At 39.2% G+C, this 127,667-nt stretch overlaps 3 protein-coding genes and 1 pseudogene across 4 annotated transcripts; 3 read left to right on the top strand and 1 right to left on the bottom strand.

Annotated features, from left to right (window-relative positions):
- The first annotated feature begins 561 nt into the window (after positions 1-561).
- GPR179 (G protein-coupled receptor 179) lies at positions 562-18,354 on the top strand. The gene is made up of 11 exons (XM_033091703.1): positions 562-1,483; positions 2,791-2,899; positions 4,456-4,543; positions 4,928-5,163; positions 5,962-6,030; positions 6,405-6,514; positions 6,861-7,099; positions 7,292-7,430; positions 8,010-8,115; positions 8,656-8,802; positions 10,183-18,354. The coding sequence occupies exons 1-11, from the start codon at positions 690-692 to the stop codon at positions 15,235-15,237; spliced, it is 7,092 nt and encodes a 2,363-aa protein (XP_032947594.1). The 5' UTR covers positions 562-689; the 3' UTR covers positions 15,238-18,354.
- Positions 18,355-18,646: 292 nt separating this feature from the next.
- On the bottom strand, positions 18,647-32,882 carry MRPL45 (mitochondrial ribosomal protein L45). The gene is made up of 8 exons (XM_033091704.1): positions 32,714-32,882; positions 31,595-31,772; positions 31,062-31,179; positions 28,489-28,587; positions 20,866-20,914; positions 19,870-20,019; positions 19,305-19,478; positions 18,647-19,097 (listed from the first exon to the last, which is right to left on the bottom strand). Exons 1-8 carry the CDS (start codon positions 32,846-32,848, stop codon positions 19,011-19,013), a joined length of 990 nt encoding a protein of 329 aa, XP_032947595.1. The 5' UTR covers positions 32,849-32,882; the 3' UTR covers positions 18,647-19,010.
- Positions 32,883-55,817: 22,935 nt separating this feature from the next.
- Positions 55,818-126,750, top strand: NPEPPS (aminopeptidase puromycin sensitive). 2 transcript variants are annotated; one of them, XM_033090236.1, is made up of 23 exons: positions 55,819-56,217; positions 64,830-64,914; positions 89,468-89,545; positions 97,544-97,665; positions 99,182-99,289; positions 100,555-100,755; positions 101,213-101,309; positions 101,421-101,454; positions 102,291-102,405; positions 105,034-105,198; positions 106,027-106,131; positions 106,556-106,616; positions 108,929-109,038; positions 110,794-110,857; positions 112,644-112,783; positions 114,119-114,253; positions 115,556-115,775; positions 117,687-117,829; positions 118,285-118,341; positions 121,239-121,346; positions 121,981-122,136; positions 122,412-122,459; positions 125,175-126,750. In XM_033090236.1, the coding sequence occupies exons 1-23, from the start codon at positions 55,966-55,968 to the stop codon at positions 125,331-125,333; spliced, it is 2,763 nt and encodes a 920-aa protein (XP_032946127.1). In that variant the 5' UTR covers positions 55,819-55,965; the 3' UTR covers positions 125,334-126,750. The 2 variants fall into 2 exon arrangements, with proteins under 2 accessions (XP_032946126.1, XP_032946127.1); XM_033090235.1 differs by having other exon boundaries at positions 55,818-56,217; positions 101,213-101,454.
- Positions 84,302-84,651, top strand: LOC117013272 (60S ribosomal protein L34-like; annotated as a pseudogene).
- Positions 126,751-127,667: the final 917 nt, after the last annotated feature.

The raw sequence follows: 127,667 nt of genomic DNA, 5'->3' as shown, positions 1-127,667 counted from the left end.
AAAGATTGATTATGGTTACATTAGGCTCTTTCCCACCCTCGCCATCCCCAATCTCAAATTCCAGTTTGGCAGCCTGGTGTCAGAGGGGTGCAGGCAGCCAGAGAAGACTGCCAGGAGATGCAGCTTTGTCCTTTATCATGCCCCTCGCAATTGCTGCCAGGAGGCTAAGTGGAGCAGAGGGTGGAGAGAGGGGCATGGGCTCATCTGCGGTTGCTATGGCGCCCCATCCTGGATTTGCCCATTTCTCCTAATGGAGCAAAGGGCAGAAGAAGGGAGGGAGGGCAGGCGGGAGGGAGGGAGAATGACTGGTCCCTTCCTCTGCCCTCCCACCTATCTCTCTCTGGAGCATATGTGGGGTGGAGAATGGGGGAGGGAGCCTAGATACTGAATAAGAGGGGCAGGGAAGAGTGGTATGCCAGGATTAAGAGGGTTTGCAATGGGTGACCACACTGAGAGAGGAGGGGGCAGAGCCCTCATGCTTACGTCCAGAAGCCAGCTGATGACGTTAGAATAAAACACAGGCAAGACAGCAGAAGCCGAGACATAGAGGGAGAGAGGAAGAGAAAGTGAGGGTAGGAGGCAGGGAGGCAGGCAGCCCCAGCCTGCGGCCAGCCTCTGCCTGGGCTCTCCTGAGCCACCGAATCCCCCGTGCCGCCTGGACTCCAGGGGCCCTGAGGCCTGCACCACGGATGGGCACCAGGGAGCTGGTCATGCCGCCTCCTGTGTTGGGGCTGCTGGGCTGCTGTCTCCTCTGTGGCTGGGCTCTGGGGGATCCGCGGCCCCTCCGCTCTCTGCCCCCGCGGTCCTCCCAAGTAAACGCAGGATCTATACCCATGTGGGTGCCCCCAGAGGGTGCCGAAGCAGCCCTGGCTTTTCTCTACTCTGGAGATGCCCAACAGCTGTTGGGGGCTAATTGCAGTGAGCACTATGAAGCCCGGGGGGCAGGAGCCGGACCAGAGCTCCTACCAATCCTACAGAGGGCAGCGGGCACCCTTGCCCAGGCCGCCAATTTCCTCAACATGCTTCTACAAGCCAACGACATCCGCGAGTCCAGCGTGGCGGAGGATGTGGAGTGGTACCAGGCGCTGGTCCGAAGCGTGGCCGAGGGGGACCCAAGAGCATACCGGGTTCTGCTGACTTTTAACCCTCCACCAGGGGCCAGCCACCTGCAGCTAGCCCTGCAGGCCACCCGGATGGGGGAAGAGACCATCCTCCAGGACTTGTCTCGGAACAGGGTGCAGGAGGAGAGCCTAAGTGGGGCCCTTGACATCCCTGCCCTGCAAAAACGGGTGCTGACCAATGACCTAGGAAGCCTTGGAAGCCCCAAGTGGCCACAGGGGGATGGATATGTAGGGGACATGCAGCATGTGAGGCTGTCTCCTCCCTTCCTGGAATGCCAGCAGGGCCAGCTCCGTCCTGGCTGGCTTATCACACTCTCGGCCACCTTCTATGGACTCAAGCCAGACCTCAACCCGGAGGTCAGGTAAGTGGGTTTGTGCAGGATTCAGTGCATTTGTGGGTATGTGGGGTGGGGGAACCCAAGTCCAGCCACTCAGCATGCACGTGTGTGTCTGGGGGGCACTGATCTGTGTATTTGCATTCAGCAGTGTAGTATTTGCAATCGACTCTGGGAACCTATAATTACCAGTGTTAATATACAGGTGTGAGTGTATATACTGTCTATGAATCAGTCCATTTACACATAGGTAGACACATGTATACAGATGTGTGGGTATAGCCAAGCATAGGTCTTGGCCCCCAGGTCTGAGGAGTGTGTATAAGAAGCTGGAGAGGGTTTGGGGTGGATGACAGTGACAATCCATGCACCAGGCGGGTGTCTGGGAGGAGCCAGGTGGGCATTCCAGGAGTTAAACCCGCTGCTCTCTAGCAATCCAGATTTGTAAAAGGAGGCTTCTCCAAGGCAAGGAAACTTCGTGGGGGGAGGGCCTTGGAACCATTGCCCTTTCTGTCTAGGAGTTGGCTGGGTCCCCAGGGTCACTCCCAATGGCTATATTCTTACATCAAGTCGTGCCTGTCCTGACCCAGCAGCCTGTGACGCTCCTCAGATAACTGACTCCCCTCAACCAGAGTAAAGACTGATTGGGAGACCTGGTGGGAGGAGGCTGCAAATGGGCACAGTACTTCAAGATACTCAACAATCAAGATTGTTTTTCCAGCTATGTGCCCCCCATTTGCTGTCCCCAGCAGTGTTCCCTTGCTCATGGCAGGAAGTCTGGCTCCTGATCAGCTCTTTCCCTACTCAGCCAGTGTAGGTTTGGGAGCCCTTGGGCCAGGCCCCTCTAACTCCGGGCTCCTCCATTCCATAGCTCCTTTGCTGTGATCAGGTCAGACCTGGTTTGGGCAGAGTGAGGGGTGATAAATACTTGAGCTCCCTGTGTGTGTGTGTGTGTGTGTGTGTGTGTGTGTGTGTGTGTGTGTGTATGCAGTGGGGAAGTGTGAAAATCCCCTTCAGACAGATCCTCAGAGCCCCCAGTTCCCACATGTCTTGACCTGCCCCCTCCCTCTACCCATTGACAGAAACCAGGAAATGCTAGGATGCTGAAAAGCTGAGGGGTGGGGGGAACAACCTATGGGGAGAGGAATTGTTGCCCAGAGACCGTGAAGATTAGTAACACTGGAGAAATGGAATGCATGTGGCTCTCTCTCCACACACTGCAGCCACTGTGCTGAAGTCTGTAGAGCTTGTGTTGCCCATAGTCTGGGGCACAAGGACACACGTCCACCTTGGCATCCTTTGCTGTGCCCTTAACTGCAAATTCACTGCCCTAGGGGGCAGGTGCAGATGGACATAGATCTTCAGAGCATGGACATCAATCAGTGTGCCAGTGGCCCAGGCTGGTACTCTAACACGCACCTGTGTGATCTCAACAGCACCCAGGTAAGGATGGTGGGGGCCCTTTCCCACCATTGCCACCACCCAGCTCCCAGGAGGCACACCAGCCTCTCAGGGCTCCAGGGGAGATCCTAGTGATGAGATAAAGATGCGCTACCAGACTTTTTAAAAGTGAGGACACACAGCCAACCCCCCACCCTCTACCCAAGACAGCCACTTCCTTGCCTTGAAACCTGTGTGCCTCCCTGTCTGCTCTCCTTTCTGGTACTGGGTGCCCCAGGATCCCTCCCCAGGATAATCTCCTGAGCCCCTATTAATCATCCTTTTCCCGTCTCCTGGACCTCACTGTCATATATGTCAGGCTCCTCCTGGCCCACAACGGATGCTCATTTGATGTTTGTTGAAAAAAGTGGAATTGCTGATCAGGGTGTGGGAGGACTAACCAAAGAAGGAGCTTGAAGAGCTCTGGGACTGGTGTAGATGATGGAACCCAGGCCAGATGCTGGTGGAATCAAAGCCATAGATGCGAAAGAATCTGGATAATGGAAAACAATGGCTGTTAATCCTGTAAGTAGTGGGGAACTGGGAGGCCAGTGCACTAATCTGCCCCACAGTTACACTGGCTGCGTGCTTGTCCCTGAGCTGAACCAAAGCCAAGCCGAGCCCTGCAGCCTACGGGGAGGTGGGGCAGGTTTGGGCATCTGTTCTTCAGGGCACATGTGTTTGGAGCTAAAAGTCCGGGGATGGGGAAGGGCTCCCATTGTCCAGTGCACTTTAAAACCCAGCCACACACACATCTCTGGGAAGGTATTTGTCTGACTGTGCAGACTGTGGCAGGAACAGAGCATATTTCAGTGATCCTGGCAAGAGAGGTAGCTGGGCCGCGATTTCAGAGGCACCGCCCTCTAAGCTATCTAGGTGACCGTTGAGATAGCTATGGAATCTCCTGGGGTTCACCCCTTCCTTTGCCCTATGCTCTCTGTTCCTCGCCACTCCCTACAGCTCATCCATGTGCTCATCTTCCCCTCCTGGCTCAGGTCTGTGCTGTCCCCTGCTAGGTAAACATTAATGGGCGGAGGTGGAATAAAGAGTTGGCCTTGCCATCCCACCAGCTTGGCATTAGCCTGGCATTAGGGCTGGGGAAAGCAGTCCTGTGCCAGATGGCCCCTGACAGAGGAAGCAGCTCCTCTGTGGGAGCCTTTTCAATCCACCTATGTGCCAAAGAGGGACGCTGATGGGGACTCTGAAGCAGGATGTCGGCACACAGGTGTGGCTGGGTTCAGAGTTCTCCCTACTTCCACCTCCCCCAAGCACCTCACTCTAGCTGGGAAATGGGATCTGTGAGGCTCCTGTCACTACTGGTTTGAATAAAAGGGTGATCTATCTCCATACTCTTTGACTGGGGGTCTCCTGAGAAGAGAGGCGGTGAGGGTGGGATAGAGTAGGTTTCCATAGAGGGAAGCCTTCCCGAGGACTAGGGAGGGCTTCTGGTGAGTTCCCTAGTGCGGACCCCGGTGCTCTGGATAGGGGGGTAGGTGGACCCTCCACCTCTTCCCAGGACGGAAAGCCCCACACAGACACTGTGTTCGTCATCCCCACAGTGCGTGCCTCTGGAGAGTCAGGGCTTTGTCCTTGGCCGCTACCTCTGTCGCTGCAGACCCGGCTTCTATGGGGCGAGCCGCTCCAGGGGTATGTAACTGTGGAGAGGGCTAGGGAGGCAATGGGGTGAGGCACTGGGAGGACGCTTGTGGGGCAAAGGCAGAAGGTCGAGAGAAGCGGAAGAGGCAGGCAAGATCCGGTTTGGGGGTGTCTGCGCCTTTGGAGAATGAGCCCAGGACACACCAATCTGCTGCAAGTTGACCTTGCAATGAGCCCTGGCCTGACATCACCTCTTCCTGTTAACCCTACCCTCCACTGGGACTACCCACTTCCTCGTTTCTCCGCTCTGACCCTATCCCAGAGGCCACCGTAGGAACGCGGGGAGAAGGCTGCGGTGAACACTGGGAGAGAAGACTGAGATTTCAGTATGCCTCAGCCTTGCCCCTCTTCCCTCACCCATCCTGTTCTTTATAGGGTTAGAGGAGAGTGCTGCCCAGCCTACTGGGCAATTTGGGTCCCCACAAGGCAGCGCCGGGAGGCTGCTGCGGTGCCAGCCATGTGCTGACGGCTGCACCAGCTGCATGGATGCCACACCTTGCCTGGTGGAGGAGGCCCTGGCACTGCGGGCAGCAGTGCTGGCCTGCCAGGCCTGCTGCATGTTGGTCATCTTCCTGAGCATGCTGGCCTCCTACCGCTGCCGCCAGAGCAAGGCAAGAAAGGCCCCACATCTCTCTCCCGCACATATGTCCTACCCATCTTGAGTCCCTAGCATCAACAGGAGACCAGAGGCTACCTAAGACCAGAATTTGGGAGAAGTGGTCTTGATTAGGCAACTGGCTTCACCCCTTAGACCTGTTTCCTTGCCTGTAAAATAAAGGCACTGGACTTGATTCAAAACAGTAAGTAGGTACTAGGGGAAGCGATCTTGACCCTTATGGAGCTCCCACGTGGAGGAAGCAGACATGTAAATAAAACAACACGGTAAGACAGGGGCGAGGATGCAGGTATGTGTGTCAGTTTCTGTGGCTGCTCAAAGAAAGGACCCAGTTGTCCTGCCTAAGTTGGCATGGGAAACTTTCTGTGACACTTGACCCAGGCTTGAAGGTCACCTAGATGGTTATCAGCAGAGAAGGGGGTATGTACACAAGGGAGCAGTCTGACCCAAAACTTGGAGGAACGCATGAGGTCCCTTCTAGCTTCAGCAGCCTCTGATCTGAGCCCAGGTCTGTAGCAAAGCCCAGGCTGGGGTGGGAGGGGAATAGGGCTAGGGTGGTGGAAGCTGTGAAACCTGGGCCTTAGCCACACTTAGTGCCAGTGAAGCTAAGAGCCTGTGGTGTGAGTGGGGGTGTGGCTGTGGATGAAAGGCAGAGCTAAGGTTACAGGGTGAAGCCTCAGCCCAGGGCCACTGAGTGACCCCTAAAACAGGCCCGAGACCTACCCGCGCCATCATGCAGGCTTTGTCCTCCCACTGCCCTACTTACACACCTCTCTCATTCCTGGGTTCACAGAGGATCCGGGCGTCTGGAATTGTCCTGCTGGAAACCACCCTTTTTGGGTTCCTTCTGCTCTACTTCCCTGTGAGTTTGTGGCCAGAGCTGATCCCCACCTCCCAGGATCCCCACAGTCCCAACCTGGCACCCTCCAAACCCCAGAATGCTTCCTTCTCTCTGCCCTCTTGGGGAGATTTAGAGACCTCCAAACCCCCCTATTCAGATTCACAGATAGCAGGCTGGATTAGTGAGCTCTGGAGCCAAACAGCCCAAGCTCAAGAGAGCTCTATGACCCGCTGTGTGACTTAGGCTAAATTACCCAACCTCTCTGATACTTAAGCTGCTTCTCTGCAGAATGGAGGTGGCAAGGCTCTTAGGAGAATCAGCAATGTGCTTAGCGTAGGCCTGGTGCATAGTGGAAGTGCAGTGGAGAACAGCTATTTTTGCCCCCTCTTCTCCAGGTCTTCATCCTGTACTTCAAGCCCAGCGTATTCCGCTGCATCGCTCTCCGCTGGGTCCGACTGATGGGTTTTGCCATTGTCTATGGCACCATTATACTCAAGCTTTATAGGTAGAGGCTGCGGCAGACCTTGCTCTCACTGGCACTAAGCTTGGCCTTAGCCAAGCTTAGTGGCTAAACTCCTGCTTACTCCTGCTTACACTGCTTACTCCTGGGCAGCCCAGCTTATTGATGGAATGGAGTTCTTCACAGTTAGGCCCTTACAGCTCCACTCCTGTGTCCCCAAGGCCTGCCTGCATCACTATAGTCTTCCCCTCCAAATGTAACTTTTCTAAGGGTGAGGAGGCAGCGAGCCATGGAAGGGATGGGAGGACAGATATGTGTGGAGGGGAGAGGAGCAATGGACCGAGACAGAGCCCTGGCCCTTCTCCCTCCACCACCACCCTCACCCCTATAGAGTGCTCCAGCTGTTTCTGTCACGAAAGGCCCAGCCGGGCCCCCACCTGAGCAGCAGGCGGCTGCTGCGGCGTCTGGCTCTGCTCCTGCTGCTAGTGCTGGGCTTCCTGGCTGTGTGGACGGTGTGGGTTATGGAGCGAGGCATCCTGCACGTGCCCCTGGTGATCCGAGGCCACACTCCCACGGGTCGCCACTTCTACCTCTGCCACCACGACCGCTGGGACTATATCATGGTTGTGGGTGAGTTGCTTCCGCTGAGTCCAGTCCCACTCTGGCCCTGGGCTCTGTGCCCCCCAGCGGTCCTCTGGTCCTGCTCCTCCTGCCTTGTACCCAGACCCCTGGCCCAGGCCTCCCCCCAGCCAGCCCTGCAGAGAAAGGGGCAGCCTGGCTGCTGAGGTGGTGCCGGCTCTTTCCCTCCCTGCTTCCCTGCAGCCGAGATGCTGCTCCTGTGCTGGGGCAGCTTCCTCTGCTACGCCGCCCGGGCTGTGCCCTCAGCTTTCCACGAGCCGCGCTACATGGGCATCGCCCTGCACAACGAGCTGCTGCTCTCTGCTACTTTCCACGCGGCCAGGTGAGGACAGGCACACCTACCCACTCCTCCTCCCCCCGACACTTCTCACCTCTCCCAGATGAGGGTACCCCCAGCTCATGGCCATCCTTACAACACTGCTGTGCCTCAGCAAGGTAAGGAAGGCCCGCTACCTGTAGTGCCCTCCCTACCCCAGGTGCCCTCCCTGCACCTCATGTCTCACCTGGCACACAAGAGAAAGCTCCTTCCCACACATGCTCCGCTCTCCCTGACACCTCAGCTGTCCCAGCAGCACAACTGCTATGTGTCGAGAAGGACCTGGCCCTGTGGTGGCGGACGGTCCATAACAGAGTTGTGCAGCACGAGTCTGTGCTATAGGCAGCCAGAGAAGGTGAGCTGGAGTAGGCTGGAGGGCTACTCGGAGGTGGGGGTTAACGTGAGCCTTGAGGTAGGACCTACATCCTAGAGAGGGCACGAAGAAGGAAGAGTGCCCTCTTCACCCCACCCAGCTCCTCCACAGAGGTCAGGGCTGGGGCTGGAGAGGAGAGCTAGTGAGACAGATGAGGGGGAAGAGGACATTTCCACCCACAGCTATGAATCCCCCTCCCACCACACCCTCAGGTTTATGCTGGTTCCCTCTCTGCACCCGGACTGGACCCTCCTCCTCTTCTTCTTCCACACCCACGGCACAGTCACCGTCACCCTGGCTCTGACCTTCATCCCTAAGGTGAGGTCTTCCCCTCCTGGATGTAAGGCAGACCCCCAACCCCTTTGTAAGGGGCACTGTAGATCTGCTGCCGCTGCAGCGCCCTCTCTGGGTCAGGGTGAGGATGACACCCTGCGGGTGAGTGGCTCTGATCAACAGAGACCCTAAGCAAAGATCCCACTTCCGGGAGGGTAGGGGCAGGAAGCTACCGTCTCTGTGCCTCTAATCCCTGGGCAAGGAAGTAAAAGTAGGCTTGGAGGGGTCTTTATAACACAGTTTGAAGGTTGGCAGACTGAAAATCAACTCAGAAGCCATTACAGAGATGTGGGGGAACTGAAGGCCGTGGCTGGAAACTGCAGGGGCAGGAGGTGGAGACCCCCGGTCTTTGAGCTACGAGAGATCAGGGAGGATGAGTGGAAACAAAACTCTCTGACCCCTGAATTTCGAATGGGGTGTGTGTGTGAAGAGTCGTGAAGTAAAGAGTATTCCATGGGGCAGGTGGAGGTGTGAACAGGGAGCCAAAGTGCGTCTTTTTCCCATCATGCCCATTTCCCTGGCCAGTTCCGGAAGCCAGGGGCTCCTCCCCGAGAGGAGATGGTGGATGAGGTGTACGAGGACGAGCTAGCCCTGCAACGCTCAGGTTCCTACTTCGACAGCAGCACTGCGTCTGCCTGGAGCGAGCGCAGCCTGGACCCTGGAGACATTCGGGTATGTGCCACCCTCCCCGCCTCCTTTTGGCGCTAGCTTTCAGGGAGTGGGCAGGCAGCACTACTGCGCTGCCCCTAGCTTTCCCTAAGACTTGCCTCCCTCCCTTCTCCATCATTGCTCTAAGTGCCTCCCCTGCCACCCAAGTGAGAAGGTCCCAAAAAGTTCCAGAACCCAGAGCCCTGAGGCCCAGGGCACTTGGCAATTTAGAGGCAGAGCCGAGTGGAGCTCTAATCGCCCATGCCCCCCACTCACACGCAGCAGGGGCCTCATGCGGGGCAGATTAAGCAGCCCGAGTCCCCAGCATACCGAGACAGTTGGTGACTCGAGGGTCAGTTGGGGCTGGGCAGTTCAGACTTTAAGTAGCTACCAGGGTTTCTACACCAGAATCCCCTTTCCCTGGACCTGGCCATCTTAGAGAAAGGAAGTTCTTCCTGAGTCTTACATCGGGAGAGCATCCTCACTCTATTTTTCATCTTAGGGTATCATTATAGTCACGGAAACACTAATGAGAGGCTCAATGGGTAGGAAATAAGGCGACCTGGCAGTCTAGCTCATTGTTTTATAAAACCTGCAGCGTAGGAACAATCCCAGGAAGCTGTTTAGTCATTCCCTCCACTTCCACTGGGGCCAACCACACCTGACTTGTTTGCACCTCCCAAATCCGTCCTGTCCCAAATGCCTCTGCCTCTTTCACCCTTTGTCCTCCTCACCCTCTGAGCTCTGCCTGTCCTGCCCCCTGGCCCCTGGGTATAGGCTGGACTGAGACCCCAATCCAGCAGGGAGGCCACTGCCACAGCTACACCACCCCCTGGCCCCTCTCTATGCGGAGCAGCGGCCAATGTACTCTCTGTATGCCGGCTCGGGAGAACTCCAAAGCACAGAAGACCCATTCCAGCCTTTACACCCAGATACGGCACTTCTCATGCCCACTAGTGCCATCAATCTCATATAATCCTTTTAAGGACGCCAGGACGAGGCAACCAGATCCCATTATTTTATAGAAGCAGAGGCTCAGAGAGCTCAAGAAAATAACCTCAAGGCACATGATGGGTCAGCAGCCTCAAACCCAGCTTTCCTGTCCCCCAAGCTGGTGATTTCCCACAAAACCACAGTGCCCCAGAGATGGGAGTACACGCTGTATCCTCAGGGCTGAGTGGGTCCGGCTGGGACCCAGCCTGGCGCTGGTCTTGTAGGAACGGAGAGGGGAATTTTGAGAGATTTAAAAGCACGGAAGGGACACAGCTTGGTGGGAAAGAGATCCCCCAGAGAAAGTGGTCTAAATAAGGGCTGAGGGGGAGAACAGTGCAGCCAGGGGGTGGAGAGACTTAGCCCACCCATCTCAGTGTCAGCTTTGCTCTCCTTGCTCCTCCCCCTGCCTAGGACGAGCTGAAAAAGCTCTATGCCCAGCTGGAGGTCCACAAGACCAAGGAAATGGCTGCTAACAACCCCCACCTGCCTAAGAAGCAGGGCAGCTGGCGCCAGGGGCTGGGCCGCTCCTTCATGAGGTACCTGGCTGAGTTCCCGGAGGCCCTGGCCCGGCAGCACTCCCGGGACTCGGGCTCCCCGGGCCGCAGCAGCCTGCCCGGTTCCTCCCGCCGTAGGCTCCTCAGCTCCAGCCTCAGGGAACCTGAGGGGCCACCAGCCCTGCGCAAGTCCCACAGCACCTGTGACAATGACCACCACAGGGAACAGGACCCGCCTCTCCTCGACTCACTGCTGAGGAGGAAGCTGGCCAAGAGGGCCCCGCGGGCAGAGAGCCAGGAGTTAGTGGAGGGGCCCCCTGCCCTTGGCTTCCGGTCAGCCAGTGCCCACAACCTGACACTAGGAGACAGGCTCCCCCGAGCTCGGCCTGTCTCCCTGCAGAAATCGCTCAGTGTCATGGCCGGCTCCAGGGAAAAGGCCCTGCTTGTGGCCAGCCAGGCCTATCTGGAGGAGACCTATCGGCAGGCAAAGGAGCGAGAGGAGAGAAAGAAGGCAGAGGCGGCAGAGGCGAGCCCAGTTCGGAGGTCATCAGCCAGGAGGCCGGAGCGAGCACGCGGGGCCCCTCTGTCAGCTCCACCTTCCCCTGCCAAGAGCAGCAGTGTGGACGCCACTTATGCCTCTGCAAAGCTTCGGGAGGAGGCTGCGAGAAAGCTGCTTCACCTACCCATCCAGCACCAGGTCTCCACACCAGTCATGGTCCTATGTGGGGCCAATGTGGGAGAGCCAAGGATGCTGTCTCCCACCTCCGCCTTGGCTCCAGCTCTGATGCCAACTCCAGCCCCGGCCCCAGCCCCTGGCCTAGCACCAGTCCCAGTACCCCCTCAAAATCCCAGCTTACTCACCTACATCTGCCCATGGGAGAATGCAGACCTGCCAGGCAAGAAAGAAAAATTGGCTCAAGAAGGCCCCTCAGGGCCAGAGCGAGGCAACCACTCCCCTTCCCCAGCTCGGGCCAGGCTCTGGAGGGCCCTCTCTGTTGCAACAGAGAAAAGGGGTGCTGGGGAGAATGGGATGGACACAGAGGACAGGCGTCTCCAGTGGGAAGCTGATGATGTGGATGAGGACAGGCCTAAGCTCTTCTCCAAATCCCACAGCCTCAAGACTCCTGTTCAGCAGGGTTCCGTGCGCAGCCTGGGACTGGCTATCAAAGCTTTGACCCGTTCTCGGAGCACACACAGAGAGATGGAGGGTGGGGAAGGGAGTCCTGAGAGGGAGAAGGGCAGAGCTTCAGGAGAGGGTGTAGGGGCATGCCCCAGATCCCCCATGCTAGCCGGGCGCAAGGTGATGAGTAAGCAGGCTGCCCTTGCCCCCTGCGAAAATGAAGAGTCCCTCCAGAACCAGCAGAATGCTCACACCAGCAGAATGCTACGCGTCTGTCACCAGGAGGGCAGCAGGCAACAAGAAGACACAGGCAGGAGGATATCCCAGGGTCAGGGGGAGGGGAAAGTTGAGAGAGCAGGTAAAACAGGGCTTGCCACACTGAGGCAAGTCAGGCAGGGCACAGATGGGGACAAAAATGCTGAGCGAGCAAAAGAAGCCCCTGTAGGGAGGCGGGAACTGCTCAAAACTGGCCTCCAGCTTCTGGGCAGTGCTGACTGCAGGGTGGCAGAGATATGCCCCTGGGAAGTCACTGAGTCAGAAAGCAACAAGGCTGAAATCTGCCCCTGGGAGGTGAGTGAAGGAGCCACTGAGAGGGAGGCATCAAGACAAGATCTAGACTACTCCCGAGAAGAGAGGGGGAAAGCCCCAGAAGAATCAGTGTCCAAAGATGAGGTTGCTGTTACTCGGAAAAAGCCAGAGAGGCTGGTCAGGGGGCAGGAGGTGGTGTGTCCCTGGGAGAATGCTGACCCCGGGGGTCTGTCCACTCAGTCTGCCCCTCAGGACTCTGAAAGAATCAAGTGCATGTCTGAGGCAGGGGGCAGAGTGGAGGCTAGACAGGTGGAGAAACATAGGCAAGTAGTCACAGGCCCAGAAGCTTGTACACCTGACATCACCAAGGCAGAACTCTGTCCCTGGGAGGCAAGTGGAGTAGAGAATGAAAAATCGTCCCAGGAGGGAGTGAAGAAGCTCCCCGAGGAAAAGCAGAAAACCCCCAAAAAAGCAACCTTCTGGAAAGAACAGAAACTGGGTGGAGACTTGGAGTCTCTTTGTCCATGGGAGAGGACTGATTTCCGTGGCCCCTTAGCAGTCTCCACGGAGGCCCCAGGAAGCCCCGAGTGCTCAGGGAGTTGGGGCAGTAGCCTCGCGGAGGTGTGTCCATGGGAGGCAGGAGAGGCTCCTGCTATCAGGAAAGCAGAGATCTGTCCCTGGGAGTTGAGTGATGAGGGAGTAGGGAAGGAAATACTGCGTCAGGGGACAAGTGGACAACCTCTCCAGGAAGAAGGGCAAGCCTCCAGAAAAGGGCTCTTTAGCGAGATGGGGAAACAAACTGAGGGAGCAATGCAGACATCTAGCCCACAGCAGGAGTTGGTGTGTCCCTGGGAGAGCACAGTTTCTGGGCACTCCAGCCCATGTCTAGACAATTCCTCATCCAGAGCTGGCGGCCAACTCTCCAGCAATGGTGGAAGCAGAGCCCCACAGGAATGTCCACAGGAAGACCTCAGGCCAGAGATAAAGGCAGTGACACCTGCCAAGGCAGAAATCTGTCCCTGGGAGGTAAATGAAAAAACAACAGAGCACTGGACATCAGGACAGGCACCCAAAGGAGAATCTCAAAAGGAAAAGGAGAAAAGGCCTGGAACATCAGAAATCAAAGATGTCACAGCTTGGGAACAGCCTGAGGGGCAGACCCAAAAGCAGGAAGCAGTCTGTCCTTGGGAGAGTGTACGCCCGGGCAGCTTCCCCCCACAGCCAGGTCCTCAAGGCACAGGCAGACCCAAAGGCAGTTCCCAGGCGGCAGGTGGTGTGGGGAGCAAAACTGCTGCCATCTGTCCATGGGATTTGAAGAACACCTTGCCTGCGGAGAAGGCAGAGATCTGTCCCTGGGAGGTCAGTGCTGGAGCAGGGGAGGGACGGGCCTTGGGAGTTGAGGCCATTAGGAAATTGCCAAATGTTATAGGAGAGGCTCCTGCAGATTTTGGACCCAGCGAGATAGCTGTTACTGCTCCAGAGAAGCTGGAGAGCCCATCCCAGGAGCGGAAGGGGGCCTGTCCAGGTGAGAGCGCGGATCCAAGGGGCTCCTCTCAGCATTCAGACATTGTGCACAGTGACAGGCCAACAGCCAGATTCCCGGAACTGGACCGTGTGGGGTACAGGCCAGCTGAGGTGTGTCCCTGGGAAGTGGAGGGAGTGTCTACCAGCGAAAAAGCCAAGATCTGTCCCTGGGAAGTGAATGAAGGAGCTACTGGAAAGGGATTGGAACAAGAGATGGGGAGTGATTCAGTAGGACAGAGGGAGAAAACTCTAGAAAAGGGGAGATTCACCTCCCTGGAAGAAGACCTATCAAAAAAAGAGACAAAACTGAGTCAAGAGCAGGAAGCTATTTGTCCTTGGCAGAAGGACTTGAGGGAACCATCTGTTCAGGCCCCTGAGGTCTCAGACTCATCCAGCAGCATGAGTAGCAAAGGGGCAAAGTGGCATTCCTTGGAAATCAGTGACAAGGCAGCAGAGAAAGGAGACCTGACACAAGACCCCAAAATGGGCTCCCTCCAAGAACATGTAACCCGAGAAAAAGTTCCATCTTCAAAAGCAGAAGTCATTACTGAAGATGGAGAAAAAGCAAGCAATGAGCTACAATCTATCTGTCCATGGGAGAGCATGGCCCTGGCAAGCTCTTCCGCCCAACCTGATGGTCAGTACTCCGACCAACCAAAAGCTGGCTCCCAGAGACCGATCAGCGTGTGCCCAGGGGACGCTCCTGCCCCGGATGTTTATCAGCCTGTCAGCAGCCCCAAAGCGGAGATCTGTCCCTGGGAGGTGACTGCAAGTATCCCTGAGAGAGGGGAGTCAAGACAGGGTGGAAAAGGGGAACCTCAAGAGGAGAAGAGGAAAGTCCCAGAAAAACTGGAGCCCAAAGTTGTGGCAGTTCAGGAAAAGCCAGAGAGGGCAGAAGGGAAGCAGGAGGCTGTGTGTCCCTGGAAGAGTCAAGATGGTAGTGGACGTCTGTTTCCACAAACAGCTCCACAAGCTTCTGACAGAAGCAAAGGCAGTTCTGAGGCAGCAGGTAGTGTGGGGGCCAAGGTAGCAGAAGTGTGTCTGTGGGAAGCGGAAGAGGCTCCCTCTACCAACAGAGCAGAACTCTGTCCTTGGGAGGTGAGCAGAGCAGCAACAGAGGAAGGTGACCCAGAACAGGACGTGGACAGAGAACCCCAAGGGCAAGGAGAGCTGTTCCTCCAAAAGGCAGCATCTGGAGGGACTGAAGCACACTTTTCAAAAGCAGCAGCCAACAGCAGCAGAGAGCAGGAGACAGTCTGCCCCTGGGAAGGCACGGGTTCTGGGGGGCTCTTTCCCCAGCTTGATGCTCCGGACACTGACCAATCCAAAGTCAGTCCCCACGAAGCAAGCAGTGTGGGGAGCAGGACAGCAGAGCTATGTCAATGGGAAGTCACAGATCCAGAAGGAAATAAAATAATGGGCACTGTGGCAGGCATCTGTCCTGAGGAGGGAACTGGAGCCCCAGCTGAGGAATCTGGCCTCCTGGCTTTAACAGCAACTCGGACAGAAATATTCTTCCGCACAGCCCCTGAGAACCCACCGTACCTTTCAGTCCAGAGACCTCCGGGTGGTTTCCTTCCACAGAGCAAAAGCCCCTACCCCAAGGTGAGCAAGGCACCCAGTACTTTTACTCTGGCAGGTGTCAGAGAACTACAAGGACCTTCAGGACTTGGGCCAAGTCTCCGACAAGCTGAGGCTCAGAAGTCTTCTTCCTTAACTGAAGACCAAGGAGAAGTGGCTTCCAAAGCTCCTCATGAAGAATTCGCCCCTCCAAATGTCTATCCTTGGGACTGGGAGTAACAGCTCCGAGTTTGAACTTGGGTAAGGTCAAACATCAGGTCTCTGGCTTTCAGGAGCCAAGGTCCTTCCCAAGTCCTAGGTGTTCCCAAAGAGCTGAGTCAAAGACATGTGGCCACTTCCTCTCCCCAAGAAGGCCAGGAAGTCAATTCACTTAAGACAAATTGTACAAGGGAGCAGTTCAGACCCCAACTAGAAGTTCGACCTTCTCTTTACTTCCAGTTCTTCCTGCTGCAGGGAACAAAGGCCAGACCCTCTGCTTCTAATGTGCCCTCGCATCCAGCTAGAGGACTCAACACAAGCCATCTGTGTCTGGACAGTCACCTGAAAAGCCAGTGCTAAGGATGAAAGGAAGTCAGCAGTGCCACACTCACATTTTCTCATAGGGAGACCCTATTCTCTGAAGTCTACAAAGGACCATTTTTCAAGAAGAAACTAAACCACGCAAGGCATTGGCAACATAGGGACTGAAGGTCATAGAGGGCCATAAAGGTCACCACAGGAATCTTATGAAGCCACTTAATTCAAGTTCAAAGATAAATCAGAGGAAAAACTTAAATGGCTCTAAGCGGTACCTGAAATGCCTTTAAATGCCTTGTCATTTGACTTTGGATCTCCAGTTTCTGCTTTATTGATCCTCACACCCGCCCTGCGTCACTACTGAAGCAGAGCCATCAAGCACTCTTCCATCCACATCATCTGGCATCCAAAGCAACATCAGACACAGAGTAGAGAAAGAAAGGCAATCAATCAGTCGCTCTAGGTCCTCCCCCCAACCCCCACCCCTGCTGGCCAAGGTCAAGTTCCCCTTCCAGACACCCTGTCTCCTAATTTAAGGAGTCTGTCTCTTGCTAGTTTTTCCAGAATGCCTCCCCTTCTTCCTGCTCCATCTTTTGCCAGTCTCACTGGTTCATTCTCCTCCTCCTAGCCTTTCCGTGCTGTCATCAAAGGGACCCTGTTGTCAATACAACTGGAGCCAGGGGGAATCTCTGGTTCCGATGTGAGAACCACTCCAAATCACTTGCTCAGTAACAAGAGGCCCACATCAGTCTCCTTCCCAAGAAGCCTGAGAAAGAAAGGAGGTGCTGTTTACAGCCAGCACTATTAACTGCCCCCAGAAAGAGTAGTGCTACGGAGCAGGTTAGAGGCCTGAGGGTTGGGGAAAGGGCATCATGGAAACACAAAGCCTTCTTTCTTAGGGAGCGCTCTCTCTTAGCTCGGCTTTATTCTCTCAAATCAGTTCAAGCTCCCCTTACTTTTAAGCAATCCTAGATTGTAACAGAGTGCTAGAGTTAAATGACACTACTAGAGGGAAATGAGGAAGGAGAAAAACATTGATCAAAGAAGTCCTAGGATCAGCAGGGGTGTGTGGGGGTGGAAACAGGCTAAACATGGCAGAACTGGGCAGGCACAGCACAGATGGCAGTAAGCCCACCTGCAAACTGGACAGATATTGATGCCATTCACGGGAACAAAATAAAAATACCAAATACCCAATGGGGAAGAAGCAAGTCTGCATGTGAATACGCTAGGTAGCCACAGGATGTCAGAGAAAAAGTAGCAAGTGCTCCATTTCCAAAAAGGAGAAAGAATGGGGTAACCCACTGTTTCAGGGACCAATACCCTGGTTCCCGTATCTGGGCCCTCTCACTTATTTAGGTCCCTTGCCCTGGCCTTTCAGAGAAGTCAATGAAGCATGTTGTAGCTCTGGGCTCTGGCTAGTTAACCCCACAGCTTCTCCACCAAGAAGAAGTTAGTGCTTGCTAACTGTGCACCTCATAACAATCCCACTGGGAAAAAAATAAAGAATGCTTTTTCTTGATTGTGGCAGTTCGTTCCAGCTTATTCATTATAGTGCCTTTTTTCCCCAACGTTTTTAAACAGGAACAGGACAGAAAAACAGTACCAGGTCTAAAGCCCAAGGTAACTACACTGCAGGCTTTAAGACTTTGGCTGATTCTCGGCCAGTGGCTGGCACTGCAGATGATTTCTGCCTGGTCCTTCTAGCCAATCCTTTACATCTGGGCCATGTGCTCAGCTAGATTTGATCCCAAGGGGAAATGAAAATTGCACTTATCCTCTGGCTCCCTGGTGGCAGCCATTGCTTAGCTGCTATTTAGGATTATCTAGAGGCTCCGGAAACAGATCCAGAGGAGTGGGGTAAAATAGCTTATTTGAAGCACTGTTTTTACATATTCAGAGAAATCAATGTATCCTTTGCCCAGTTCATGTGCTTTTTTTGTTTCTCTGCTTCACTGCCCAGCCTGGATCAACTCCCTTTACTCCTTATGGCTCCTGCTCAAAGCACTTCCCATCTCATTTTGCCTTATTCAGGGGCTCACACAAATAGGATATTGACCAAACCTCAGTTGGGCTTCAAACTGATGTACATTTTAAGCCAAAAAGGTTGCAACTAAGTAGCATGATGAGAGTGGCTGCTTTGGATTAACCTACCAGTGCCGCCTCCTCCCTAAGCATACACATGGTTTCCACAGTCAGCACTCAGCAGCTGTTATAAAGATATCCGTCTTCCCTACTGAGGCCTCCTCTGTTTGCTGCTCTGCTGAGATGATAGCTTTAGAGACAGGGGAGTTAGGTTATCCTCAACCTGATTCCCGTTTCTTTGGACTCTATTCTCAGGACAAGGGCAGAATAGATTAATCCTTCCCCTAAGAGACAGACTCTTTACAAGAAAATTCTAGGCTTGAAAAATAGAAAGTATAAGAATTAAGGTCCTGTTTTTGCCGGGGAGCCCACATTGGGCTGACAAAAGCAATCCGTACTATAAGCCAAGTTTGCTGCGGGTACAGAGTGATTTCCCTTGTCATACCTCCGATGACCAGGACACATGGGCATGTGAAGTCCCATTTCCTCCTCCTGACAGCCCATCTGGAGCTAGGGAACAAGGAGGGGCTGGGCTGTTTCACTCGACACAGGTCTATATTCTGGTGCCTTTGCTTTCCCAGTGCGGGGCTGAAAAGAACAGTCACCGTCTCCAAAATGGTGCTAAAAATCTGGGGACCAAGTCTTACAGGTGGATTTCCCAAATGTATCAACTCCTCCATGGCCCGTCTCACCCCCACACTTCCTGGGAATCACACCAGGATGCAGCTGATAATTAAGAACCCAATCCAAAGGCCGAGGGATCAATGATTTCTTTCGATTTACATTGTTCTATGAAATATAAATGCTGATTCAATGAGTCAGTGTATGAGAAAAAACCCTCTTAAATGATATCATCTTTTATAAACACTAATTATTTTTCCCAAGTCTGGATTTCGTGGAAGTCATACCACTCACAATTAAGCCTGTCTTCCATTTCTGCCATTTGAAGGCTGGTCTACTTCTAGCATGAATCAGGGGAAACAGACAGAACCCATCACAATTTATCCAACGCCCTGAGAATTTTATTTCAAACTCTTTATCCCGTGATAAGAAAATTCTGCTAGTTTGCTCCTGACAGTACCTGCTGTGGGAAAATTTGTTATTAGATGTTCTCCGAAACATACTTTCATCTAGACCCAGAAGCTAGATATAAAATCTTAAAAAGAAGGGGGTCCATGGCTGTGCATAGCAGCCACTCACCTGGGCCTAGCCATCAGCTATGGTTGTTGAGGATGAAACTGCTAAAAAGACCCACGCAGGACATGAGAGAACAAAGGTAGTTCGTTCTACTGCATGACGGAGATGGAAGACTTCACAGCTCCCGACTCCCAGACTTCACAGCTCCCAGATACCTCATCACCCATGCTTCACCCCAGAAATCACTTTTGCTATCAGGTTAGCTGAGGCTTATGGGCCTCTCCTTGTGGCTCTTCATAGTCTTCCCAGGGCTTCAGCTGGGGGCCAGGGATCATCACCGTCTAAAAGAGCAGGAAGCTGAGTTATCTACCATCCAAGCCCATGGCTCACCCAGGAGAGTCACCCTCGCCTCCTTGCCCACCCCTAACAGGGTTCCCCCTCCCTGGTATTGCATGACCCCCTCTCTCCACTAGGTGGAGCCCAACAGGACTGGCTTAGGTTGTCACTAGTACTGCCTCAGAGCTCTTAAACCACACAAGCTGCCTTACCTTAAGGATGGGCTGCTTAGGGGGCGCCCATGGCGGGATGATCTTGCCATGCATTCTCCAGTTGCTATAGGGGTTTGTCAGGTGCTTTTCAAACACAACATACTCCAGGACATCCTTGGGCACATCTTCCTGTCCATACATTAATCTGCCAAACCGGTCATAGATGGCCAAAGTCTGCAAGAATGAGAGCAAAGCTGGCCTGTTAGTCCTCAGTGGTTTGTTTTGTTTTTGATTTTTGCCACACAACCATTATTGAAACAACCAAAACATTTTAATGGGTAAAAAAATTATTTCAGAATTCTGAATCTAGACTAACTGATCAACTATTGACACTTTACTCTTAGAGGGTTTTCTTTGACTGGGGAGGGTAGGAGGGGGGAAGTCAAGACCAGGAAGGGTGGGAGAGAATATCCTTGCACCTGTCTTACTAGAGCTAACTTCTAACAGTGGGAAGGGTGCAATGTCAGAGGAAGGACGACCATGGTGAACTTCTCCTTAGAACCGAGTCCTGGGCAGCCATAGCCAGGTGCCCAACCTGAGAGTGAAGAAAAGCTGGTGCCTCTACCTGCCGGGTATGCATGCGGACGGTGACCTGGCCATATATGTTGCTCTGGTTCAGCATACTTGAACAGCGAACCTGAACCACATGGGGTGGCTCTAAAGATTCTACGAAGCTCCAGCGGACGGTCTTATATTTGATGTCCCAGACCATGTCCTGAGGGCAGAAGAGAACAAGTTCTGAGTTTTTCCCTCCCTTTAGGGAAGCGGGTACTTCCTTCCACACCTGCTCTCACTCCTTGCAATACCACAGCCAACGTGCAACATTTCCCACCAAATACTTTCTTGTGCCTTCTTTCTCACCTTCCCAAGTTTTGATTAAGCTATTGCTCAAGCCGACCACAACAACTCTCTTTTCATCTAAATCATAACTCAAGACCAACCTACCTCCTTGAGGACCCTTCTCCAAATCAATGAAAACCACACTCCAAACTGCCAGCTTACCTAATACACCATCATCTCTCCCATATACTTCCATAATCTGCTAATTATTGCATGTATTTCTGCTGACTGCATAGATGATGCCCATCCCCACCTTTTAGCAGAGAAGGGTGGGATTTTACAGGGATATAACAGTTAAATTACTAAGACTAAATTAGCCATATATGTCCCTACGGCCAAACTGATAGAAACTGAAGTTCTTCTTGGACCACCAAGTTCCCATTCTTGGGGGTCTCCCAAAGTACCTAGCACCCATGACAACACAGTGTAAGCCTCATGAATGCTTGTTAAATCCTTTATTACAGTGTAGGCATGTGGAGGCTGGCCTAATGTAGCCCATATCCTGAGGTTTCAGTACTGCTTGCTGAGGGACTTCCTCTTTCCTCATTTGCATGGCCCTTACCAGAGTCCAACTCATTATCATTCAGCCAAAAACAATGGAACTTCAGCTTTTTCCTTAAATTTCCTTAAACTTGCAAAACAGATCCTTCTTAAGAAAACCAGAGGAGATACCTAGAATATACCTATACAGCAACCCATGTTTCTAAGGATGAGAACCTACCGGAAAACAGTTTTCAGTTGCCAAGGTATGAAGTCGGTCATAGTCTGAGCTAAAAAAGAAAGATATGTATCACTGACTCCTGCTTTTATGATAGGATACCCTGTAATGAAATTGAAAATGGCCCTGAAAATGGAAAACAATTAAATTCATTTTTACACACATTTTCTGTACTCTTACTATAAGCCAGGTAATATGCTAAGTTCTGAGGACATGAAGATGAACAATAACAGGATTTACCAGAGAATCCTGAGCTCCGTAGCAAGTTAAGTTTGAATCCAGGAGCAGAAAGAAATTTCTCTGAAATTACTATACATCCTTCAGATCGGCAAGAGACCCTCACTGGGACATGGAGACTGGTTTTTGCTCTAAGCTGCAACAGGGAACAAAATCCAACACAAATAACAATCAAAAGCTCATCTCTCCTCTTACCTCAGACACACCACTAGTGCCAGCTGGCCTGGCCTTGTATCTTACACTGTCATCTTTGAACCCAGCCAAAGGACAATCATCTATCTCTTCTGGTCAGTCGCCCCCACCCCATGCCCATCTTTGTTACTGCCATCGTGACCTAGTCATGCTAATTCTATGCAGTAAGAGTAAGAAAACAGACAGCAACCTCCTGCTCCTATACATGTATGATTTTAGGAGGATTTCTAACTGAGGGGTTTCAAATAAACCTAACAGCACAGATTAGTTTATTTCAGATACATATTCATGACTTTTCCCCATAGTTTAATACTTCCTGGGCAGTTTAAGTCTGTGCCTTAGAAAAATCTTGTCTCTAATCCCAGAGTGTGTAAGGAATTAGTTCTATCTGCTTCCCTTCCACTTCTATTCCTAATAGAAAAGATTCCAACTCACTTCTCCCATTGTAGCCCTAGACTAGAATGAGTTGTGGTGAAGAACTACCACAACCACCGTGCCCCTGGCACCTCTGAATGAACTCTTCATCCTCACTATTCTGTCTTAGAAATCTGCAGTAGAAATAAATTCCCTTTTCTGTGAGTTCACTTACTATCGTGTTTCCTCAAAAATAAGACCTAGCTGGACAATCGGCTCTAATGCGTCTTTTAGAGCAAAAATTAATATAAGACCCAGTCTTATATATTATATTATATTATAAATTATATTAATTATGTATATTATATTATATTATACTATATTATAGTATAATATAATACTAGACCCGGTCTTATATAAGACCCGGTTTTATAGTAATATAAGACTGGGTCTTATATTAATTTTTGCTTCAAAAGACGCATTAGAGCTGATTGTCCGGCTAGGTCTTATTTTTGGGGAAACACAGTATTTTGCAATAGAACTGACACTGAGAAATAAAAAGAAGACATATGCTTCTGGCAACATAATGGACTGAGCTAATGTGAAACTACTCCCACTATATACATCTAGAAGTGTTGAAAAAAATATAATACACATAGACACACACACACGTTTTAAAATATTCTAGTCTAGTTCACAAGAAAGAAAGGTAAATCCCTAGATGCCAGAAAGGGAGAGAGAACTAAAAGCAAAATGGAAAGAATACAACCTGCTACCACAACAGCATAAGGGATGACAAACGGATCCAGAAATAGGATCTGATGGCCTATGACTGTCAAGAGTCCTGCACCTGCCGGAAAGGGAAACTAGAAAAATTGTCCACCAACCTAGATATAAAGCTTCTCTTTGTCTAGAGCTCTGAGTGGGGGGGGGAGGGGGGGGTGAAACCTGAAAAATTAAAGCCCTATGCCCACATTGTACTCAATGTGGACACAGAATTTATGGTACCTGTATGGTGTAAGAATTCCTAAGCTAGAAATTAACATAAATACTAATACCTGGCCAATGATACACTGGGGTACGTGGCAGAAACACAAACAAAATCTCTTTAAAAGTATGTTTATAACTTAGGTTGTTTAGAATTCCCTCAGAAGAAACACTCTCCACTGACGATAAGCCTACAACTAAACATTACAAAACATACCTGGAATCTATTCAGCGAAATCAACAGACACAGGGGCAGCCAGATGGCTCAGGTGGTTAGAGTGTGAGCTCTTAACAAGGTTGCCTGTTCAATTCCCGCATGGGATGGTGGGCTGTGCCCCCTACAATTAAGATTGAAATGGCGACTGGACTTGGAGCTGAGCTGCACCCTCCACAACTAGATTAAAGGACAACAACTTGGAGCAGATGAGCCCTGGAGAAACACACTGTTCCCCAAAATTCCCCAATAAATACAAAAAATCAAAAAAAAAAAAATCAACAGACCCAGACATCAAGCAAAATAATGGAGTAGGAAGCTCAAGGGGTGGGTCCCTCCATCAAAACAACTGGTAAATTAGAAAAATGATCAGAATCACTATTTCAGAACTCTGGATTCTGACTGGACACTTGTAACAACCAGAGGAGTGCCTGATGGAGAGGCTAATGATTGTGGGTAGAAAAACAATGTGTACAAACTATGCCCCTTCCCTCAGACCTGCCATGACTGTGGGGATAGTGGCCTGTGTTCCTGGAGTAGATGGCTAGTGCAAGGGCAGGCAGTGGGGACTTTGCCCTCCAAAAATTTGGGATTGCACATATTGGTCTGGTGAATTGCAGAGACCAGAACAAATGATGCCATGGTTTTAGTCCTGCTGGCTGCAGCAGCTTCTCCCACTGATATCAATCAGAAAATTTAAAGGGACAAAGTGACAAAAACACCTGTTTTGTTTTTATTCAGCCAGACATTTAAGGAACTCTTTATCAGGTCACTGGCTGACTGCAGAGATAACGGAGCAGAGATGTCAATGACTACATACAACGAAGAATACACACTTAGCCATATTAGTTTGAAGAAGTCACAAATGGATGGTAACAGCACTGATGAGCAAAGTCAGCAATTCCTGAGGAGTAGAGGAATCTGATTTCCAGAGTTACCACATTATAATAGAATGTCCAGTTCTCGACAAAAAATTTCAAAGTATACAAAGAAACATGAAAAGTATGGTCCATTCACAGGAAAAAAAAAAATGACAGAAACCAACCCTGAGGAAGCCCAGACACTGGAATTATTAGTCAAAGATGATGATAAATCAACTGTCCCAAATATGCTCAATGAGATAAAGGAAACAATGGACAAAGAACTAAAGGAAATCAGGAAACAATGTATAAACAAAATAAGAACATCAATAAAGAGAAATTATGAATAGGAACCAAACTCTGGAGTTGAAAAATACGATAACTATAATAAAAAAATCCACTACAGGGGTTGAACTGGCAAAAAAAAGGATCAGCAAACTTGATAATAAAGCAATTGAAATTATCCAATCTAAGGAGCAATAAAACACAAAAATCTTCAATGGGATACTAGCAAACTAAATTTAGGATCATACTAAAAGAATTACAAACCACAACTAAGCGAGATTTATCCCTAGAATGCAAGGATGGTTTAACCTAAGAAAAATCAATGTAATAGACACATTAATAAAATGAAGGAAAAAAATGAATACGATCATTTCAATGATACAGAAAAAGCATTTGACAAAATCCAACATCCTTTCATGATAAAAACACTCAGCAAACTAGGAATATTTGAAGGAAACTCCCTCAACATTATAAATACTTTATAAGAAAAACCCACAGCTAATATACTCAATGGTCAAAAACTGAAAACTTTTCCCCTAAGATCAGAAACAAGAGAAGGATTTCTGCTTTTACCACTTTTAGTAAACATAACGCTATGAAGTTCTAGCCAGAGCAATTAGGCAAGAAAAAGAAATATTAATAAAAGGCATCCAAATCAGAAAAGATGTAAAAATTATCTCTGTTCACAGATGACATGATTTTATATGTAGAAAATCCTAAATTTCCACAAAAAGGTGTTAGCACTAATAAACAAATTCAGCAAAGATGCAGGATACAAAATCAACATACAAAAATCGGTTCTATTTCTATATACCAGCAATGAACAACCAAAAAAGAAAATTAAAAAAACAATTTATTTACAATGTGGTACTGGCATAAGGACAAACATATAGACCAATGGACTAGAATGGAGAGCCCAGAAATAAACCCTTACATATATGGTCAACTTATTTTCAACAAGACTGCCAAGACCATTCAACAGGAAAGAACAGTCTCATCAACAAATGGTGCTGGGAAAACTGGATATTCACATGCAAAAGAATGAAGTTGGATCCTTACTTTGCAACGTACACAAAAATTAACTTAAAATGGATCAAAGACATAAATATGAGAGCTAAAACTATAAAACTCTTAGGAAAAACATAGGGGAAAAACTTAATGACATTGAATTTGGCAATGATTTCTAGGATATGACAGACATCAAAAGCACAGGCTACAAAAGAAAAACTGTAAGTTGGACTTCACCAAAATTTAAAAATTTTGTGTATCAAAGGGTACTATCAAGAGAGTGAAAAGACAACTCACAGAATGGGAGAAAGTATTTGCAAAGCACATACCTATCTGTAAGGGATTCATGTCCAGAACATGTGGAGACCTACTAAAACTCAACAACAAAATAAGAACCCAATTCAAAAATGGGCAAAGTACTTGAATAGACTTTTCTTTAAAAAAAGTATACAAATGACCAACAAGCGTATGAAAAGATGCTCAACATCACTAGCCATCAGGGAAATGCAAAGCAAAACCAAAATGAAATACCACTTCACACCCATTAAGATGGCTGTAATTTAAAAAAAGGAATATAACAAGTGTTGGTAAGGATGTGGAGAAAGTGGAACCCCAGTGCACTGCTAGTGGGAATGAAAAATGGTGAAGCTGCTGTGGAAAACAATATGGTGGTTTCTCAAAAAGTTAAACACAGAATTATCATATGATCCAGCAATTCCACTCCTGGGTATATACCCAGGTATACCCACCCAGATATACCCAAAAGAACTGAAAGCAGGAACTCAGAAGATACTTGTACACTGTTGTTCATAAAAGTATTATTCACAATAGCCAAAAGGTGGAAAAATAACCCAAATATACCCCAACAGATGATCGGATAAACAAAAGTTGGTGTATACACACAATGGAATATTATTCAGCCTTTAAAAAAAGGAAATTCTGATATATGCTACAACATGGATGAACTCTGAACATACCATGCCAACTGAAATAAGCCAGTCACAAAAGGACAAAAACTGTTAAGATTCCATTTATATGAGGTACTTAAAATAGGCAAATTCATAGAGACAAAGTAGAATATGGATTACCAGGTGCTGGGAGGAGGGAACAACGGAAAACTACTGCTTAATGGGTACAGAGTTTCTGTCTGGGATAATGAACAAGTTCTGGAAATAGACAGCAGTGATGGTTGTACAACATCATGAACGTACTTAAGGCCACTGAATTATACACCTAAAAATGGTTCAAATGATAAATTTTAATTTTATGTGTATTTTACCACAATAAATAAAAGCCCTATTAAACTAATAATTTTTTAAATAAATGGTTACATCTTTGATTTCTAAAAAATACCTATTTATAAAAAAAATACAGGCATACGAAAAAAAGAACTAACCAAAACCAAAAGAAAAGAAATAAGAGAAAACAAACCTATAGAAGATACAGTTTTTATCAGACACAGATTTTAAATGTAATTGTTATGTTCAAGAAATTAGATGACAGAATGGAGAATTTTAGCAAAGAACTTGACACACACAAAAAAAAAACCAAATGAAAATTCTAAAAGTAAAAAACAAAAAACAAGTATACAATTAAGAACTCAATAGGTTTAACAGCAGATTAGATACAACTGAAAAGAGGACAGGAAGATAGATCAGAAAATATCCAGACTAAAGCTGGAGGAGGGGAAAAAAAAGATAGGAAAAAAATAGAAAATAGCCTGAGACATTTGGCACACAGTGAAAAGATCAAACATACTTGTATGTGTATTCAGAGCCACAAAAGAAGACAAGAAAGTGGAGCAGAAGCAACATTTGAAAAGATGTTCTAAGAATTTTCCAAAACTAACAAAAAAGCACTCAAAGATTTAAAAAGCAATAGGAACCCAGAACAGGATGAAGATATGCATATGAACACACACACACACACACACACACACACACACACACACACACACACACAGAGTAAACTGCTGAATATGAAAGGCAGAGAAAAAAATCTTAAAAGCAGAGAGAGAAAAAAGAAACTTTAACTTCAAAGGAACAAGAAAAAATAGCTAACTTCTCAATAGAAACAACAGAAACCAAAAGATGACATTTTTCAAAATGCTGATAGAAAGTAATGACCAACCTGGAATTCTCTACCTAAAGAAAGCATCCTTTAAAACTGAAGTGGAAAAACAAAACAAAACAAAACAAAAAACCCATAAATAAAAATGAAGGTGAAATTTTTAAAAGGCAGAACTAAAAAAACTAGATGACAATAATAGGGAAGATGGATGAGGTGGTGATTGGAATTAAAATATTCTAAGGTTCTTATAACATTAACTCAAGAATACATGTTAAACATTTTAACAATAACTTCTAAAAGAACAAGTAGAATCTCATGTTTCCAAACAAGTGGAAGGAATAAAAATGGAAGAAGACAATTGTATCAATCCAATAAACGAAAGGAGAAAAAAAAAGCAAAGAAAAATCATGGTAAATAGAATGCACAAAATAATGTGATAGGAAAAAAATCAAATATACAAAAACAATGTTGAACAATAAAAATAGGTTTTAAAAAGATATATATATAAAAGATATATACAATATCATTCTAGCAACGAACTTGAATTATATCATTTCAGAAAGATATATTACAATTATTGTAAATTTTTATAATACATAAGGAAATACTGTACATTATTTATATACATATACATGTAGAGAAAGTGTAAAAATATGCATGGGGGTGGAGAGGGGTACAAAAAAAATATGCATGGGGAGGATACATAGTAGTTATCTGTAGGAAGGAAAAGAATGGGGTGATGAGGCTTTTGCTCTAGCTATGTTTTATCCCTGCCTCCTCCTCCAATTAGGGGTTCTGAAACAAATACAACAAAATATAAACATCTATTAACCTGAATGGTACTTTTTTATGTTTGAAATATTTCATAATTAAAAAAAAATAAAACAGAAGTAAAAATAATAATTAATAAATTTTACAGCACAGATTTGGGGATCCTACCTGAAGCCTTGCCATAGCAGCCACAGCTCAAGAATGTCAGCGACAGTCCAAGGCCTGGTACTTAAAATTATTCCAGGCCCCTCACTGATTTTTCATCTCCCTAGCAGCCCTGACTTTTCCCTTGGTTGAATCAAGAAAATGTTGAAAATTTTCAAAGGAAACTATTCAAAATAATTAAGGAAAGGGAAGTACACACATATAAGACAAACATTCAAAAAGTGTCAGGAAGAATTAGGGATCAGGTGGGATGAAAACAGCAGCCTTTTGGCAGTCTCCCAACACTTGTAGGTGGAGCTGAGCCAGACCAAATGATATGAACTCCCAGCAGCCGGGAGAAGGGTCAAGGACAGCTCGAAGCTCCAATTATTTCCTACAGGAAGTTTTTCCATTCTAGAACTCTTACCTGAAGGGAATAAAAATCCATGCCTAGAATAATAGCTGCTGAGAATGTAATGGGTATAAGATACGGCGTTCACTTACTTGTTTAAACAAAGGTGAGCTTCAATGAAGATATCCTGAGCCTTTTCAGGGAAGTCCTTTACTTTAAAATTAGCGTCATATTGTTTTATCTTCCGTATTCTGTAAAATTAAGCATGAGAATCATTTCTAAAGACTTTGTACAATTTCCATAACTCACATCTTACATTAACCTCCATTAATGTCTATCCACTTATTCAATAGCAATTATTTTTTGAATGTGCCAAGAACTGTAAACTCAATCTTCTAATTCACACTTAAATTAATCATTCTAAAAAAAGGCCACGGTTTTACATACTAAAATTTCAGAATTCTGGCATCAAAGAAAACATCCTATAAGCACTAAGAAAAAAACACAGGTTTCATGCAAAGGCTCAAGAGTCAGAATGACATCGTGATTCTAAATAGCAACATTAGAAGTTGGAAAGAATGCAGCAGTGCTTTTAATTGAGGAAAAAAAGGATTTCTAGCCCAGAATTTTGTACCTGGGCAAACTATAAATGAAGTGGGAGAGGAAAGAAAGACTTAGACTTGCAAGATCTCATTTCACCTACCATACACCCTTTCTCAGGAAACTGTTGGGGAATGTGTTCCACCAAAATAACAGAATAAACCATGAAAAAGACATAAAATCTAGGAAACAGGGAATAAAACACAAAAGCAAGGCAAAGGAATATTAGGATGATGATAAAAGTAGATCCCAAGATGTACAAGTGGGCCTTACAGCAACAAGTACAGACTAAAACAGGTAAGAAGGCTCCAGAAGGGATTTCTTCTTAAAGATGAAATTGATAAAATACTTAATATTTTCAGTGTACTGAGAGGAAATTTACACAACCACGGGTTCTGTAAGCAAATGAGGGGGAAAAAAAAAGGCATTTAACTCCAAAAAAAGTATTATGTAAGAAAGGAAAAATCATAATGTACTGCACGACTCAATGTCAACAGCATTTTCCTAGTTATAATAGTGTAAACACGGAGTTCTGAGCTAATAAGTGTAATATAAGTATATTAAGAAGATGAGGGACACCATAACCAACTGGAATTTATCCCAGGAATGCAAGCTTGGCTTAACATTTGAAAATCAATTAATGTCATACAACATATCAATAGAATAAGGAACAAGTATCACATGATCATCTCAATAGACACAGAAAAAGCATCTGACAAAATCCAACACATCCCTTCACACACTTTTCACCTCAGAGCCTTGCTTATATTGTTTTGTCTCCCTAAAATGCTCTTCCTCATGACACCCCTCAAACCGCTTAACTCGAAGCAATTCTTTAGTCCCCAGCTTTTTTTTTTTTTAATTAGTTTCAGGTGTACAAAACAATGTAACAGACATTTCACTCCTCACAATAGTTTCCAGCTTTAAATGTCATTTCCTCAGGGAAGCCTTCCTGTCATATGTTCCCAGAGCACTCACACTTCACCATACCTCTAATTATTTAATTGTGTGCAATCAGTATTTAATGGCTGTTTTCCTATTCTAGATAACTCCATGATAAAACCACGTGTTTTGTTCATCACCATCATGGACCTACCCACCAAGAGCTCACAGTCCAGGAGAGAAATACATGAAATCATCTCAGTGTAGAGTTATTAGAAGTAGTATATGTAAGTGTACAGATACAATTATAGCAAAGGCAGCTCCAAAGAGAGTCAGGGAAGGCTTAAAAGCAGGCATGATGCCCAACTGGTTTTTGAGGAATGAGTTGGAGTTACCAGGTAAAGAAGGGGGAAAAATATATTTTCAAGCAAAGGAAAGGATGTACAAAGGCGCAGAGGTATAGCACAATACCGTCGAGGAACTGGCAATTAGTTTAGACATGAAGTTTAGGATGAGAAAATGGAATAAGGAGATGATGACTGAGAGAGAGAAAGGCAAGAGCCAGACTGTAAAATGCCTTGAATACCACTGAAGAAATCTGGATTTTATTCTTCAGGTAATAAATAGAGAGCCACAAAAGTTTTAAGCAGGAAAGGTGATGTGTAAGATTTGTTAGAGAAATAAGTTATGGTCACATGAAGAATTAACAGCCACTCAATATACTTGTACATAGAAATCTATACATGACCCTAAAGAACCTTACAGTGACAAATACTAAATGTTTTTGTCCTTTCAACTAAAAGAGAGACTCAGAAGAAGGTTTTGACTTCAGCTCCTTAAATACGGTCCAGTTAGCTCCCTAGAACAGGTCTGTCTTCTTGACACATTTTGGCTTTTCTTACTCTCTGAAGCTTAAATTCTAATATACGCTTCTCATATATACTCTCTTTTATTATTACTTTAAATTTTAAAATATGTAATAAAAAGTGTCCTACAAACTTCAAAGTCAACTCTCTAACTGATGTGACAAAAACGACCAATAAAGGCTGAGATGCTAAGAATCAGAATGTCCGTATTATTCTATATTAACTACAGACGCTATTACAGAGCAAAAAAATACTGTCAAGTTGTTAAGGGAGTTATATCCAATTCAATTCAATTAGTTATATCCAATTCTCTGGACTACAGCAGTAACAGGAAATGTTTATTCTAACATTGACTCCCAGTTGTCTTGGACACCTACGACAATTGTGATTCCACATTCTTCTTCAATCGCTCAGTTTTCTGTGACAGTCCTTCCCTTGAAAGAGATGACACCCGAGCATCACCCTCTGGAGGAACATAGGCATCAAAGATACCAGCTGTAATGAGAGAAGGAGAAAACTAAGAAAGCATCGAAAGACTGAGGAAAAAGTCATCTTAAAGTCACACAAATTGGGAGGGATCATGGATATAAAGCAGACTAACAAACTAGATTTCCATGTAGAGGGAACCATGTTGCATTAGAAAAAATAGAATAAGATAATTTAAGTCTTCTCTGAGAACCTCTGTTTCTTGTACAAAATGGGAGAATTTCACCCCTGCCTTCTAGGAATAGTGTGAAAACAAAATCAAAGAGGACCTCATGAAGTATAATGTATACAAAGTAAATCACTTTTGAGGCTCAATTGATTTTGTGTTTAATTAAATACTGTCAATCATAGTCCAAATCATTCCACTTTCCAGATTATCTCTGACAGGAGATTGGGTCAAGGACTCAGACATACCATGCCTCACCTGTACAGGCCAGATGTATGGGACGCTCCAAACGTTCTGGAGGAATGAGCAGTCCTGCTTTCCGGGCATGTTCCATAAACTCCTTTTCTGATTTGTATTTGGGTTCATAAGCAGGTGGTGTGAAACGTTTTTTAGTTCTCACTGGAAATACAGCTATTGACTGAGTCACCAGGACTGGCTGGAAGGCAGGAAAAGTTAGGATATAGGTAACGTGGAAAAAAATCTACTATCTTGAACAAACTCTAAGCAAAGATAGAAAAGGAACATCCAAAGAATTACTTAGGAATAAGTATAAAATATAATTATTACCTATCAGGGAGGAAAATGCATTACTACCTTAACACTTACGGGTGTTTCTTACTAGAAGCTAGAAAGCAACCTTTACTAATACTAACGCCATTCAATATTTACTAAAGGACTTCCTTTAGTACTCTCCATTGGACAGGACTATGCCAACTCCTAGGGATACAGAGTTGATTAAAGCAAGGCTTCTGCTTTCAAAGAAACTTCAGTCTGATGGGGAACTTCAACACCAACCCAATGCTGAAATGAGTGGAATACTATCATTAACGCATAAGAAAATCCTATTCTTATTATCATCTTCTCTATACTTATTGAGATTACATTCTGCTCGTTCTATTCGGAGCCTCACTGTAAATGCCATTCTGTCGTTCTAACTCCCAACTGATCAAAAAGCTCTTTAAAAGCTAAGTCTCTTTTCTCTCTGACCATGAGGTTTGCTTAAGTAGGTACAGTGACAATAAAGGACTCCCCCCTTTCCAGCTACTTTTCCATTTAGAACATTTGTATGAATCAAGGGGAAGCGAGCCCACCTTCCAAACGATTACTTTTTTCCCCTTTAACCTCTTCCCGCCAGAGAGACCCAAACCAAACAGGAGAAACTTAATCCCGAGAACTTGCTTGCCCTCATGGCCCTACCCAGGCTCTCCCTACTTGGCTACTTAACTCTGTGGCTGGGTCCCGTCTACCTCAAACTCTTCCCTAACCTTGGTATGACTCGTACCGTCCAAGCTAAGGACAACTGCGAAGGGTGTATTTCCCTCTACGCTGAACTCTTTCTTCAGCCCCTAGAGTCCTACGAGCCCCGATTCTACCCACCTGCCGAGACCACCATCCTAAAGCCCTGGATAAGCAAGACAATCCCCGCGGCATGGGGGCTGCCATTTTGTCCACGCAAAGGCCGCTGGGATGGGGACTGCGAGTGAAGAGCCTGGGGCAGGAGAGAAGGCGCATAGGGTGGAGTTAATTCGGGTGTGGAATTTTCCAGGGCGCGCGCCCTCCGCTGAGGTGTGAGCGGCGCGAACGCGCACGTGCGCGTGGAATACGGATTGCGCGTGCGCATTAAGACGGCGTTGGGGGTAGGGTGGAAAGCACGGCTGTCACGCGCCAACCGGAGCGGCCTGGAGCGCGAGCTGCGCCTGCGCATGAAGCTTTTAGGTGGCCCGCAATTGCTGCATTCCTATAAGGTTCGGAAGTTGCTGCACCTTGTTTCTGTTCGGAGAATAATGAAAAGGTGTGGTTCTTCTGAGAGTGTTTTTCTTCAGTGCCTTATTTGATCCCAGAAAAAACAATAACGAATAGTTTCTGGGTTTGTATCTGACCTCAATATGCTTTATAACCTTTAACTTGAGCCCTAGGTTTCCTAATCTGTACCATGTGAAGAAAATTATTTCTTAATGTCAAATTAAGGAAATTGATGACTACTATGTTTATTGATGAATAAACATTATGACTACTGTGTTCATTGAAGCAAAAGACACGTGGACTGACAAAAACATTTCTTATTTGCCCTTTGGGGAAAGAGGCACAGGATTAATATTAACAAATAATAGTTTACACTTAGAAATGTTTATCAGGTGCCAGGCAATTTTCTAAGCATTTACATATATCAAACAAACGAGTAGTATTCTCCTTTTACAAATGAGGTTGGGCTGCAGAGAAATTAAGTACAAATTTTAAGATCGTATGGCTAATAACTGGCAGAACTGGAATTCAAATCCAAGCAGTCTAACTCCAGAACCCATGCACTAACTACTACCGTGTTTCCCTGAAAATAAGACCTAACCGGAAAATAAGCCCTAGCATGATTTTTCTGGATGACATCCCCTGAACATAAGCCCTAATGCGTCTTTTGGAGCAAAAATTAGTATAAGACCCGGTCTTACTTTCGGGGAAAAACGGTATGTACAGCTTCACTTTCAGTTGTTAAGGGATTCATGGTGTTGGGATCATCCTGGAAAATTCCGTGCTGTAATCATTGCTGAGTGGGAAACACTTTCCACACTAGGTTCTTATTCTGTCAATTAGTGTTTACTGAGCACTTACCTACAGTATTTTGCAATGAGTTAGGAGCTGTAGTATGTGTACATACAAGAGCTTAAAGACTGGAATAGAATGCTACAAAGTTCCCGGTAAAATACCAGGGACCATCAAAGGAAAGAGATTACTTTTGGGTTTGGGGATCACATGTATTGTCTTAAATCTTGACTTCTCAACTATGCTGTAAATTCCCACAAGTCCTGGCCACACACTGAACCTATAGCATGACACATTAATAGTGATATGAAATCAGTGCTATATGTATGTGTTAATTAAAGAATATATATTATTAAGCATGTAAATGAGATAAGACTCCTGTCTAACTACTCTATGCCCCAGAAAATAAAACACGAATTTATTTTTTTTACTGGTCTCCCCACCGAAGTCAGAAAACCACACTCCATGGTAAGTAGTTATTGACTAACACAGCACATTGGTATAGTCTACCAGGGATTATCTGCCCCACTGTTGAGTTTTATGTTGGCCTCACATCCCAGATCATCTTCTGCCTGGCCTCTGATCAGTTTCTCAGGGAATGCAAATTTGTTTCATATCAGGCTGGATGAAAAACAAGGAGGGTCAATATCATTTAATTCATTCTGGGATGAATTATAAGTGGGCTTTTTTTATTAGCTGTTCTTTTGGAAAATTCATATTATCTCCTGCCTCATGAACTCCATGGAAAATTGAGAGCTGTCTGCTGGGAAAGTAACACCAAAAGAATATTTCTTAATCCTACAACCCTAGGATTGTAGGATTAACACAATCACATTTCAGAAAAAGCAAGATAAGAGAACGGAACTCATTGTGCAATTAGAAGAAGGAATAAGGTGGTTAGGGGCTCAACCTCACAAAGGACAGTCTTGCACATAGTAGATACTCAAGTATTTATTCAATATATGGATGAGTAAAATCCCAGATGAAACATGACGAGGAAGAGAGCAAAGTTGATTTCCTGTTTCTCCAAATACAGGGGTTCCTGGAATCCCCTGTTGTCCTATTGAAATTTCTAAATAGAGCCAAAGAGAATGGGATATCCCATGAACAGTGGTGGCGTGTACTTGCACTTTTTTTCCTCCCAGTGACAGATGACATCTAAGATTGGAATTGCCGAAATTCTGCTTGGTAACCTACATTCTAGGAGAAACAGAGTTTATTTGAAGAAGGAAAATCCTTCTGGACAATTGGAAGAATCTGATTACAATAAACAATATGATACTTGGATTGAAGCAAGTAATAGTCTTGCCATGTGTTTAAGTTGTACTTCCCTCCCTTGCACGAAGAGCAAGAGAAGTAAATTGTCGCGTGGCCGGATGGATCAGTTGGTTAGAGCGCGAGCTCTCAACAAGGTTGCCAGTTCAATTCCCGCATGCGATAGTGGGCTGTGGCCTCTGCAACTAATGATTGAAAACGGCGACTGGACTTGGAGCTGAGCTGCGCCCTCCACAACTAGATTGGACAACTACATGGAGCTGATGGGCCCTGGAGAAACACACTGTTCCCCGATATTTCCCAATAATATTTAAAAAATTAAAAAAAAAAGAAGTAAAGTGTCCAAGATAAGGTGACATAGAAGAAACCAAGAATTCTGATTTTCTGAGAAATATTCTCAAGTGATTTTTAACTAGCAATGTTAACAGAGTTTCTTTGTGCTCCAAGAGTTGACCTATGACTCGCACAGAGTGGTTAAGAACGCTATAGTGCCTAAGTTTACATCTTAGCTCCAACTCTTTCCCTCACATATAGAAAGGGGGTAATGAAGTATCTAACTCATAGAATTGTTATTAACTCAGAGTTACTACAGGTTCCCACTCTGGTTAATTATGGCCACTGCTTTCAAGCCCCATGATAACCTTGGGAAGGATATACAGAGCTTAGCAGAGCCTGGTAAGTGTAACTTAACTTCTTTGTGCTAGACACAGATAACATCCTGTCCCCAGAGTCCATCCCAGTGCACTGTCCCTAAAGTAAGAGAGCTCCTAACTTGGAAATCCTCAGGAAGCCCTGTGTGTTAGTTCTCTTCCCCTAGGGAGCCGTTCTCACCTCTGCTGAAGCTAAGACCACCAAAACACAGGTTTGTTTCGGAGCCCAAAAGTGATTTTATTTTTCTGTGCTGCACAACTCTCTTCTAGCTTCTTTCCCTTTACTGTTTTCTGCCTGCCTCAGGCTCCTTATCTCTACAGGTATGTTCAGGAAGAGATATTGCTCATCCTGGCTCAATAAGAAAAAAAGCCCATGCAGCCTGCTGTTCAAGCTAGGTCTAGAATTAATCCCTAGCCTCTTCTTGCTCCACTTTCTCCCAGCTGGCTAAATCAAGCAATAACCCTAAAAGGGAATTTCGGGCTATTTGTGACTCTCCCCCACCCCGCCCGCCCCAACCCACACTACATTTAGAGAGGAGAGAGCAAAGCCCCTGGATCAGAGTAATCTGTTTCTAACCCACTTCCATTCCTAGGGATTACCTCCACAGGAAGAGGGAGACAGAAAGAAATCTGACCCCTTAGTGCTGGGAACTTGGGGAAGCTCCAGGAGTGCCAAGAGGTCTGCACGCGTGGGGTCTGGAGCCTGGGAGCCTGTTCTCATATGTTGGGATACCATGTAAAAGGGTCCACAAACTTGAAAAGCGATGCCTAGAGAAGTGTTTGGCAAGAATAAGAACTCAGGAAATGAGTCGAATGAAATAATGAAAATTGTATAGATTGTGGGCAGATGGAGGCAAAAACAATTTCCCGATTATACCTACAACCTCATGTCCTTATATGCACACCGATTTATGGCTAAAATCAATCAACCAACAAATAGGGAAGTGTGATATAGTGGGAAGTTCTCTGAGTTGGGAGGCAGGAGACGTGGGTTCTAGTCCCACCATTGATGACATTGATTTACCCTGTGGTTTTAGGCAAGTCACTTCCCATCTTTGACCACTAATTTTCCCCATTAAAAAAAAAAAAAGTCATTCTCTAGAGCCCTAAAAGCCTACAGTCCCATGTGATATGTATTGAGCTCTTATTAATAATGCACAAAGGCCTGACTGAGCTCATTTATATACCCACAAGGAGTCCCTTTGGGGCCCCTTGTGAACCAAGTACTCAGCACACCTTCCCTCTGGTCTGTATTTCTTCCTCTACCTGACATGGACCCGGGCATACAAACATGTACCTTCCAGCTGACCATTCTTTTGGGATCCTCTCCGGTGTTTGGGCTTCCTTCCCAACTCTGGGGTTGAAGGGAAGCTGTGTGAATGCAGGAAATTTCCACTAGAGGGTACCAAGGCTGCACTGGGAATCTCAGACAGCAGGAAGGCCTATGCAAATCCAACAATTCCAGGATTTTTTAATACCTCATTCAGAGATTTAGAGATATCTGTTCATTGCTCTTTACCTGCTCTGCTCCTTACTGCTCCTTGGAAGGCTTAAGAAGTCTCTACTATTTGACCTCATTTTGATTTGATTTGACTTCAAATCAAAGGCAGCTTGTTATAGTGCAATCTATGGGGACTCTGGCAACTGATACAGACCACTTCTTCCAAACTCTATGAACAAATTACTTAAACCCTCTAAGTCTCAGTGTACCCCTCTGTGAAACAGGGATAATAAAACTTACTTTGTAGGGCTATTGTCAGTACTACCACATGTGGAAACATATAAGTGGTAGACATTAGGTGCCTAAAACTGTTTTTGCACCAGAGGAGAGTTCTAAGAATTGCCACAAACTGGGAATGGTGTTCAGGAAAGAGAGACGGATTTGCAAGAGGTGAGGACCTCCAAACAAGAAATGTGACTTTTTGCCATTTTGCTCTTGAGTCTTGTAGGGTTCCAGGCTAATGCTGCTTGGTCCTCCTCGGCCTTAGCCGTCAGTCCTCTTCTATCATCTGTGTCAGCCCAGCCACGGTGCTCTTCTGCCCTTTATTTATCCTGGTTTCCTTGGAGGTGCGTTTAGTTTCTATTTCCTACCTACCTGCTAGACAAAACGTCTCTTGTACTTTGCCCTGTGTTTTCTGATGTGACACATTTCCACCTGGTTCTGTTCTTCCCTTTTCCTCTCATCTCTCCTACGGTCACTTTTGGAGTGGAATGTGCCATCTGTTTCTGAGACTGAGCAGAAGTTTGGGAGAGAGGGAGGGAGAACGTGTCAGGCCTTGCATGTCAGCAGACACGTTACAGCTGCAGGGCAAACCAGGGTGAAACCGCAAGCCAGAGGCCCCACGGCAGGCAGCTGTGAGGCCCGCCCCTCGGCTCCTTTCTCATCTGTGTCTCACCCCAGAGGTTTCCTGGCAGGAGTGGGAGAGGTTGGTATTGAGTCCTTGAGCCCTGACTCATTCCCTGACCTAGTTGGGTGTTACCCAGTTATCTCCCAAATATCTCTCCACGGGCGGGCCTTTGTTAGAAACACAACAGTGTCATCCCAGAAGACAGAAGAGACAGAAGAGAAGAGGAAAGCAGACCACCTACTTATTTCTTCCCCATCCAAGGAGTCCAACAACAAATAAGGGGTTTATAGGCCTCATGGTTCTGTGGATCCCCCAGGACATTGGTTATACAATGAACAAAATCATCTCACGTTGCTACACTCACAGATTGGCTATTTTCCAGATTGCTTTATAGAAACAATCAAGTTTAACTTTCTCAAGAAGGAATAAAATTGTTATTTTATTTCACTTGGGCAGAGGAAGGGGCTGGGGACAGAGGGGACTGAGACTGAATACTGAGCCAGGAAGTGACTGGCCATTATCACACAGTGAGTCAGGGCCTATCTAGGCATATAACTCGGGTTCCCAACCCCACCCCAAATTCCATTCTCCTTCCCTCAGCCATGTTACTTATGGACTACAATAATGTTCTGGGCTTTCCAGATTTTACGGAAGTTCTTATAACCCCCAAGTTCCTGAGGGTTCAACAAGGAATCAATTGCATTATGCTAATAGGCTTCATGTGTGTCCCTTTCACTATATGTCCTCTGGAAATCTGAGACCCATGTTTGTTGCCTCCTCGACAACAAGTGGTTGAAAACACTGTAGAGTTACCCAAGATTCAAGGAAAACCAATGCAGTGTAGTAGTCTGTGATCCTGAGGTTAGAGCTCAGAGAGAGAAGATTCCATTTTTAAATCATTTGTTGGTATTCACATCCTATTTTTGTGAGTCACTGTACCTCGTCCTCCTTTATTCAAAGGTCCCAATCTTTCCCTAACTGGGGTCATGCTTCCTAAAGATCTAACTGGGGTCAGGCTTTCCTGGTTTCCAGGAAAGCAGATTTTAGCTTTATCCCTTGGCAGGGAGAAGGGTGTCATTGCACACAGGCCAGAGCATTCTTTCTGCCAGAGCTCCCCATCTGGAAGAAAAGAGAAAAAGAGTTTCATAGTTTCCATAAAGGCTGCCTAACAGGGAGGAAGGGAGAGTGAGCCATAAGGAGGGAAGAAGAAAGGTACAGGACTGGAACCTCAAGTTCCATAGTCTGAAAAGAATATCAGCTCAGCAGGCCTGAAATCCTGGCCCAGCAGCGCTGCACCTTTCCCTTCCTCCTAACCCTGAGCCAGGATTTACTTTGCCCCCCATCCCCATTCCTTTATCTTTCACATGTACTTCTCTGTCCTGCCTATCCCACCTCAGAATTTTCCCTCTAGTCTTTGTTCTTTATGTACCTCTCTTCCAATTTTGTGCTTTCTCTACGGATGACTCTTAGATGTTCCTAGACAACTTCTTAATGCTTCTCAGAAAAATAGCATTGCAAAAGTAGGAGGAGCTTTCTCCTAACCTATGATGCACGGAAGGATGTTAGTGCGTCCAGGGAGCCTCTGAAATCGAATGTCCATTTAGTGTATATATACGTCTTTCTGGCAAGAAGGCCCATAACGTCTATCAGGTTCTCATCCCTTCCATCCAGATCCTTTCTCTTGACCATGCAGTTCAGTGTTTTTCAAAATAAGGCCGGAAACCTACATTAATTTTGGAACCCAGATTATGACTTCCATTTTTAACAATGAACAAACCAGAATAGAAAATATCAATGCATATTACACATAGTAAGGACATTAGATTTGATTAATTCATTGATATTTGATTAAAATGTACATATAATTTTTAAATGCTACGTATGTAATCAAAACATCCAGCACCATTCATTTAATAAACATTAAATGAATGAATATGAAATGAAGCTACAGATATTGCTCTAATCACTGGGGATATAAAGATGGAAGAGACGTGTTTCTGGCCCACAAGCAGCTCACATTTAGTAGGAAAGAGACAAGTCCACAAAAAATTGCAAAAGAATGATAAATGCCACTACCGAAGTAAGCACAAGGTACAAGGTGCAAAGGAGAAAGTATGACAGACCATTTGGGGAGTTCAGATGGGCCCACACTTGAGTTGAGTTTGGAGAGATGAATAGGAATTAACAGGGTGCATAGTAAGGAGATGCGAAATTCTAGACAAGAGGATTTTGATGTACACAAAGACACAGCGTTAAGACGACACAAGAAGGCCAGGGCACTCGCAATAGCCAAGTGTGTTGTCTCTGTACGGTGGGGTCTAGCTGGAGAAGTTGAAGACTCAGGCTGGATCATGGAGAGTCTCCCACTAAATGCAGAAAATTCTAAATACCCTTAAAAGACTATCACCCAGCTCTGCCTGGGCTCTCCCAGTGACAGGGAACCTAGAACTTTGTAAGGCAGCTCATTCTGTTCTTAAGCATCTGATTCTGACAAATTTCTTCCTATATTGATGTAGTCTTTGCTTCCCTCTTTCACCCAGTGATTCTCATTTGTCTTCTGCAGCATTACAGAACGAGTCTACATCCTCCTCTACTAGGTTGAACCAAATGAAATTGCCATGTTAGAGATCAAGATGGTTGAATATTGGCAATTTCATAGTGTTAGCCTTATGCTTGACAAAATCAGCTATTTGAGGACAGCTAATATTTATGCACCTTAATCTTCTCTTCCCCATATTTAATATCTCTAAACTCCACCCATTCTTCCTCACCTGGTAAAGTTACTGGATCCTTTTCCAACTTGATCTCTCACTGGGCATACACTTGTTCGTAAGTATCTTTTTTAATATGGGGCACCCAGAACTGGTCAGTTCACAACACAGGGAGACTATTGCTTCTCTGTTGATCTGAGCTTGTGTCTTTTCATGAAACTATGACTGCACTGGGCTTAGTGAGACTCAAACCTTTTTCATATAAAATGCTGTCAAGCCAGTCCCACTCCTTCCTGTACAACTAAATGTAAATCTTCCCTTTATCCCTGTCAAATTTCTTGTTGACATTTGCTACTTTGTTCTAATCTGTCAAGATGATTTTAAATCTTGCCTCTATCATCCATTCTACTAATTATCTTTCCGACCTAGATCATTATCTAAGTTATTGATTTTTAAAAAATGTTTCATAGGACAGTGAAGCCTCTCTCTTTGTTGATATCAATCTTTTAATCAATATACTTTGAGTTCAGTTGAAAAGCTAGTTTAAAATCAACATAATTGTGATTACTCACGCACAGCTCCCCAGGCTCATTTTCCTAGCCCCATATTCCTGCTCTTTTACTACCTTTTCCTGATCTGTCCCTGGCCTAACTAAGCAAACCAGACCCACCCGGTTACCACACAACTGCAGATTTCTGTATAGGACCTACAAATACCAGGTGTTTTTGAAGAAATTATCAAGGACCTTTCCCTTTGCTAATTCCCCACCTTCTGTCATGCTGATCTTCTCTCCATGCAATTATGTGGGAGGCTTTGTAATTCCCAAGCTTCATTACCTCCACCAGCCACTCCAAACATGACTGTCTCTACATTCTTTTAGGTGTTTAAACTCTGGCTTGGACTTTGGCATTGGCTCCTCCCATTCGCTCTTGGTGTTTCCCCTCTGCCTTGGATAGAAATCTCCTTTTGAGCTTGGCTATTAATCCATAAATAATATGTATAACTTTGCCTCAATCTTTTTAATGGCCACATAGTATTCCACTGCATAGATATACAACGCTGGTGAACATGGCTGAAGGTGTTTCCCAAATTTCTGGTTTTATAAACAAAGAGGCCATGAGTCTGTTTGCAAGTACCAAGGTAGGACAAATTCCTGGAAATAAAATTGAAGGGTCAAAAATATGTGCATTTTTATCTTGACAGATAGTGCTAAATTGCTTTCCAAAGATTTGTACCATTTTACTTCGGTGGTGGTTTAGATCTCAGCAATATAAGCAATTTTGAATTAAATATACCTGTTCTTAAAAGATATCTTGCTATTATACTGTAGGAAATTTGAAACTGCTTTTAATTTTTCTTTTCTCCCTACTTCTGCCTCTGATTTTCTTCTCTGATTGCTCCACCCTGAACTCCAAATTCTTTGCACCCATTTATATAAAGTAATTCTGCTATCTCAGGACCCTACTACTTAACTCTACCTCAGCCCTGCATTTGCACATACAAACCTCAATATGGTAAACTTGCTGCCATCCAAAGCCATTCTACTTAGTAATAACAATACTGAGCACTAACGTGTATTAACCTAGTTAATCCCTCAACAACCTAATGCACAGGTACCATTATTATCCCCACTGTGTGGGTGAGGAAACTGAGGTATAGAGAGATTAAGTAGCTTGTCCAAAGTTACACAGTTTAAAAATTGCACATAAACTATTTGAACCTTGACAGCAGGTCTCTAGAGAATGCCTTCTTAACCCACCCCTATAGACAGACACCTCTAGTCTACTACTTAGGTCCCTCTCAGATTCTAACCTAACTTTCTTAGTGATTCCTGTGGTATGGTTCAGGCTTTAACGTCTATCCTGATCCTTACCTAGCCCAAAGCCTGTTCTATTAGCAGTTCGGCCCCCACAAAAGTGTTCGGAAAAAAAACAAGTTTGAGGACTGCCTTACTTAACCTGAGGCAGAAGAGAAAGTGTGGGGTGGGATCACAGGCAGAGGGGACATCAGCCAAAGCCTCCCCCTCTGCAGAGGTGTGGCCTCCATGTTCTGATCTTTGGGTGGGTCTCCCCAGACAGGAAGGGAGCAGTTGGCTTAGTCAGTCTAATTTTCCCTGGAACTCAGCATGCTGTGAAATTCAGGAGGTGGCTGAGGCCAATTTAGGCAAGTTCTATTCAATAAAGATTGACTGGATCCTAACAATGGGCCAGGCATTACTGCCAGGTTAGGGTACAACATAAATAAGTCACATTCCTTAGAAGTGAAGATAAGCACGTCAATTGCCAATTACCTACAGGGTGATAAATGCCTCAAGATCTAGAGGCCTGAGTCTAGAGGAGCAGAAAGGGGAAAAGGAAAGTAAGAATAAGGTGTTTATCCGTAAGGGTTGGATTTGAAGGAAACAATCCAGATTAGAGAAAGAAATAATAACTCACTCTTAGACAGGGTTCCTGGCAGAAGGGAGGAAACTTCAAGAATACTAGTTCTTCAACTACAGGTGAATGAATACCTTGCCTCTTTATCTAGATTGGTAAGGGGAAGGAAGGAGGGTATGTAGGCAAAGAGCAGTCAGGAAAAGTTCCAAGATCCATAGCAGTGGGAGCAATGTTAATTACTCCTTTTTCTTGGCAGTTTTTCTGGAAATTGTGATGACAGCTGGTGGTGGGAAAAACCACTGAAATCACCAGTGACCACAACCATTTCTCTGCTTCTATGTGGCTGGCTATCACCTGAACCATTCCAGATGACAGGCTGTTGGGATTTTTTTTCTCTTGTTCATTTAAAGTAGTGAGGCTATTATTGTTTTTTTGTTTGTTTATTTGTTTTTCGGTTTCATTTTGTTTTGTTTTTTGAAGGTAGGAGGTAGGGAGGAATGAAGAGAGGTTCGTTTTCCAAGAGCAATGAATAAGCAAGCCACAGCCTCTACATTAATCAGACATCTTCTTGCAGGATAAAAAGCTATGAACAAGAGATTCAGCCAGCAGAGAGACTCAGCTTCTGGTTTCAGATCTGGTTCAACTTACTGTGAGCTTTGGAAATTCACAACCTATCTGTACATCCATCCAGTTTCTCATTTGTGCTGTGGGAACCATATATTCTTGTCTCTCAATACTGTGAAAAAGGAAAGAAAGAAATAGTAGGTAAACATTAAAAGGCGCAGGAAATAATATTTTGTAGATATGTATTTTATTATCCAATAACTTCTCAGACTGTTCCAGAAAAGTAAAAAGACGATGGGTGATGTGCTATTTTCTTACATGGATGCTGAGTGTTGCTAAGGGGCTTCTCTTGAGTAACTTCCTCCTCTTAATTGGGACAGAAATTCTGGCCATTTACAAACGTAGAAGGGCGAAAATGGAACCTAAGCATTCTACAACTTCTGGTTCTCAATAGACTCCACGTACGCATTTGGTTCTATCTAAATCATTAAAACATGGACCAGTTCTAATGAAGAGCATACTTATGAAGAAATATGGATAACACAAAGAGAAAGAAAAGGCAAGGACAGAAATCAACTGATGAACTACAAGTGGCCATAAAATCTGGAAACATAAGTGAATATCCAGAACAAGGGGGGTGGTGTATGGATGTTACAACACAATACATGTTATGTTCAATAATGTTACATGATATGGTCAACATAATGTCCCTCATCAGAAATGTTTAGTTCAATGCGATGTACCATCCCACAGGGCATGCAGTGCTAACAGAGTTTCTATTAATCCCTGCAAATGAGTCTGTGATGCTTTGTCTCATATAATTTATCCTTGATTTTCATTTTCACTGAATAAACCTATATAGCCCAGAAGGGTTCAATCTGTAAAAAATAATCTATTATCTATGTTTCCAGGCTTTATGGCTATCTTGTAGTTTGTCTACAAAGAATAGCTGCAAAGAAAACTCTAAAGAATCCAGAGAAACATAGAAGGGGAAAGTAGAAACACAAAGGTTATGACATGGGAACAAAATTGGTGAGGAAATATCCAAATCCAGGGAAGAGAGAGAGAGTCCTCAGGAAAATGATGCAACATATCAAGGGGAAAAGACAATGAGAAAGACAGAAACGTAGGTCAGGGAGGAAAAAGCATTCTTAGGAAGAATTTCCTAAACTTCACAAACTGTTGAATGCAGCCCTTATTAGCCAAAGCTGATGGATGTGAGCATAGTAAATTTTTCTACAGAAAATTAATAGAAAATAATAAGTTAAGACCTAGAAAGAACTTCAAAGATTATCTAGTCCAACATCTAATTTTTTCTTTCTTTTTTAAAAATGTATTTTTCAATTATAGTTGACATACAATATTATATTAATTTCAGGTATACAGCATAGTGATTAGACATTTGTATACCTGACTCTAACACCTAATTTTGTAGATGAAGAAACTAAGGCACTAAGAGGTCCTGGAGAGAGATAAAGGATTTGGGTGGCACTATTGGAAAGCCAGGAGGTCTGATGACTCTCAAGAGAAAATAAGGTCTTTTAATTGTTCTTAATATATAAATGAAAAGCGTGATGGGAACTCATCTGCTCTTGAGTGGGCCACATCACATTAGGGAAGAGCTGAAAAGAAACTCAAGCTCTGTTCCTCCTTGTCTTGTTCCATTCTTTGGGTTCAATTACATTAGCCCTGAAGTTTAGAAAGAGATCACGGGAAGATCAAGTGTTGAGGAGGAAAGAGTGCCTGCTCTGAGCCAGACTGACTTGGGTTCTTGCACTGGCTCTGCCAGTTACTAGCCACTGAGATCCCAGGAAAGTCATTTTATCCATACATTTCTCAGTTTTCCAAAATGAGAATAATAACATATACTTCATGTAGGACTTGGGGGAATAAGTGAAAGGATACATAGTATAAAGTGTACAGCAAGTCACCAAAACGATCAAAGTGGCCAATATGAAGAAAATTTTTCCTTACCAGGAATCAAAGAGAAATAATTAAAAAAACCATCCATGAGATACCACTTTCACCTACCAAATTAACAAAGATTAAAAGAAAATGAAGCTAATAATGCTGGAGGGTATGGAAGCAGATATCCTCATTTATTGCTGAAAAGAGGATAAATTGGTACATTCATTTCGGGAGGTCAGTTTGGCAATGTATATTAAAAGCCTTAGAATTGTCCACACTCTTTGATCCAGGGCTTTACTTCTAGATATTTAGCCTAAGAAAACAATCACATGTAGGGGACAAAAGATCTATCTATCTATCTATCTATCTATCTATCTATCTATCTATCTATCTATCTATGCATCTATCTATCTATAGATTTATTCATACGGCTTCTTGATATGATAGGAAAAATATAGCAAGTTTGAGTTTTTACGACCTTCTTCTCCCCACAGGGCAAAAAAAATGTTTTGCTGCTAAATCAGTGAAGTGAAGGGATTGGATCTTGGAGAAAATGAAATACAGCTTTAAATTAATTTACATTGAAAAAGGCAGATCTTTACAGGAAAGTGAGAAGAATTTTATCAGAGCGTTTGGGGTGGAGGAGGAAGAGATGGTGGGAAAAGGAAGGGAAGGGAGGAAACAGGAGGAAAAGGGTTAGTTGGGAGAGAAGCTTCAACCAATTGTCCTAGTAAGAGGTATTCAGAGGGGAAAAAGAGGATTCTGAGAAGTTTTGCTATGTCTCATTAATATAAACCCTTTGTTTTCATCTTGAGAGAGTAAAGATTTACTTTTTCTTTTCCTCTCAATTTCTCTCTCCCCTTCTTTCTTTCTCTGTTTCCTTCTCATCCTCATCCTCTTTTTCTTTGATTCTTATTTTTCATTTTTAAGTTCTGGAATGATATTTCTTTAAAATCTTAGCTTAAGCTACTTATCAGCTTGGTTTTATATGGGTTACATTTAAGACAGCAAAAATAATTAGAAACACTAAATATCCAAGAATAGGAAATTAGTTTAAAAAGTTAACTAATTTATAAATTAACAAATTAAATAAGTTAACACATATATATAGCCATTAAGTTGTACTGAAGAATATTTAGTAATATAAATACTTGAATAATATGTGAAATAGACAACAATCCCAACATGGTAAGGGCGTGTGTGTGTGTGTGTGTGTGTGTGTGTTGTGTATATGTACGTGGAAACAAGACAGGGAGGCAGTATACTAAATGTTAACAGTGATGTTTCTGGAATTACTAATTATTATTTTTAATTAAATTTATTGGGGTGACAATGGTTAGTAAAATTACATAGGTTTCAAGTGTACAATTCTATAATATATCATCTATTACATTGTGCATTTTTGTTTTCTTAATGCTCATCTAAATTTTCTGAATTCCCTACATTGATCGAGTAACATCTCTTTTTTTTTTTTAGAAACTGTGGTATTTTTTTTTTTTAAGATTTTTTTTTTTTATTATTGGGGAAGGGGAACAGGACTTTATTGGGGAACAGTGTGTACTTCCAGGACTTTTTTCCAAGTCAAGTTGTTGTCCTTTCAGTCTTAGTTGTGGCAGGTGCAACTCAGCTCCAAGTCCAGTTGCCGTTTCTAGTTGCAGGGGGCACACAGCCCACCATCCCTTGCGGGAGTCATACCGGCAACCTTGTGGTTGAGAGGTTGCGCTCCAACCGACTGAGCCTTCTGGGAGCTCAGCAGCAGCTCAGCTCAAGGTGCAGTGTCCAATCTTAGTTGCAGGGGGCGCTGCCCACCATCCCTTGCGGGACTCAAGGAGTTGAACTGGCAGCCTTGTGGTTGAGAGCCCACTGGCCCATGTGGGAATCGAACCAGCAGCCTTCCGAGTTAGGAGCATAGAGCTCTAACCGCTTGAGCCACTGGGCCGGCCCTCGAGTAACATTTTTATAATCCGAAACCCCCTCACAATAAACTCAATAAATGTTTAAGAAACAGGTAAGAGGAGATGATTTTTCTAAAGATGATTTTTCTAAAGGACCAAATTATTAATAATTATGGAAAAGATTTCCTTTTCTTGGATTATGTTAAAATGTGAGATTCTCTTGGGATACTCCTTGAATAAAATTCTGTGACGATTTATTCTTCACAGTGGTTTTTTTTTTTTCTCCCCCATTAAAATGGTTAAGCTTTGATATCTACAGGAGTGGCAAAATCAGGTCTATAACACCTGCTTGCATCATTTACAGGTGAATGGAAATGCTGCAAGTATATTAAGAGAGTAACAGTGGTGAGAGAAAGAACTCAAAAACCATCATTGGTTTCCTAGTGTGGTAGATCAGCATTTGGCTGCTACTCCACATAATCTTGCCAACATCACTCGCACAGCAATTTCTCTTATAAAATATGGCACAATCACCACCCTATTTTGAACACGGGTATTTAATCTCAGAAAAAGTATTTAAAGCATTTGAAATATCTGAAGAAACAAGTTGATTTTTATGGAGCCAGTTGATATTAAACTGTGCTGTTTTCCACTAAGGTTAATACCCTGGAGTATATGAAATTTAGAAGAGAGAGAATCCTTTAGGAGTTTCATAGTCTAAAAAACTAAACATGACAGAATGCCAATTGACTCTCAAGAAAAAGATTTTTGCAAACACACGAAAGCTATTTTAAAATTCCCTTTTGTATAATCAAACAGTTCAAATGCCACTGGCTGCCATCTTCAAAATCTGAGAGCAGACTACTGGTGGGGTTGCTAGATTTAGCAAATAAAACTACAAGATGTTCCATTAAATTTGAACTTCAGATAAACAATGAATAGCTTTTAGTATAAGTATTCCCGCCTCCCCAATGTTGCATATTTTTAGTATGAGCATGTCACGTGAAATATGAGACATATTTATAACTAATAACTATTATTTATCTGAAAATCAAATTTAACTAGGCATACTGTACTTTATCTGGCAACCCTAGGGAAGAGTTACTTGGCCTACTCTGCAGAACCAGAGGCCTCACCTGGCTGATGACAACATGTCTTCAGAGTTACTACATGGAATTACAAGGCTAGCAATGATCTTGGTAAAAGAAGAATTGAACCTTTCTTCTGCTCCTTGGATGTTCTTCTTTCTTTCACACTGAAAAGTAGGTTGAAAAACATTTAAATGTATTTCCAGTTATTTAGAGTAGTAATGGATAAGTTATACTAAATAAAGAGGATACTTCAATTGGATCTCTAGGGTTTGTTTGTGTAGTAGCTAAGAGCCCAGGATCAACCATACTAATCATATGAGCCTAGAGAACTTGTTTCTCTTGCTAGGTTTGCTATTCTTAGTGAAGAAGGAACAGACCTGATTTTGTAAACCAGTTTGAGGACTTTAAAATTGCTGCATGAAAATGAATTTTTTTCTAATGAAGTTCTTCCTCCCCTCCTTTTACTAAAAGATTACTCCCATGGTTCTGCTTTATAGGACTTGTCCTACTATGTGGGATCTGGATCTCCAAGGTGGAAGCCTGCTTCCGATGGAGGCTGGAGGACTAGTGCTCCACTGGTGGGTTGGAAAAAGCAATACTGCTCTGGGTCTGTTTTAAGCACTCATGCAGATAGCATTCTTTTCAGCATCAGCTGATGTTCTGCAGCATGGGATTCTGTTACCCTCATTTGAGCTGCCTGGTTATTCTAGCAATCAGATCTTTCTGTCTCCTTCCTGTTACCTTGTCTTGACACCAGCTATCATGTGCCCTCTTTGCCTTGACTCCCCGACACACAATTTTTCTTTCATTTTCTTTAAACTCAAATGCTGGAATACTAGGACAGGTACATGGCTATGACAACAGTGGGGAATATGTGAAATCAGGACTGTCCAGTAAAATCTAGGGCAGATAGCCCCCTAATATTTCAACACTTGTCCTCTGACAGTTACCCACAACCAAAAGGATATATGGAAAAGAGACAGGACTAGAAGTCAGAAATTCTCATCATGGCTTTAGTCACTGCTTTGCAGTTAACCTTGGGCAAATTACCACTTCTATCTCTGTCTTGTGTCAGTTTCTGATTCTCTTTTATTTGAAGCCCCCTCTAACAATAATTTAAAAAGAACAAAGCAAAAGGAACCCATTTCCAACTTACTCTGCCTATCCTTAAAAACGTAAGGTTGAATCCTAGTGTTTATAACGTGGCATACTGGGCTTCTCTGTCCCTTTACCAGGGAGAGGGGAAAAGTTAGGGAAAACAAAGGCCTTAGAGAAATTGCCATTTTAATTCCTTGATTAGGAGGATGAAACGTGTGTCTGCTTTCAGGACTGTAATTTGTAAAAATTCAAGTCTGAACCCAACATGGATAGAACTATAGTGTTCTAGTTCCTGGAAAAAATAAAAACCAAAGAAAGTGATTTACCTCATCAGACAGTAAGAATAACATTTTATGTAAAATAGTGACTCCTTTTTTCCCCTCTTCGATTCCTTTGATCCTGTCACCCACCCCTTCACAGGCTGATATCCTCTTACATTGAGATGAACAGTTATGAATCACTTTAGCAAAAGAACATAGGGCTAAACAAAGATGTCATACTTTGGCATCTGTTGGCACTGAGACACATCAGGATAGAGCCCAGTAAGAATTCAGGGTTCCCTGATGCAAAGTTCCTAAAACTGGGGCTTCCTCTTCATAGTTATATAGGTTTAGGGCAAGAAAAATATAAATCTCTCTTGAATGTCTGAATTGTGCTTTTTTGCCTAAAGAGTTTTATCTTTTTTGGCCTGCCTTAATTCCTGATGTCAGGTCCCTAGGGTAACTGTGCTATGCCTTATTCTCAGTGAATGTATATTTTATACAGTGTGATCGCACTTTGAACTAAAATAGACCGTATCTAGAAACCTGCTGGTACAGTTTCCCAGGGCTAAAGAATATGAGCAGTTTGAATTGCTTTTTGTCCCTTTTGCTTCTTCTTGAGTCAATTCATAAAACAGATTTGTTACCGTCAAGATTTTGTTTACAAAAAAAAAAAAAAGATACCAGATCCCAAAGATTGGCCCCCATACTGAGATTATTTCCCTAGAAAACGCAGAATATCCGAAAATGAAAGGGTCCTACCTTACAGTCTCTCTTCAGCTCTGGCATTATTAATTTATTGGGGACAAAATGACTTTCAGTTCAGTTATGTGTATAAGCAGGCCAACAAGCCAATTTTTAGCTTCCCCTACACTTTTTAAGCGTTTATTAATTTTGACTCCCAAGCAAATTAGGGAGGCTGGCAGCAGCAGATTTTCATCCTCTGTTATTTAAGATATGTGGCTAAAACTCCAAGGCAAATTGCTCTCATAAAACCACAGCCTATGAGATGTGATTCCACCAGGCTGGTAGGCCTTAATGTCTTAGGTATCTTTCCTTCACCCCACCCTTAACCCAGGGTTAGACAGAGATTGAAACCATTCTCTTTGCTAGGCATGGGATCAGGTATTGAGTGAGAACTAATTCAGATGTAAATCCTTCTTGTCGCTGACTTGAATAGCAAACAGAAACAGAGCCAAGGGTGGAGAAACTGAGGCTATCTGACTGTTGCCAAGCTTCTGAGACTTCCACGGGTCTGGTTTAGTTTGAGCCCTCATCTATTCTTTTGAATTTGAAGTCAAGGCAACATCATTGCTAAGTCAACTCTAGCATGCCAGTTCCAGAACACTGTAACCTTTAAAGACTTGGGATTCCACAAGAAATGTTGTAGCAGCATTCCAGAGACCCACGCATCAGACACAGACATATGCATTCTTGCCTGCAGCAGGGGGTGTTGGCTTTAGTCCCTAACTCACGTTCCGCAAGACTCTGATGGCTAATTCTTTACAAGAGGGCACAGCCAAACAGGCTCATCTCAATTTGAAGACCATCAACAAAGAGCCTGGGTTTAGTCATGTAGTTGCCAGTCACTTAGGACTGGTAAATAATCCTGGGGTAGTGGTTGTGAAAAAGGAAGCAGAAGCACTAAAAAAAGGGGAGGGGAAGCCAGAAAGGAAGTAAGACAGGTGGAAACGTATGACTTTTTCAACTTCCTGATGGAAAGATACCAAGAGAAATAAAACTCTTTCTGACTCTGAGGACCTATCTTTGACCACATTTGGATATACATAATGTCACATTACCACCTTCAAATATATATATACATATATATATATGTGTGTGTATATATATATATATATAAAATATACATATTATATCCCCTGCTGTATTATATATAGTTTGGTTTTTTTTAAAGATTTTATTGGGGAAGGGGAACAGGACTTTATCAAGGAACAGTGTGTACTTCCAGGATTTTTTCCAAGTCAACTTGTTGTCCTTTCAATCGTAGTTGTGGAGGGCGCAGTTCAGCTCCAGGTCCCTGTGGGAGTCGAACTGGCAACCTTGTGGTTGAGAGCCCACTGGCCCATGTGGGAATCAAACTGGCAGCCTTCGGCGTTAGGAGCCTGGAGCTCTAACCGCCTGAGCTACTGGGCTGGCTCCTATTATATAGTTTTCATCCATCAGTATATATGCATTTTAAAGCACATGGAATTACTCTACTTCCCTTTCATGAAGAACACAGGATGGGTAGGCAACATTCCATCTACTCCCTACATTTCCAACGGTCATTCCAACAGCCATTTTAAATTACAGAAAAGAGTCGAGGCTAGGATCTCATAGTATCAACTTCCTATGGATTGCTCTCCAATTTTCTGTGTCCCTGGTTTTTGGAACCCTTTTACCATCTTCTGCCGGTAAGACTCATATTAGTGGAATCAGTTATAATTTCCATGCTTGATTTTGTCACTGAAGGCCATAATTTCTAAGTCAGGGAGGCTAAATAATAACAGTAAAGCTTTGTTTTGATCCAGTGTGGTGGATTTTATAATGGTCTTCCAAACTCTTTCATATCTTTTCTACTTTCAAAGTTTAACAGCCAGTATGTCTTTCCGTCCTGCCTGAATATTTTGGCTCCCTAACCCAACTCCTTTATATTCTCTTTGCATTGAAACATCTCTTTCAATGACTTGCATTTACTTTATATATACTTTATACTAACTCTTTATTTACCACTCTTGTTATGAATAGCATTCTGACATTAAGAACATGATAGACTTTTTTTTTTTAATTCCCAAGCCACAGGTAAAATAATATTTTTCTTTGAGAAAAGCATGTATTATGCACTTACCTACTTTACAAATGGGAAAACTTGAGCAGAGAAATTAAGATTTGCTCTAGGTCATAAGATTGGGACTATGTCCTGTGACTCTCAGACTAGTGCTTGAAAACTAAAGGTAAAAGTGCCTAAGATTAGAATGACTTGAATTCATTTTTTTCTTCCTTAAGTTTTTATTGAAGTACACAATTTGCATAGGTATTTTATTTGCAGATTTTCAAGGGTTTCTAAACAGAGAAGCCTGGAAATCTATTAAAAGTAGGGCTAATGATTTTGAGACAGTACTGACTTCCCCACTCCTTCTGAAGCACCATGGAAGGAAATGAATTTCCAAGAGTACTTGTGTTCTTCATTTCAGTTATTCCAGAGAAGTCTGTCTGGAGCACATGTCGGATTGTTCGCTGGTGTTTTTTATGGGAACTATACACGACCTTTCACTTCCTTATGTCAAGTCGTAGGAGATCTGGTCCACTCTTGACTTGTTGGATTGGAACCTCCTGGGTCATGGAACTAGGAATAGGGCCAAATAAATTTCCCCCTTTCTTCCTCAGTAGGGTCACAATTACTGCTGCCATGAAGTCTATGCCTCTAGTATTTTCAAAAATAATTTTCTTTGATTTTATAAAAGAAAGTTGAACCTAGTCTTATGTTCACATAGCAGCACACTGTGGGTTTCTGTGGGGCACACAACTGTACATAAAGGAAAGGCTACAGACTGGGTAAAATATTCTCTCTTGGTCATTTGGGTCAATAACAACTGAGGTGTACTTTGAGCAGCACTCGGTACTGACAGTCATAAAATAATTAGAAGTCAAGCTCTTGCTAGTAGTACATCTTGAAAATATATCCATATAAAAACATTAAAAATACAACTACGGAATAATAGAACAAGTACTAACAAATCAGCAAAAACCAGTACTTGGGAACTGATGGGAAAGGGGTTAGAGTTGGGTGGAGTTAGTCCATGAAGACTTTCTGGTAAACGTGAGTTTTAAAGGAAGGGAGGGGCATGGTTTACTGAAAAGAATGAGATCTTTCCAGCAATAATGCATAAGCAATGGTAGAGAAGAGAGAATGAACAAGCTGTAAGGTCCAAATGGCAAACAAGTTCGGTTGCTAAGACTGGAGAATCTATGTTACAGGATAAGGAGAAACAAGTCTGAGAAAATGGGAAGATCAGTTCCTGGAGAGCCTTATGGGTTCTTGCATAATGAAAATACCTTTTAAGAAGCTGAGATACAGATGTATTATAATAAAACAAAATAGGAGCGTTAGAAAAATAGGGAAGCTTCTCTAAAATTTTCCAGGAGAGAGAAAAAAAAGGCTGGGTTCTGATGCCAGCTTTGCCACTTATTAGCTGTATGACCTTGGGCAACCCACTGAATCTCTGTGTGCCTGTTTTCTCATTTGTAAAATAGGGACAATGGTGTCCCCTTAACAGAGTTGTTGAAAGGATTAAATGAATTAACACATGAAAAGTGTTTAGTAAGCACTCAGTACATTATTATTCAATTATTAAATTATATTTTTACTCTGTTATTAAAATTGTTATTATTTCTATGACCAAGAAGTGGTCACAGAAATGCATCCATGTAAAAAAAAAAGCCCCATCTCACCTGCTAGTTTGAAAAGATTGCACGTTTTCTGTCTGTCCTAAAAGGTATGTAGGATTCCAATAATAAGGCAGGCCCAGTGTCCAATAGCCACTAGTCACATGGGGCTATTGGGCACCGGAAATGTGCCTAGTCAGAAACGAGATGTGTTGTAAATGTAAAATACATACTGGATTTCAAAGCCTTAGTACAGAAAAAAATTTTCATTAACATTTTTCCTATTGATTACATGTTAAAATGATAACATTTTGGATTTGTTGGATTAAATAAGATATATCAATTTCACCTGTTTCCTTTTTAAAATTTTTGATGTGGCTACTAGAAAATTTAAAGTTACTTAGTTGGCTCGCATTATATTCTATTTCACAGTGCTGGTCCAGTGCAACATTCATTATTGAGCTCTGAAATTAAGGGTTTCAACATGAGAAGGTTGTATAAAGACATATGGGGATTATGGATAAATCTCCTTGCCCTTAACACTTTAAAAGTAATACACATTTACATATAATTAATATATACTTATATTAAATATATATCTCAATTTGCGAGATATCAAAAGAACTGAGGGAGCCACAGCTAGTTTAACTTTTCAAGAGGCCACAACTGGTAAAGGGTCTTCTATTTTTTTTAAAAAAGCAGAAACAGATGAAAACGGGAAAAAGATAAAATATATCTTATTTTGAACATTAAATCATGGAAACAAAAATCTTCTTAACTTGAAATCTCTCCCTCAAAGATCCGAATCACACTGGTTTAAGTAACGAGGATTATTAAAGGTTTTCGGACAAAATTTTTCATATCCCTTGAAGATGCTACTTAAAATAACAGGAATAATTATGGCCAAAGAGCCTCGGGTCAGGGCTTTCCACTGATCTGGAGGTAAAAATCCAGTTTGGGCTTTTGCTCTGAATTTATATTTTAACATTTAACCCTGACTGCACTGACTAACTGCCTAGGCTTCAATTTCCAAAGACAGCTGTGGGGACCGGGGCTTACACCTTTCCCTCCGCTTCTCAAACCCTTCTCGACTCCTTCCGCGGGTTCCTTCTAGTTGTCTATCTATCCTCTCTCCCCAGCAGCGCCAACAGGTGCAGCGCAGCAGCAAGCCGCCTCCCGCCCCCCGCTCGCGCCCGCGAACCCGCGCCCTCCGCCCAGCCAGCCGCGCCCTCGCCGCTCCGCCCCCTGCCCTGGCGCGCGCGCGCGCGCACTCACCGGCGGCTGCGCGCCCGCCCGGCGAGGCCGCGCACGCAGCTGCCGCCGCTGCCGCCCGCCCTCCCTCTATCCTCCCTCCCTCCCTCCCTCCCTCCCTCCAGGCCCTCCTCCCCTGCCCTCCCCTCCGCCCCCTTCCCGGTAGGCAGCCAGCCCGCCCGCACTAAATCCCTCCCGGCCCGGGGTGCTTGGGCTGGGTCTCACCCCCGCCCCCCACGCTTCCCCGGTCGCTCTCCTCTGGCGATCGCCCGCGCTCGGTGGATGTGGCTGGCAGCCGCCGCCCCCTCCCTCGCTCGCCGCCTGCTCTTCCTCGGCCCTCCGCCTCCTCCCCTCCTTCTCCTCAGCCGCTCCTCTCGCCGCCGCCGCCTCCACAGCCTGGGCCTCACAGCGATGCCGGAGAAGAGGCCCTTCGAGCGGCTGCCTGCCGATGTCTCCCCTATCAACTACAGCCTTTGCCTCAAGCCTGACTTGCTGGACTTCACCTTCGAGGGCAAGCTGGAGGCCGCCGCCCAGGTACAGCGACCCTCCGGCGCCGGGGGCGAGCTGCGGGGCAAGCAGTTAGGCCGCGCCTGCGGGCTGGGCTGGGGGCCTGGCCGGGAGGGCCTGAGCGTTGCGGGCCTGGGGCTGGGGAGGCCGACTCTGGGACGGGCGCGCCCCTCCGGGGCTGCCGCGGGGCGCCCGGGCGGGCTTGCTCTGCCCTGCTGGGCTGGGGCCCCGGGCCACGCTGCGGGAAGTGCCGCGGGACCCGGCGGGCCCCTCCGGGGCGAGCACACCTGTGTGGGGCATCCCTCCGACCCCCGGCCCTTCCCGGCTTGATAGTGTTCGGGGAGAGGCTGGATTGTGTTGGGAGAAGCCAGAGGGGTCACGGAGTCTCAACCTCCTGACTCAGTTCTTTTCTCTGGTTCTCCCTACGCCCCACCGAGGACACATTGGAAGGGGCGGTCATCTGGGACTCGGGCCGCCGCGCGTTAGCGAGGAGGGGAGATTCTAGAAGCGAGGAGAGGGCGAGGAGAATGTTAATCCCAGGCAGCCTTGCTGAGTTCTCTTCGCCTGCTCTGGCCCAGGGGCTGGGTTTCCAAGATGATCCGCCCCTCCCCCTCCCCTTCTCCTCAAGTGACAGTGCAGCAGTGACTTTATTCTCTCTTAACCCCTAGAGAAGCTGAAGGAGGACCCCATCTCCGCTGTTTTCCCATCTTCCTAGCTTTGCAGCCTTTGAAGCAGGTGGATTTATTGCTACAGGGATGGTTGCTTAGCAGTACCCTCCTCTGAAAGAAGCGATTAGTTTTAGCATACCACTGGTTAAAATATTCCATTACTCTTCATTGCAGTTTTTGGTGATTCATGCTGTCCCCACCTCCCCCCACCCCCTCGCAGCATTATCTGAAGTATTGTTTGATTTTGGAGACCATTAATATTGATGTCCTACAAAGGTCCGGAACAGTAGACATTTGTGATAACCACGTTATATGATGTATTATGTGAAGTTTGTAATGAAAAATGGGAACTATTTAGTAGTTATCTTGAAAAAGAATGATGGTAAATATATTTTGTTTCATTTCTTTTTCTACTGCAGTCGGGGAAAAATCAGTAGGCCTCAACCTTCAAGAACAGGGTGTGTATGTACCAGTGAAATGAAAGAAATGTAGTCTAGTGTTTGAATGAATTGAAAGTTGGCAGTTGTCTTTGAAAGCCAAGTACTCAGATTAAAAATATATCTAAAAGAACTAAAAAGTATACTGTCAGATTTAGGGCACTTGTGTGAAAGGGCTCTAGGGTCTGGTTGCCTCAAAAAGGCAAAACTTAACCCTGTGAAAGTAAGGTGATTTAGAATTTTTCCATTAAGAATATGAACCAGAATGAGTGCATCTTGGGTCTAAATTCAGATTTGAGAGGGTTATTTGAGAGACTGTATTTGTTTAAGCCAAGTGACTAGAGTGCTTGATATATATTGGCAGGGGGCAGATGGGAGGGATTGTAAACAGTAGTGTGTCTTGTGACTTGGCAAAGGAAGAAGGACCTAAGAGATGAATGAGTTCGCATTATGTGAAAAGACTAACATTTAAAAAAAATCATTTGTTTCTTTATCCCATTAGGTGGCATAATGGGTTCATAATTCTGAGAGGAGCACATATTTAGAGAAAAATTTGAGGGAAAAATTGTCAGTAAAGATTTTAAAATGATTATTGTATTAGTGACAGTTTTATTTAAGTGTTAGGATAGAACAGCAAGCAGTAATGTGCTTCTCCTTACCCCTTTTCTACTTACTTTTTCAAAGAAATGAGAAATATTTAGAAGACTGGCTTAGGCCATTGAGTAACCACGTGGTAATATTAGGGATTAGATATTAGCAGGGACTTACCAATTTTATACAGGAAATAAATGAATCTTTTTTAGTAACATGAGCTTTTCAAAGCATTTTTTTTCAGACATTCTTTTCAGGCTAGGTGGCAACACAAATGAAAGATGGCATTATAGTGAATTCTAACAGGTGTTATTAAAGGATGATTGGACTTTTTAATTGTATGCATTGCCACCTTTGTAAGTATAAAGAGGAATTAACATTAGTAAAAAGTTAACAGCAAAAAAAATACACATGTTAATGTTTTTGAAATTCATGGATTAGAGCAGTAAGTTTGAATTGTGGCATTAGATGGTATCTTACCGTTGAAATCTAAAAATGTGGACAAAATTATATCTCTGGAAACCCAGATTTATAACTGGTATTGGGTCAGTTTCCTAATAGTTGAAATTACATTACACAAAGTATGCAACTTGTTTGGTTGCTTTAGTCGCAGAATTTTATGATAAGCCCAGAGTATTTATACAGGTTACGTATTAGAAATTTAGTGGATTTTTAACCTGGCCTGGGTGTGTACTCCTGGGGAAGGTGAAGAAATTAGTGTGTGCTAATTTCAAAAGTAGTTTGGTCTATTTCAGCAGGTTTTGAAAAGGTGTTATCATGGGCCTAGAGAAATGGGACATTCCCTTTTCACTCCCTTTACATTAGGATATTTGAGAGCAACGGATTTTTGTAACTATTTTAAATTCTAACTCTCTTGCTTTGTGGATAATTAATTTAAAAATAAATTACAAATTTAAGTGAGTGGCTACAATTCCTTGTTAGGATTGTGTAGTGGTTTATACAGCAGTTGGGCTTTTTCTTATGGAAATGTTATACCTGTGCCAGGGAAATTAACTTCATCCTTCAAGGCCAGAAGTCAGGATATACTAGACAATCCCTGGCCTCCGCCAACAAAATATTATGTTGGTGATGACTAAATTGGCATTTAGAGGAGAGTTACAGATATAGTAGTTTGTTTGGCAGGCTAAAACTTGGCATCTAAATGGATGTTATTGTCAACCCTGTGTTATGGAATTTTCTGCCCAAATTTTGCTTATTTTCTATGCAGTTATTTTGTTTGTTTCTTGTTACTTTAGAAAATGATAAAATTAATAATTTGTCCAGCATTGAGCTAGATCACTAAATGGTCTTAAGAGATTAAATTTGAAAGATAGATAAGGAATTGAATTTGTTCAGATTTTCTATTCTGTTTCTTGAAATGTATCTATGAGGAAACACCTAAGAAATTTTTATATGTTAAACTTCATCTAATGTCATCTGTCAATGAATTCTGTGGTAAATTTCCCAGATAAATGAAGCTTGCCCTTTGAGGCACTTAGAATTAAAAAAAAACATTTACTGATTTGGATGGAAATATTCCTAAAATGTATTTTTTTTTAATTGGGGAGTATTGGGGAAAAGTGTTTTTTTCCAGGACCCATCAGCTCCAAGTCAAATGGTTGTTTTCAATCTAGTTGTGGAGGGCGCAGCTCACTGGCCCATATGTTGGGACTTGAACCACTGACCTTGGTGTTATGAACATGGCGCAGGGCTCTAACCACTGAGCGAACCGGCTGCCCACCATGGGCTCAGCTCCAAGCTCAGCCTGTTGTGCCCGTTGTTTTCAATCTAGCGGAGGGCGCAGTTCACTGGCCCATATGGGAATTGAACTGGCAACCTTGTTAAGAGCTCATGTTCTAACCAACTGAGCCATCCAGCCGCCCTGTAAAATGTATTTTCTTAAACTCTGTAATTCCTCATGATCTAGGTTATTTCTTTTCTTCTTTTTCAAAATACTGGATATTATTCTGAACATCTGTCATTGATAGTTATAACCATAGATTACCTAAAACTGTGTACTATGATTTATTAATTTCATTATCTGTTCTTTAAAGTTTTCTTGTTTGTTTTCCTTACTCTCAGGTTATTCTTGCTGCTTACTGTGACTTGCTGCCTGTTGTGCAATTTCTTCCCTCTTCTATTTTACTGAACTTGATCTGAAGAGGTCTAAGTAACTAGATAAACAAGCTTGTTTGAGCTTAAAAATAAATTTCTAAGTGAGGGTTTGATGGATTTCTCTTCTGAGTGAAGGGTATGAGCTTTATTGTATGAACTTTGTATCATCTGTTCTGGCTTTCCATACAGGCTTTTTTTTTTTTTTTAACTTCCTGGTTCTGTATAATTGATATGGTCCAATACAACCTGGATAAATGTGGTCTTAAGTAGTAAATTATCTATGAAACTTCTCTGAACTTTGCTACATAAATGAACCTGTTCTTATTGTAAAGTAAGTCTTATTCTATCGGTATGTGAGTTAGTGCAAAGGACTGAATCTTCTGATAGCTGTTTTGTTGTTGACGGAGATTAGTTTTCCATATCTTGGACATTTCCTTTTGAACACTGTACCATTATGTACTTCTTAGTTTACTCGTAATCTCTATAAAATTTTATTTTAAATTAGGAAATATTTTAGAAATACAGAAAAGTAACCCATTACCCAGATTTACCAGATATTAATGTTTTGCTCCATTTGCTTCAGACGATGCATGACGTTTTTTGAGAAGTAAAATATCACAGATACCACTAAAACCCATTTCCATCTCTTCCCACCCTACCCCCAGAGATAACTTCTCTCTTTAGGTAGGTGAGTAGTATTCCTATGTATAGTTTTAAAGTTTTATTACATATATAAGGAGCCACAGACAATAAATACTAATGTTCTGTATGTTTAACATTTTTACATTAATGGTACTTATTATGACTTTCTGTAACTTTTCCAGTGTCTCTTTTCAGTGTCTCTTTTGTTAGAAAACTTGGCTCAACTTTGTTTACTAATTATTTGCTGCTTATTGTCTTTAGAAATTATAGCTCTATTCCACAGACAACAATTATTACAAAATTTTAATGATGAAATCACTTGTTAGGCAAAGTGACTCAGACTTCATTCAGACTGACTGGTATTTGTAATCGTCACACTGGAGATTTCCTTTTACTAAAATCTCAGGATTTTGGCAATCATAAAAAACTTTTGAGTCTTACCATAGTACATGTAAGGTGCATTCCTAAGTGATTGTAGTAAAGACTCATTCAGGAAAAAAAATTGTCTCAGATTACTGCCTTCCTAGCTCATAGGAAACTTCCATTGTAAAATTGTTACCAATGGTCAAGCTGCCTCTTCTGAGGAGCCATTCCTTGGCATTGGTTCAGCTGAAGTATAGTCTGTGTGGGACTCCAAGAAGACTTAACCCTGGGTTTGAATCAAACAAGGACACACTAACTTTCCATTCTTTAATAGCATCAAATGGAAAAGTTGAAAATGAGCTTGTTATTAACCCAATTTATATGCCAACTTTAACATTTTGCTTCTCTTTTAAGCTTGGAAACTGAAAATCTTAAGCTGAAATTCCTTTAAATTATTACCTGTATTTTTGATAGTGGAACACACAGGTAATATTCACTAACATGGTGATAAATGAGAAGTCACATACTGAATCAGCAGATCAGTGCTATTGTTGGGAAAGCATCAAAAAGAGCAGTGTCAATGATAAACGTCTAATTATTACTTTGTCTTGTGCACCTGAAACTAATACAAAAAAACAAAAAACAACAACAACAACAACAAAAAACACAACCTGCATCAGTGAACCTAAAAATAAAATAAAATAAAATAATAAAATAAAAAAATAAAAAAAGAGCAGTGTTACACAGTGTGGTGTCAAACACTGAAGCATCCGCCTAAGTCTATACGGATATTTGAAATTACCTTCTTTGGGCGGTGCATATGTGCTGATATCCAAAGTGCCATATATTATAGCACATAGTTCTTAAATTTTATATCATTCTGATCAGGCACTTTATAAACTGTTAGGTGAATGCTCTTAGATGACATTTAGAGTAACATCTTTATGATTAGAGCACATTTAATCTTGATCTCTGTGTGTGCGCCTTAATAATAACATCTATTAAGTAATTACTATGTATCTGGCGCTAAATGCTACAACAAGCACTTTCTATGGATTATCCTGTTGTTTAAAATGCGTCTCTAATATGAGACAGAATATACTGTCCAACTTGTAAAAATTGAGGAGTTTATTACTAAGACAAGTATTTTTGTTTCTTTGGTTCTTTCCTCCCACCCTTTCAGAAATGGCAGTATTCTTGAAAAAAAAAATAGTAGCTGTTCAACAACTAGCTTGATTCATTAGTATAAACAGGTGGGTTTTCCTCACAGGAGGAACTGAAATATACTTGTAATTGGATGTAGCGCACTGTGCCTTTCCAAAGTACACACTTTCTTTTAGAGTGTTACAGTAGTGGTGAGATAAATGTAATTTGGCATATGAGTATGTAGTGTTGTACAGGTATCTTGGCATTGGTAGATTAACTGCTTGGCTACCATGAAATTCACTGTAGATGTTGATGGATGAAAATATGGTTGCCTAGATAAAGATTAAGATGCATAACTAAACCATTGTTATTATTCTGTTGGCATAAATTTCAAACTCTGGAAGGTTTTATTCATTTTACTTTGGAGCACACCCAGTATGTGCTTCATTTCTGTTTCTGGATTTTTTGAAGTCATTTTTTGAACAGGCAAAGATTTTTTCTTTTTGTTCAAGTGCCGTGCTATAAATGGCCAGTTGAGACATAAAAGTTTTAAGTACTGTTTAGGTATGTTCTGGTGAAATAAACACTGTAAAGGAATATTACCACTTACTAAATTTAAAAAATATGCACATTAAATGACATTTTTGTTTAGAAACAGGAAGATTTGATTTATGAGAAGGATATTTTTCTAATGAGACAAAATAGTTTCACTTTATATGCTAGAGATTTTGACAGTCTGTTATAGGCTTAATAACATATTACATGTAACATGTCTGACAATTGTAGTTTGCAATTAATCATGTGTATGTATTGATTGTAATAAAATGATTACTCTTAGGTATAGCTTTTTCATACAGATATTACATTATTCCTGTATCCTTACCTAGGTTTGTGGTCTGTTCAATGATCTCAAGGCATTATTGACCTACATCTGAGGGTTTTTTTTTAGTCTATACAGTGTTTTTGAAAATTTTGAATTAGTTACCATCCATTAAAAAGTGGGAGGTTGCAAATGAAATCTGACTTTGTGGCTTTTTTTTTTTTTTTTTTTGTAGATCTGTCAACAAACACTAAATCTGCTTTTCAGTATAGCAATAATTGGTTGGCTCCACAAAGTGGCTACTCTCCCCTTCCATTATGCATACCTTTCACCTTGCCTACTGCACTCATCTTAGTTGGCCTCTACAGGCATTTGTTTGTGAGTTAGGACATCTGTATTTTTGTTATTTTAGATTTAGACCATTCAAATGTCTAAAAATGAATTTGAGGGTTTTTTTTGTTTTTTTTTTTTTGAATTTGAGGTTTTGTTTAATGTAGGCAGTATATAAAAATAAGATTACAATCAAACTGAAAAATGGGCGAGTTATGAACAAGCAATTTGCCGAGAAAAACTTAGTGGCAAAAAAAAAATAATGCTTAGTAACCAGTGTTACTACTGATGAAGGAAATTCTAATCTAAACAACAATGGAATAACATTTAATACCCATCAGATTGTCATTGTCAACAATTTTTAATTTTTTTGGAGAACGCTGAAAGTGGGATTTCTTTATTCTTTGCTCATGTGAGTGTCAGTTGAGACAACTCTGGAGTATAATTTGACAATTCTTGGTAAAGAAAACGAGTGCACAAGAAACCAAGGACCAAAATATGTATTATAGTACTATTTTAAATATTAATAACAAGAAAGTGAAAATAACCTGTCTTCCTTCAGGAAGGAAATAGATAGATAACTAGTTTATTTATAGAATGGAATACTAGTATGCAGGAGTTAAAGTGAATGAATTAGGTATACATCTATCAGCATCTACCTGTCTCAGAAACTGTGTTAAATGAAAACAGCAGACTGCAAAAGATTATATGCAATTTGATACCATTTGTATAAAATTAAAAACATTGTTTGCTGATCTTTATACATGTAGCGAAAGTACTAAACTTACATAGGAAAGATGTACTTTAGCCTTAGAATAGTGGTTAGCTCTAGGGAATGAGGAAGAAAGGAAAGTGCTGTTATTATTTCTATGTTTTATTTTTTTGGACTTGAAGCAAGTAAGACGAAGTCCTAAAACTTTATGTAATCTTGGTGGTTAGTTATTAGTATCTGTTACATCAAAAATGTTTCTTTGGGGGAAAAAAATTTAAAGAGTGTTTCATGAAGTTTTGACATAGTTTATGATATCAGCTTTCTTCCTCTATCCTTATAAAGGGTCTCATGATGTGTATGATGTACGGGTTACAATACATAATTAATTGCAACATATAAGAAATATTTCCTAATTAAAATTTTTTTTTGAAAATAAAATTAATTATGAAGTGATTATAAATTGAAAATAGATGGTGCTGAGAGGTTTTTGAGTAAAACACTTTGCTAAATGAAAAAAAGTGGTTATAAATCAAGATTTAAGTAGAAAAAATTGCTTTTATTTTAGTTCACGGGTCAGATGTTTAAGTTCTGTGAAATGCTTAAGTATTTATTATTTTAATATAATTTGAAAATGTGAATTGCTTTGGATTACTTAAAACTCATTTATTTCTACCATTGATGCATAAATACTCAGTTTAGGTTTTAGTGATGTTTGGGTTTTTAAAAATTGCCTGCAACATACATTAGGCCGAGATGAAGATGTACATGTCATTAATCTAGGCTGTTTCTGACTGCCGGCTTTTCTTTCCCCTTAGGTGAGGCAGGCAACCAATCAGATTGTGATGAACTGTGCTGATATTGACATTATTACAGCGTCATATGTACCAGAGGGAGATGAAGGTAGGAGCTGTTTTCCATTTTAACTTGCTGTCTCTGTTTTGTGTATGATATGTATTTGTGTGTGTGTGTGTGTGTGTAATATATACATTTTTAGGTTAAGATGTCCATGTTTATTACTTTAGAAATAGGAAAATTCTTTAGATATTCATGGGAAATATTTGAGTAGTGTAATCTGAGATAATGGAAATGTCACAATTTTAATTCTACTTTAAACATTAACTTACTTTGTGACACTAGACAGATCACATCTTCGTAAGTATAAAATGAATATAATACCATGTATATAAAGCTGAAGAGTTATTTTAAAAAGTAAGGACTTTGAACACAAAAGGTTCATCAAGGGGGTTTAGTTCACATGTGGTTGTCTTAAAGATTTTCTTTCCTCTTGAACTATAGATTAAAATTGAGATGATAAATTGCTCATAATTGGGAGAACAATATTTGCTTTATGAGATCGAATATGAAGGTTAGAAGCTAGATGATGTAGTTAGTTACAGGGGAAGAATGAATATACTGTATTAAAAAGAAACATGGTATAGAATGTGTAGGAACTCAACAAACATCTTTAAAATGAGAACTATTTTAGACCTTGTAATTACAATAAGGATTCAATTAAGTAATCAGTTTTGGCCTGAATTGTTATTCCCACATAAGCTGCATTTTCAAAAGTTACCAAGTTTGGCATATATTCACACATACAATGCTGGAACTGACTTGCTTTTTGCTTTTGACTTTACCTTGACATTCCTTGTCAGCATGGTTTATTGATTAGTCTCTACTATTACGATACTTCCTCTTAGAAAGTCTTCTCATTTGATATAAAATAAGTTAGAAATTTGACCTTTTAATTTATGTTTTGTATTGCTGTTGCCTTCTCCTTTACATTATACTGAAAAGAAGCATACAAGTAACATTTTAAGGCCTGGCAATATTTAGTCTATGATTTTTTTTCTTAAATTATCTTGTCCATAGAAAGACAAAAAGCAAAGTAAGTGGCAGTTGAGCATATTATTGCCAAGAAGTACTTATGTTCAATTGATTGTAAATGAGATCAAACTGGTACAATTTTTTTTTTTTATTATTTGATTGGGGAAGGGGAACAGGACTTTATTGGGGAACAGTGTGTACTTCCAGGACTTTTTTCCAAGTCACGTTGTTGTCCTTTCAATCTTAGTTGTGGAGGGTGCTGTTCAGCTTCAAGTTGTTGTCCTTTCGGTCTTAGTTGTGGCGCAACTCAGCTCCAAGTCCAGTTGCCGTTGCTAGTTGCAGGGGGCACAGCCCACCATCCCTTGCAGGAGTCGAACCGGCAACCTTGTGGTTGAGAGGACGTGCTCCAACCAACTGAGCTCAGTGGCAGCTCAGCTCAAGGTGCCGTGTTCAATCTTAGTTGCAGGGGGCGGAGCCCACCATCCCTTATGGGACTCGAGGAGTTGAACTGGCAGCCTTGTGGTTGAGAGCCCACTGGCCCATGTGGGAATCGAACCGGCAGCCTTCAGAGTTAGGAGCCTGGAGCTCTAACCACCTGAGCCACTGGGCCGGGCCGGCCCCCAAGCTGGTACAATTTTAAATTAAAGGACCAGATCCCTCAAATGGACTTTGAATGCATGCCAACTTTTAAAAACTTGTTTAGTAAATGAAAGAGAGATATCTAATTTTTTTTTTACTGAAGAAAAATGGAAGCACCTTAGCCACGCAAGCTCTCTTTATTGTAGGTAGAGCACATTTAAATTCAATGTAGGGTTTTAAAATGGTGTCCAGTATAGATACGTAGAGATAGTAAAAGAAATGTGCACCCTCCAGCTGGCATGGTTTCAGCTCAGGTTTCTTTTTTATCTTCCTCTACTAAACTGTCAAAAAAAAAGAATTCAGAAAATTTAAATGTTTTGAATAAGCATAACCGACTGGTGCCAAGCTCATAATGACCCGAATCTCAAGGAAGCAGCGTTAGTGTTCTCACTAAGAGGGTCAGAAGAGAAATGAAAACTTAGGGGAAGTGAAGAGAATTTGGAGAGAATTCAGATAAAGCATTAAATATTTTTAGAGACATAAAATATTTTCCTTACAACCAGCTAAGGTACATTTCTCAACTCATTTCTCCTACAGCAACAGGAAAAACCTGGAGTCGTATGTAAGCCCATTTAATTTTAGCGTCCAAGAGAATGGGCACTATTAATATGGTATTTTAAGGTTTCAGTCAGAAACAAAGATAGATTTGGCTTTCCAGTTGTATATGTATATCTTAATTTTGCCCTTGGACATAGTAGCATTTCTTTTTTTTTTCTTTTTTTTTTTTTTTAATAGTAGCATTTCTTGATTTTTTACCTTATGGAAGAGTATAACATGTTGTTTCTTTAGAAACTAGTGGTTGGGAATCTGACTGCCAGCTCCTTCCAAGGCTGTATGCTGATGGCAGGGGAACAAATGAGTCAGTAGGAGAGATACGTTTTATTAACCCAGCTAATCTGATGTAGTACCTATTAATACTGATGATTACCTTCTGCAGTACCTATTTATGTAGCCACCAAATCTTGGAGGTTTTAGGTAAAATCAGAAAGATATTTGAAGGCGTGAAATTGTTGCTTCTCTATATAAGTTTTTAATTGATGAAAAAGGCCATCTTGTGATAATGTGCAGTAACCCAAAAAGACCTATTGGCATGTGTCTCTTCAAACGAAGGCACTGTCTGTTAAACAGAAATAATTTATTTTAAAACCTATTTGAGATCTTTGTAATATTTTGAAAATGAGAAATCAGTAAGAAAAACAGCTGAAAACTTTTTTTTTACTGTTCTGCACTTCAAGGGTTGGTGAAATCACTAGCACTTAAGCCAGTGCAAGGCATGCACCTCCCTACACAGTGCAGGCATTAGTATTGTCGTCAGCTTCTGCAAGAGAAATACGACACTTTTGAGTGCCTGAACTCAGGTCCTGGCAGGTAAAGAGTCTTTTAATTTATCGTTAATAGATGGCTTGGGCATAACCACATAGAAAATGATCACTTGTAAGTTTTGTACCAACTTTTCCCTTAGTGTACTCTCTCAGGTATGTGTAGAATTAGCTGTGTAAGAAAAAGTTTTTTCCTCAGTGACATCATATTTCATACAAAGTTCTAATGTATAGTTTCAGATCCACCAGCATCACTTTGGTTTATCCAAATAAGGCATGTCAATTTTAACATATGTATTCTTGAAGTAAGATTGTATTTTTCAGTGTGTGCATATGTACACGTGTGTTTAATGAAAGAATAAAACAGCTTAGTCAGAAATACTGCCAAACGTTAATAATTTCAAGCAAAACTATTAACTTGAAAAAAGGAACAGTTTTTTCTTTTTTTTTACCATCCCCCTCCTCCGTTTTTCAGAATAGTTTTTTAATTAAAAAGAATAAAAAGGAATAGTTTTTTACACTTGAACATACACCTTTATCCAATTATTAATAGTGTATAGTCTGTCATACAATTATGTGTGGATTAGTAATAGCATTAATAAACCACCATCTCTTTGTAAGAGAATTGCTTATGTCCTCATTTTGAAAATACATACACAACTAATTAAATTCTAGCCCTCAAATCAGGAAGATTGAAACAGAAGGGTTCTATATTGAAACTGATATAATGTATGAAATGTCATATTAAATATATTAAGCAAATTGTTTTTAGTTTGTTGTGTGTACATACTTTTAAAAGATTCAGAATATAGCACAATACCTCTTTTTTAGGTAGCTTTAAGAGTTTTTCAAACACTAAAGTGGACTTATGTCTGAGATCATGTTTTTATTTCTGGTTTATTGACTGTTCCCGAGTATATTGAGTTTTGGGAATTTTGAACATAAAGTCTGTTATGTGCTATTACCATTCTGAAGAATGGGTAAATTAGTGTACAAGCTAACCACTATTCCAGGCTATGTTGAGGAACCAAATATCTTCCCAGTTCTTTTTAGGGCAGTTTTAAGTTCACAGCAAAATTTAATAGAAAGTGGAGAGGTTTCCTGTATCTCCTCCGTCCCCTCCTCTGCGGTCATTCCAAACCATAGCGGTACATTTGTTAACGGTCGGTGAATCTCCATTGACACCTCATTATCATCCGAAGTCCAGAGTTTACCATAGGGCTCACTCTTGGTATTATACATCCTATGGGTTTTCACAAATGTATAATGACATGTATCCACCATTATAGGATCATGTAGAATTGTTTTACTACCCTAAAAATCCTCTGTGCTCCTCCCCAACCCCTGGCAACCACTAATCTTTTTACTATCATCATAGTTTTGTCTTTTCCAGAATGTCATGTAGTTGGAGTCATACAGTATGTTGCCTTTTCAGATTGACTTCTTTCACTTAGTAATACGCATTTAAGTTTCTTCTCTGTCTTGTCTTTGCTTGATAGCTATTTCTTTTTAGCTCAGAATAATATTCCGTTGTCTGTATGTACCAGTTTATTTATCCATTTACCTACTGAGGGACTTCTTTGTTGCTTCCAAATTTTGGTAGTTATGAATAAAGGCGATATAAATATCCATGTCCAGGTTTTTGTGAGGATATAAGTTTTCAGCTCCTTTGGGTAAATACCAAGACGTGTGGTTCATGGATCTTATGATAAGAGTGTTTCTTGTTTTGTAAGAAACTGCTAAACTATCTTCCAAAGTGGTTGTGCCATTTTTGCATTCCCACCAGCAATGAATGAGAGTTTCTGTTGCTCCACTTTCTTCCCAGCATTTCTTGTTGTCTGTGTTTTAGATTTTGGCCATTCTAACCGGTGTGTAGTGGTATGTCATTATTGTTTTAATTTGCAGACTCCTAGTGACATGATGTTGACAAATCTTTTCATATGTGTTCTTGCCATCTGCATATCTTCTTTGGTGAGGTGTCTGTTCAGGCCTTTTGCACAATATTAATTGGGTTATTATTTTTCTTATTGTTGAGTTTTAAGAATTCTTTGTACATTTTAGATTATAGTCCTTCATCAGATGTGTGTTTTTTTTTCTTTGTTTTTTTTTTAGGGGAACAGGACTTTATTGAGGAACAGTGTATACTTGCAGGACTTTTTTTTTTCCCCGGGTCAAGTTGTTGTCCTTTCAATCTTAGCTGTGGAGGGTGCTGTTCAGCTTCAGGTTGTCCTTTCAGTCTTAGTTGTGGAGGGCGCAGCTCAGCTCCAGGTCCAGTTGCCATTGCTAGTTGCAGGGGGCGCAGCCCACCATCCCTTGTGGGAGTCGAACTGGCAACCTTGTGGTTGAGAGGACGCGCTCCAACCAACTGAGGCATCTGGGAGCTCAGCGGCAGCTCAGCTCAAGGTGCCGTGTTCAATCTTAGTTGCAGGGGGTGGAGCCCACCATCCCTTGCGGGACTCGAGGAATTGAACTGGCAACCTTGTCGTTGAGAGCCCACTGGCCCATGTGGGAATCGAACCAGCAGCCTTCGGAGTTAGGAACATAGAGCTCTAACCGCCTGAGCTACCGGGCCGGCCCATCTTCTCATTCTCTTGACATCATCTTTCTCAGAGCAGATGTTTTTAATTTTAATGAAGTCCAGATTATCTTTTTTCCCCCCGTGGATCATGCCTATGGTGTTATAACTAAAAAGTCACCACATAATGACAATTCTTAATCTGCCTTTGTAATAATTTGCATTATAGAGCAAATCCCTTATTCATATTTTAGAAAATGTTAGTGCCAAAATATTTAGAATATTACTCCCCCTTAAATAAAGATTTAAAAATTCTGGTTAAAAAAAATATAAAAAAAAATAAAATAAAAAGTCATCACAATTCCCAAGGTCAACTAGTTTTTTTCCTGTGTTATCTTCTAGGAGTTTTATAAAAAGTTTTACATTTTGCATTTAGGTCTAATCCATTTTGAGCTAATTTTTGTAAAAGGTGTAAGGTCTGTATCCAGATTAATTTTCTTTGCATGTTTACATCCAGTTCTTTCAGCACCATGTGTTGAATAGCTAGTTCCATTGTATTGCTTTTGCTCCTTTGCGAAAGATCAGTTGACTATATTTGTGTGGGTCTATTTCTAAGCTCTCTATTCTGTTCCTTTGATCTATTTATCTGTAATTTCTCCAATACCACACCGTTTTGTTTACTGTATCATCATAGTAAGTCTTGAAGTTGGGTAGTGTCAGTCCTCTGACTTCGTTCTTAAATATTGAGTTGAGTATTCTGGAATGTTTGCCTCTCCATATAAACTTGAGAATCAGTTTTTCATCCACAAAATAACTTGCTGGGATTTTGATTGAGATTGGCATTGTCTTCTTATCCATGAACATGGATTATCTCTCAATTTATTTGGTTCTTTGGTGTCTTTCATCAGAGTTTTGTAGTTTTTCTCATTTGGATCTCATACATATTTTGTTAGATTTATACCTACGTATTTCATTTTGGGAGGTGATAATGTAAATAATAATGTGTGTTTAATTTCAAATACCACTTATTCATTGCTAGTATATAGGAAAGCGATTTACTTTTGTATATTAATCTTGTATCCTGCAACCTTGCTATAATTGCTTATTAGTTCCATTAGTTCCAGGACTTTTTTGTCAATTCTTTTGAATTTCTATGTGACCATGTTGTTTGTAAACAAAGACAGTTTTATTTCTGCCTTCCCAATAAGTATAACTTATTTCCTTTTCTTGTCTTATTGCATTACCTAGGACTTCCAGTATGACGTTGAAAGGCAGTGATGAGAGGGGACATCTTTGCCTTGTTCCTCATCTTAGCTGGAAAGCTCAGAGTTTCTCGCCATCAAGCATGATGTTAGCTGTAGAGTTTTTATAGATGTTCTTTATCAAGTTGAAGAAGTTCATCTTTATTCCTAGTTTGCTGAGAGTTTTTATCATGAATGGGTGTTGGATTTTGTCAGGTGTTTTTTCTGCATTTGTTGATAGGATTGTATGATTTTTCTTTGATAGCCTGTTGGTGTGATGGAGTACATTAATTGATTTTTGAAAGTTTAAAAAGCCTTGTGTACTGGGATAAATCCTACTTGGTCATAGTATATAGTTCTTTCTATGCATTGTTGGATTCAATTTGCTAATAAATTTTTGAGGATTTTTGTATCTATATTCATAAGAGATATTGGCCTTTAGTTTCCTTATAATATCTTTGATTTTGATATTAGGATAATGCTGACCTCATAGAATAAGTTAGGAGATACTCCTTCTACTTTTATTCTCTGGAAGAGATTGCAGAGAATGGGTATAATTTCTTCCTTAAATGTTTGGTAGAATTCGTGATTGAACCTACCTGGGCCTGGTGCTTTCTGTTTTGGAAGATTATTAATTGTTGATTCAATTTCTTTAATAGTTATAGGCCTATTCAGATTTTCTTGTGTAAGTTTTTGGCAGATTGTGTGTTTCAAGGAATTGGTCCGGTTCATCTAGGTGATCAAATTTATGGGCATAGAGTTGGTCATAATATTTATTCCTATATTATGCTTTTAATGTCCATGGCTCTGTAGTGATATCTTTTCTTTCAATTCTGATTTTAGTAGTTTGTTTCATCTCTTTTTTTCTTAGTTAGTCTGGCTAGAGGCTAACTGATTTTGTTGATCTTTTCAAAGAACCAGATTTTGGTTTTGTTGATTTTTCTCTACTGATTTCCTATTTTCAATTTCATTGATTTCTGCTCTGATTTTTATTATTTCTTCTGCTTACTTTGGATTTAATTTGCTCTTCTTTCTCTAATTTCCTAAGACGCAAGCTTAGGTGATTGACTTTAGATCTTTCTTCGTTTCTAACATATGGTTTCACTATTATAAATTTCCGTCCAAGCACTGCTTTCACTGCATTCTACACATTTTGATAAGTTGTATTTTCATTTTTGTTTAGTTCAAAATATTTAAAAATTCATCTTGAGATTTCTTCTTTGACCCATGTGCTATATAGAAGTGTGTTGTTTAATCTCCAAGTATTTGGGGATTTTTCTAGCTATTTTTCTGTTATTGGTTTCTAGTTTAATTCTACTGTGGTCTGAGAGCAGACATTTTATGATTTCTATTCTTTTAAATTAGTTAAGGTGTGTTTTATGACCCAGAATGGGATTTGTCTTGGTGAATGTTCCATGTAAGCTTGAGTAGAACGTGTAATCAGTTGTTGTTTGATGAAATAGCGTATAGGTGTAAATTATATTCAGTTGATTGATGATACTTTTGAGTTCAGCTGTATCCTTACTGATTTTCTGTAGCTGGATCTGTCCATTTCTGCTAGAAGGGTGTTAAAGTCTCCAACTGTAATAGTAGATTCATCTTTCTCATTATTTTGTAGATTTTTGCCTCATGTTATTTTGACACTCTGCTGTTAGACGCATACACCTTAAGGATTGTTATGTCTTCTTGGAGTATTGACTCCTTTGTCATTATGTAATGCCCTTCTTAATTTTCCTTGCTTTGAAGTCTGCTCTGCATGAAATTAATATAGCTACTCCCACTTTCTTTTGATTACTGTTAGCATAGTATATCTTTTTCCATCCCTTTTAATATACATGTGTCTTGATATTTATATTTAAAGTGGATTTTTTAAACACAACATGTAGTTGGGTTTTGTTTTCTGAACTATTCTAATTACCTTTGCCTTTTCATTGGTGAATTTAGACCATTCATGTTTCATGTGATTATTGATATTGCTGGATTATTCATATCTACCATATTTGTTGCTGTTTTCTACGTGCTGCCCTCGTTTTTTGTTCCTGTTTCTGCCTTTTGGATTTTAATTGAACATTTTATATGATGCCATTTTTCTCTCTTTTCTTAGCATGTCAATTATACTTCTTTTTTACATTTTTTTTTAGTGGTTGCCCTAGAGTTTGCAATATACATTTACAACTAATCCAAATCCACTTTCAAATAACACTATACTGTTTCATAGATAGTGTGAGTACCTTATTACACAGAATATTCCTAATTCCGCCCTCCTATCCCTTGTATCATTGTTGTCATTCATTTCACTTACATAAAGGCACGTGCGCGCTCGCACACACACACAAACGCACACAAGCCAACTTAAATACAGTGTTGCTATTAATGTTTTAAACAAACTATTATCTATTAGATCAATTAAGAATAGGAAAAATAAACTTTTTTATTTTACCTTCATTTTTTCATTCTCTGCTGCTCTTCCTTTCTTTATGTAAACCTGAGTGTCTGACCTGTATCATTTTTCTTCTCTCTAAAGAACTTTTAACATTTCTAGCAGAGCGTGTTTACTGGCAAGAAATTCTCTCAATTTTTTTTTGTCTGAGAAGCATGAGGGGAGTTTTCTCTCATAGTCACTGTTAGGGCCTGGTAGAACTCCTGGAGGTTAAAAAAAAAAAAAAAAAGCATACAAGTCCCTCTGTGACTGGGTCCTCCTGGAATTTTTAACTCTTAGGCTTGTCCACACTGAGCTTCCAGCAATTTGTCAATTATAGTTCAGGTGTTTCTACCCCAGCACTGGTTGCCAGAGGTGGTTTCTGCTCTGGTAAGTTGTGATGCTTTGTGTCTGACTGTCTCCAATTTTTTTCACAGCAGTTTGCCTTTGTGACCTCACTTCTCTGATGATCTAAGGAGAGTTGTTGATTTTTCAGTTTTTTCAGCTTTTTACTTGTTGTTAGGATAGAGTGGCAACTTCTAAGCTCCTTACATGGAAAACTAAATACCAGAAATCCTCCCAATGATTTTATTTTTATTTCCAATATAAAAGGTTACATTTTTTAATATATAAAAGCATCTGTATCTTTTTGTGGACATATGCTTTATTTCTTTTGAGTAAATACCTGGGAGTACAATGCCCGCATCATGTGGGAAGCGGAGAATTTTTAAAGAAACTGCCAATTTTCCAAAGTGGTTGTACCATTTTATATTCCCATCAACTGTGTGTGATGGTTCCAGTTGATCCATAGCCTTGCTAACACTTGTTATATTCTATCTTTTTAATTTCAACTGTTCAAGTGGTTGTGTAGTGGTATATTGTTATGGTTTTAGTTTACTTTTAGGAAAAGATGTCCTAAATGCTAACGATGTTGGACATCTTTTCATGTCCTTATTTGCTGTCCATTTATCTCCCAAGGTGAAATATCTATTCAGACCTTTGCCATTTGGAGGTGGGGGATTATCATCTTCTTACTGAATTTTAAGAGTTCTTTATAAATTCCAGATACAAGCCTTTGGACATGTTTTTCAGATACTTTCTCCCAGTCTTTGGCTTGCCTTTTTATTTTTGTTACAGTGGTTTTTGAAGAGCATAACTTTTTAATGAATTCCAGTTTATTGAATTTTCTTGTTATAGTTCATGTTTGTTTTATGACCTATTTAAGAAGTCGTTGCAAAATTCAAGGACATTAATATTATGTGTTTTCTTCTAGAGTGTTATAATTTTAACTTTTACGTTTAGGTCTTTTATCCATTTTGAGTTAAATTTTATATATGGTGTAGAGTCCATCTTCATTCTTTTGCATGTGTATATCCAGTTCTCTTAGCACTATTTTCTTCATTGAATGGTCTTAGCACCCTTGTTGAAAACCATCTGACCATATATGCAAGAGTTTATTTTAGAGCTCTCTATTCTATTCCATTGATCTGTATGTCTCTGTCTTTACGCCAGTACCACACATTTTTTGATTACTGCAGCTGTGTAATTAGGAAATGTGAAAACTGAATTTCATTCTTTTTTTCAAGATTGTTTTGGCTCTTTGGGGTCCTTTGAGATTCCATATGAATTTTTGGATGGTTTTTAAGATTTCTGCACAAAACACTATTGGGTTTTTAAGAGGGATAGAATCTATAGATTGCTTTGGATATTATGGACATCTTAACAATATTAAATCTTGTAATCCGTGAACAAAGAATGTCTTTCCATTTATTTATGTCTTCTTTAACTTCTTTCAGCAACATTTTATAATTTTCGGTATATAGGTCTTTCACCTCCTTGGTTAAATTTGTTCCTAAATATTATATATATGAGTATATATATATATATAATATATATATACTCATATATATAATATTTGATATATATGAGTACTCATATATGATATATATGTATATATCATATATATACATATATAATAACAATAATATATATGTTATTATAAATAGAATGGCTTTGTTAATTTCCTTTTAAGATTGTTCGTTAGTGTATAGAAATGCAACTGACTTTTCTTTTTTTTTTAAAGATTTTATTGGGGAAGGGGAACAGGACTTTATTGGGGAACAGTGTGTACTTCCCCAAGTACTTCCCCAAAAGTACTTCCAGGACTTTTTTCCAAGTCAAGTTGTTGTCCTTTCAGTCTTAGTTGTGGAGGGTGCCATTCAGCTTCAAGTTGTCCTTTCAGTTTTAGTTGTGGAGGGCGCAGCTCAGCTCCAGGTCCAGTTGCCGTTTTCTAGTTGCAGGGAACACAGCCCACCATCCCCTGCGGGAGTCGAACCGGCAACCTTGTGGTTGAGAGGACACGCTCCAACCAACTGAGCCATCCGGGAGCTCAGCGGTAGCTCAGCTCAAGGTGCCGTGTTCAATCTTAGTAATGCAACTGATTTTTGTGTGTTGATTTTGTATCCTACAACTCTGCTGAATTTGTTTATTAGTTTTAACGGGGTTTTGGGTTTTTGTGTATGTGTGTGTGGAAACGTTAGGGTTTTCTACATTTAAGATCATTTTGTCTGTGAACAAAGATAATTACTTCTTCATTTCCAGTTTGGTTGCCTTTTATTTCTTTTTCTTGCATAATTACTCTGGCAAGAACCTCTAGTACTCTGTTGAATAGAAGTGGCAAAAGCAAGCATCCTGTCTTGTTCTGGGTTTTAAGGAGAAAACTTTTAGTGTTTCACAAAGTGAGACCATCTTGAACCAGTTGAATCTGTGGGTTTTTTCCCCCCCCTTCAGTTTGCTCTTATTCCTGGTTTGTAGTCCTGTCAGGGATCTTTACTAAGGTTTTTCCTTCCTTTTGGGCCCTGAAATCCAGTTTTTAGTTCTCTACCATTATAAAACTGCTTATATCTAGGAGGCAGCAAATGTCTTGAGGGAAAATTGAATGAAAAATGTCAGATTTTATCTGTTATTTCATTTTTCTGGGATCTTGGCCTTTAAATCCTGGCTACTTTGGTAGTCCTGAGTTCCATTGTTTTGTCTCCCTAGCCCACTGAGACGGCTGCAAACTATGAGTCTGCTTTCTTCATTAACCTCTATGTTCTGCTTAGAAGTCAGTAAATGCAACAAGAGAATAAAGAACCTCTGAATATAGAGCTGATCTTTGTGTGATTCCTAAACACTTAACATTTTTTTTATCCAGTTTTTATAGTTGTTCTGATACCAGCTAAGCTGTCATAGCCAGAAGCAGAAGGCTAGATGTGTCATTTTAAAATATGAAATGTAATTCGTTGTGAGATCTGTAGCAGAAGATATTTCATCCAGCTATTTGTAGGACAAAGATTACTGGCCTTAAACCAGATACAGATTATCATTAGCAAGTATTAAGATAATAGTGTAAAGATCTGAAGATTGTTAGTAAAGTTTAAAACACTTTTGTAAACATTGCACAAGAATAATTTTTAAAATGTGAACAACTATAAAACAACTATGGTTATCTTCATCACATGGTATTTATTATATTGTTTTGCTCATATTTTAAAATTGTAGAAGAAATATATGCTGGCTGTAATAAAACTATAAAATATAAGCTGTGAAAGTCCTCCTTTTTCTTCCCTTCATTGTATTACTTATTTCTCCATTCCTAGAAGTAACCATGTTAATACTCTGATATATGAATTCCTTTATACAAGCTATTTTCTCTTTAATTACAGAAGTGAGATTATAATATACATAATTTTATAACTTGCTTTGTTAACTTAATGTGGTGTACGTCTTTTAAGGCAATATATGTAGATCTGTCTCACAAAGGCCTAGTGTTCCTTTGTGTAGATGTATCATTTTACAAATCCATTTCTTAATGTTGCACATTTTGGTTATCCCTCCCTTTTTTGGCTATTATAACCAGTAGTACAAAGGACATCCTTTGTGCACCAGTGAGATTGGTATACCTATAAATTGCATCAAAAGTAAGAGTATGTTAAATTTTAAACAGATATCAAATTATCTGTATAGATATAGATTATCATATATCCCTCCTAAAAAGTTGCATCATTTTACATTCCCATCAAGAGTGTGAGAATGTTCATTTCTCTATCCTGCCATTACACTGGGTGTTGTTATTAATCTATACTGCCATTACACTAGATATTACCAATGTTTCTATTTTCTAATCTGAGAAGTGAAAAACATTGTTTTTATTTGAGCCTTTTATTAAGAGGGTTGAATGTACTTTTCATATACTTACTGGCCTTTTAATTATTTTTTTTTGTGGGGGTGGAAGGGGAACAGGACTTTATTGGGGAACAGTGTGTACTTCCAGGACTTTTTTCCAAGTCAAGTTGTTGTCCTTTCAATCTTAGGTGTGGAGGGTGCCATTCAGCTTCAAGTTGTCCTTTCAGTCTTAGTTGTGGAGGGCGCAGCTCAGCTCCAGGTCCAGTTGCTGTTGCTAGTTGCAGGGGGAGCAGCCCACCATCCCTTGTGGGACTCGAGGAATTGAACTGGCAACCTTGTGGTTGAGAGCCCACTGGCCCATGTGGGAATCGAACTGGCAGCCTTCAGAGTTAAGGAGCATGGAGCTCCAACCACCTGAGCCACCAGGCCGGCCCCCCTTTTAATTTTTATAACAATTATACATCTGTAATTTTTTTGCCCATTTTTGTATTGCTTTGAACATACATTTTATATATTGTAGATAAGACCTTTGTTTTATATATTGCAAATGTTTTATCAGGTCTGTCTTTTGTTTTTTAACTTTGTTATGATATCTTTTGCCATACTAGTCAAATCTGTCAATTGAGTGAATTTTAAAAGTTAGCTTTCTACCTCAGCTTACTGAAAAGATATTTTGATTTTGCATTTTGGGTTTGAATTCTCTTTTGTGGTGCCTGGCTATATTTTCTATTCTATTCTATTCTATTCTATTCTATTCTATTCTATTCTATTCTATTCTATTCTATTCTATTCTATTCTATTCCTGCACTTGATTTAGTATGTGGTATTACAGGTCTACAGATTAGAATTCTTAATTAACATTCTGTGACCGTTTGGTCACTGAATAATCTTGGGACTTATTCCAGAAATATTAGAACTTGCCTTAAAATAATCCTTAATAGGATTTATACTAACTTAAAGTTGAGTATGAGTCATCTGCTTCTCTGCCTTCTCTCCCTTGGAATGATGAAAGTGAGACTGTTTCAAACAGAAACTAAAACTTTCTCATCTTTTTAGTTCAGATATATTAATAGTTGATCTATACTAGTTATAAGCAAACTTGCCAGTAGTTTAGATTTCTGGAATAGTGTCAACTACACATGAAGAGACTATTTTACTTTATTGTAGAAGTCATTATCAGTTTCTTGTTAGAATTGTACCTTTTGTTATAGATCCTGTCTTGAGATGCTTTGACAACAGTAAACAATTCAGCGACAGTTTTGGAGAATAGGTGTTTTTTTTTCTCTCCACACTTTCCTATTTCCCATTTTAATGGAACTTTACTTTGAAGGTATATATACTCTTCCATCTAAGTACTGGTTGCAGACCAACATTATGTGGCTGCTTTATAAACATTTAACAGTTGGTTTATTTGGTTTATTTAAGTCTTAAATAAACATTTGGTTTATTTAAGTCTTGTTGATGTATACATAAGTAATTATTTATGTAAACATCATAATTATACTAGAAGCAAGTACCTTTGATTGTTATGGACCTTCAAGTACTATTGTGGAAAAAGTCACTTCTGTCTCCCAGATTCTGCCTCTCAACTCACTTTTCAGATAAATTAGCTCACCTTATATATATTAATGGAAGTTTATTATTTATTTAAACCTACTCCTCCAACCTTTTTTTTTTTTTTTTTGCTAAGTGGTCATTTGTGTAGTCATCATTCAAGGAATTTTATTAAATACTTATGTTTAAGGGATAGTTTGGTAAGTGTAAAAACATGTCTGAAATATTTATCTACAAGAAACTTAAAACCAATTGCAAAAATAATGGAGACAAACAGAAGACACATTTTTCAAAAAGGAAGAGTTTATGTAACGTTAACATTAAGATAAAACTTTAAATTTCTAATTTCCAAGCTTGTTGGGATTTCTAAGTTTATCCATGAACTGTGTTCTTCTTTCTATGCAGGATGGATCCATTTTTAAAAAGTAATGTATAAGTACTGTTAGCTCAAACTAAAAGTCAGATGGAATAAATCCTTGCATTAGAAGGAACAAATGATACTGTTAGCCAATCCATTTATTCCTTTTTGGTATAAGTCAAAGATAAAGAACATGAAGTTTGCAATTGTACATACTTGGATTCTTTCACTTTCACTTTAATTGGTTTTGAATGATAGCAAAAGACTGTGATAAGGAGTAGTCAAGTTTCCATATGTTATATTCAAATATAAAGTATATGAGTAAATAGTAGTTTTTAAATTTATCTTATTTGTATTTGTTAAGTTTTCAAATCATTATTTAAACACCTTTAAGGTGATTTGGATTGCTTTAGTGACTGTTGTTTTAAGAATTTAGATGACTTATCATTTGATTATAGAAAGTACATTTGTCTTCCTAAATTAGGTTCCCTAATCTCCAGACCAGGTTAGGTGCCCAACCAAATGTATTATTTTTCATAATAATGATAGTGTTTAATAGTACTACTAATAAAAATAATGAGGAATTCATTGCATACTGTATGCCAGGCACTAAGTGTATTGCATATTCATATAGACAACAACCCTAGGTACAGAGAGGTTATGTAACTTACTGTAGGTCATAAAACTGGTAACTCATTCAAACTCAGGCAGTTTGGCTTCTAGGGTCCATGGCCTTAATCACTACAGTCTATTGCCTGTCATTCATTTAACCACACCGTATTATAATGATGTTTGTGTCTATACTACTACTTATTAGAATCTGAGTTCCTTAAGGAACACCAGCCATGATTCGTTCTTTTTCACATATGGTCTTCCATGGTATCTGATGTATAGTAGGTATTCAGTAAATATTACATATGGGATTATTTTATCAGCTTTAATTTGTATTTACTTCACTTTGAGGAATACAATCAAGATACTAACTAATTGGGGGCCCTCCCAGTGTCTCAGGTGGTTGGAGCATCGTGCTCCTAATGCTGAGGTTGCCGGTTGGATTCCCACATGGGCCAGTGAGCTGCAGCCTCTACAGCTAAGGTTGTGAACACTGGCTCTCCCTGGAGCTGGGCTGCCGTGAGCTGCTATGAGCTGCTGTGAGCAGCCAACTGGCGACCAACAGCCTCAGCTGGGGGGAGCGCAAGGCTCATACCAGCATGGGCCTGGGAGCTGTATCCTACACAGCTAGACAGTGTTTTAAATAATAGGGAAATGGAGAGTATAAAAATTGCAAATTGTGTAATTTTTAGATTAAATAGAGAGGAAAAACTGATTCTGTAATATTATATGATATTGTATTACATGTTATTGTTTTTTCCAGTTTTACTGAGGTATGATTAACAAATAAAAAGCATATATATTTAAGGTATTCAACTTGATATATTTGTATACATATATGTTATGAAATAATCATCACAAGCTAACATACCTATCATCTCACAGTTACCATTTTCCTTCTCCCTCTCTCCCTCTCTCCCTCTCTCCCTCTCTCCCTCTCTCCCTCTCTCCCTCTCTCCCTCTCTCCCTCTCCCCCTCTCCCTCTCTCCCCCTCTCTTCTGTCTCTCTTTGTTTCAAGATCTACCCTCTTAGCAAATCTCTAGTATATAATACAGCATTGTTAACTGTAGTCACATTGCTCTTCATTAGATCTGCAGAGTTTATTCATCTGGCATAACTGAAACTTTGTATGCTTTGATCGATATCTCCCCATTTCCCCCTCCCCCTGGCTCCTGGCAACTACCATTCTAGTCTTTGCTTCTATGAGTTTGATTATTTTAGATCACATATAAGTGATATCATGCAGTATTTATTTTTCTCTGTCTGGTCTATTTCACTTAGCATAATGTCCTCCGGTTTCATCCATGTTGTCACAAATGTAGGATCTTCTTTTTTAAGACTGTATAATAGGGGCCGGCCCGGTAGCTCAGGAGGTTAAAGCTCTGTGCTCCTAACTCCGAAGGCTGCCGGTTCAATTCCCACATGGGTCAGTGGGCTCTCAACCACAAGGTTGCCAGTTCGATTCCTTGACTCCTGCAAGGGATGGTGGGCAGCGCCCCCTGCAACTAGCAACGGCAACCTGACCTGGAGCTGAGCTGCGCCCTCCACAACTAAGACTGAAAAGACAACAACTTGAAGCTGAACGGCACCCTCCACAACTAAGATTGAAAGGACAACAACTTGACTTGGAAAAAAGTCCTGGAAGTACACACTGTTTCCCAATAAAGAACTGTTCCCCTTCCCCAATAAAAATCTAAAAAAAAAAAAAAAAAAAGACTGTATAATAATTCATCTTGTTGTATACACACATACCCCACATTTTCTTCATTCATCGATAGACATTTAGATTGTTTCCATATCTTGGCTATTTAGAATAATGTTGCAATGAGCATGGGAGATAATGATTTCATTTCCTTTATATATATATACCCAGAAGTGGGATTGCTGGATCATAAGGTAGTTCTATTTTTAATTTTTTGAAGAACCTTCGTACTGTTTTCCATAATGGCTGTACCAATTGACGTTCCCACCAACAGTATACAAGGGTTTCCTTTTCCACACGTCCTCACTAGCACTTATTTATCTTTTGTTTTTATGACAATACATGTGATGTTCTTAAATTCTGAGCTGGAAGAATTAGTTGTTGTTCAAATTAGTGCTTCTTAACTTCCCCCATCTCCAAGAATTAATAGGAAATCATAATGTTTTCTGGTATACTGGAAAGAAGAGGCTCACACGAGGAGGGTGTCAGAGATCTCTCATTGTTCAGGCCCCATGGGCTGACCCAGCGGCCAAGGAAATCAGTATCTTGGCAGACTGGTAATTCATATTTGGAACTGCCACAGAACGCTGTTTGGGAAAGCTCTGCTGTAAATAGTTTCGCATTAGAATTATAAGGGATCTTAGCTATTAAAACTCTTAAAATATAATTTTACTTATGTGTTTATATTTTTATATAAATAATTTAATAAATTTGTTATATTTATTTGTATGTTTTATTTGTGCCTTCTCTTTTTTCCCTCTAATCCCCAGATGTTTGTCAATATTATCAGTCTTTTCAAAGAACCAACTTTTGATTTTTAAATCCTCAATTGAATGCTTTTTCTGTGGATTTGTTTTGTAGTTTTTTAAAACTTCCCAAACACAAATTTAAAAAAAAAAAGCTTATTGAGGTGGATGCCTTGGCTTATTAATTGCTCTTCTAGTATATTAATTTAAAGCTATAAATTTTACTCCTAAAAATTTACTGCTTTTAGCTGCATACCAGACTTTTTTTTCATATCTTTGTTTTGGGGAAAATTCTCCAGGCTGTAACTGTTGCTGCTGCGGCTCCTCTTCCACCTCCTCTTTCTCCTTTTTTCTTCCCTTTTTTTATAGCTGTATGAAGGTATGTGCAATATTGACATACAACAAATTATACATATTAAAATGTATAATTTGATACTTTTTGACCTATGACTACAACCAGGATAAAGCACATACCCATCACCCCACATTTCCTCATGCCCCTTTGTAATCCATTTCTCCCGTTCACCCCCATACCCAAGCAATCACTGATCTGCTTCCACATTTTTTGATATGTAGTATTTTTATCATTGAGTTAAAAATGTTTTCTGATTTCTGATCCATGGAATTTTTAGGTGTACCTGGCGATTTTCTAGATTTAGTTGTATTATGGTCAGCGAACACACTATATGGTTTCATTTCTTTGGACCTCAAGACTTGCTTTATGGCCCAAGATATGGTCAGTTTTTAAAATGGTTTGTGAATGCTTTAAAAGAGGGTGATTCTGTATTTGTTGGATATAATATTTTGTATACGTATTACTAAGTCAAGTTTGTTAATTTTGTTTAAATCTTCATTTTTACAGATTTTTTCCCCCTGCTTGTTTTGTAAATTATTGGCTAATGTTTACATACCATATTTTTTCTAATTCTTTCCCTTTACCCTTTCTAAATTGTTGTGTTTTAGGTTTAGCTCATGTAAATAGCTCATAGTACTTTTTTTTCCTTTTCAGTTCCAACCTGAAAATCTTTGTCTTCTAAGTAAAGCATTTAATCCACTTGTATTTAATGTAATTACTGTTATTTGATTTTAAATCTACAATTTTTTCTTATGTGCTTTCTTGTATTCTCTTAATTAGAAAGATTTAAAAAAAAATTTTTGTTGGGGAGATGGTGTCTACAGGCATTCAGGATGGGCCAGCGTTTGACATACCATCGGAGGCTGTCCTACAATACAGCTTCTAACAAAACTAGGCTGTCCCAAACCCCTGGTAATAGAATTGTTTACCTTTATACCAGGAAGGTTGGGAAAGCACCAAAATCTGCATGTGGTGTGTGCTCAGGCCGACTTCATGGAGTTCGTGTAGTGAGACTAAAGTTCTGATGAGGTTGTCTAAAATGGAAAAGCATGTCAGCAGGACCTATGGTAGATCCATGTGTGCTAAATGTGTCCGTGGCAGGATCAAGCGTGCTTTCCTTATTGAGGAGCAGAAAATCGTTGTGAAAGTGTTAAGGCACAATCACAGTCAGAAAGCTAAATAAAAAATGAAGCTTTAGTTAAGTAATAAAAACAATTAAAAGGCTTAAAAAAAAAAATCTTGTTATTTGGATGTGTATCAGTACCCCAGGAATTGCAGTAGCCGTCCCTGACTTTTAAAAAATCCAGTGTTCATCGATCATTTTACCCTTCTCCTGATAACACAAGGATCTTAGAGCACTTTATTCTCTATTTATCTCCCTCGACTTATGTGCTATTGTTGTGATAGTTCACTTTTTTATATATGTAGTTTTATTTATTTTAAAATCATAAGGCATTGTTATTGTGTTATATGGTATAATGTCCATTTAGCTTTACCAAATATTTACCATTTTTGTTGGTCTTCATTCTAGCAATTCTTCTAAAATCATTCTCTTTTTGTTTGAAGAATACCCTTTGTAGTGTTTAGTATGGGTCTGTTGATGGTGCTCTGGTTTTGTGTCTTTGAGCATATTTTTGTTTTACTTTATTTTTTTAACCTTCATTTTAAATTCCCACTTTATTGAAGTATAATTTGCATACTATAAAATGTATTAATTTTGTGTCTGTTTTGCAATTCAGTGAGTTTTGACAGATGTGTATGCCATCTTCATTTTTGAAGATTATTTTTGTTACCTATAAAATCCTAGATTGGCAGTTAATTTTAAGTACATTGATTGTTTTATTCCATTGTCATCTTCCTTCCACTGTTACTCTTAAGAAGTCAGCTGTCAGGCTGTTTTTTCTTTAAAAATAGTCTTTCTCCCAACCTCCCTATCCCAGCTGCTTTTTGTCTTTGCTGTTCAGCTATTTAAATCACAGTTAATCTGGGTGATATGTAGTGGTACCGTGTTTCCCCGAAAATAAGACCTAGCCGGACAATCAGCTCTAATGCATCTTTTGGAGCAGAAATTAATATAAGACTCGGTATTACGTTATGTTATGTTATGTTATGTTATACCCTGTCTTATAGTAAAATAAGACTGGATCTTATATTAAGTTTTGCTCCTAAAGACACGTTAGAGCTGATTGTCCGGCTAGGTCTTATTTTCGGGGAAACACAGTAGTAAAGGTGGTTTCTCATTAATGTATCTTGTATGAGTAGTATTGATCTCCACAACATAATCACTTAGTCTATTGCTTTTTGAGTGATTTATTCATTCTGCTAATATTTACTGAACATATTATATACCAGAAACTGTTCTAGCATTGGAGATAGAGTCCTGGACAAAACCAAGAATCAACATTCCAGATACATCTATTCATTTAAGAAAGATAGACAATAATAAATATGTAATGTAAAGTAGTGATAAATGCTCAGAAAGAGGATGTACATTGAGGGATATTCTTTAAGGTGATAGGACAGATCTCTAAAGAAGTGATTTGAGCAGAGACCTGAATGACATAAAATGTGTAGATATCTGGAGAAAGAACTTTCCGAGCAGTTGCAGAAACCCTGAGGTTGGAGAATGCTTGCAGTCTTTGAAGAATAAAAAAGAGGCACCAGCAGCGAAATAGGAGTTCTAGTTATTGTTCTACTCCTTGACAACATTTTTGTTCTGAGTCTTTTTAGACTCAGCCATTCTAAAGGGTATGTTATTATGGTTTTAATTTGCATATCCCTACTATTGATGTTGAGTACTTTTTCATTTGCTTTTTGGCAAATGAAATTTGGTAAAATTCATATATTTTCCTTTATGAAATTGCTCAAGTTTCTGCCCATGTTTTAACTGAGTTGTGTGTCTTTATCATTGAGTTGTAGAAATTTTTATGTATATTCTGGATACAAGTTCTTTGTTGTGTGTGTGTAAGTGTGTAAAATATTTACTCCTGGTCTGTGGTTTGCCTATTCATTTTCTTAACAGTGTCTTTTGATAATCACAAGTTTTAAATATTAATGAAATCTGATCTATCAAATTTTTTCTTTTTTGGTTAGTGCTTTTTTGTTTTTTTCTAACAAATATTTGCCAACCTCAAGCAGACTTAGCTTTCAATTCTGAATACTATTTTGGGACTTCATTAGAGGCTTTGATCTTTCATTACTCCAGCTGCTGTGTGAAGAAGAATAGACTATATGGCAGCAAGAGTGGAAACAGTTAAGAGGCTCTTATAGTGGTCTAGGAAACAAATAATGGTACATTGGACTGGGGTTGCAGTGCTGGCGTCATTGAAAAGTCTGGGATTAAAGATACAGGCTAGTGAATTTACTTACTGGATTGTGGTATAAGAGACACAGACATAGAGGAAGGCAGGATGATTCCATATTTTTGGCATGAGCCACTAGATAAATGGTGGTGCCATTTACAGAATATCCAAAACTGTGATTGACCAAGGTTATTTCAAACTCTAATGTATGTTTCCAAAGTCGTGTGTTGTCTGATACAAAGTACTTGGAAGAGTATCCCATAATATAAGAGACTTTTTAAGAATTCAAATATATGACTACTCCCTCTTTTGTAAGAGACTTTTGGAGGAAATTTTGCTTTTTGTACACATGTAATATAGTTAATATATACATTTGGAAGCATATGCCGTAGAATGGAATCTATTAATACAATACTTGATTGTTTCAATTTTAAAACTGCTATTCTTTTTTTTGTATATTTTCATTTCTTACCAGTTCAAAGCTTTTTTGTGCATTTATTTAAAAAAGTTAGCTTTAGTAAACCTTTATGGAGATGGTCTTTGATCACAGTACCTCAGAGCTACCATAATGCTGTTTAATATATTTGTCAGCAAGGTACATTCTTAAGCATTGAGGTGATTCTTGGCTTTCCTATAGCCTAAGTATCATTTTATTCTTGGGAATCAGAGCAAAGATCTAGTTTTTTGCCAGCAAAAGTCATTGTTTCAGTAGAGAGTTCATCAGTATTGTGTATATGCTAAGTCTTGAATTTCTGTTCAAATTTAGGAGCTAGCTTATAATAGTAGAAAGAATTTTGGCAATAGGCGTAGGAGGGGTACTGGCTCTAGTCTAGCTACTACGTGTGTGACCTTAGACAAATCATTAACTTTATATACCTCATTTTCTTCATCTGTATAAAATTGGTTAAAGTTCTTTTAAAATCTGAAATTATAGTTTCTTACTGGTTTTGTAAAGCTTTTGGCTTTATAAAGATATATTTGAACCATAATGATATTAGAAACATTGGAAATTCAATCTTTGGGTGAATCATTAAAAAAAAGAATAAATTGGGGGCATCTTGTTGCCTGACTTATAGAATGTTGTTTAATCTGAATCACTGTTACCCATATCTAACGTAAGCCTGTGACTGATAAAGCTACCTCTTTTCATAACACTTTTATTGAGGTATAATTCATATACCCTGCAATACATTTATTTAAAATACACAGTCAGTCATTGGTTTTTAGTATATTCAGAGTTGTACACCCATCACCAGAATCAATTGTAAAACATCTTCATCACCCCAAAACGGAAGTGCCTGTGACTAGTCACTTCCCGTTTCCCCTCACCGGTCCAGCCCTAGGCAGCCGCTAATCTACATTTTGTCTCTTTAGATTTGCCTATTCTAGACATTTCTCATAAATATGTGGCCTTTTTTGTTTCTATTTTCTTTCACTTAACATAATGTTTTCAAAGTGTATCCATATTGTAGCATATATCAGCACTTCATTTCTTTTGTTGTGAAATGTTTTGTTGTATATCACATTTGATCTGTTCATCAATTGATGAACATTTGGGTTGTTTCCACTTTTTGGCAATTATGAATGATGCTACTGTGAACATTTGTGTATAAGTTTTTGTGGACATAGTTTTCATTTCTCTTGGATGTATATGTAGGAGTGGTCATATTGATAACTCTTGTATTTAATCTTTTGAGGAACTGCCAGGCTGTTTTCTAAAGCAGCTGCACCATTTTACATTTCTTACTATCAAGCAATGTTATCAACCAATTTCTCTACATCCTCCTTTACACTTACTATAATCTGTCTTTTTGATTATGGTCATCCTAGTGGGCGTGAAGTGGTATCTCATTGTGGTTTGCATTTCCTGATGGACAATGATGTTGAGCATCTTTTCATATGCTTATTAAGGCTACCTCTTTGGCCAACTTTTCATTTGGGATAGGGATGTGACGTGGTTAGAAGTTGGTCTGCTTAGCTCTTTCTGAAGTGGCAATTACGTTTTCTGAAGTGTCAGCCAAGTAAGCAGTCTCTGCTCACTCCTGGTGGAGAGTAACTTGAATCCTTAATTTAATCCACACATCTGTTTTCACCTTCATTTCTGTAAAATGTGACAACAAAGAATTTTACTGAGAGTAAATATGATTTATGTCGTAGTTGGAATTGTTACCTATCTTTGGGTGGCAGAGAGAACTTTCACTGATACTATTTTTAACACTGAAATCTCAGCCGTTTGCTCAGTCTTCAAATTTTCATGAATGAGACTGAAACATACAAAGCAATATATAGTCACACAAAGGTGAGAATGAAGCATGTCTGAGAATCTGGTAGAAAACCTTTTCACATTTATAGTAGTCCTATTTCCCTTATATCATAAAGTTTTGTGAATTAATGTAGGATGTTTAAGGATTTTTTTTTTTAAGAGAGCATATTGGACTTAGGTAACGTGGCCTTAAATAGGTTAGTTTGTAATGACACTCTTGTTAGTAGGAACTTAATTTATTAAATTAAGAATATTTAATCTCTGGTTCCGGTTAAGATGGTGGAGTAGTTATTTAAAAAAAAAAAAAAGGAATATTTAGTAGATGTTTTGCTCTTGAAAATGTTAATTGCTGCAATGTTAATTGCTGTTAATTGGATTTAGTCTTATCAGTAAAGTCAGAATTATTTCAATGTGTTTTTTTTTTTCCATTCCAGAAATACATGCTACAGGATTTAACTATCAGAATGAAGACGAAAAAGTCACCTTGTCTTTTCCTAGTACTCTCCAGCCAGGTAAGAGATGTGACTTTTCTAAAATCCCGTGATTAATAGTGACATCTTTCTTCTTCCAGAGAAATTTATTGTTTGTCATTTTTCACCTTCATTGTTTTCAGCAGATTAAAGTCAGGTTCATTGCAACTTTTGGGACACCAGGAAAAAAGAACAGACCAAAAACTAATGCTCATTCTACCCTAGAATGTAATGCATTGTTTTTCACCTTTTCGGTTTTAAGTTTTTAAAAATACATTTACCTAGTTCCGTCTTTTATGAGTTGAATCCAAATCTCTGAGATGAATGTCCCTCAGATGATTTTGATACACATCTGGAGACTAGATAGGTATTGTGCTAGTGAGGGCATGGAAGGAAAGATTTGTTGATATGTTAACTATTATTAGGTATAAAAGCACAAAGAAAATAGAAGACTTCCCAAGCTTAAGATAGTGGAAGAAATTATATATGAATCAATTGTTAAAGCACTACGACTTTGATTAATGAGCAAATGAAAAGCAACAGATAATTCATATGAAAGAAAATGCAAATAATTAATAAACATGTGAAAAGATATTCAGCTTCCTAGTAATGAGTAATATCAAAACATCAGTTACTGTTACACCAGTTTTTGCCTTTCATGTAAGTTGAAATTAAAAAAAAATTTACATGATTCTTGATGATGTGACTGCCTTGATATTATTGGTGGGAGTGTAAATTCATGTAATTTATTTAGAAGTAGTCGGGCAGTATGTTCAAGAGACGAAACATGTTCATGTCTTTTGATCCAGCAATTCTGGTAATAGGAGTATATTCTAAAGAAAAATCATAAATACAGGAAATGCTTTATGTCTAGAAATGTTTATTGAGACATTACTCAGGGTAGTAAAAAATTGGAATTAGTATGTTTGTCCAACACTAAGGAAATAATTAAGTTAATTATGTCATATCTGTATGGTGGAATATATGTATATAGCAATTAAAAGTGAGGTTTGTGAATTCTTAACACTGTAAAGTGCTTATTATAAAATAAAATTAAAAAGCAAGATACAAAATTACATATACAGGATGATGAATCATACCTCTGACATGGTGCAAATAAAATGATACGTCTGGTTGTTGACATAATTGATGATTTTTAATCTTATTTATACCTGTTTTCTGGTTTCCATAATTTTTATACTGAGAATATTTTGCCTTAATATAAAAGTATTTTTAGAAAAATTTTAAGTTGGAGAAGTTTTGTCTTTTATTTCAGGGCTTGTAACGACCTTTCATTTTGCCTTTTGCTAACTAGGATTTTTGTGTGTGAAACTATTATAAAAATAAATGTTTTGCCATAAACATGTACTAAAAGATACCTAAGAATATAACACAAAAAATTGAGATTCTCTCTCTCTGACTCCTTCCACTTCCACTGTCTGGTGAATCCTTTCAGAAATATTCCATATATACGTGTGTGTGTGTGTGTGTGTGTGTGTGTGTGTGTGTGTGTGTGTGTGTGTGTGTGTAATATATATAAGAGTATGTGTACATTTAAACTCAAAAATGGGGTCACAAATCTCAGTGGCTTACAACAAACAGTGTTGCTTAAACATGGCCCTGTGAGGACTGGCGATCATCTGCAGCTATATCACCAACATGACTGAGCCCCACTTAGCTCACACGTCTCCTTTTAGGACCTGCAGTGAGTGCCACTGTCTGCAGCATGCTGTTCTCACATGGCAGAGAACAGAAGCTCGGGGACAGGGCCAGAGCCAAACCACGAAGACACCGTATGGATGGTGGTGTACTTGATGTCCATTCACATTTCTTTTGCCAAAGCAAGTAGCATGGCCAAACCCGAAGTCACTGGGGCAACAGTTACCAGACATTTGATAAAACTTCTAATATGAAAGATAGAGCAAAAAGCAAAGCAATAAGTATAATAAAAGTATAGGAACTTGGAAGAAGCAAAAACAAATGAAAAGAGTCCTTCCACCATGTGAGGACACGGCGAGAAGTCTGTGACCTGAGAGAGGGTCCTCACCCAACCATGAGGGCACTTTGATCTTGGACTTCCAGTATCCAGAACTATGAGGAATAAATGTCTATGTTTATGAAGGAAGGGAGGGAGGGAGGGAGGGATGAAGGAGGAAAGGTGGGTCTCAAAAAAACCCAAAATCAATTAATATCCTTAGAGATATAGTTAATATCTCTTCATTAAACAAGGACAGGGCAGAATATCATCAAAAAGAAAGAATCAGAGCAAGAAAACTTTTGGAAATTATAGTACAATAGGAATAAAAAACCCAGTGGAAGTTTTAGAATATGAAATAGAGGAATCTTCCAAACAGTAGGATGATTTGAGGACCAATCTGGCAGACCCAACATCCATCTAGTAAAAGAGAGGACAGAGAAAATAGGAAGAGGAAATTATTAAAGACACAAAACAAGAAAATTTCCTTGAACTGATGGGTCAGGAGCCTTGAGTTTGAAAAGGTACAACATTGAGAGGGACTAACTCAAAAAATGTAAAAAGTCCCACACCAAAGCAAATTTTAGGAATGAAGTGAGTCTCTCAAATAGTTTCTCCCCGAGGTGAGAGGGTTGGGAGGAAGGAGGGAAGGCTGACAGATTATCTCCAAAGTTCAGGGATCAGAATTGCAGTCGACTTACCATCATGAACCACGGAAACTATACTCTAATGAAGCCATTCCTTCAAAATTATGAGTGAATCTGAGTTTCAACCTAGAATTCCATGCTTAGTCATTTAAAGAGGGTAAAATAAAGATTTTCAGATTTGCAAGTGCAGAGAGAATTTAGTAAAAATATAATAGTGGGAGATGTAATTTAGCTAAAACTTCACATTCAATAGTAAGGAGAAAATAATGTGTAAAATTGAAAACTGAAGAAATTGCTATATAAGCAAGGTATTTAGAAACCAGAGTTGCTATTCGGGGCAGTGTGGGGAGTAGGGTAACATTGAGCAGGGACCTGCAACTTATATATGTAGACTTATATAGTATTATATGAGTTTCAAGCTATGGACTACTACTTGAATGAAATAAAATCTTTAAAATTTTTAAAATCTATATCATTACAGACTACACTCTATGTTCATGCTGTGAAAAGATTAAAGTCAATAGCAAAAGAAAAAAAGAAAAAAATCCCGTTTTGTATATTTGGAAAAATTATATCTCTGAAAATTAATGAGCCAAAGATGACTTGTTATGGAAATTAGAAAATTCTTAGAACTGAATAATGAAATTACTACATATCAACACATGTGGGTTACAAGTAAAACATTACTCAAGATAGTTAGCTAAGAAGAAAGACTGGAAATTAATTAGCTAAGCATCAAGATCAAAGTTAGACAAAAGGAACAGGTAACTTGAAGAAAGTGGAAGACAGAAATAAAGATTTAAGGGGAGGGCCTGCCGGGTGGCTCAGGCGGTTAGAGCTCCAGGCTCCTAACTCCGAAGGCTGCCGGTTCGATTCCCACATGGGCCAATGGGCTCTCAACCACAAGGTTGCCAGTTCGACTCCCAAGGGATGGTGAGCAGTGCCCCCTGCAACTAGCAACCGCAATTGGACCCGGAGCTGAGCTGCGCCCTCCACAACTAAGACTGAAAGGACAACAACTTGAAGCGGAACGGCACCCTCCACAACTAAGATTGAAAGGACAACAACTTGACTTGGAAAAAAGTCCTGAAAGTACACACTGTTCCCCAATAAAGTCCTGTTCCCCTTCCCCAATAAAATTAAAAAAAAAAAAAGATTTAACAGCAGAAATTAGTGAAATAAAAATGGAGAAGAGAGGAGCAAAAATATTTAAAAACTTTAAAAAAATAGTCTGATACCAAAACCTAACATGTATAGAAAAAAAGATAACATAAATGCAGTTTTTGTTCAGCATTAGGAAATATGACAACACCATTTTAAATAAAAAAAATTAAAGATACTGTAATTATCAAAAGAAACCATAATGTATTTGTTAGAATTCACCAGGTAAGAGTAGAAAGAAACTCCTAGGGGTGTGTGTGTGTGTGGTATATATGTGTATATGTATAATATACACATGTATCTATTGAATGTTTAATCTGTGCCATGTACTGTCATATGTGCATCACAAATACTAACTTAATTAAATCCTTTTTGAGATAGATTCTATTATCTCCACTTTATAGATAAAGAAAATAAGGCACAAAGATGGTTTAATTAACTTAAATAACTTGCCCATGGTCAGCAGCTTGTAAACGTCAGAGCCTGGATTTGAACGCAAGCAGTATATAATATATGGACGTAGTTTGAAATTCAAATGATATATAGTGAAAGTTTGTTTGTCATTATATTCCTGTCTTCATCTCTCAGATCCAGTCCTCAGAAGCAACCTGTTTCTTATATATCCTTTCAAAACTGTACTATGCTTTTATAAGCATTTGTTTATACACTGTTTAAAAACAGAAGTTAACATGCCACACATAATATTCTGCACCCTTCTTCTTTTCCCCTTATTTATATATATAAGATGTCATTTATCATCAATATGTAAGAGCTGCATCATTCCTGGCAAGGACCATTAACAGCAGACATGGTAAACTGAAGTCATTTCTAATAAAAGGAGGAACAAGTCAGGGAAAGTTATGACCTTTAGCATACTATAATTTGACAGAGTTTTGGAGATTTTTTAGCTAATATAACAATATAAATAAGTAATGAATAAATTAGAATTTAAAAATCTTATTTATAGATGTGACTATATTGAATTATTGGATAACTATAAATAACTGTTTGAAAATCATTGGCTTCCACATTTTCCCAAGATTCTCTGGGTCAGAGTTATCCAGTCATTCATTGTTTGCTTTAAGAATGAAGTCCTTATTTTCAAAAAATTTTAATAGGTTGTACATGTGGGCTATCTTCTGGTAATGGAGTAAATATTGAACATATATTAAGAGGACATTAGTAACCTTTGTGTTTAGTCTCGTGAAACTTAACAGTCATGTCAACTATTACATAGCTAAGTAAAACATCTTTTCTGAAATTGGCACCATTCTAGAATAGTGAGTGGTTAGGTTACCATAATCATTTTAAGACCTAACATAACCTCAAAATCTTTGGTGAAGGATCCTGTAGAGTGGCATTTATTTGGAGAAACACTAAAAGATACTAATGTTTTGAAGAGTGAAAAAACAGGATCATAAGAAATGGTGACACAAAAGCAAAGACCTTTTTACTCCCTTTTTGTGTAATCTGCCTTTCATTTTTATAGCATTTAGTAGGCTCATTAAATTTTTATTAAAGTATTTAATTAAAGATCGACTTCAGCTTTTACAACAATTATTATACTCTTTTAAATGTTAAATAAATAGGTTTTTGATGGAAGCCTCAATTTTTCAGTTGTTTAATTTATAAATGAGCTTCTTGTATGTTTTAAAAGGGTCACCACCCCAAGCAGGTAAATATTACATACATTAGATATTGAAATATTGTATGGAATTTGAGGAAGCATTGTATTATAAGTTATGTGCGCAAATAAGTATAAAATTAGACAATCTGGCAATCAGTTCTTAATATAGTATAAATTTGGTAAGTGAAATTAATCAAGAAATCCTTTTTTCCTCCTGTTCTTGCCCTAAAATTCTATATTCATAGTAAATATTTTGTAATTAGTATTGTACAATGTGACACTAATTAAATTTATTAATGATTTTTTTTTTTTAAACTTTAACTTGTGTTTTGTTTGAATTTCAGGTAATAACCCTTCCCAATACTTTGTATTTTGTTTAGTATGCCACTTTTGGAAGTGGCCACTGTCAATATCTTGTTATGGTTTGATGGCCTTGGAGATTTAAAACCAAGTAAAAGTGTAAGCAGCCTTTCTTACTTAGTTATGAGTTTTATTCCAAACAGGAAAAGTGGAAAGTAGATTTACCATGGAATGAGTTATATAAAAGACACCTTAATGGTTAACCGAGTAAAAACAGACTTGCCAATTCCATTTATGGAATTGTGACATAAAATTCCATCAAGCAGTTCTCTTTAAAGGTAGTAGATTTCTATAATCTATTAGATATTCCTTGTAAACTTTATTAATGTGGATATATCTACTTTTTAAAAAAAAATCAGTAAATTCCTAAAGAAAGGAGAAATTTTGTATTGTTTATATAGTTAAATTGTTTAATATCAATCATTTAGAATTCTTTCAGATTCTTTTACTGTATTCATATTTACTGTCCCAGTAATCTATCATTCTCTTTAACAGAACAAAAATATTTATTGTCCCCTTCAGACAGAATGTCTGATTTTTTAAAAATAATCACAAATGTCTATTCAGTTGAGCTTCCGTTATTTTGTTTTGTTTTGTTTTGTTTTCCCAGCATGATTACTTTAAGAATGTGCCACTTTCTGTAATGATGATTTTGTTGCAAAGGTCTGAAATTTTTACTTGAAATTACTTTCAGAACCAGTTCGAGGCACATAAGCAAATCAGTGTAATTACTTCATAGACACACTTAGTGTTTTGTCTAGAAATAGAGTTTGCAGCTTGTTATTCACTTATTTTGTAGACTGACTCTTGATTACTTTTGGACCTTTCCAAGAAGCAAATTTAATTTTGGAAGGTGAAGATTTGACTTTGTGACCGTCCAAGAGGATATGTCAGAGAAAGAGTCAAGAACATTTTGAACAATGGCAGTGTCACTGCTCTACAGCATTCCAACATGACGGTTTAAAACATTAGGATGTAGGGGGGTGGGGCAAAAATCCAGCACCAGCTTTTCCTATGGACAGGGACCAGAGGCTGTCTCCATGCCTGAGCTTGGCACTTGGTGAATGAATAATCAGTGATGGTTCTTAGAGAGAAACCCCCACTTCCCTGAGCCCCCAGTCCGGGACACATTCCCCACAAGGGAATTGGCCACTTCCTCCCCCCAAAAAAACCACCACCAACAAAAAAAATTAGGATATAAAAGTTTTGGTATGATTGGCTAATTATAGTCATACTATATCTTTAATACATTAGATTCCCATTCTCTAGATCCTGTTATAAATAGGCACTTTAAAAGGATCAATTGCAAAGTCAACATTTTTATGGGTTTTTTGTCTTGGTTTATAAAATGTAGGATAGGATTATTGCTTTGTCATGCATCTGAATTTAGATGACTATTAGATAATAATTATCTTTTTTTCTATTATGAAAGAAAGTATATATACTCACAAAAACTCCCATTTTGTTCAGGTTTTGCTCTTGTACAACAATAGAATATACATTCACATTGAATAAATACTCATTTTTGTTTTTATTTAATCATTATTGATTAAATGTATTTTTTTAATATCAGATTTCAAATGACTGAAATGGCTGTGGGAGTTTGTTTTTGTCCTTTTGCTGATCAAATTATCTGTATTCCCTATAGTTCCTTACAACAACAGGGAATTAGTGTTTCATTTGGATTGAACAGATAGTGTCTTGTCTGAATGATAGAGTTATTGGCATGAAGTCATCTAAAACAACCAATTTATATGGTATAATTGGCAGAGAGCATGAACTTTAGATTAAACAGGCCTAAGTTTTTATTGCATTTTAGTTAACTAACTGTGTGACCTTGGGCAAGTTATTGAACTTTTCTGCCTCAGTTTTCTCATCTGAAAAATGGAGACAATATCTATTTCCAAGTTTATAAATATTTTTAAAGCACCATGCACAATAGCATGTTATACATTTAATAATAAATGTTAATTTCCTTTCCTGTTTTTATCTTCATGTATTGGTAATTTGAGATAAAGTTAATAAAGTTAAAGAACTTTCTAATCAGTTACTCACCCTAAACAGTTCTTTAAGTTTTACTTTAGGATTAGTCTGCCATGTACTTTAGTAAATATTATATTCTCTCCATTGCCAGGAGGAGTATTTGAGAAAGGAAAGAATGATTTAAACATTGTAAATAGCCAACTGAATTAGTATCTTAAGGACGTATTTTTGATAACTTGTACTTAACATTTTCATAAAAGTGGTTTTCATTTATCTTCGATCATTAGGTACAGGAACCTTAAAGATAGATTTTGTTGGAGAGCTGAATGACAAAATGAAAGGTTTCTATAGAAGTAAATATACTACTCCTTCTGGAGAGGTACGCTATGCTGCTGTCACACAGTTTGAGGTATGGTATTCTTCTCTAAAGTATTAATGATCTTAAATTAGATATTCTGACAAAGGTGTATTCTCTCATTTGTGTGATTATTTGAGGCTAGGTGCCTTTGGCCATAATTATATTCATGATTTTGGATTTTTATATTCACCCAATTACCTTCACTATAGAAGGGAGGGAATTAGGAGTGTGGGTTAGGAAAGAGCATATTTCTATATATCTCAGTAGATATATAGATATATTAGATATAGATCTCTATATATGTATATATGTCTGTGTGTGTGTGTGTATAAAACAGCATTACTATTAATTTAGTACGAAAAGCCACAGGTGTCAAATACTAAGAGGATAATTTTAATTAAGAAACATACATAGTATAAAAGTAATTCAGATATTGAAATTTTATTACGGGTCTATGTGTGTGTGTGTATGTGTGTGTGTTCTGATCTCTACTCAGAAACATCAGTTAATAGCAGGTTTAGCTCTAGTGTCTAGCCCTCAAATATATCTTTGATTGCTTTCATCACTTTGTCCTTTGGATATTTTAGAAACTTTTAAATCTTGTTATTCAGGTCATTCATTTAATTTCCTCTAGTATAAATTCATTTCTGTACTGCTGCTGCTCCTAATTTAAGTTTTTCTATGCTGCTATTTCTGTTCTTACATTCTAATTACTTTTCAAATGTCTTATTTATTCTTTGATAGAATTTATAATTTAATTTTCTGAGAGTGCAATCAGCCATCTAACATTTTTTCTCGGAGAAATCCTTTTTCAGAAGTGTGTGCTTCCTCTACTTCTGCATATTTTGTTACTTCTTTTCATAACAGAATCTTGTCATTGGTTCTATTTTTTTCATTTTGTTCTGTTTTACTTCATTTCTTTCTTTTGTAACTAATATTCTACTAAACCACTAAATTTTATTTTGCTTTAACAAGTTTGCTGATTTTTTATTTTTTTTTTAAAGAAAGAATGAGGTCTCTTTAAGTAGGTCAAGTTGCGACAATTTTATGTGTAGTATATGGAAATGCCATTAAATGAATGACCTGCGTAGATGTGACAGAGCATCTGTCTTTATTCCCTTTGCTGCCATTCTAGATAAAGAACAAAATACATCAAAGATTCTGAAAATATTTTTATTTTTACTTTTGAAATGAAAGCCAGAGAGGCAACCTATCGTATAATTTCAGCTCTAAATCTTTACAGTTTTCTGTGTTGTGTTAACATTGATGGAGCCATTAAACTTTTGAAATTTATTAAAAACAAAAATACAATTATAAATTATACTATAAATTGTTAAGAACTGTAGCTGACCTAGTTCCTGGATAATTGTTGATGTGGCAATGATAGTAAACCTTGTGTTTTCTTAGTCAGTGCCTCGCTTGTTGCCTGGCACTGTAGAAAGTAAATATTTGAACAAGTGAATGAATTATATAAATAAATAAACAAAAAAAATGAAGGGCCGTTACTTCATGAAATAGTCTGTTAGGTTAATTCAGTGATATTTATATTTCATATTCTTTTTTTAAGGCTACTGATGCTCGGAGGGCTTTTCCTTGCTGGGATGAGCCTGCCATCAAAGCAACTTTTGATATCTCATTGGTTGTTCCTAAAGACAGAGTAGCTTTATCAAACATGGTATGTATGTGGTTGTAAGTATATTTACATTTTGAATAAAGCATTTGGCATATTTAGTCTGCTGATTAAATGGGATAGCATGAAACCACCTAACACAGTGTTTGATACATAATAGGAACACAAATGTTAGTTTTCTTTATTTCCAGTAAGCCCTCTATTATATCTTAATTGCCTTATTTGGAGAGTTTCTCAGTTCATGGAAGATAGTCCGTGTAAACTGTATTAACAAGATTATCGACTTCTTTTAATTTGGAAGCCTAAATAAGTTATGAGTTTAATAAATATTACCTGAAAGAAAAAAATCTGACTTTCTTATTAAATGCCAAAAGATATAACCACATAATAAAGTATATTTAGGTTTTTGGCTGATTGTATTTTTGTAATACGCTCTCTTCGCAGATGTCATTGATCTCATTCATAAATAGAGTAAGCATTCACTACTGGAAGTATATTGTCTAGGACTACTTGAAGACATAGAGTAGCCTAAAGCCTAGAATATGAATCTGGGGAACTTGGAAAAGCTTACTGCACCTGAAAATAACTGGCTTTTGTCTCCTTTATTGGTGGAGAGAATTCCATTGATACAATGCCATTCTCGTCTTAAATATTCTTAGAGAGGAGACTAATATGTTGAACTGAAATATGCATTTACAATTTAGTATGAATTTATCAGGTCTGTTCTTGAATAAGTCTTCCTTGGAAGAAAGAACAGCGAGATCTTGAGGAAACTGAGAGCCTGAATAAGAAAAAGAGGGAGAACACCAAAGGGAAATTTATGGACTCCAAAGGCAAAGTGGAGTTTTCTTCACAAATATGCTTAGAGCCAGCCTTGGTACAGAAAATACTCTAAATCTAGAAATCTGTACCCTTTGAACTGTAGATTCCACAGTTGCATTTTATTTTCATTAATAATTGTTGTCTCCTATCCTTATTTCACTCGGAAAGTATTGAGATCTGTCTTAAAACATCCCAATACCTGGCATATAATAGGTATTCAGGAACAGTTTTCTTTTCGCTCACAAATCCTTGGTAGTTTTAACATGTTAGCCCTGAATTTCTTAGTGTGACCGTGTTTTATCAGATCACTTTCCTTCTTAATAGGAAAGATCTTGACAGAATAAAAGCACTGAATGAACTGGGATAGAGAAGTAAGCAGTGCCGGAAAGGGGGAGGGAGCGGCAACAGTGCCTATAGGTTTTGGCTAGTGTTTGCTATAAGGTATTTAATGTAAACCTATTTAAATTTTTTCTTTTTTGTTTTAAAAGAATGTAATTGATCGGAAACCATACCCTGATGATGAAAATGTAGTGGAAGTGAAGTTTGCCCGCACACCTGTCATGTCTACATATCTGGTGGCATTTGTTGTGGGTGAATATGACTTTGTAGAAACAAGGTCAAAAGATGGTGTGTGTGTCCGTGTTTACACCCCTGTTGGCAAAGCAGAGCAAGGAAAATTTGCGTTAGAGGTAAATGTACTTGAAGAGGATTGTTCCAACAGTCCATAACTCCAGGTTGGGGAATTTACATTTCTGATCAATTATTAGTACAATTATTTGTAATTTAATCTGAAATTTGTTGTGCTCCTTTGATTTTATTTTTAATAGAATTTTGGAACTACCAATCTTGGTGTTGCGTTTACATTTTACAAGATAATGATTAAGAGAATATTAGAGTGGAATTTATTCATCCAGAGAGTGGGTGGGAAAATATGTAATTATATTTTTTCATACCAAGTTATAACTGGATTAACGTTTGTCCAGCATATACAAAACTTGGGGCTAAGGCAGTCTTTGGAGGTAGGGCTCCCCTGGGTTGGTTTCTAGTAATTTGATACTTTGGCTTGCAACCGGATTCCTTTGTGAATTTCTATATGAGTTACAATAAAATATTTATCAGATGGTTCTTTTGTTTATACTTTTATAGGTTGCTGCTAAAACCCTGCCTTTTTATAAGGACTACTTCAATGTTCCTTATCCTCTACCTAAAATTGATCTCATTGCTATTGCAGACTTTGCAGCTGGTAAAGTAAATTTCATTTTATTGCTGAATTGTAATAACTTTTTTGAATTTTGTGATTTTGAGGAAGAAGTATGTATATATATCAATAAATGTTTATATTTATTTTATGAAGGTGCCATGGAGAACTGGGGCCTTGTTACTTATAGGTATGTCAATGATGCATTACCCTGCCTTATCTTTTCAATCACTGATTTCATAAGAACTTTACTCCTAATCACAGTTGAATATCTTCTGCTTTATGATCTGCCATGAATTTTCCAACCTCCCCTCACTTCCGTACACATTTCAAGAAGGCAGATGAACACCCTCTGGTGCTACTATCTGAGAGTGTAGGATTTTAAAGTGAGCATCTGGCACTAGTAACATTTTTAGATTTTTGGCTCAGTTTCTCATTTAGGTGCCTTGTCTTCCTCCCAGTAGTTTCATAATTATTTATCCAGCTTGAAGAACTGTCTCGATTTAATATTTTCCAGCCAAATTTTTACATATCTGTCACCACAGTATAAACATCTGGGTTGTATAAGTTTTGAAGCAGGGTCTGTAAACAAGTTTTTGCCTTCTACTTTCAGTTGCCTTCTTCGATGAGCTAAGTTTTGGACAACCTGCTCAGTGTTCTTTTTGAGACTGTGGAATGCACTTGCCACTCTCCTTCTTTTAATGGAAGAACTGTCTTCTCTCTATCTCTAGCACAATAATCCCTAATACCTTAGACAAAGTGTTTCTAAATTTTCAGGCAGCTGTCCTATCAACAAACTGATAATTAAACTTGTGTCACAACTTTATCTTCTGTTGTATGAATTCTGTTGACATAGTCTTTAATCTTCCTGGAACTTTTTCTATCCTGTATACTCTAAGGAAATGTTTTCTTGACATCCCTAACTTGACCATCTTATTTACTGTTTGAATCTACTTCCCCTACTTGTGTATGCATGCTTTTATTGCAATACTTTTATTATTTAATTTTTTTTTTTTTTTAACGCAGGGAGACTGCATTGCTTATTGATCCAAAAAACTCCTGTTCTTCATCACGCCAGTGGGTTGCTCTGGTTGTGGGACATGAACTCGCCCATCAATGGTTTGGAAATCTTGTTACTATGGTATTTAATATTTTTAAGTGCTCAAATATATTTATCTTCATCCTGCTGCACATTATTTTGGCTACATAGTATTTCAGGTTTGCCTAGAGCATTATGCCAAAAAATAATTGAATGATAAGAAAACTTTATTTTAAAAGATCCACATTGAAAAGTGTTTATCAGAATCTCTGTGTTGATCAAGAGCATGTGGACAATCTTTATTCAACAGAAAATACTTCCTAATTGTTCTAGAATTTGCCTGCTAATAGGGGAAGTCACGATACTAATTTGGGTGAAGGAATGAGATTCCTCTTAGGTAGAGAGATTCCATGCAGTGAGATTCCAGGCTAACTAGTTTCCTGAGTCATATTTATTATGTAGTTCACTAGCTTGAAAGTAACCTGCTAAGTAATACACTGATCTTCGATTAGGTTGAAGTGTTTTTAGGGGCCAGTTCCATTTTCTAAAATGTTAAGTTTAAATCTGATAGAAGTGAAAGCAAAGGAACTGCAGAATAACTAAAGTATATTAAAATTTCCAACTGTCCCATCGACATCCTTGTTTATTATAATGTTTGCAGTGAATGATCATTGTCCTCTAGTCTTGACCTTTCCCTCTTACTCTAAATCAGGGCTGTCCAAACTTTTTTCAATGTTTTTCACCAAGGCCCATATGCGGTAAAATACACAAACAGCTGGGCCACTCACTCGAAGGGAAGTATGTGTTGCCTCACCTGCTTTATTTAAGTAAACTAAATATATTTTTGGAATTTGCTGCGGGCCAATTAACAATGGATTGCGGGCAGTAGTTGGCCCACAGACCGCAGTTTGGACACCCCTGCTCTAAATAAACACTATATCCATGGCAGCCAATTATGTTAGAGCTTGGGAGCACAGGTTTAATAGGTGAACTAGAAGTACCTCTGCAAAGAAAGAACTGGAGATTCTGGAGCCAGCCAAATTGCCAGATGACATTTTAGGCTGCCACAGAGCAGAACCTGACTTGGATGTTAGTTGGATGTTTAAAATTTTACGTAGGGATGAAAAAAATTTTTTTAAAACATAATTTAATGTGGAATTAAGTATGCTATTACCTGTATTCAAATCTGTATAGTAATGTTCTTTTCTACTTAATGCAGCAAGTTTGTTGCTGCTAAACAATTTTTTTGCTCAGCTTTCAGCAGACTTTATTTTTTATGATTTTATTTTGAAACTACCAGTAATAAACTTTAGAGGGGAAATGTATGCATTACTATGTAGCTTTTAAACAACTTTTTATTGGATTTGAGTAACTATCCTAGTTATTAGATGCCAGTTGTTTCATTAACTGAAATTTAAGGGCTTAGAGATACATCAGAGATTAACTAGCTTTGTACCAGCTTATCTTAGTGGAGGCTACTAGTTAGAGAAATGCACAAAACACTTCGACAAATAGCCATTTATCACTTAACTGGAAATATTTGATCTTTTCAGGATTTCAAAATGCCGTCGTGTTTTTTACCATTGCATTAGTCCTTTAGCCTCTATCTTGTATTCATATGTTGCGTTTTTATATGAGATTTAATCAACTTCAGTGAAAATTAGATTGAAATCTCTTTCTAAAAAGTTGTGTTTTTAAAAAAATGTTGGTTTTTCTCTGTGACCCATTATGTATTCTTTGTCCACTCCACTATTAAATCTTATTAACAGGTGAGAATTTTATATTTCATAAATGCTTTATCACCATTCATTACTGAATTACTTATTACCATGACATTTCTGTTAATTTCACCTAATCCTAATATAAGTACTGCTTTTCTATTTATCTAGAAAGTTTAACTCATCTATAAACAATGATTTCTCTCAGTCATTATGGAAATAGTTCCCAGTTCTTGTTTGGTCCTGGTAGCTTTCTGGGGTTTTTTTTGTTTGTTTGTTTTTAGATTTTATTGGGGAAGGGGAACAGGACTTTACTGGGGTACAGTGTGTACTTCCAGGACTTTTTTTTTTTTCCAAGTCAAGTTATTGTCCTTTCAATCTTAGTTGTGGAGAGTGCTGTTCAGCTTCAAGTTGTTGTCCTTTTAGTTGTGGAGGGCACAGCTCAGCTCCAGGTCCAGTTGCCGTTGCTAGTTGCAGGGGGCGCAGCCCACCATCCCTTGCGGGACTCGAGGAATTGAACTGGCAACCTTGTGGTTGAGAGCTTACTGGCCCGTGTGGGAATCGAACCGGCATTCTTTGGAGTTAGGAGCCTGGAACTCTAACCGCCTGAGCCACCGGGCTGGCCCGTTTTCTGGTGTTTTTAAAGAGAAATCTTTATTAAACCAAATGACAATATAGGAAATAGTATAGGGAAAAAAGCCTACATTTATCCACTCTCTCCCCTTTTCGCCCCAGTCTGTCCTACCTCCTTTTATACCTTTGGTAGTAAAAGTTACTTAGCAATATTTTGAAATGTCCCTCAGGCATCATGCTAATATCACCAATTGGTCTTCCTTGGAATCTCTTTTAGGCATCTCTTTTGTTCAGAGCTGTGACTTATTTACTAATTGTTTTTAACTGAATTTTAGTTCATTAAGTTTTAGAGTATAGTGGAAGGGACATGTGAGTTTTACAAATTAGTGGAATGCCAAGCGTTTTGTTTTCTTTATGTGTTTCTATCTTTTGTTTTTAGGAATGGTGGACTCATCTTTGGTTAAATGAAGGCTTTGCATCCTGGATTGAATATCTGTGTGTAGACCACTGCTTCCCAGAGTATGATATCTGGACTCAGTTTGTTTCTGCTGATTATACCCGTGCCCAGGAGCTTGACGCCTTAGATAACAGCCATCCTATTGAAGTGAGCCATAATTTCAACCATTTGCTCTCATTTTTAATAAAATAAGTAATTTGTTATAGAGATACTTGGGACACTGAAAAGAAAATTGCGTGGGTAATTTCATTTGTTTTTATAGTTTTTATTTCCAGTCTTGAAAATATAACAAGGCTGTTCTAATTATGTTTCTTCTTAAGGTAGGCAGTATAAAAATTTGATCTTTGGAGAGGCAAGTGCTGTGTACCCATAAGCATTCACTAAATACATTTTTACTGAATATACGGGAGAATCATAATTGTTAGGTAATATGCATAGGGGAACATTATGATTCCATTGTTTGTTTCAAAAAAAATTCTGAACATATTTTTTATTGTTGTCTGTTTTTATATACATTTTAATTCTCTTGACTTCGCTTATTCTTGTTCCAGTTCATTTAAAGGTATAAAGTTCACCCCAAAAGAACTAGACTTATAATCTACTTTGATGTATTTAACCAGAGTCCTTTATAATTGTAAGCCATACTAACTAGTGCAAGAAAGCAAATGTTTTTCATTTCTCCCTTTCCTGCCCCCACTCACCATCACCACCAAAAAAAAGATCTATAATGACTTGTCCCCCAGCAAAACAGAGCCAAGATTGGACCCTAAGAGATGATGGAGATCAGGTTATATATTCCACTGTATCAGTGTTAGTTCCTATACTCTTGAAGGATCATCATTATACATTATGAGTGAGCTAAAGGCAGAAAAGTATCTTTTTAGTTAGAAGGGTTTTCCTAGAAAGCTTTTTATGTAATTCAGTATTACAGGCTGTCTGCTTCCTGTCATAACCCTGAATCACACTGTCTGCCAGGTCAGTGTGGGCCATCCTTCTGAAGTTGACGAGATATTTGACGCTATATCATATAGCAAAGGTGCATCTGTCATCCGAATGCTACATGACTACATTGGGGATAAGGTAAAAAAAACAAAAACTGGTTTAAGTCTTGTTTTAGTGAAATCGCATAGTTTTTCATGGAAAAATGTCAGGTTTTATTTAGATTAGGTTCCTAAGTAATTTTTTTCTAGAATCTGGAAAGGGTATTACCCTGCTCTGGCTTACCTTTATTTCTTTTTATATTGACTCTTGTGATCCCTTGATGAATGATGTACAGGTGTTTGGGGAGTGGGTGGGATGCTGTTATAAAACTTAAAAGCAAAAGTAAAAGGCAAAGAGTATGCTTTCTTAAATAAAAAGCAGTAGACATTAGGGGGATATATGTTTTTCAGTAAATCTGATACTCAAGTGGTTTGAGTAAATTAGCTTTTGAGTATTAATATGCAAATATGCTGTAAATTCCGAGGTCTGACTCTCCTGGATTTTAAAAATTGTGTTTTCTCAGGACTTTAAGAGAGGAATGAACATGTATTTAACCAAGTTCCAGCAAAAGAATGCTGCCACAGGTAATCTTTAATAGCCTGAGATAGAAATGGACAATGTTGGCACTCCATGTGATGGGTAGGAAAGAAAGTTGACTTATTTGACGCCGTTGTTAATTCGGGGTCCATTTTCCTTTTGGTCATCCTCCAGTAGTCTGCTTTCCATAGCTCAGTGTTTTGCCACTTAAAAGAGTCTAAAGAGATCTGTTTACCAGAGGTTGTTTATTTGGTGATGGTTTTATTGCCCTAAATTAATCACTGGCCATTAAAATAGCTGCAAAATAACCATTTTTAGATGTGAATTTCAATGAAGTAAAGTCTTAAGATTTTTAGTGTATGATGGTCTATAATTTATTGGATATCAGAGTCAAAAGGATGAATAAAGGCATCCTTAAAGAATTGATGGGATATGAAAAAGAGCCAGAGTCATAGTTTTGAGTTCTTTAGTGAATAAAAATAGTTTAAAAAACAAGAAGATTTATGTAATGTCATTAGTGTCTAATAGAATGACAAGTTCAGAGAGTCCTGGCCATGGGCTGTTCCTAAGGTTTATGACCTGTGATTTAAAAATACAGTATCTTCTCTGTTCAAGACATGATGTAACCTTGACACGCACCACCCCCCACCCCTGTAAATTTCCATTTTAGTCTATAAAATAGAGAGGCATTCTGTTCCTTAAAGAATGGCTACAAAAAAATGTACTCTTGCAAGTTTAATGAATCTTTGGCATGCATATACAGGCATACCTTGTTCTATTGCGCTTTGCAGATATTGCATTTTTTTTTTTTTACAAATTGAAGGTTTATGGCAACCCTGCATCGAGCAAGCCTATCACCGCCATTTTTCAAACAGGCTCAGATGATGGTTAGTATTTTTTAGCAATAAAGTATTTTTAAACTAAGGTATGTACATTTTTTTAGGCATAATGCTATTTTACACTTAGTAGATTATAGTATAAACATAACCTCTATATGCACTGGGAAACCAAAAAATTCACGTGACTCGCTTTATTGAGATATTCGCTTTATTGTGGTATTCTGGAACAAAACCCGCAATATCTCTGAGGTATGCCTGTATATAATATATGAGGAAAGAACCGTGTGCTTCTTAAATCACCTGGGGTTTGTTAAAATGTTTCTAACCAAGTAGGCTGGGGTGAGGCCTGAGAGTCTGCATTTCTAACAAGCTCTCAGATGAAGCTAGTGCTGCTTGTTCATAGGCCACACTTTGAATAGCAAGGCCTACCATGTACCTTTTTTGGTTTGTTTTCGTGATTTATGAAAAACGGTTGGCAGTTCAAATACATTTCAGTTACCATCCATGGTTTTTATCCTTTTGCAGCAGGTCTAGTGCCCTCTTTCTATCTTCACTGCATTTCCCTCAATTCCTGCCTTGGTGATCTCTCCACTGAATTCTGCAGTTGCCTATCAACTCACTACTTGCCTTACTTCATCTCTTCATTTCTCACACTGAGGCTAGCTAGGGGTATCCTTCTGAAGTAAATATCTGATTGCATCAACCTACTGATTAGAAATACTTGGGATACCACATTCCCTTCCCAATGAAGTCTGTACTTCTTTGTAAGCCATACAGTCTTCAACAATTCAGCCTGCTCACTCATTGCCCGTTACGCCCATACATGTGCCCTCTATCTTCAGCTTATTGAACATACTGCTTTTTTTAAAATATTTTCTGTCTTTTCTTATACTTTCCCCTTTGTACATAGACCATTTATTCTGTCTACCTGGAATGAGCTTTGTTCCCCTAATGAACAGCTCCTCTTCAAGATGCAGACCAAAAGTCAACTCTTGTGAAGGCTTTATTTTCTTTGGATTTTTCTTCTAAATGCTTTTCCTGTGTCCCTGCCTGCATTACAGTATGCATCACATTGTATCACTGTTTTGCTCACTCTACCACTACTGCTATTTGAACCATATGAGTTTTACTTCAACCTCATCAGCATTGAGTATTTTTTAACTTCTGTTAATTGAATGCGTGTATAATGGTTTTATGTTTGTGAATGACTAGTAGTGATCTTGAATACGTTTCCATTTGTTTGTTTCTATTTCTTCATGTTCAAATTCACCTGGTTTTTTTTGTTTGTTATAATTGGAACGATTAAGAATATCTTAGTATATAAGACCAGTTTTTGTAATAGAGTTAGCTTATTGGGCATGCAAGGGGGATAGTAATTTGGCCCACTGTTTGTTACCTGAACCTGAAAGAACCAGAGTTGGTCAGCAATGCAGTGTCAAGGGTTATATGAAATTTCTGGGTGTTTTAGGAAAATAAAAATGTAAACATTTAGATTTTCATTGTTTGTGTTTATCTCCTAGAGGATCTCTGGGAAAGTTTAGAGAGTGCTAGTGGTAAGCCTATAGCAGCGATGATGAATACCTGGACCAAACAAATGGGATTCCCCCTCATTTATGTGGAAGCAGAACAGGTAAACTTATAAAAAGTCCCTCAATTTGTCTGATACTATATTAAATGAAATTCAGTCAGTGTTTCAAATTTGCCTTTCTGTACTTTAAGAATTCTAGGTAATCTTTAAACTAGCCTTTGTACTCTCAAAATGCACCCGAATTGACATCGTACGTTACAGTGCTTGCAAGTTAACCTTCCACAGCCACATGTTAACCTTAAATGTGACCGTATTTTATAATAAAGTACACACATTGGAGGACCTCTCAATTAGATTGACTACAAGCATTTAGAAAGGCAATTTATGGAATGCAATCAATCATATTTGGTGGAAAAGGTTATCTGTAAGTTTGTGACCATTCTTGTTTCTTTCTAGTCTTCTGTCTCCATTTTGGACTAGGCTGTTATAAGAGATGTCTGATCAAATTTTACATTGACACTGTATAGACTGTCAAGTAGTTTTCATTTTATCTGACTGTTTTAAGGATAATAACATGCAAAGATGATTGTTCCTTTCACCTCTGGGGATTTCGTTCCCTCAAAAACTATCAACACCTCAAAACTATTAAACTATTTAATGATTACACAAAAAGCTACTGGGCCATAATTTTTTCTTCAAGCACAGCACACTTTTAAGTTACAATAGAGGACACTAATATTCCACTTCCTCCCAATATTATTGAAATTCAGTTAACTTTTCCATCAAACTACTTTCAAGGTTTTATTTTCTTTGCTTTGTTTTTTTTTTAATCTGTAAGCACAGGAAACTCATCCTCCATTTTTGTTACAATGAAAAGCCTGTCTGTGACTCTTAATTCTTTTAAAAATAAGAGAGGCTGTAACACCGAATATCTTGATTATGATCTATTTCTCACTGTATAGTCCTAAATTTAAATATTTTTGTTTTATTTATGAATCAATTTAAAAGTCACCTTTCAGCTTTTTCAAGGAAATCTATGTGATACATCACCAATTAGTGATGTAGTGTTCATTAGGAGCTTCTCTATGGCATCAACGTGGCCATTGCTTTCTCACTCAAATTTTTTGGTTTTTCGATTCTGTCTCTTGTAGTCAGTTTATCCATAAAAGTCGTTGGCCAAATTTTAATTTTGATTTAGGTGATCTTAAATTTGTAATATCTTATGTTATTTCAAATGTTCTGAGGTGTAGTAACAAATGATAAATGAAACAAATGACTGCATTTTTTGGAGTATTTTAAAAACTAAGTACTTGCCTTTGTCGCTTCTGGCTTTTCAGTTCCACCCCCCCCCCCCCTTTATTCGTGTTTCATTGCAAAGCTCATCCTTTGAAAACAAGGTGTATGCTTCTTTCATGTTAATCAATCATTCTAAAAATTTGAATTGTGAATATTGAGTCCACATGCTAATCTAATGTTGCCACTTTTTGGAAGTGAAAAATACTAAAGACATAACCTTCCTCTATAAAGATTAAAATAATTTGCTGTAGTACTATAAATAGTTATGTATCCTTTTGAAAACTTTAATCCTTTGAAGTTCTCATCTGGGTACATGTTTTTTCTGAGTGCCCATATTGCACAGAACCTGGTCTTTTATTTAGAGTTTTGTTATTTTGAAGCCCAAATGAGAAATAGTGACTTTTCTCCCAATCTATAGTATCTTCCATCTTCATCACAGTTGCATTTTGTGTACTCATTGGATTGTACTGGTTTCACCTTCTGCTTTGTCACAGAAATGTTGCCCCTTGAAAAAAGTAAAAAAGTGTTGATACTACCAAAGCTTTTGTTTTGCTTCTCTAGGTAGAAGATGACAGATTGTTAAAGTTGTCCCAAAGGAAGTTCTGTGCCAGTGGACCATATGTTGGTAAGCACATGGCTACAAGTGGGAGCTGATCTGGTATAAGTTTGGATACCAGACCAGTAGTGTTCCAACTAACAGAAAATACTTATTCATTTTAAAATATTTTTAATAGAATTAAATAAAAACAAGGAAATAGTAATAAAATAAAAATGAAATCCAGAAAATCAAAAAAAGGGGAGATTTATGAGGTATTTGTAGTATTATATTCTTAAATTTTTGAAATTCCGTGTTTGTATTGGAGGCTATAACAAATGAAGGATAAGATCACCCAAGAAATGATGTCTCTATCCTTAATCCCTAAAAGAAGACTGAAACACGTTTGTGTGGGTGACTCATTTTTTTCTTTTTAATTCTTGGGTGTAATAAAATAAGTAAACAAATAAATAAAGCCTAATGATTACTTAGATGTGTTATGTACCAGTCACTGTACTAAGCACTATAACTGGCCCTTATTTTACACTCTCAAGAACCCTATTGGGTAGGTAATATTATTTCCATTTTACAAATGAGGGAGCAAAGGCACAGCTAGGTTAGTTAAATTGTCCAAGGTCACCTTGAGTTAACTCTCTAATGAGTTAGAGTAGGAATTCAAACAAAATAGTTGGATTCCATGAGTTCATACCCTTAACCACCACTCAACTGCTTTTTCAAATATTTCTACATGTCATTAGACTCTCTTACCCAGGAAATGAAAAATTAATTGAAAAACATTTTTTTAAAGTGTTTTTCTGCACCTTTTTGACTTCCATTAAAATAGCAGGTCTCAACAGGGGAGGCATGTATCAGAATCATCAATGTTGGTGATTTTCATCTTACTAAATTGGGTGATTTTCATGTTCTACCCACCAAAATATGATGCACTGTACTAGAGTTAAGAGGTACAGCCTTCCACCCTTAACCTTCCTTAGCATTTAGAATTACTCTTTCAATAAATATGTCTGACAAGTCAGATGACAGGTTTTTATTATCCAGATAAATCCCTAAGTGTCAGAGGTGCTATCTTCTGCCTCATACCTGCAATCTGAATTGTAGGACAGACAGGTTTTACAGGTGTCTCTAATACTCTGACCAATATAGGTAGTGTTAAAACCTGAAATATCCCATATCAGGAGGAAATTTTAACTTGTGGTTTAGCCTCATAGCATAAAGTTATATAATTTGTTGAAATGGTTCCATTAATGTACTAAGCAATGACTCTCTTTTGTTTGGTATCTTAATGAAAAGTCAGTTTTGCTGTCTGATACCTAGGAGAGTGTATTATATCTGCCTTACAAAAGCTTTGGTTTTTAGATATGACTCCTCACTGATGGAATCCAGCAGCTCCCAGGGTGTGTACTGTCTATCAGAAAAATTAAAACCAACACTTCAGTGTTCCAGCAGTATATATACCTGTTAAGAACTACATCTTAGAATTTGTTTTTAAATGCTATGTGAGGGCTTTCACCTATTTGAAATTTTTTTTAAAACAATAAAATCATTGCTGTCTCTATTGCTCTGTAAAGGGAAAACAACAGTTGAGTTAAAATCACTGTATTTGTGATTCTATAAGTGAGTAAACTGTTCTTTCTTTTTTTTCAGACTTGTGGTTTTGTTAATAAATCCTCTCTTCCTTTTGACTAATACTATTCAGGTTATCTGAGAGAGTTTATGTACCATTAAAAACGAGCTATTGGCTTAACAGTTAGACTTGAGCTGGTGCATAGGATACCAGCCCTCTCCACCTTACCTTCCATTTTTTCCAGTGAGAAATTATTTTTAAAGTTTTCTACTTGTTCTTCTCTTGCTTAAGGAGAAGACTGTCCCCAGTGGATGGTTCCTATCACAATCTCTACTAGCGAAGATCCTAACCATGCCAAACTGAAAATTCTAATGGATAAACCAGAGATGAATGTGGTTTTGAAAAACGTTAAACCAGACCAATGGGTAAAGGTGAGTCCCGAAATGGCATGGCCATTTTTATCTTACCTAAATTGATTTATTTCTCTCACTTCCTTTATGCATTTTATGGCTGGTTCGAAATTCTACTGCTTCAGTTTAGAATAGGACTTGCAAAACAAAAAACAAAAAAAAACATTAACTAAAACATTTGTGTAGTCTTGCAACTTTAAAGTGTCCTGTTGTAATGACATGTTAACTTCAATGATGTGCTGTTATCAAATGCATACAACTATAATCAAGAGAGATCAGACATATAGCAATCATTTTGTGTCACTGAAATGTGAAATTCCTTTACCTGGTGTTTTAAAACCATTTCACAAAAATAACAGTTGGTAAATATTATTTTTCATTACACTATCCTCTGTATCTTTCATAGTGAAAGTACCTATTACAAACTTTTCTACCAATTATAGTAGCTTCCTAATAGAAATTATACATTGGCTGGACTTCTGTGCTTTTCTGAAAAGAGCCATTTCTCCCTCTGTTTTAATTTTTTAAATATACTCAGTGGAATACTGTATTACCATTTGAAAATATAATCTGGAAGATTAAATAGCAATATGAACATTTCTTTTTATAAATGAGAAGAAAGTTATGTATACTATGATTGTAATTAGGAAAATAAAGGTGTTATTCCCACAGTAAAAGATAAAGGGAATCAATAAAATAATAGTTCTATTAGAATTGTGAGGCAATTTTTTACTATTTATGTGTAAATAGTAAACTATATCTTAGATTATTGTTTTACCATGAAAATATTTTTGTATGTAAATATTATCAAAAATATTTTTTACTATAGGTAAATAGCCTACAGAGAATTGATTACCTCACTCCAAAAATCATATGAACTTTTTTTTAATTTAAGTTCATGTAATTCTTGAAAATCCAGGACCTGACAGTTGTTATTCTCTTGAGGCTCTGGACTCAATAGATCAATGTTTGTAAAGGCTAAATCTTCCCCAGAGATTCCCCTGTCCAAATGTTTTTATATATAGTCAATGTTTTCTGTACTTAAAAACGTCCACTGAGATTAGAAATAGAAACTTATCCACATTATTTCTTCCCTTCCTGCCATGTTCTTCCTAGTATTTCACGTTGGCCCCCACCAAGTTTTTGGGTTTTTTTGCCTCTGTATTTGCTTTGACAACTGATTTCTATCTTTATGTGTTGTTTCATTTTAATCCCTATCTGTTGGCATATATGATCTTTGTTGTTTTTCATCCAGATATACTAAAACCAAAATCCCTTTCACACCTACAAAAATTGTAATACATACAATTGTAATAAATACAACTGTTTAAAAATACCTATTGGATGTCTTTTCAGTTAAACCTAGGAACAGTTGGGTTTTATAGGACCCAGTACAGCTCCGCCATGCTGGAAAGTTTATTACCAGGCATTCGTGACCTTTCTCTGCCCCCTGTGGATCGACTTGGATTACAGAATGACCTCTTCTCCTTGGTGAGCCTCTCTAAAGTAGTATGATGGATTTTGTTGATTAAAGGATTTTGTCCCCCTCCCCTCCCCCAGTATCTTATCTAACTGAAACATAATTAGAAGAATATAGTTCTTCCTGAAGGTTGAATTGCCTTTGGGATTAGAGCAAATGACTAATTACTAATAAACATGATAAGATTGAACCTACATAATTTACCAGAAACAAATCCCATTTCTCTAATCCTAAACCAGCTTTTTACAAGTGTACTTAAACTATCCTTTTAAGGCAAAAATTCTTTTCAATAGAAATAGATATGAGCCTTGAAGAAATTGCCCTACTAATGTGTATTTTTAAAAAAATATTTACTTGATTCAGAGTGATTTATATTTTTCTAAAATAGTGGTTGTACTTTGCTGGGAAAGTCTAGAATTTTTTAACATTTCATTCCTACTCAATTATAATAGCCCATTAGCTTTAGAATTATGTTTATATTTGGCTTTGTTCCAGAAAAGATTTAAAGCAGCAATTAATAGAATTATCTTTATGACTCCAACATAGGTTAGATAATTTCTAGATGTCCTTGACTGTGATAAAATTGTCAGACTCCTCCTAGTGTTCCTTTATATTGCACTTGAAGTTTTCCCTCCCCTCTGCAGTAACTGGTTTTGGATTCCTGCTTTGTATAAACACAGATTAGCATTGATGCACAAAACCTCACATCTGCTGATCTCATTGCTGAGAGAGACCTGTCCCAGGAGAGTGGTGTGTTTGTGCAGTTGGCTGCTGTAACAGAAGTTCTTTTTCCTAACTCTCTTAGCTAATTCTGAAAGGACTCTGAGTTTGTAGTGCCTTCCAGTACGCGTTCTTTTAGAAATGAGTAAGGGACAGGCTGAAGTTGACACAGTTTGCAGGTCCAGTTTTGAAAGAGCCTCTGTCAAAAACCAAAGCCCTAGCTACTTTTGCAACTTTTCTGAACGTATGAAAATTTTGAAAAAGAAAAACAAAGCCAAGTCCCCTGTAACTAGGCAGAAATAGAAAGTTAACTGTTTTCATTCTTTATTTTTTGCCCCCCAAATTTGTGGAATTGTAGCATGTTTTTTAAGTGGCTCTTTTATAAATAGCAAAAAAATAAAAAAGGAATGTTGTCATGATAGGATTTTTATTCTATAAATGTCTGTGGTGTCTAAGCTTACATAGTCTTATTTCCTTTAAAAAAGCAAAGAGATGACTAACTAGCAGTAGATAATGCCAAAAATTCATGCTTGTATTTTTTTGTTTTGTTTTTGTTTGAAGACTAGGTTAATTTATGTTTTTTCCTATCCCAGGCTCGAGCTGGAATCATTAGCACTGTAGAGGTTCTAAAAGTCATGGAGGCTTTTGTGAATGAGCCCAATTATACTGTATGGAGCGACCTGAGCTGTAACCTGGGGATTCTTTCAACTCTCTTGTCCCACACAGACTTCTATGAGGAAATCCAGGAGTTTGTGAAAGATGTCTTTTCACCTATAGGGGAGAGACTGGGCTGGGACCCCAAACCTGGAGAAGGTAATGGATGTACTGAATGGGGAAAGAGTTGATCAGAAATTGGTTCTTTTTCACTCATCTGTGGTTAACAACTTCAGTAGCATCATCTTTGTATCTTCTAGATGTTACTATGTATTCAGCTAGCCAGAAATTAAGATTTAGGTCTTTTAAGCCTACTGCTGAAGTTACATGGGTCACCAACTTAAAAACAGTGATGGTTATGTGTATTCATTGCTAAATATGGTTTGTGCACAAAGCAGATGGTGGAAATAAGTCATTTATGTGTTCCAAAGGCCCATTTATAGTCAAGAAAAGTTACAGAGAATCTTAGATTATTTTATTTATTATTACCATAATTACCGGGTACCTACCTTATATACAACTTGTAAAGGTGCTAAGAGACACAGGAGCCAGTTTTCTGAATTAAGGAAGTTATTTGGCCTTCTACATGTCTTCTTTCCTCTGTGAGAATGTTGAGAATGGTGATTTCAGGACTTTAAATATAATTTTCTACTATCTGCTAATAACTAAAGGTGGTATTTCCTCCTGACCAGTCTTGTTCTGGGAGGCAAACACTATTCTGACTTCTTTTACTTTAGATTAATATTGTCTCTTTTAGAACATTATATATTCTGTTCCTATATCTGGCTTCTGTCAGATTTTTTTCAGTATAATATTCTTGAGATACATCCAGTTTGTTCATTCATTTTTATTGCTGAGTAGTATTTCATTGTATGACTATACCACAGCTTATTTGGCTACTGTACTATTGCAATCCATCAGATCTGTGTGTGAGTGTTAATTTTTCTTTTCTTTTTCTTTTTTTTTAAACCACCATTTAATTCCAGAACCATTTCTTTACCCTCACAAGAAACTCCATACTCATTGGCTGTCACTCCCCATTGCCCAGCAAACCCAGTCCCAGGCAACCACTAATATGTTTTCTGTCTCATGGATTTGCCTATTCTGGACATTTCATATAAATGGAATCATGCCCTATATGGCATTTTGTGTCTTGCTCCTTTCACTTAGCATGTTTTCAAGGTTCATCCATGCTTCATCATGTATCAGTACTTACTCCTTTTTATAGCCAAATAATATTCCATTGTATGGATATACAGTACATTTTATCAGTTGATGGATGATTAGATTATTTCCACTTTTTGACTTATCAATGCTGCTATGAACTTGTATGCAAGTTTTTGTGTGGACATACGCTTTCATTTCTCTTAGGTGTAGACCTAAGAGTGGAATTGCTAGGTCATATGGTAACTCTCACCTTTTGAAGAGTTGCCAGACTGTTTTTCAAAGTGGCCGCACCATTTTGCATTCCCACCAGCGATGTATGAGGGTTCTCATTTCTCCAGGTCCTTGTCAACACTTGTTATTGTCTATCTCTTTTATTCTAGCCATCCTAATGGGTGTGATATACCTCACTGAGGTTTTGATTTGCGTTTCCCTAATGACCAATGATGGTGAACATTTTTTATGTGCTTATTAGCCATTTGCATATATTTGGAGTAATAGATCCATCATTTTGATTTTAAAAATCTAAGATTTCAATTTCTTATACACAGCATATCAGTTCTGTATGTGCCCTTTCTCTGAATCATGGGTGAAAATTGCGTGATCTAAGCCTGTTCCTTTCACACATAATCCTTAGTAGTATAATTACCTAGATGGAGTGACCATTTAGTAAATTCAGTTTGTGAGTATAGACAAAGTCAGCAAATTGATTTGCTTTTCTAGTCAGTTTAGCACTTCATTTCACTCTTGTATGATAAATTTAAATCAAGTGTGCTTTCAAGTACTAAGGTAATTGATTATTTTTGTTCAAGATTATAGACATGGTATAATAAAAGATATCCAGGTGGCATATGTGTAAAAATAGGCTTTTTAAGTAGTTCTGTGTCTCTCTTACTTCTCAATCAGGTCATCTAGATGCACTCCTGAGAGGCTTGGTTCTGGGCAAACTAGGAAAAGCAGGACATAAGGCAACTTTAGAAGAAGCCCGTCGTCGGTTTAAGGACCATGTGGAAGGGAAACAGACTCTCTCCGCTGATCTGAGGAGTCCTGTAGGTTTTCATAATGAATTACCTTGATTTCTAGGTGACTTCATCATTCTGTGTAGTGTGGAATGTATTTAATAGTAACCAAAAAGACCTAAGTACCCACCCACAAATCATATCTGACCCTATTTTAATATATGCCATTTAGGTGGTTTGTAGCCGGCTTCTCATTTATTTAAAGTTTCTCAGCCTATACCATGGTGCTGAGAAAAGTGATTATCAGCACACATTCCCCTGAGAAAGCTGGTGTGCTCTGCTGCTACTTACTTACTACATGCCATCTACCTTTCTGGTTGTTCGTATGGGCTCTTAGCTTCTTGCCACAATTTGTGTGTAACATCCACATGTACCTATTTACAAATTTTTTGACTTGTTTTCTGTCTTTTCTTAGCATTAGAATATTTGGAACAAGATACATTTAATCAGATGCCTTCTTTTTTTGTTTCTATATTCTCTGGTAGGTCTATCTGACTGTTTTGAAGCATGGTGATGGCACTACCTTAGACATTATGCTAAAGGTAAGTAAATTTTTTAAGGGCTTTCATTTTCTGCTTTTGAACTTGGATTGACACATAGTGTGAGCTTCAAGTGATTAAAAAAAGTCCTAAGAAAAGAAATATATGCAGATACGCATATTAAGCCATCAACCATTAAGACATTATGGGAGTTACACCTGAAACTAATTAAAAAAAAAAGACATTATGCGAGAAATATATAATGTCTGTTCATGTATACTATCAATATGATGTAAAAAGTCATCTAATTTTTTTCACTTCTCTTTTTACTCACAAGTTTATGCATCTTAAATCTGAATGAACTCTGAAATATTCATTTTGGTTAACAAGCCAAGTTCTTAAAATTTTTCCCGTCAATGTAAACTTACTTGGGGTTTTGCCCATTTTAAACAAAAGGTTTGTTTCTGTGCTTAGAAAAGGGATAGATGATGAGGTGTCTCAAGGGTTTGAGCTATGCCTCTTACGAATGGACAGGAAATTAATTCACCTGCCTGCGTAACCTTTGTAGTTGTCCCAGGGTGGTTGGCGTATAATTAAACTCTGGCTTAGAAAAAATACAGGCAAAACTTTCCATGTCCTTGTAATGGCAGTGATCTGTTTGCAAGTCCTGAGACTGTGGAACAAGTGCTGTCTCCAGTCCATGCATCTATCAGGCTAGGAGATAACTTGACTATATCGATTGCATTGGCAGTGGAAGGAGCTGGGTCTACTTATTACCATCATATAAAATGTGCAAAATGTGCCTAAATACTCAAATCATCTGTGAGACCTATAAAGCCCGTCCACTGAAAGATCCACACATAGGGGCATGGACAAGATAGGGATGGGACCACCTATAATGGATTACAAACACTTTCTGATCCCAGGTGGATCAGAATTGCAAATCTAATTTCTATATTTTAGTTTTGAAGAAATCCTATTTAAATTATTAGAATGTTCTGAAAAATATAAACTTGATTTGTTTAAGAAACTGCATCTCAAAATGTACTCCTTTACCTATCTTGTACAAGGGTAATTAAGGTACTTCCTTTCTAATAATATAAAATTATACTTTGGGTTTACCTTTCAACTAAATGATATAAGGTTCCTTCTCATTCTTAATATTCTGTGAACCTGTGCACTATAAATCATGCACGTATTTCTTTGCATATGAAATGAGACATTTTGTTGGTTTTGTCTATTCCATAAAGGATATGGAACAAAATAGGGATTCTGAAAATCTCATGACAGATACCTTGACATTGTCATGTCATGGAATACTTTTAAGAATTTATACTAGTATGTATATTAAGAATTTGCATCTGTTTAACACAAGGGAGCTCACAGTAATTCAGCTTTACTATGGAAAGAGCTCTTATAAAGACAGAATCAGAGTTCTTCAAAAAAACAATTGATGAGAGATGAGAAGGATTGTTTTCTGTTGGTAAGTTAGGAATAATGAGGCAGGATAAAAACATGTAACTTTAATACAAAGTGTATTTGAAATGGGGTGTTATGGTGCCATCTAGTGGACTAGTTTAACAGGTTCTTCTTGGGGGAAAAAAATGCTTCCTGAAAACCAGAGTTCAGATCTTGAGAAATAAAGGTGAAAATCAAGCTGAACAGGACCTTAGAAATCATCTGTTCACCCTGCTCATTTTATAGATGGGGAAACTGAGAGCCAGAGAGGTTAAGGATTTAGTTAAGATCACACAGCTAGTTAGAGGCAAAACTGGGACTAGAACCCAGTTCTCCTGACTTCCTATCGATTTTACCACACTGCAGCTCAAAAGAGTCCAAAGGAAAGGAATAGAAAACTGGGAGCTGTGATGGGGACTCCAGACATGGGTCAGTGTTAAAATTTTCAGGGAGAAAAAAGATCAATAGAGTCTAAATTAAGTTGTCTTGGAGAGGTATCTTGTATACATTTGTAGTTCTAATTTTTAAATATATATAATGTTTTCTTCTTGATTATGAAAAAGGAGGATTTTGTATATCCAACATAGAAGATTTGGAGACTAGAAAAAGATAAAGAAGAAAATAAAACCTACCTGTAATTTAAAAAGTACATATAATATGATTTATTCTTCATTTGGTAATGTACATAAAGTAATAATTGATTTTTTTCTCAATGCATCTCTATTTTTCTAATATTCTGCATTCAGCAGCTTTTTGCAGTTTAAGAATGTAATGGTGCATAATCCTACTGATCAGAGACCATTATTAATTGATATTAACATTTTGATGCATTTTCAGGTTTTTTTCCCTCCATATTAAATTTTTAAAAATCTAGAATAATTTTGTTTTGTCTCTAATTTTTTCATTTAATATATCAAGAGCATGTTTTTTTCGTTGTTGGTTTTTTTAAGGAGGGCATAGCTCACAGTGGCCCATGTGGGTATCGAACCGGCAACCTTGGTGCTACCAGCACCACACTTTAACAAACTGAGCTAACTGGCCACCCAAGAGCATGTTTAAGTCATCAAACATTCTTAAAAATGTTACTTTCAGTAACACATCTTCTTGTATATTTTTCACTATTATAAATCAAATTGATAACCTTCAGTGGTATTAGTAATAATTTTGTTCATATAACATAGAACATTAGTCAGACATCAATGATACAAAGAATTTGGGCATGACAGGTTTACCCCTTAGATCTCAAACTGCTCAGAACTGATGACAGACCATTCATATAGTGAACACTTACATCTAATAACTTACTAAAATGGTATACGAGAAGTTTAGGGCTTGAACGTCTTGAAAAGTACTCTCTTGTTAATTTCATACCCTCCAATCTTAGCCAATGAGAACATACACAGAACAAAGTTTCACCTTATTGGGGGAGAAGGTCATATAAGCATATGCATAACTTCCAGGAGAGACTTAACTTTATCTCTATCTTTATTTTTTCATTATAGCTTCACAAACAAGCAGATATGCAGGAAGAGAAAAACCGAATTGAAAGAGTCCTTGGGGCTACTCTTTCACCTGAATTGATTCAAAAAGTCCTCACGTTTGCACTTTCAGTAAGTTTCAATGAAAACTGCTCTTAAAGGGAATTGTTACCCACTGATCTGTGGCAAGTGTCTGATTCAGTATCCTCTTGATCTGCCTTAACTGTAGAATGAAGGCTTCTGCTGAGGCTAGGAAAGCTGGACCGCGCTCTTATTTCTGACCTCTATATCTCCCTCTAGTGGCGAGAATCAAAACACAGAGGGTGCCAAAAAAAAAAAAATACACATTTTAAGAAAGGAAAAAACTATTAAAGTTGTAATACTCAATATATACCGATAACAAAAGATGAATACAAGTCACGTGTATACATTTTCTTGGCACCCATGAAGTTGGGAGAGGAAATAAACTGGAAAGCCAACTTATCCCTGTGCCTACTTTCTGTCTCTTCCTTTCTTTACCCTATAGTAGCCCGAACAAGTATTTTCACAGCACCTTGTTTGTGCTTGTCTCAGTGCCTCATTCTCAAGTTGGCTGATCTTTAGGTTAAACATCCTCTCTTTGCTGGAAGCTTCTGATGCTAGTTATTCCTAACACAGAATGAGTATCTTCAATGCGATAACTTGGGTACTTCAACAACATTTGCCCTTTCTGGCACCAGAAGATTTTTTGTATACAGTAGACTTTTAGTTCTCTTTCTATTTTTAGGAAGAGGTACGTCCGCAGGACACTGTTTCAGTAATTGGTGGAGTGGCTGGAGGCAGCAAGCAAGGAAGGAAGGCTGCTTGGAAGTTTATAAAGGACAACTGGGAAGAACTTTACAATCGATACCAAGGAGGATTCTTAATATCCAGACTAATAAAGGTATGTGAAGATTTTTATTTTGAGTAGCTTGCTTTTCATGGATATTGAGAAACATCCATGATTCACTAGACCCATACATTATAGTCTTTGCTCTTTAAGAGTTTTCTTAAACAGTTATTAGCTTTATTAAAGGGCATCTTTGTCACCTGTCCTGTACCCTCTATTAGAATAAACTGAAGTTGGGAGCGAATAGAATGATTTATTTTTCGGTTAAATGAAGTTTGTTCTTAGCCTCTGTTGGTTGCACTTAACTATTTAAACCATTGTTTTTTCAGCTATCAGTTGAGGGATTTGCAGTTGATAAAATGGCTGGAGAGGTTAAGGTAAGGAATGTCCTTTTTACTTTTCAATGTAGTCAGTAAAAACACTAACTAACCAAACTATAATCATAGAGTGATGCTGTAATGCACTTTAGTGTCTCTTGTTTTTGCTTGAAGAAAGACAGCTTAGGTTGTATCTTTAATGCCTGAAGAATTGAGAGTTGGAATCATTTTTGAGAGTGTTGATACATGGCTGAAAGAATGTGGAACTTGGAATCAGGCGACCTGGGTGTAAAGCTGTGCCCCACCCCGTGTTGGCTGTTAGACTTCAAACAAGTTTTGTAAAATGGGGTGATAGGATTGTTATTTATACTAACATAGTGGAGCTGGAGCAGAGTAGGTCCTTGATGTTAATTCTTTTTTCCTGTCGAATAACTTTCATAGGTCTGTTGTATGCAGGGTGAGACAAGATGGCTATGTAGGGACTTTCCTCTTAGCCCTTAAAAAGTTAACAATCAGTTTAGTGGTAAAGTTCAGCCTTTGGGGACAAATCTACACTGATTAGGAAAATCTTAACTTTAAACCTTCATTGCATATGAGCTGTAATGTTGATTTACAATATGAGCCATTGTTAGGAATAAGATTTTAAGATTTCAGATCTTGAGAAAACAATGAAAGATTTGATCTCTGCCTTCATTTAGTTTACATTGTATATTGTGTAAACGACTTATTGTGAAGGTAATAAGTACTCTTAAGGAGAAATCTACACATCATGGGTTTGGAGGGGAGGGCAGTGGCCAAGCTAAGGCTGGCCAGGCTGGAGGGACTTGTAGGCTCTATGAAAATTTTCCTAAGAATGGAAAGCCCTGAGATGGCTTATAAACAAAGGAATCACTTGATCTAATTGGTATTATAAAAATTTCAGCCTGGCTGTAGTATGGAGAATAGATTGAAATGGGGAAGAGAAGATTTTGGGAAGCTAATTCTCCAAGCAAGAATGATATACCGTGTTTCCCTGAAAATAAGACCTAGCCAGACAATCAGCTCTAATGCGTCTTTTGGAGCAAAAAGTAATATAAGACCCTGTATATATTACTACATATATATAGTATATGTATATATACTTTTTGGAGCAAAAAGTAATATAAGACCCTGTATATATTACTACATATATACAGTATATGTATATATACAGTATATGTATATATACATATATATGTATATATATAATTAATATAATATTAATTATATTATAGTATTAATATAATTAATACTATAATAATATTATAGTATTATTTTACTATAAGACAGGGTATAATATAATATAATGTAACAAATATAATACTGGGTCTTACAGAATATTATATAAGACCGGGTCTTATATTAATTTTTGCTCCAAAAGACTCATTAGAGCTGATTGTCCGGCTAGGTTTTATTTTCGGGGAAACATGGTAGTAGCTTGGAGGAGATGGACTAGTGAAAGATATTCATTCAGGGCCTTGATTCTGTTAATCTTTAATTCAACAAATATTTGCTGAGTGGTTTCTCTGTGTTATGAACCTGTGGGGGTGGGAGAGAAGGAAGAGTCAAGGATAATTCCCAAGTTTTTTGTCTGTAAATGGTGGTACTGTTTGTTGAGATGGAAGGAAAGGAAGTCTTGTATCTTACTCAGGCCCTAAGAATCCAACCTTGGTGAGGAACCTTGGAGCAGGCAACATTGTCGTCTATGTAAATAAGATTAATTGATTTTTAAAAGGTCTGTACTTAATCTGATGAGTTAGTTATTCTGTCTTTACACCTGTTGACGACTAGTTCAAAGGAAAGACCCCATCCTTTTGTTGGTTGGTATTTAAGAGTTGCTTTGTTTTCTATGAAACCTGGTGTACTTCATTAGAAAATGAATTCAATCTTGAATCAATAGGCATTATCATAAATTATAATAAAATCAGAAATAGTTTTGTATGAAAAATGTGGGTTGATGGAGTGTTAATTATTAGGGTACAGCAGCAATTTAAGCTTCTTGGTTTTATCTTCCCCCACAAATTAATCCTTATTTGAAGCAATCAGAACGTGTTGAGTCCTTAAATAACCTGTGCTAAATATTATGCTGGCTGTTTGTATGGCTTGTCTCTTTAATCTTCTGGAGTAAATACAGAGGGTGCCAAAAAAATGTATACACATTTTAAGCAAGGAAAACTGTATTAAAATTGTAATACTCATTATATACTGATAATAAAAGATATACTCTTAACAAGTCACATTTGACTTCTGCTATTACAAGAGGTGCTCAAAGTGGTTACCATGAGCATAATTTTAATACAGTTTTTTCCTTTCTTAAAATGTGTATACATTTTTTTTGGCACCCTCCCTCTGTTCTTTCTCATACGAGTAGACAAAGCAGTTAATTTACTCAGTCACAAGTTAGTACATGACCCAGCCTAGATTCAAGTCTGAAGCCTGATCCCAAAGCCTAGATTAACCACTAGAGAATGAGTCTAAAAGAAAGGCCATAGGTTCTGTCTCTGTACTTACTATTAATTTTTGATTAGATTTTTTTTTAAGATTTATTGGGCGATTTTAAGCATATAATGCTTAGGGGAGAATTCCTATAAGCAGGTCCAAGGAGCTGCTTGTTTTTTTTCAGCGTGGGAGTGGCAGTGGTAAATTTTCATGAGTGAAGCTTATGAATCGTTTACAGACCAGTGGGTGGTTTTCATGGCCTGTGATACTACTTCCTATTGCTAGTAATGGCCTACATTCTGGGTTGTTTTATACCAGGCTTTCTTCGAGAGTCACCCAGCTCCTTCGGCTGAGCGGACCATCCAGCAGTGCTGTGAAAATATCCTGCTGAATGCTGCTTGGCTAAAGCGAGACGCTGAGAGCATCCAGCAGTACCTCCTTCAGCGAAAGGCATCACCGCCACAGCGTGAACCCTGAGCGGGCCGCACTGCGGGCCTGCTGCTGGGCTGCGGGGGCAAGCTGGAGCACCGAACAGCTGCTTCTATGCCAAGAATTGGGAGTCTTCTTTCACACCAGTGGGGCTTGGACAATGAATGTAGTTAACTGGTTCCTGCTCACACTCCAGAATTAAATGCTATTGAAGAAAGAAAATCAGCAATTCAGCAAAAAAAAAAATAAAAATAAAAAATAAAAATGTAAATATGATAGTAATAAAATAGAGCATAACGAAACTGTGAAACTTCCTGAAGCCTTGTCAGTGGTTAAAAGTATTTAACACTCTCCTGTTAATGACAGATGTTCTGTTTTTATAACCTACCAAAAGGAAACTAGAGGCTTCTGGGTGAAGAGGATTTTTGTGAAGTGGATTCTGCAAGCAGACTACAAGCCAAGGGTAGTGTCCATTGCTGGGATGGTTAAACATGAAAGGCTGATAGCTGGTATAACATAGAGTCTGTGCATAATTCCAAGTGAGGTTTTTCTTTTGGTTTTGTTTTGGGTTTTTTTTTTTTTTTTTTTTTTTTGGCATGGGGACTGATTAGGAAGACATATTTTCCTGCATAACTCAATCTGAAACAAGGATTGTAGTTCCCTCCTTGCCTTCCCTTCTGTGTGACCCCTTGGCCAAAAAAAAAAAAAAAGAAAAAGGTGAAAAAAAAAACAACCTATCCTGGTCTGGGTTTTTTCCTCCCCCTAGTTCCACCCCCAGCACCCACCCCCCGGTGTCCTTCTTAGAGATAAAGAAATAATAAGGAAACATCTTTTGTAGCCACATTAAATAAGAGAAACTGATATGCATTATTTTTTCTTTCTTTTTTAAGATGACTTTTAAGAACCCTGAAATGCATATAGGTGAGACAATAGAAATGAAAAGGTTTTCAGCCCTGCCTTCCTAAAGGCGTTATTCTACTGAAAACGGTCTCAGTTGTCTGATAGGCTATCGAACCTCTTTATGACAGTATCAACACTGGCTTCTCCTGATTCATTTTGGGCATGTAAGAAGTCAGTGGTAACCGCCGCAGGGCCTATATATTAGTGGTAACTAGTTAAAAACAAAACAAAACAACAAAGACTATAAGCCTGTGGTGTGCCACCCTTTGCTTCAACAGTGTATCCTACTAACAAGCCTCACCTATCTAATCCAGTGAGTTTTAACTCTTTTAAGTATCATTCCTTTCTCTGTCCCTATGGTTTTTCTTTTCTTTCTTTTTCCTTTTCATTTTTCTTTTAAAAATATTTTTTGTGTTATTAACAGGAATTCATATTTGGTGTGGCTTAACTGTATTTCAGAAGGTCATCAGATTGTGAGACTGCTTCCTTGAAACATTTTTGTGCTATTGTTTTAAAAAATAATAATTAAAAAACAGTTGGCGTTAATAAAAATGTCAATGTGAAATTGATGTCCTGATTTCTTTTATCTCTTTGATAAGAAACTAAAAATTTTCCTATCGTTCAGTGGGATTATAAGAAGTTTTACTAACATAGGATTTTTTGAGTCTAAGAAAATCCCGTTTCTGAATTCCTAATGAATAGTACCTAAACAGAACAATCCTAAGATGCCTTCTAAATTAGTCTGGATTCTCAAAAATCTCTTAGCGCTCCTTAGAATCAGCATTCAGGCTTTGAGACCAGTTCCCATTTATTGAGACTTCCTTGTACAGGTGCCATGGGCTGTCCTATAGGCTGTCTAGGCATGTGCTAAAGGCACCAGCGAAAAGCAGGGCCACAAAAAGACCGAGCAGAATTCTGCTTTAATTAAAGAGCTCACAGAACTTTACAATCAGAATCTCTAGAAAGAAATTACTTTAGTTTCAGCATACATGCAAGTTTTGTGTATAACAGTTGAGTAGTTTGAATTATGTTGAGGCAGAGGTTGTGCTGAATATCTTCCATTTTCCCATCATAACTACTCCATCCTGTTCTATGCCCCAGGAGGTATTGACCCACATGGCTGAAATTAATAGGCTCCTTTACCCTCTCACTTCAAGTTGTGTTGTTCCAATTAGCAACACCCTCAGAAGATCGAAAGGCAAAAGGAAGGGACGGTCAAGGAATTTTTTCTCCTGGCTTCCTCATTGCCAGGTCACATGGGTTGTCTACGTTCCTCTACTAAAGACTGTGACTCCTGTTAGGCAGCTCTCTCTGGCTTCTGGGTCCTTCTCTTTGCCCCTTCAAATCGAGGGATAGAAAGGATGACTCCTTTACTAGCTCTATATTACTTCATCATTCCTTGTTGGTTTCCCTGAACTCTGCCCATGTCTTTGTAAATAGTCCCTTTATTAAACCTTCCTCGAGTTACCCAGTTTGAGTGTG

The sequence above is a fragment of the Rhinolophus ferrumequinum genome, chromosome 21 (assembly GCF_004115265.2).
Source record: "Rhinolophus ferrumequinum isolate MPI-CBG mRhiFer1 chromosome 21, mRhiFer1_v1.p, whole genome shotgun sequence".
Taxonomy (NCBI): Eukaryota; Metazoa; Chordata; class Mammalia; order Chiroptera; family Rhinolophidae; genus Rhinolophus; species Rhinolophus ferrumequinum.
Note: the sequence above shows the minus strand (reverse complement) of the source record. Positions and strands in the feature narration are given on the sequence as shown.

Bases quoted from the DNA above. Each gene is read 5' to 3' on its own strand.
- GPR179 (XM_033091703.1), top strand. From the start codon at position 690: ATGGGCACCAGGGAGCTGGTCATGCCGCCTCCTGTGTTGGGGCTGCTG. The intron at 2,900-4,455 runs GTAAGGATGGTG...TCATCCCCACAG, and splicing joins GTGATCTCAACAGCACCCAG to TGCGTGCCTCTGGAGAGTCA. The intron at 6,515-6,860 runs GTAGAGGCTGCG...TCACCCCTATAG, and splicing joins ATTATACTCAAGCTTTATAG to AGTGCTCCAGCTGTTTCTGT.
- MRPL45 (XM_033091704.1), bottom strand. From the start codon at position 32,848: ATGCGCCTTCTCTCCTGCCCCAGGCTCTTCACTCGCAGTCCCCATCCC. The intron at 20,915-28,488 runs GTAAGTGAACGC...TTTCTTTTTTAG, and splicing joins GCTCACCTTTGTTTAAACAA to CTCAGACTATGACCGACTTC. The intron at 19,479-19,869 runs GTAGAGGCACCA...TCATTCTTGCAG, and splicing joins TCCGCATGCATACCCGGCAG to ACTTTGGCCATCTATGACCG.
- NPEPPS (XM_033090235.1), top strand. From the start codon at position 55,966: ATGTGGCTGGCAGCCGCCGCCCCCTCCCTCGCTCGCCGCCTGCTCTTC. The intron at 56,218-64,829 runs GTACAGCGACCC...CTTTCCCCTTAG, and splicing joins AGCTGGAGGCCGCCGCCCAG to GTGAGGCAGGCAACCAATCA. The intron at 89,546-97,543 runs GTAAGAGATGTG...TTCGATCATTAG, and splicing joins TCCTAGTACTCTCCAGCCAG to GTACAGGAACCTTAAAGATA.